General features: G+C 46.1%; 1 protein-coding gene and 1 long non-coding RNA gene across 3 annotated transcripts; one reads left to right on the top strand and one right to left on the bottom strand.

The window, feature by feature from the left end:
- Positions 1-45,304: 45,304 nt before the first annotated feature.
- Positions 45,305-142,144, top strand: STK32C (serine/threonine kinase 32C). Of its 2 annotated transcripts, XM_056352587.1 has the most exons (12): positions 45,305-45,646; positions 95,740-95,795; positions 125,016-125,167; positions 129,110-129,283; positions 129,817-129,854; positions 131,273-131,362; positions 131,888-131,991; positions 132,091-132,207; positions 134,888-135,013; positions 135,183-135,314; positions 137,032-137,099; positions 137,932-142,144. In XM_056352587.1, the coding sequence occupies exons 1-12, from the start codon at positions 45,562-45,564 to the stop codon at positions 138,068-138,070; spliced, it is 1,281 nt and encodes a 426-aa protein (XP_056208562.1). In that variant the 5' UTR covers positions 45,305-45,561; the 3' UTR covers positions 138,071-142,144. The 2 variants fall into 2 exon arrangements, with proteins under 2 accessions (XP_056208562.1, XP_056208563.1); XM_056352588.1 differs by lacking the exons at positions 45,305-45,646; positions 95,740-95,795 and adding an exon at positions 123,550-123,717.
- On the bottom strand, positions 126,507-131,950 carry LOC130155402 (uncharacterized). The gene is made up of 3 exons (XR_008824060.1): positions 131,861-131,950; positions 128,879-129,182; positions 126,507-128,752 (listed from the first exon to the last, which is right to left on the bottom strand). It is a non-coding gene; the product is annotated as an uncharacterized LOC130155402 (long non-coding RNA).
- Positions 142,145-143,786: the final 1,642 nt, after the last annotated feature.

Below are 143,786 nucleotides of genomic sequence, written 5' to 3'. Positions count from 1 at the left end.
TGAAACAGACATACGGCCTTGTTTGCAAAGCGGTGGTTAAAATCAAGTAAGTAAGGGGAAGTCCCTGGGCTCCTCCTGAGCCCTGGCTGGGCCTCGTGTTCCTGGGATCTGAGAGGGGGTGAAACCAGATGTTTCCGCAGGTGCAATGAGGTGAGCTTGGTTATTCAACAGTGTAAAAGCTGGACCCTCTTCAGCGCCTTCGGAGACCTCAGCGACAGTGGATACCCTGCAGGAGCTCCCAGAGGCTGTCCACATCCTCGCTGCAACCAGGGCTCCCCAGTGCCTGCGGAGCTGGGTGGTGGTTAAGTACTAAGGCAACTGGTGGTGTATCTTTCTTAACCACTGTACTCTGTCATAGGTAGTAGTGGTGTCTGTTCCCTTTGTGCTGACCCCGTCTATTGGCAAAACAGCGTGTGCTGTTTGATGTGCTGTTCCAGGTTCTTTTCTCTGAGGGATCTAAGCATGATAAAATTATTATTTCAGCTTTATACATATATGTAAAAAGCATATTATTGCTTTATATTCATTGGCCCGTCTGTTTCCACTTTCAAATATTTTAACACATTTCTGCCAAAAATACAAATACAGACACAGGGAGCAAAACTGGGTGTAATCATGCGCACCAAGGGGGTCTCCATTTCTCCAGTGGGTCTATTGCCAAGGAGCATGAGGTGGGTTCTCCAAGGGCATAGATTCCTACCTCCCAGCCTTTTTAACTGCTCCTTCAACAGCCCGTTCATTCGTTCAATCAAATGCAAATAAAACCTTTAACAGTAAGTGAGACTTTGACTTACTGGGAAATTGTTCTGGGTGTGATGGCCCCTTACTGGGCCACTCCAGAGGCTGCAGGATTAGATCTCTATGCACTGGAATTGATCAGAATAAATCAAAACCAGATGAAAGTTACCAGCACCGGAACAGGAATTCAAATTCCCCTAGGACACTTTGGTTTGATAACTGCTTGCTCAAGCTTAGCCCTGAAGAGCATTCATGTCATGGCAGAAGTGACTGGTGCAGATTATCAAGGAGAAATTAAACTAATCTTGTTAAACAATGGTGAACAAGATTTGATTATTCAACCTCATGACAGACTAACACAATGACTGATATTGCCAGTTTTGAAAACGGTTGTGCAAAAAGGGGATCCACCTCAAGTCACCACTGTTCATGGACACAAAGGGTTGAGATCCACCAGTCTTAGTAATGGAGTATTAAGTACTAAGGCAACTGGTGATGTATCTTTCTTAAGCACTACAGTCTGTCATATGTAGTAGTGACTAGGTGCATTACCTTGTCTTGTTTTTATTCTTGCTGTTATTTCACTTACTATTTATTTAACTTACTATTCTATTGCTTTAAACATGAGTAAAGATAAATTCACTTCTTTAACTAGACGTCTATTTCCTTTGTGCTGACCCCATCTATTGGCAAAAACATTGTGTGCTGTTTGATGCGCTGCTCCAGTTTCTTTTCCCTGAGGGATCTAAGTAAACATGATGAAAATATTTCAGTTACTTCATATTCATTGGCCCTTCTGTTTCCACTTTCAAATATTTTAACATACTTTGCTAAAAATATACAGACACAGGGAGCAAAATGGGTAAATGTGGCTTTGCCTTTGTTAATGTGCGTTTTGTGGCATATGCACCACGTGGTGGTCTTGCATCGCTGATCGTTAACACTTGCAGGGATCTAGTTAGTAAATCAACCCCTCACCTCACAGTGTGCACAAGTGGATGGTGCTCTGGGGGCAGGGCAGAGCCTGGCAGTGCAGCAGACAGGGTTTGGTGGGTTCCTTGCAGGGCTGCTGTAGAAGCTGGAAGAACAAGGCACTGGAACAAAAAAGGCTAAAAGGAGAGGTGGATGGTCAGGGAGGCTGAACGAGGTCCTGGGATTCAAGGGAGGAAACACAGATGGGGAGGTCAGCACAAGCCCCAGGTGGAACTAAGCAGAAGGCTGCAGGAGGCATGCTAACAAAACAGGAATTTGCAGGGGCAACAGAGCTGTACTCAGCGCCATCGACAGCACACATGCAAACAACTTTTTGACTGTCTTGCCTGTAAATTTAAAATCATGTTGGGCAGCAGAAATACAAAAAAAGAGGACTACAGAACAGCCCTTTCCAATGATACTGGGATATTCATGAAGGTGCAAAAGCCAATGCAAGAACAGGACTGAAAAATCAATGACTGCTAAATAAATGTATTTACTGTATTTTACTTTTTGTGCTCATCAGACCTGCCTGGCCACAGTCATGATATCTGTAACCTCCTCTCTTGCATATTATGAGATAGTATGATGTAGTGTATTTTTCCTTAAACAGATTAAAATTCTCCTTGATTTACAGACATCTATTCAGTAATTACGTCCTGAGATTACCAACCAGAACATGCTTGTTCAGTTAGTCAGGTTACAGCCTTATATAAGGATACACTAATTTTCAGAAGTGCGAAGTAAAGCAAACCAACACAACTTGTAATCAGAAAAACAAATGGGTCATTTCAAGCTTTCCCCATAGACATTAAAATCAAATAGATAAAACCCCCTGAAACTTAATTTGAATACGTTCTAAAACTAGCTTCAAATATTTTACAAGCTGTTAAAAATCTGGGACACGTTCATACTTCTCCCCTTCTTTTTTTTTCTTTTTTTTTTTTTAACCTCTCATAAAGAAGAATGATTTCAAGCATTTTCCAGCTCTGACAGACTAGAACGACTGAGACAAGTATGTAAATTTATACTCCAGCATGAGCCTGTCACGGTGAGGCCATCAATCAGTTGAGATTTATTTAGTTCATTTTGCAAAAAGGACCAGAGATACTCAATTTCTACTCAGATCTCTGGCTCACACTGACTGTTAAGATGATACAGAGATACTATAAAATAGTTGGTTTATTATTAAAATTAATTATCATTACTATAATAAAATAAATGCTTTGTGTGCTTCTTGTCTTGGTGTTGCATTGTACATGAAGAAGCAAATGCATATAGCTCAGGTGCAAGTCTTGAAGCGCTAGTGATTTATCTTTTAAAATGTTTAGTGTTTTTTTTTAAAGTAAGCCTGGAATCAACTTGATTTTTTATTCTCTTTTAGTCACAGCATTTGTTGATCAGGGTGCAAGATTTTTTACTTCACAGGATTGCAAAAAAGGAATTAATACTTTGATACTAACAAAATTAAAAGTCATCACTAGCATTATGTAGGAAGAGTTTATAATCTTTTTAGCACTCACCTTGTAGCTGCATCTTTTACTTTCAGCATTCTTTCTTCCCTTATTTCAGGTGTATGGTCCAATTTCTCAGCTCCCTCTTTCATGGTGTCATAACTGATGTTATCAGTAGCATATGGTGCATTTTTTGGTATCTACAGCAAAATATAATACAAGCACATTATATGGAAATGATAGCAATTAAAAACTGGTTTCATATCGCAATTAAAAATGTTGTGAAGGCTGTAGTTCTTTGAAGTCACAGTCAGCAGCCAGTGGCCACTGGGGAAATGCTGTGTGTGGCATTTGCTCCCGGACCCTCGTGCAGAGCTCGGGGCAGGGTCAGGGGCAGCCGGCTGCAATGCGCAGCCAGCACCATGCCGTGCTGGAAAACCCTTCAGGGGCACGCTCTTAGGAAGACACTTCCCATATGTTTTCCCATCTGTCCCTCAGCATGAATATGCTTCTGTTTCTGTAAAAGAGCTTAATGCAGAGTACAGTAAATAAAAAATAAAAAGCTGTGAGAAGGCTTGGCTTGTACACCTTTTTTTATTATTATTATTATTTTTATTAAGTAAAATAATTATGATGCTGTGGAGGCCAACAGGAGTTGTGTAATGATGATGCTCATGGGTTCTGCTAAAGCTACAATGCCTGAAGTCATACAGAGTCCTACACCTGAATTCTGGATCTTGTACTCCTATGTTTCTATTGCCATCAATTAAATTGTAACATTCACAGATGAAATGTGGTATTTATTTCATATTTACTTACCAGAGTCTTATTTCCCAAGATCCGGGGAAAAAAACCCCAGATAAACCAAATCTGTTTAATTTATTTAAATTCAGATTAATGCAGATGCTTTACATAAACTCCTACCATAAAGTGAGTAACTTAAAAATACGACTTAATGACTTATGAACAAACCACACAGCACCCACCCTCCCGCAAGGGTCAGTACCCGTGCCATCCAACTACATCTGAAGCTCCTGAGAGCTGGTAAAACTCGTTGCACCAAGTCTTTCAGAAACTCTTGGCTTTGGTCTGCAAGGTTTGCTCTTCTCGTACGAATCCATTCTAGCTAAATTCAAGACACAGCTGTGCAGTCTAGGAGTTCAGCAAACAGCCTCAGGGTGCCACGGGATGCTACACTGCGTGGCTTACACTGCCTCAAGCCAGTTTTCTCTGAAACAGTTTTAAAACCAGCTAGTGTTTTAGAGGAGGCCAGGACTGGACTTAGGTGAAAAGCAAGACATGCCAGCAGCAGTGCCTGGCCTGCAGATTTGCTCAGAGAACAGTCTCCTTTACATTGCTATCCAATTATATAGTTCAGTAATCGTTATGAAGAATATGTGAATTTGATCCCTAGCAGAAGCACAGAATGTTTTTATAAAGGGTACTCAGATCTAAAGGTATTTAAGGTGGTGGCAGGCATGGCAGCACACAGTTCAGGACCAAAAATAAGGGAGAGGAAACTGGGAAATTTATATTTTTAAATTTAGAGTACTGTACTAACAGTAACTGTAATTGGCAACATATTCTGTCTTTTCAAATTCTGCCCTATCTTATTTTTTTTCAGGTAGAGATGCATTTACCTTTAATTATAGCTGAAAGAGTTGCTTGATCTCATATTACTGAAGAACAGGAAAATGACTTTCACCTGTAACTTCAGTACCACATGCTCCATAGCCCACAGGAGACAGCTGCCCTAACGGCACACGCAGCTGTAATTCGTAATGACACCTGAGCTTCAAGGACATGGTTCAATGGCACAGCATTGCACTCTGAGTTATCAAAGAAGATAAAAAGTAGCTTGTGGTGGTGAAGTTCATAAACCTGCCATCATCCCCTATGGGGACTGCCAACCCAAAACCTTCACCAACGTGGCAGCACGGCCCTGCGGGAGCACCTGAACTGGCAAGAAGAAAAACCTGAAGACGTTTTGGTGACATTTTTCCCATTTAATTAAAATACAAAGTCAAATTTGTAGAAAAGTATCAGTCTTAAAAATGTGTTGCTGAGAATGTATTACTGAATGTATTTTCTCCCTTACGGGCTGTGTAGCTGTAGTGGCAACACCCTGCAAATTCAACCCTTGTCTGCAATGCAAGGAACAGATCACCAGGGCCCGGGAAAAGGGAGGCCAGCTGCATGTTTTGTAATTGTGTTAGCCAAATTGGGGGAGCAAAAGTAGGTAGGACAATGGGGCCATTTGGTAGGAGAGCAGTAATTCCAGGAGAGAGGGTGGGAAGGGGCTCAGAAGAGCTGGCACCTTGTATCTGGGCTACAGAAGGGCAGCTTCAGCATCCTCCTCTGCACCAGTGACAAAGCAGCTGGCAGGCGGCCCTTGCAGACCTGCCAGATGTTGGGACCACTGGGCTGCACAGTCTCTTTCTTGTTGTGTCAGCAATATTTGGTTATTTACAGAACACAGCTTCCATGTGGAACACCGAGGGAGGCTGGCTCCATAGCCTTCTGGAGTCTCCCATGGAAGCGCAAAGTCAAACCCCGACCTCCCCATCCAGCTCCTCCCATCCCCAGAAACCTGGTCAGCAGCTGGTGGTAGGGTCAGGCCCTTCCCTCAGCATTTATTTTCCAGATAAAGCTACAAAACGATTATTGGTTTTATTCTGCCAGGTTGAACGCCTTTAAAAACTCAAAACTAATCTGTGAAGCCAAATTATTTCCCAGACAAACCACCTTACCTGTACTTCAAGTTAATAAATTCCCAAGGTTTTGCACTGAGGAAAAATTACTGTGGTAGATTTGAAATATTCTGTAGGCACTTCATTTTTCTCAGTGCAAAAGCTTGCCTCCAAACTGGCTTAGAACAAAACCACCAATTTTATTTTCATAGTATTGCCTGTGACTATGCTTTTGTAATTGCGCTGCTGCAAAGGAAGTCCATCAGCTAACAGAAGCAGAATGCTACAGAACAAATCCATTCCCAGAACCATCCCTTGTGACAGCATCAGTGAAGGTGAAGACAGCGCAGAAATGACACGGCACGCTCACATTGATCCGACACGTATGCACAGCAGGAGTATTTACTTTTGGAAAAGTCAAAGTACGCAACGGCTACCACAGGCAACCACTACTCACCTCTCCGTGCCTTTATTGTAATTACTTGGAACTAGGATTCTAAATGCAAGACAATCCTGTAATTTTAGGGAAAATATTTTATGTTATATTAAGTAAGGGTAGCTGCCTTGTGGTTTTTTCCTTCTATTCCAACAAGAACAACTCGAAATCTTTAGGGTTAAATAAAGGAATATTCTATGTAACAATCAGGGTATATAAAACAGCTTCCAACCAGATGATCAATGAACAAAGAAATACACTAAACACGGGAGCAAAATTAATAAAAAAAATAATTAAAAAAAATTCAAGATTGTTCATATAAAAACAGGGGAATGTATTGCAAAGCTCTTATAATTTCAGTATTTATTAGGTATTAATGTAATGTACAGTCAGACGGGAGCGTCGCAAGAGCCTCAGCCTGTACGTGGGGCTGCGGTGCCACCTGGTGTTCGGCGCTGCCACGTGCAGCATCGCCCACCAAGCCCACCCGTCCCGTCAGCCCACGCCCCCCAGCAGCCCACCTGCATCCACCAAGCCCACCCTCCCAGCAGCCCACCTGCACTCACCCAGCAGCTCACCCCCCCTAGCAACCCACCTGCACCCACCAGGCCCACCCCCCCTCCAGCAGCCCACCCACCCCAGCAGCCCACCCCCAGCAGCCCACTTGCACCCACCTGCACCCACGCCCCCAGCAGCCCAACCCCCCAGCGGAGCACTCCTGTGCCGCATATGCCATTCTCAGCCCATCATGTCACCACCGCACACAGGTATCACTTGTATCGTAAGTACCTAAGTATGTTCCTTTTATTTTGCTTTTTTAAAAGAAAAAACGTTTACAGGAGAAATTGAAGAATTGTTTTCTGTCAGTCAACACAATATTCTCCCCATTTATTTATGTGGGAATGTGGAAGCAAAAAGTGAGGACTATTTAAACTTGTCGTGTAACAACAGACTTACTCCTTCCCCTGTCATTCAACATTCAAGCCCCTGCCCAACTTCTGTAGTCCTAAAAATGACCAGTCAAGGTGACCAGAATGAGGAGCTTCCTACACGGGAGAAAGCAGATCGCAGCGCTTCAGCAGGACAAGCGAAAGCCCTGGGAGCCACTATCCATCAGGAAAGATCCCAGTGCTTCAGCAGGAATTCAGCTCCTAAGTGTTCAGTAAAAAACCATCAGCCTGTTCAGACCTGACCCCAATTAGCAGGAAGGTGCGTTTCTCTCTGGCAGCCAGCCCTGGCCTGCGAGGACGCTGGAGTGAGCCCTGATGGCCACTGTGGCCACACAGCAGAGCAGTGTCGGGAGGGTCGCGCTGACGCCAGCAGCTTAACAGGTAGAGAGGGAAGAAATAAGGGACCCAGGCTGGTGTGATCCATATAAGCTAAAAGGATAATTTGATGCAGGAAAGTCTGTGTGCAATTAATCAAGCATACGCCTCGTCACACACACCCACCCACAGAGCCACCCCTGGGTGGGGTCTGCAGCCCCTCACGTGCGCACACACACAGACACACACAGACACACACACCTGGATGGGTTCAGCAGCCCCTCGCACACACACACGCACACACACACGCATACATGCACGCACACACATCTGGACGGGCTCTGCAGCCCTGCGCGTGCGCACACACACACATCTGGACGGGCTCTGCAGCCCCTTGCACACGCGCGCACACACACACACACACACATATTTGGATGGGCTCTGCAGCCCCTTGCACACAACAGTCCTGCAAACCTGCTCTGGCACCACAGCAAACCCACCCTGCTTCTACCTCCTTCTGTGGGAAGACTGGCCAAAGCCATTATCACAGATCGAAGCATTACACTTCTGTATTTATTTAACTTCCAGCACAATAAACGACAAGAATGAATAACCACAGTCCAAGAAAATCGGGTTAAAATGTCTGTTAACTGAAACTTGGGTAACAATTCTGTTGAAGATGCAGGAAGTGGAATAAAATCCTGCTCCGATCGTTTTTGCAGCCATCAGTTCTAAAATGTTTTCATATTGTATCATATATAGTAGCATATACAAAAAAATCTGCTTAAATCAAATTTATATTTTGCTGAAATAACTGAATAGGATCTGTAGCCCTGCTGCCCAGTGGGAGAGGCAGCACTGCCACCCCGCCACCCCGGCAGCACCCATGGCTCGGGGGCTCGGCAAAGCTCTGCTGCCAGCATCAAGAAATACTGTTTAATTGGTGGAAAATGTCACACCATGGGTGAGTAGAATGGTGCAAAAGCAATGTATTAACATGAAAAAACTGCCCGAGTCAGAAGCTCAGGTTCCTGCATCGTCAGTGAACGTGGCAGACATCAGCTCAGTGATGTTTGGTGTCTGCCTTTACCTACGCATGGCGAGCCGGGGCTCCCAACGTGGGCACCAATGTTAGATGCCTACAGTTAGACAGGAAGCCTACGTCATCTCCTATTTGATAAACTGCAGTTCAAAAAGACATTTCTTCAAGCACTGATGCATTTAGTAACATAATTTGGCTTAGTTGCAAAAATCTGAGTTTTAAAAAAAACAGTAAAACATCTAGTAAGCTGTAAGTGTGGCTGCTTTGTTTTTACTTTCAAAATATACAAAAAAGACTTGTTTGGTTGTCTCTGATGCTGAATTGCAAATTCTACATTTCTAGAAAACTTGTAATTGTTATAGAACGGTCCTTTTTTAGTGTTTGAGCACCAGGTATTGTAAGCAGGTATCAGTAAAATGTAACACTAAACGTACAAATCCCCTTTTTATCACTGAGGGATGTAATTCATTTTAATTTTAAACATACTGACATTTCACTAAAATTTCTACACTTCCAAGGTCAGAAGTAGCGTGCCCAGCAGTTGTGGAAGTGAGATGAAAGAATTCTTCACAGCAAGAGAAAAACTCTTTACAGCATTTCAAGTTCCTTCAGTAGTTACGTCTCTAACTGCCTTACTCAGTGCCTATGTTACAATCCATTTTCACACCAGACAACTGGAAAAATCATATGCATTCATTTTCAGCATCTCATCTTTGGCAATACTTATGAGAAATGAGAATCTAATGGCAAAACTAACAGGATAAATTTGTTGAGACTTTTAATGCCACTTTGGGAAAAAAAAAAACTTTTCAGGCCTCTTACATATGCTCAGAAAGAACCAGAAGTGAGGTCCCCTCCTTTCCTATGCCACTGTTTACAAATTCCTGGAGGAATCAGAAAATCCAGCCAACTTCAAACTCAGTTTGGCAGAGGCAACATCTCATATTGGAGGTGTTCAATAATTTAAAAAATCATATTTCAACACATGCACTTCTGTTTTAACGCCTCCAAGTAGCCTGATTATTTGAGCCACTACAGATTTTGAACAGCAGTTTGAAAGATCTGGCAACTCCTACACTGCACACGGGGCTGCAGCACTTCATGCAGGAGCCACAGTCCACACAGATATTTGAGAAAGGGTCTGCAAAGCCATTACCAAAGTGCTGCCATTTAAAGTCCTGGCTGCCTCTTTTAAAGTTTTAAATTTAAATATATAGGCTATCAAGAAAATAAATCAGTGTATCATTAATGGACTGTTTTTTTCCAGTGTCCTACCTTGCTGTTTTCTATTATGTACCATATCAGCATTTGTAGGTAAAAATCCAAACATTTCTTTTTTTTCTTTCAACTTCACTTGGCTGTGCCACTCCTGAAGAGTTTCTCGATTGCTGAAAAAGTTAATTTATATCAAACTTTTAAAGCCATGATTTAAGAGATGAATGTTACTACTCTTGTTTGCATGCTTAGCCATTTACAGCTGAACAATGACACTTATTAGACATAAGGACTCCAAAGAAAGAGAAACAAAATACTAGGGGCCTCTTCATGAAACATTAACTTGCCAAAGGATGGCAAGACCTGCACAGACCCACTCTCACTTCCCAGTTCAGTGGCAGAATACAGCAGCAAAGAGCAGGACACAGATTCAAACAAAAGCCAAGCAGAGCAATGAAACTGCTTAGAGGACTGGTAAAAAGCTGCATGGTTCATCTCTGGACTAGGTGTTTAAACTTGCTAAGTTTAGATACCGAGTAAATTTGCGTAAACATAAAGAAGTAGACAGTTGTACCACAAAAATTTCTACTGTATAACATAATCTGACCCATCACATTTTTAAGGTTTATCAATAAAAGTCTCATTAATAAGTTATCTACTCTAATTGTGAATGTCCACAATGATTCTCCACCTCTTCTTTGTTTCAGTCCTAAGTTTCAGGCTACTTCTCCTTGTACTGCTATTGTCAGGCTCACAAACAAGAGTAACCCCCTTCCTTTCCAGTGTCTCTTTAAAAACACCTGTTAACTATAATAATGCCTAATAATAAACAATGGACACTGTCTGCAATGTCTTGTTATGGATACTTTCCTACAGACTTCCCAGTATTTTCCTCTTGACCTCTACATTCTGTGTGTAACTATAAATATATAGTAATAGAGCTATAAATAGTAATAAAACTAGGGAACGCTCACATCCAAGTCCAACAAGAAGCTAAATAAACACCTTTGCATCAGCATCCCACCTGAGGACAGATGGGGGTCCAACAGCCACGATTCAAAGGCAGGGCAGGTCAGTCATGTGAAAGCTCAGCCTTGTTCCCAGTGATAGCTCTACCGCTGTGCACACAACTGCTTAACTAACTCACAACAGAAGCAGGCTCATTTTTACTAGCCCTTTCTATAACTCCAGTTATAAAAGAAAAAAAGCTGTTAAGGTGATAGAAATCCAGGCTAACATTGTCTCATTTCTTGGGCCCGGCTTGTAATAAGTGGATGAACTTCTGAACTGCAGTCCAAATGTATGCATATAGTGAGAAAACATATGGAGATATAAACAAGTTCTTTTAGAAACATGTTCCACAGGTATGCCTTATACCTTAGATATATCCCATTTTTATGTCATATGCAGAGTTTGCCCTCTAGCTGTAGCCTTCTGTCAGCAAAGATAAATCTAAGTTTACATGGAATGTAACATATGAGCTAAATGAAATGGACTTATTTTCTGTTCAATCAAAATGGGAATTCATGGGATTCCACGGCTGAGCTGGTAAGAAGCTTGGTAAGTCACCTTTCTTGTTGCCCTGAAGCACTGCATTTTGTAAAGAAAAGCACTCTTTACTTCCACTTGTAGTGCAAAATATTTGAAATTACTTCTTTCCTTATAAATACTCAAGTAGGCAATCTATTAAGAAGGTAAGTAACAACTTTTAAAAGACAGTAACATTACAATTCTTGCTTTTTCCTTTGTTCAAATAAAGCTTGTTCCTCGTTTGGCTGCTTTTCTGCTACTGATCTGCACTTCTCAACTCGCTTTGCCTGAACTGTCCTATCATAGGACAGGAACTCAAAAATTTATTTCTCTGTGTGGACATTCTCCTTTTAAAACAGTTTGATATTTGTAATTAAATACTACATAACACATTTAATGACAGTGATATACACACTCAAAATGCAGGTTTTCATTTACTAGTAATCCTGCATATGAGCAGTCTGTTTTATTCAATATAGCCATTAAAATATTTAAAGTAAAAAATGTGTTTAAATAATGTGCTAAATTAATTACTTCACAAAACCACTGCAAGTTGTACTGTGAGGAAAAGAAGCACAAACAATGAATTCTGCAAGACTTTTTCCATACTGTTGATACTTCAGAAACAAAAAATCCCAAAATATTGAGAGTATCATTATCAAACTGTATGTAAAATGTACATCATAAAATGTAGAGAATAGTGAGAAGTAGGGAGTGACATCAGAGAGATGGAGGGAGGCAAACACAAAAGGGTAAGGAGTGAAAGTGAGAAGGCAAGAAAGAAAATTCACAGTAAACAGATAAGTCCCCTTCCTATTTTTGTTTGAAATGTGAAGCCTAATCAATTGGTCAATATTTTAAAAATGTGACCTCTATTTTATTAAAAAGTAGTGTTGAGAAATAATTTATAAGCAACAATAAAAATGTTCATTATTTTTCGGGGGGGGCAGGGAAATCACTGATATCACAGTAAATATTGACAAAATAATAAAGAACACTTCCAGCGTGTTTATTCTCTCCTTTACTTAAAAAGGTACTTCCCTTTTTCAGAAAGGATTCACTATCAAATTCTCCCAAATAGGGTTTGTGTTATTTGCATATTGTGAAATATGACAGATAAAGCATTTATTAAATGCTTTGTAAGCATTTGCAAAGGAATTTAACATATTGTCTTGTATTGATACATACTTATTTATCATATTTCATATGCTAGAAATGAAAAATTAAGTTACCTGCAGGCTTCCACAGTCCTTTGTTATTCTGTATGATAACATTCTGTTCATCTTCAGTACAATAAATCTGGACATCCAAGGGTACAATTATCAAAATAGGAGTAAGCAAGGAAGTAAATGAGAAAACATAGAAGATCGATAGTGTTTTTTAATTTTGGAGAACAAATATTTTAAATAATAGAAAATACAAAAGTTCGTTTGTATTCTATATACTTATATCAAAAACACTATTTATCCATCAAATACTTATCGGACAATGAGTATAATGATGCATATTAAACTGCTTCTATATTTTTCAGAAGAAACACAGATACCAGCACTTGCACGATCCTTATCATACACTATTGTGTGAGGCTTAGTCACTGCAAAGACTAGCTGACTCTGAGTAGAGCTGTTCTTTCTTGCTGTGGATTTTCCCTGCTTCAGTAAAATCATGGGTTGCACTGACATGTTCATCAGGAAGAAATTCTTCTTTTTCACCTTTTATAATTTCTTCTTTCAGCTTCTGAAATATTAACTTTTCCTCTTCGTTAGGCCACTCATCTGATAAATCCAAGCTGGACTGCAACAGTTCACTTAAGTTGAGCTTTTCAACAGGTGGCATTTCTATTGGAATTAGAGGGAGATTACTGTAATCCTATGTATCAATTAAATTCATTGGGTTCTTACGCAAAACACAGTGTTTAGATAGTGTCAGTCAATCAAGCTAACAGAAGTGGGACTTGTTGGTCTTTTTTTCTTTTAATACATATTTTATTCTCAAAGATTTTTCACAAGTTTAAAGCAATCTATGTTCTGGAAGAAACCAACAGTCTCAATAAATATAAGCAGAAAAGTGGCTTCCTTTTCATTGGTAATGTCAATTCCACCATGCAGAATCTGATTCAATTAACAATCATTTTTGTTAAGTACTTAACACTTCTGACTTACACCATGTTTAAGAGCCACGTGTCCTTGACACCCTGCAGAAATGAAGTTCTCAGAGCAGTGTCCATAGCCCTACCCACTGAAGGTCCCTTGTTGCCTTCACCACGGACACACGTGACTGCCAAAGGCCCTGCCTCATTCAGGGCTCACCCAAACACCCGTGCAGTTGAACAGAGAGGCTACCATGGACGTCAGCAAGGTTTAAATATGTCCATGTCAAATATACTCTCTAAATGAGAGTGAGTTCTGAAAAAGGAGTAGGACACGAAAGCAGAAAAATCCCAGCTTTGTACTGGGATCTCTGCCTTGAAGGGGGAAAAAAAAGAAAAGAGTGGAAATTAAGACTCACATAATCCATGTGCATACAAGGACTGAGTTAAGGCTGTACATACCCTAACTACTACTCTCACTTGATTTTTCTGCAGCATTTATAGCCTGCCAATGTAGATGTGGGTATAAATAAGTATTACATGAACTGTGTATGACTAAATTAAAGATAGAGTTCTCTGCACGATGAATAGGAGCTAAAAATATGTTCCATGTATCAGAGGAAGTAAAAAGGCAAAGCAAACAGATACAATAATCATTAACATACTACAAGTGCCCAAATGCAATCTGAGTCAAAATAGGAAAGATCATTTAATGTAATCCAACTACATATGTATTGTAACATAACGATGGCAACCAAGTCCTGATGAAAGCTTTAGCACACCTTGCATTTCATCCTAACTGGCGTCTCAGCTTAAACAAATTTAGCATTATCTCAAATTACACCATTATAGGCATTAATTTTCACACACAACTTAACTTACTCAGTGACCCTTCACATTTACATGATGGTGATTAATTCTAGGGCACATCTACACTGCACTCCAAAGACTTTTGCTTATTGTGTGTAGGTAAATTATTAGGTACCCACAGAAGTGCAAGCTTGGCAATAGCTGACCACCACAGAATTCATCCACCTTTTTGCGGAGGTCTGTACCCTAGATCTGCTGCTGCCCAAACAATAACCCTAACAGCTAAATATATCACACCCACCTTTGACTGGTGTCAAGACATCACAAGATACACCAAGCTTTGGTTCTATATAAACTATAGACTCCAGGAGGTTCCCTGAATCATACAGAAGAAACACACTTGATTTCATCTCCCTCCTCTTCTCACATTTTAGAGAAAAAGCTTTATTCCAAGGTACATTCTGTTATCCTCTCTGCATGAAGTATGTATATACTACTTCTTACACACTGCTCTCATCCAACATGAACAGATGGGCCATGTGGGAGGGAGCAAAAAACTCTTGCATGTTACAGAAGGTTCCCAAACTTCATGTGCATGCCCACAGATTCTAAATATTAAACTCCATGGGATTATTCTTCTTTAAATATACCACTACCTAAACTAACATTAAACATGATAACATAATTAAGTCACAACGGTGTTCCAGAGCATAATTTATAATTGCTTTGTCATTCTAATCTATTATGTTTGAATTAAGAGAATTAAATTAATAGAATGCAATCCCACATTCCTATGCAGACGAAAATCAGCAGAAAAATTTCTTTTGACTTGATATTTTGAAGAATACTAACCAAATCGGCTAAATTTTCAAGACTGTGTACCACTGAAGGAGAGTTAAAACCCAAAATAAATAACTAGAGTATTTCAAGTATATTACATGTATATTTTGAAAGGAAGCGTATAACAAATAGGTAAGGGAACTTGGAAAAAATGTCGTAGTCGTTACAATACCAACAACACAATATTGTCAAACACTACTCTGCTAATTTCCAAACAAAACTCTCACTTCATATACTCACTTGAAGAGCGATCAGCTGTAAGTAATTCTAAATTGCTACTGCTGAGTATAGAAAGTGATCTCTGAAAAATAATACTGGTTCACCTCACGCAGATAGATAAAAAAATAAAAAGCAGACAGCCTGTTTTCCTAGTCTACGCATCTTTGAAAACAAAATCAAGAAAAGCTCTTTCGACTCATGGCTGAGCTCCTGACACCACGCTGGTGCTAGGAGGCCAGTACTTAGTCACATGCCCTCAGGATGAATACTTTCTTCTGTTCCGAGGTTTTACTTCTTTAGTCTAACATAAAAAAGACATGCTGTTGTTACTACCCTAGACTTTTCACCTTAGGTAACAATTAAAAATGCTTCAAGATAAATTAGTTTCCTAATTGTAAAGGGGAGAATACGTATCAGTAAGTGCAGTAAGAAAGTGTACTACACCGCACAGAAGTTTTGCTTCAGTTTTGCATAATTTGCTTACTAAAACTCCACTTGCATGCTGGAGAAAGCTTAGTTCAGTTGGACTGAAGCATTCCACTGTATTTTAACCATCACAAGGATTTGTTGCCAGAACACTCTGAAAGTCTATAAAAGGTGTAATTTTGAATATCAAAGAGCCACACTAATTCCCATTGAAAATTAATGGTAAAAGTTTGCCATTTTATTCCCACTCCCAAGTGTTTTTCCTATTTCGATTCTAAACATTATTCTGCTCTTGATGGAAATACCAAGTAAATACCTACACTTGGCATTAGGCCTATGTCCAGAAAAACAAACGTTAGCCTTAACTATGTTAAGCACGAATGAAACAAAGAGCTTTGTTCCCTTTCACTTCAGTACTCTTTGTGACCAAATGTGGCAAAATGCATCAGTAAACATGACAGATTCTGCAGAAGGTGCGGCAAAAAATAAGTTAAATGATTAGTGTACGTTCCTATATGAAAATGGTAGTATTTAACAAAAAAAAAAAACCAAAACCAAACCTGAAAGACTTCATGAAGCTCATCTGCTTCCATGGGCCACTGATTACCTTCCTGGGGAGATGACATCTCTCATTTTTTTTCATAAAGTTTAGCGATGGCCCATGCTGATTCCTGCAGCATAGGCAATTCTGCAGAATACGGAACTTTGGGGTTCTTGCTCTATCATTCTGACTACATTAAAAATTAAACTAGGACTGGACTTTTAAAACAGTAAAATATATTTATAAGAGCAATCTTGCATCTTAAGAAGTCTACTTTACTATATCACTGGTTTCCTTCCTGGAAGACACTGTCATTTTTTCCAGATGATGAATTTACACTAATTCTGATACGATGTGGCTTGAGACAGGTATCAGGAACACTACGTGCAGCCAGGTACTGACCTTGCTTCCTAGCACACCTTGTTCCTGACATACAGAAGTTTTCAGCTAGCATGATCCTTGCTTGAGGAGGTATCAAAATCACACAATTTTTGGTCTGAAACAAGCCTTGATTTAGGTCTTCTGAGAAGACAGTTAATCTTGCCAACACATTGAGCCAATTCTCTTAATACATCATGCGAACCTGTCTGAAGATCGCATAGAAAGAAGTTCTCTTGAAAGTGTAAAAGCCAAGATAGAAGGACAATATAGAAGGTATCTCAGTCCATGACTTCACTCAAGACCCTGATGACTTAAAATGTTAAGCAAGCAGATTTTTACATATTATGCATGCTAAAGTAAATGTCCACTAATATGGAAAAAAACTAGATAAACATTAAGCACTAGCAACACAGATAAAACCTGTCTATACAGAAAAATGCACTGCTTGCTCTCAAGTCATGCTAAAATGTGGTGAAATTTGAAGGTAATAGTGGTAATTGAGCAATAGTACTGGGGCATAATTTGTCTCAAAACAAGAATTATAAGCAAGGTCTTCAAACATGAAGACAATAATTATGTGAAGTTCTGGAAATGTGCACAGTTCCCTTTCACGACACCATACATGGAACTGAGATCAACTTAAAAAATATAGTAATTACCTTTACATCAGTATTTTGACTTCATTTTCAGTATCATGGTATTTTGAGCTGATATTTTTATATGTCAGCATATTGCTTCGCATTTTAAGTGGCTCATTCATACTCTTGAATTTACTGCATTCCCTTTAATGATACCACATTTCAACACCCCTAATTCTACTCTGATACTAATGCTATCCACAGTAATTAGCCTTCATTACAGGAAAGCTTAAGTATGAGAAGAGGTCTTCTGTGGGAATATGCCCAGTACTTCTATTGTTAATGACTTCTGGAATCTATCAGACCATAAATAATGCAAATTATTTTGCATCTTTTCCTCTCTGCTGACAATGTCTTAATTTTACCCTCCTAATGTAAATTTATAACTGCAATACTGTGGGGAAAAAGAAAGAAAGAGAAAGTGTGATAAAGAGCAAATTATGCTTGTCTTTGAAGAACATGACCTCAAACACAATACAAAACCACAGAAAACACTATAAGGCTTCTGGTATGTGGATGAACAATATCAAGCTGCTTGTAAAAATTAGTTATGGTGTACGGTGTATTTACAGTGCACTGAATTTTTAAAAAGAAGTAGGTCTGCACCTCAGACTGCATACGAATTTGCTAATTATGTCCCCACCTCCCTCACGACACACACTCGCAGACAGAAGAAATCTCCTCTATATGTATTTTCATTTTCTTTTCGCCTCCTGCCAAAGGCCAAGCAGATGGGTGACACGGAGCCAGCAGAAAGCTGGTTCTGCAACCCGCCAGCAGCTGGTGGCCGGCCAGGCCTCGCCCCCACAGCCCTCCTACCTGGGGACAAGGGACACTGGACAGGGTACTGCACCTGCTCAGGGGAGGCCGTGGCCTGCCAGCCCTCAGCACCTCCCGTGCCCACTGCAGCAGCGACAGCCATTTCTCCTCCACTCCCCCACCCCCCCCCCACCCCCCTCCCCGGGCCTCTGACCTGTCACTGGAGGCAGTTTGATTAGCATGGCTGTCTGGGTTTGACATCTGCGGGAGGCTGTCACTAATTTTACTGTTTGCAGCAGTCTAAGGATCTGAACCAGACTATGTCCCAAAATAGAAGCTACAATAGCACATTTGTAATTTTATCAGCTCCACCTCCTTTCTGTAAGCCAGGTATTATATTTCCATTTTTTCCCACAGCTGTCTGCTAATTAAGTGTCTTTTTTCATTTCCCTAATATTTCAGTTTCCCCTATATCCCCTATAAAATGTCATCTACCTGTATACTTATCCCTGCTACCATTCCTATAAAGTGCCTGGCACGCACACTAGCCATTTTTCATCTTAATGAAACAGGCTGACCTTCTGTTCATGCTTCTTCTCTGCCGATTCTGAAGAACAGCCTCTGCTGAAAACTGTCTTCTTCTCTAACAACACCACACATAATTAAGAACTTCCTCTTATACAAAGACAACATCCTCCTCTCCACACAGCGGTTTAAGATTCATGGTTTGATATTTTTATCACAACATTGAAGCTTTTTTTTCCCCTCGTTTATCCTAGCTGGCAATATTCCTTTCAGATGCAAAGCTGGATGACACACATTAGTGAAAGAGCCCACAATGAAAGCATCCCTGGGTTCACACTTTTTCCAAAACAAATTACAGTAAATGCACACAAATACATCTCCATCATACCTGAAGTGGCTGGCTCCATACAGAGTAGTTTTCCATTCCCAGAATCCCGAAGAAAGGACAGGATGCATTTTAATCCCTTTTGTATGACATCTTTAGGTGGAAATTCAAGGCTGTCAACGAAGTTAAGTTTCCTGTGAAAAAGACAGACTTCAGCCAAGACAGAATCACCGAACTGCTCCGGTTGGAAGGGACCTGGGAAGACCACTGTGCCTAAGCTTTCAGCAGTTTGAAAGACAGGTGAGCTTTCAGATATATACAGCAGCTGAGTCAAGAGTGAATGACTGGTATTTAGTGTGTTTATGATTTCTATGATGATTACCATTACTGCAAATGCAGATACTATATACTACCATGAATTACTTATTTGGTCAAGTCTAGTGATTTTCAGTTTGCTGGTTTTAGAGCTACAAATAAGTGACACTTTTATATATGCATAGTATTACTAATACTGTAATACCTAAGATTATTACCATGTTCCTGATAGGCTATGTTTCTCTTTTCAAGTCTCAGGCTACTCTGGACAGACTAGACTGAATTACATTGAAATGTTTGGTTTCTCCTTGAAAGTAACTTCTCGGAACATTAAAGCTGTTGATTTGCTGTGCTTAACTAAGGCTCACTTCAGACTGGGGCTTCTGTGAAAAACCAGAGTTGAAACCCAGTTGCAGAGTTTGCACCAGGCGTATGTGGAACCAAACAGGCATGTATTTTAACACTTCATATACTTTCAATTGAAACTCAAAGCAATCTTCTCTTCTGTCCAGCACTTCTGCCTTTGCCCAGCATGGGAACACATCTCCAAACTGAGCCCGAGATGCAGCATGCAGCCGGCTCATACTCCACTCCTTCATCACTTCATTCATTTTGTTTTGGTTTCTGACATGTTTCACATCGATTTGTATAAAACAGACTGTCATTCTTGTTGTGATTTTTTGCATGCTGCTGCTTCTTTTACCTTTTTTTGCCCTTCTATTCTCCTGTAGCTTAATAGCTTTGCAATCTTTTCATGTTTTGATTTTGAAAGTTTTTTTAACTATTTAATTTCTCTAAGCAAACTGCTTGCCCTGTTCAAGATTAGTCCAGACAAAATGAACTTTCTCACAGCAGCTTAGCTAACAAGTACAATCCCCCAGCTGCTGTTCTTGTGTTTTTACTCATAAATGAATGGAAGCTGCAGTGCTGACAAATCAGGTTTTTACCCTATATTAATTTTTTCATATGAAAGGAAAGGAATTAAAGATTTCAATTAAAGTGTTCCTTCTTTTCTTTCTAGGGCATTGTTCTGATTTTCTACTTTGGAAATCATTAATTCTTACTCCCTGCCTAACCATCAACTGTTCTTGGCCAAGGAAACAAAGGGCCACCACCTCATGATGACAAATGAGAGAGGTACCGAAATCTGTAGCCAGCCAAGGGCTAACGAGTTCATGCACTTCCCAGGCCTGCTGCAGCCTCCTGCTCATCTCATAAGCAAAAGTATATGCAGCACAGGTTAAACATGTAAAGAGAAGATGACTAGCAGGGTGGAAGTCATCTGTCATGCTCTGCTTACTGTCTGGTGAAATGGGAGCAAAGTGCAAAAAATACACACCATCGATTTCAGAAATCAGATTCATTCTGTTTATATTTATAAATATTTATAAATTATGTTTCACAGAAGTAAAATAAAATTAGCAATTTTCCCTTCCTAACGAGATTTACAAAATTAAATAATACTTCCAGTCAGTTTTGATTTTAAAATATGCACAACTGCTGAAATCTGTTAAATCTTTCAAAAAATAAATGTACCAAGTGTATTTAAGAAAGGTGGCATTGAAAACCACAGACAATCTCAATCTAGAAAATCAGAATATATTTTTTATATTGTATTACTGGAGTCACACTTTAAATCTCCATTCACAGCTTGGCTGTACAGTCTAATCTGCCTCACTTTCTACAGGTTCACTGCTTAAAATTCTGTGTCTATCTGCTTTACTCATGACAGTATAAAATAGTGTATTTGCTCTTTTAAAATGTCTTTGTAAAACCTTACTTGCAGAAATAACAAAGACATTAGTAATAGCACAGCTATTTGATTTTAAATTGCCAGTAATTAAAGCTGAAAGGAATGTTACAAAACAAATTTCACAATGTGATTAACAACTCCATTTGACATTACTTCTCTAGAAATGTCAACTACAGCAATATTGACAAAGTACACTTAAGAAGAAAAAATAACAACCAGTGTAAGGCAACGAGCAGCTGAACAAGGTACTAGGATTTTCTGGGAAGCTGGGGAGTGCGATGGAGTTCTTCCAAGCATCACGATGGGGAAAACTGCTGGACTGTTCTGGGCCCAATGTCTTGGAAGAGGGACTTGAGACCCAAATGCAAATGGATTCTTCATATCAAGGAGATAGCATGTACAACCTGCTACATGTAAAACTACACCACAGATAGACAGAGGCTTTCCTGCAACATTCTATTACTGCCATGGAAGGCAGATTTGTTCTGATTTCACTGAAACAGAGAACAAAAGCATCGAGAACTTACTTCTTTTCAACTACACTCCAATTTTTCATTGTTTATACAGTTTTTTGCACAGCTGCAGGGTAAGAGCTGACTGGTAACTTATCAGTAGTGTAAGAAAAGTTGAGTTTTGCCATGCCAACAGCAATGAAGGAACTCACTTGAGAGTTAAGGGAAATTCAGCTCAAATCTCAAGAACATTCAAAACTTTTTTTTTCCTCACAGACCACAGCTAGAACTAGAAGTCTCAAATTTTAATCAGAATTACTTCTTTGAAGTCTGCTAAAATTGAACACAAACTGAGAACCACTGAAAACCAGAACTCTGTGAATCGTTTGTCTGAAATTGCACTCAAACTGCAACTGGGGTGATTTAGAGAAACTGAACAGGAATGGGGCTGAACAAAATTATTTGTTGAAAACCCTGGGGAAACATTTGGATGGAAATTTAACTGCACCGCATGTGTACCACATGCTGGCTGCAGAACTGACATACTGTTGTTGCACTGTAAGTGAAGTTTATCCAGGAACAATGCGGAATCAGCCTGCCAAGGTCTCGTGGCAGGACAAGGGTTCTGAGGAGAGGTCAGAAAAAGAGGAACTACCTGGTACACAGATGAATGGAAATATCCCAGGCAGACAAATTGGCAATACATGGCGAGGTGCGGGGGGGGGGGGAGGGCGGGGCAGGGGGAGGGAAGGCATAAAGGAATAATGACTTGGCTACAAACCACAGATACAACAGCCCAGCAGTGCCATATAGGCAAATATGTTACACAGTAACAAAAGTGCAGCAAATTGAAAATCCATGTTTATTGCACAGACACTAAATATGCTGTTGTGTAATTATTGCTGTTGGTTTTGTGAAGAAATATATCCAAAGAGCTTATATATTGACTGCGTCTGTCAAACAAGCAAGCATTCCCAGTGTCTAAACGATCATATTGACTGTTGTCAATATGGCACTGATGATAAGGAATGCTGAGGTTTGGAGGTTTAGTAAATCGGCTGTATTCTAACAATCTAAAACTACTAAAACCAGAAGTTTGCTAAGTGAGCTACAATTACCAGATTTACTTTTTGTAGTCATAATTCACAAATTAGAAAATTACTTCAAATAATCGTAAAATACAAACACAGAAATGGAAGAGCTACATTACTAACAAGTAGAAATGGCTTTGAAAATCCACCTTGCAAAGAACTATTTGGGAATACAATTAGATTTAAAATAGATTAGTATAAAGAAATGGCATCTATTTTTAAACAGAAATCATCAAAATGAATCACACAGATGACTTCAGTATTGGAAAAATGAAATCTCATTTTTGTCTTGCTGAAAACCACTCAGGTTTGAACATGATTTGAGTGGAGTGGGGGAGTTACACAGGACAGGGAGCTACAGCTCATGCCACATGACGCAGCAGCATGCAGACTTCACTTTGCACGCCTGAGAGGATGGCAGATTGGCACTCTACCTTTCAGGATCCTTTTCAAAATCATTTACTGAAATTTTAAGCTGCATCACCTACTGAGAGTCTTCATGCTTTAGAATTGTTCCTAAATCATTCCAAAAAACTCTTAAGTAGATGCAGCCATAGAATTATGTAGCTTCTATGCAGTGCTTTCTTTAGTAGGCTTGAAGAGTTTTATAACAGTATTCTCATCCCCATTTTCCAGCAGAGGAAACTGAGATGTGGGCAGTCTGGTGACTTACCCAAAGCCAGGTAACCGACTCCTCCAGCAAGCCACTGGCAGCCCTGGCAACAGAGGGCATGGATCCCCTGTTCCTCGCCACACTGCCCAACTAGTGCACAGCACCTTGGAGTCTGAGATGATTTTTTGAAACATAAAATCATAGAATTGTTTAGGTTGGAAAAAAACGTTAAGATCATCAAGTCCAGCTGCTAACCCAGCACTGCCAAGCCCACCACTAAATGACGTCCCTAAGCGCCAGGTCTACACATCTTTTAAATACCCTCAGGGAGGGTGACTCCACCACTTCCCAGGGCAGCCTGTTCCAATGCTTGACCACCCTTTCAGTGAAGACATTTTTTCCCCAATACCCAATCTAAACCTCCCCTGGTGCAACTTGAGGCCTCTTGCTCTTGTCCTGTCACTTGGTACTTGGGAGAAAAGACCAACACCCACCTGCCTACAGCCCCTGTCAGGGATCTGTAGAGAGTGGTAAGGCCCCCCTGAGCCTCATTGTCTCCAGCCAGTTCCCTCATATTGGCTGGCAATTAATTATTGCTAATTAAATTCAGAACACATGACAACACTACATGAACCAGGCAAACCAGTATACATGCTCTAGGAACAGGCTCAGGCTCCATTGTTTTGTTATCATTCAGACTTCTACTCCCTTCCAAAGATTTTTCATTCATTGAACAAGTAGCTTTTAATAAAAAAAGTAGTTCAATGAATGAAGGCAAACAGTGCAAATTCATTCCAGATCTAGATTAAAAAAAAAACACCCAAAAAATGGAGACTAACGGCTGAGATTGAAGGATGATTCATGATAACTCTAACTCATCTGAGTTTACACTACAAACTCTTTGTTTGGTATTGATGATACCGGCATCATAAAACTGGCGTTCTACTTACTAAGAAAAGAGAAGACAAAGAATTATAGAATGGCCACTGCAGGACAGTAACTCTAATCAGAGTTAGTGCTGATGCTGTCAGCGTTAGCTCCCACTCTGTTTCTTGACATAGGTGGTTATGATGGCAAGTGTACAGACAAGAGAGCAACAGGGAAGGATAGGAGGACAAATGGGCTGGGAATTAGGTCATGAAACATGATTTTGTCAGAAAAAGCTGTCTTGTCAAAAGCAGTGTTTTGTAAAAATATACTGGATTTTGACAATCCCTCACTATGTCACAAGCACAATTCCCAGGTTTTCTCCCAGTTTACCTGGTGGACTGCTTGGTGATCTCCTCAGGTCCCTGCAACTGGAGAAGCCTGCGATGCAGGCTGCCTGGGACATTCAGGGGCCTTGGAAGTCCTGACAAGCACAGCTCCACCACAGGGAAATGAGAAGCCTTTAGTAACTTGGATTAAAGCAAATCCTTGCATTACATCTACCATCCTCTAGCTAAGGTTTCAAAAAATTGGACTGTGGTGGTCCAATTGTCCACTGTGTAAAGAGTCCAGCCTGAAGCAGCCCAGCTGCTGGGGGGCAGAGGGAGGCACAGTTCTGCAAATCACACGTGTATACATATACACATACACACACATCTGTGTACACTTTGTGGTGGCAATTGTGTTGTAAAACTACTAGGTGGCAATGCCATAGACATACAGGCTTAGCCAAGGGAACAGATCACTCGGAGTAAGGCATATGATAGGACAGCATCACCTCAGCACAACAATCCTGCCAGTCTCATCCTTGCAACTGTTAAAAATACTAAAGTGGATGTGTGCAAACAATTAAGGCAAATGTGCTGAAAGTCCTGCTAGCAGAGCTGCTGGAGCAGACCGGCCTGGCTTGGGCCACCCCTACGCAGGCAGGGTATCACTGCACCACTTGCTAGTGAGCACATACATGACTTCGGCAAGCCTGGCTGCAGCCAGCCTCTACAAATCCCTCCAGCCATCTGTCATCACTGCACTGCTGCCCAGAAAAACCTGTCCTGAAAATCCTGCAGCGCTCTTTACCAATTGCTGTGGCTTGAACAAAACCTCCAACACAGCAGGAACGGTGGCATCCATTTTTTGGTACCTGTCATCCACAGAGCCAGGAGAAATGGATAAATGTGACATATGGTAGGAATTCTCTCATCTCTACACCAGTTTGGGAAATGTGTAATGATCAAAGTATTATAGTAGAAGAGAGTCCTGATCTAAGATCTGTCCAGAAAACAGCACCGCATGAAACAAGTTTTACTGCAGAAAGACCAGCAGACCAGTGGCCCGTTCTACAACGAGAGGCAGAAGAATGTTTAAATCAGCAAATATTTTTTTTTTTATTTATCACTGCTCAGCTTGGGGTAGTGAGAGCAGCATTATTCCAGGAACAGGCAGCCTCACGTGAAGCAGGAATGGAACAACTGTCCTTCTCCTGCCTGGGCCACCAAGCCATTTCTCTCCAGCAGCCAGATGGGCAACAGCAGGACTGCACAGGTCACAGGTCCAACTTGTTTGAAGCCATGTCTCTGCACTCTCACATGTTTTGATCCCCTGTTCAGAGCTCTCTTTCAAATAATTCTAGGAGACAGGCTCACAGGAATAAGCCCTGCTCCAGGATGCAACTGAAAGCTAACTAGTACAGCTGAGCTGGTAGCGTATGTGAATTTTGTCTGAGTAAACAGCATCTGAACCACAGGGGTCAGCTGTTTTTTTCTTTCCTGTGCACATATGAAATCATCAGGTCAGCCGGTGCACAGTATGCATGCACTTTCCAGCATGTTTGTCATGTTAAGAAAGGGGGTTTCCTCGAACCCTTTACTTTTGATCAGCCTGTCAATTTCCCAAGAAAGACAAGACCCTTGTGCCCAACCAGCGTGGCCACTACCTGCACTTCGATAGCCCACAGTATCAGAGGGTGATTCGACTAACCTATTCAGGGACACCCACTGACAGCGTCACTGAGCCAAATCTCTTACAACAACTACTCAAATCTCCAGAGCCTTATACAAAATGAACTTCACCTCAAGATTTTTATTATACAAAATGCAACTTTGTGACAGAATAAGGCTTGAAGATTGCCATTGATAATACACTAACTGCAAAACAAGCTTAAAATAATACACCTAATAACAGCTAGCATGAGTTAGTTACAGAATAAAGTTCTTACCCAGTAAGTGTCCCTATGGGGGAGAAGACAGGTTCAGCCCATCGACTGATCCCAGAAGTTACAATGGAGTCTTCCCCGACTTCTCCCATCCTTTGCTTACTTTTTGCTCTTCATAGTACATTGCATATTCATTATCATACACAGGACTGGCTAGAAGTTTTGCACTTGTAATGCAAATTAGTACGCATCCTCTGAGCAAACAGCTGAAGTCCTTTACTAACTACGCATGTTCCCCGAGCAGGGTTTTGCCCTGTTTCAGGGGGGCTATTTGACTCAGAGGTCAATGATGTCCCACTGCCACAGTTGTTTTTGTCCTATTTTACTAATTTTATGTTGATGTTGGTGGATTGTAACACCTTATCAACTTGTCTTCTCTTGCAGCCAGAACTTTTGTCACTTGAAGGCTTCTTTCTGTGCAACTTAGATAACAGTGTTCTTTTCACTATCTATTCTTTGTTTCTCGTCCTTCCCAAGACTGACTCCCTTGATTAGAAGCCCCTTCATTCATAACAACTTCAGAGAGTGGGTCAGCTGGACCTAAATTGTGCACAGATTTGTTTAACATACAGTTAAACACTAAATCAGAGTTTGGTATTTCAGGAGTTTAGAAAACAATTCCCCCACTTTGGACTTATTTCAGTCCAAGACCAGTTCACTTTCTTCAGATTTAGGTGGACCTTGAGTGACTCTAGTCATATATATTTTTGTTATTGACTGGTATCACACGCCCAGTGAGGTATGGTAGTACCTTGGAGGTGGGTAACTTTGGGATGGAGGTATGCGTTGGTATTACAATGAGATTATTTCATCCAAGGAAAGTAATTTTGCCACAGCGGTTGGCTCAGCAGCAGACATCTTATAGGTTCTTCATTTGACAACTGCTATGCAGCTTATCAGCTGTATGGTCCCATCAAGTTCCCATTCCTGCAGGGAGCACAACAGAGCCTGGCTGCAGGGTCTCCACTCCACTCTACTCTTCGTCACTCCTATCAGCATGTGCTGAGATGGGAGGATGTGTTGCTTAGGGAGCCATGGTAAAGTAGATTAGGTGCATGCCAAACATCCTGAAAGCGATAGCTGTATTTTACCCTAAAAAGCTTTCTGTAATACTGTGCTTCTATGGGGTCCTGGTTTTCTCTAGTTCCACACACACACACACACCCCACACACCCCCAAAGTAATTTTCCCACAATGCTGGCTGTGAAGGATTTCAGCACAGAGCTCAGGAAGGCCAGAGGGGTGTCATGGTTTAACCCCAGCCGGCAACTAAGCACCATGCAGCCACTCACTCAACGCCCCACCCTGGTGGGATGGGGAAGAGAATCAGAAAAAGGTAAAACTTGTGGGTTGAGATAAGAACAGTTTAATAATTGAAATAAAGTAAACCATCATAATAATAGTAGTAGCAGTAGTAATAGTAATGAAAAGGAAAGAGCGAGGGGGAAATAAAACCTAAGAAAAACAAGTGATGCCCAACGCAGTTGCTCACCAGATGCTGACTGATGCCCAGCCAGTCTCCAGGCAGTGATCGGCGGCCCCCAGCCAGCTCCACCCAGTTTATATACCGAGTATGACATTCTATATTCTATAGTATGGAATAGCCCTTTGGCTGTTAAGGTCGGCTGCCCTGGCCCTGCTCCCTCACAGCTTCTCATGCACGTTCTTGCTGGCAAAGCATGGGATACTGAAAAGTCCATGACTTGGGGTAAGCACTACTTAGCAACAACTAACATCAGTGTGTTACCAACATTATTTTCATACTAAATCCAAAACACACACTGCATTGCACCAGCTACTGGGAATAAAATTAGCTCTATCCCAGCCAAAACCAGAACGAGGGGATTCTGGTCTGACCCCGGAGGATGAGCTGGCCCAAAGCCCATGGCTAGCAGGCCTGGAGAAAGCAGGTCCCTAGAGAGCTGAAGAGTGCCAGGTCTGCATGGAAGACCCTGGTGCTAGAAGCCTTGAAAACAGACCAGTCCAGACCATCCCAGAGTAACTGCTAGGTGGAAAGCAACAGGGTCAGTATTGCATGGTACAGGGCTACAACGGCTGTGAGGCAAGGGCATTTACTGCTGTGCCTGGTTCCTTCCTTAATGCATTGCCCAAAGCACAGGAGCACTTGCATAGCACTAAGTATGAATAGCAAAGCTTTATTACAATAACAGAAAATGTAATCGTGCTTGGGAACATCCCTGGGCCTTAGACTATCACTGTCTGTATCACTAAAGGGTCGGATCGGTCCCTGATACACATGTCTGCCTGCACCAGCCCAGCCTGTCTCAGGCAATTCCTGCACAGGGCCTGGAAACTAAGATGGTCCAGAGCTACTCCCTGGGGAGTTCTGCATGCTGCCACCCTGTTTCAGATGGAGGGAATGCACTTGTACAGGAACCAGTCATTTTATGCCAGCTGGCCTCAGTACTTGGGGACGTTTCTGGGCACATTTTATTTACCAGCAGAGACGTTATCTCATGGGCAGAGGTAAGATACTTCATGTAGACAGTACTGGAAAGTGAAAACAAATACAAGTAGTCCAGTGAAGCATAGGATCCAGCATGGTCTACCATAAGCAGCTGCAAAAGTGCATGCCAAAGTGCAGTCTGAACATCAGCTATGTAAGCAGAAGGAAGTCAGACCTAACTGTGTGGCCATCTTCAGTTCAAGCCATTTGTTTTGGTGACACAAGCTCAGGCTCCAGACGTAGCTTTGGAGGTTAGTCTCCCAGCACTACAGCAAGGAGCCTTGCAGCTCAGACATCAAATAGGGATAAAAAAAAATCCCCAACACTTTTGCCATGAGGACTCTGAATCTAGACTGGACCATCCCAGGAGTCCCCAAAACCTGCACTGTTTTCCTTAAGGAACATTTGATTTGGAAATAGTTGTTATTTCGAAGTAGTAACTGCTAATGCAAAAAGATTGAGTAAAATGAAGGTGCAAACTGTAAGACAGCCTTAAGTATAAGAAACTGCTGTAGAAGTTCTCAGCTGTAATCACATTTAGTTATTTATGCCTTACTGTGCAGATGCCTGAGATGTCTGACATCTGAGATATGCTTTTTACTTCAGTCTTAGAGAAATAATATTGAACATTTCTGATGAGAACACTACAGACATTTAAAAAAAAAATTTCTCCTCTTATCAATGAAGGCAATCATTATAAACAACGTAAGTACTTCCCTCCTCTCATAGCACGTGTTCATGGTAAATCAAAACCATTCTTTAAATATCAAAATATTTTAAAGTCTAGCCACAGAATTAAACACCAAGAGCCAAAAAATGTCTTTGATATGTTCAAAAAAGAAGTGAGTACTTACCAAGTTCTGCGGGTAGCTCGTTTATAGGATTCCTTTCTAAAAGCAGAGTTTTCAATTGCCTTTTCAATAAAACAGAAGAGTAATAACTGTAAGAGCAAAGTTCATTTAACTAAATAGAAACACAAGAATATTTTTCCTTCTTAATTTTTTTCTTGCTTTTGTTTCCTACTACAGAAAGGACTCCACAAGGCAAATCCACACTCCTCCATTCCCAGCATCAATGCTGGAAACTAACAGACCTCAAAGCTTTCTGGTATGACAATCTGAAGCTTGCCTTTATGCCCCATTTATTATATGCTACTTCAGTATTTAGTATTCGAACTTTCTTTGCAAAGCCTGCTTATCACTTTGAAGTCTGACACTGACTGTGCCAATTATAAACACATCATTTTCAGTTTATAGTTTTGCTGAGCTTCACGTGTTTGGGTTGCTGAATGCGTTCCTCAGGCTAACTTAGAGCTAAAACCGCTCAGCCACTTTTGATAATGAGATTAGAAAAAAATATGCCCTGTATGTATTCAATTTTGTCAACTTCTTTTTTTAAAAAGCTCTAGTGCTCTATTCTTGGAAGCAGCCTAGAAGCTTGACATGGGTCACATATGACATTTATGGCATTTATGTCACATGTAAGATTTTTTTTGATGTATCTGAAAAATCGTTAATATTTAGACAAATCCTAAGGTTCTGAAAAAAGGTCAGTAGCCTATGCTTAGAAAACAATTGTTATTGTTTAGCAAGTAAAACGCCCAGAGTTGCTTTATACACCGTCGTTTGGAGTGTCTCTGATGGGAACCTCTGGGCTACTGTGCGTTTAGGATAGAGGGACACTGTATCCAAATACAGAGAGGGTCTCTTCTTCCCCTTGTAGCACACAGCTGCTGACACTCTGCGGCTATGAGATGGAGAACATATAGAAACCATACCTTACCTAATCCCTAATTTTTTACAGCTTCATTTGGCCATTTTAATAGTATTCTTTTAAATAGCTTTTAATATCCAGTAATATATCAGATCAAATGATATTCTATAGACAAGGTGCTGGTTTTATTTACTAGTGTTGCAATTTGACTTGTTTACTGCTAAAATTCAACAAAACAAACAAGAAGAAAGTTTGGTAGTTTCTGTCATAATATTTCTTTACCTCTAGGAAAGAAAAACAAACCAAATATTTTGGCAGCTTCTCAACACCAGATTAACATTTGTGGCAATATTTTAAGGCATTTTAATTCAGTGAAGCACTGTAGTCATATGTTTGCATTTTTGCAGTGGAGTATTCAACTGCATTTAAAGCAAAAAAACCTAAGTGAAAACCACAGGAAGATTCCAGACTGAAATACCTGAACCCCCCTGCAGTCTGAGGCACCACTGTACACTGGGCGACCGCACTGCCTCAGAACCCCTCAGCATTTATGGCCCTGTGCACAGACAGCTGGGGCCCTGCACCATGGCAAATGCTTGCTCTTGCCTTTATGGCAATGATGATGTGGAACATGCCCTTGGCTCATACCTGCCCAGTGCTAATCCAGATTTCACAGAGGTTTCTACTAAGAAAAGTGCTAAAGAGGTACTTTCCCTCCCTGCATGCCAGGCTAGACACCATTTCCACAACTGAGGTGATGTTTTTGTTTGACCTGGAGAAACTCTAATCAGAATATCTATTCAAATCAGTGAAAGGTTCATGAACAATGTGAATGGTCCCCAAACTAGCAAAATGTTTCAACGAGTCTCTGCTTTTGATGAAAACTACACTTTCAGCTGCATCTAGAAAAGGATACCCAGAGAATTTCCAACCATCTTAAAATACAGCCTACGATCCAACATGTAAAAGGGTAAAATGCAACAAAGTAATGTTCAGTAAATATATCTGACATGCATTTTCTAAAAGCTGAGCTGCTGTTTGAAGTCAGTGGAAAAATACAAACAAGATAAAGCGTAATACATGTAGCAACTAATGACTGGCATTATTTTCAGGAAGATGCACACAGAGAATCTCTTAATCTTAAAGGGTTTCAAATCCTTATACAGTGATGATCATCTAATTTACAAACCATATTAAAATACTAATCAGCCCTGTCCAGTTAAAAATAATTTATGAAAGCTGTATTTAAAAGATTTGAAAACATCATTAAACCTTACATTTTTCATCTATTTTTAGAGGCATAACCTTCATTTACTGTATTTTTCTAATCACAAGTTGAATACATCATGATTCACAAACAAGTGATCTTAAAATCCCTTTAAGTACCTTGTTTCAACCACAAGATGCCATGAAATTGCTTTCTGTGTTGGAAAAATCTGTAGCACATACTGTTCAAGGGTTGCCTCCTTTTCCTCTTTACTCACTCTTCACAGAAAGGTTTCTTTTAGAACCACAACTGCAAGGAAATACTTTTTCCTTCCAGTTACAAAATAATTTCCTTGTTTCTGTTAATTACCATATGTTGAGATTTCCAGTCTTCCACTGCTGGAGTGAGAAGCAAGGACTTGTCCAAAGGCATTAAAAAAAACTGGTGAAAAGTTACGTTTTGGTGATCATGGCAATGTGACAGCAAATGCACTTTTCAGGGTCACAGCAATATGGTGTACTTTCTTCCTCCCACACTCTGTCTTAATTACTGACAGCCAATTAATCCTTCCAACAGTTAATACCATGTCAGACAACCATCAAAAGCAGATTAATGGGTTATGTTCTTTGACTAAACTGTCCCTCACTGTCACTTAGGAGTGACACAACGTAACGGTGGCTCCTCATTTTCATGTCACCTACAACATGTCACCTGCAGTCAATAAAATTAAAATGATGTAACACTTGTGTGAAAAGACTAACAGGTCTTACACTTCTAAAGTTAAAAGAGTTTAGGAATTCACTGTGTAATATTAATTGGACCTTTCAGTTCATCTGAATTTTAGTAAACAAAATTAAGCTTATTTACAGCTTTCCTGCACTGAGGTCAATGACAAAAAAAAAAAAAAAAAAAGCATATAGAAGCCTGACTGTTACAATGAAATTACAGCAAGGCAAATAGAAGAGACATACAATTGTTATGAAATTATCTATATGACAAATGGTCTTACCTGTGGTAACCAATTCCAGGAGGAAGAGCTTGGATGTTGTTATACCGCAGATCCAGCCAAACAAGATGTGGCAGCTTTTGAAATAAATCCTCAGGAATCGTTGATATGACATTTCTTTCCAGATGAAAGTACTGAGAGAGAAAAACATAAATATGGTTTAAACACAGAAAGAGAAGGGCTGTTCCTTGGCATGCAAAATGTCAGATGTGAAAACTGTAAACTGCTCTATGTTTTTGTGGAAAGAACACTGTTAAAGGTGACTAACAGATACACAGCTCTCTAAATTACACACGGAAGTGGATTTATTTAAGGACTTTTTCTTAAAAAAAAACCCCAGGAATTAAAGATAATACCTAAGAATCTGTAGCTTTTCCACTCATCTGACAAAGCAACTAGCTCTTAACTGCTCTGTGCTGTACTTAAGCTCAGGCTAGCAGACTACTCTTAACAATTTACCTTTATCTTAGGGAGTCTGTATATTTCCTCAGTAAGATGCTTAATATTTTTTCCACTGACATCAAGAGTACATGAAGATGACAACAGACATACTTCAACAGCTTTCCTGATCTCTTCTGATGACTTACAAGCAGATGAATTTCTCTTTTTGAGATGTTCCTCTCCAAAATTATTGCCACTGCTGTGAAACTCTTTAGAATAGCTGTCATCCATTTGTCAGCAAGCCTGGAATACCTGCTCAGTAATTCAAACTGAGCAGTTGAAGTCACAACCTGAGAAAAACAACAATGTATTTTGGAAAGAGAACATACACAAAGCAAGTTTCTTCTTTGCATTATTAATTTGCAGATTATCCCCAGTGCTATGTATTCTTTGTACGATACAAAACAAATTGTTTACATATGTATGCTTATCTTAATAATAAAATTTATCATAATGCCTATTTGAAGGCATAGTAAATAAGAACAATTGCCAGTTGGCCCTTGGGGCTATGTTTCCCTACACCGTGTCATACATAGGCTTGGCACAAACACTGACACGCATGCACCAAGGAAGCTCCCTCCTGACAGCATGCCGTGTTGCCAGTCTCCTGGCTGCCTTCTCGGCCCTGGCTCACTGTACCCCCTTCCCCCCAGCTCTGAGGTGGGTGCTCGCATGCTGCTGCGGCTCCTTGCTGGAGGCAGGCACATGGCGCATGTCGAGGTGTCGGGGTCTCCCCCAGCTCACCGTGAAGGACACAGCCCTGCCAGGGCCCCACCGCCTCACCCATGTCACAGCACAGCCCTCAGCACAGCCCTCGCCAGGCCCGGCGGGGGTCGCGGGCCTCCCTGCCCCCCCCGGGGGCCCTCCCTGCCCACCCCCCGAGGCTTCCCTGCCCCTGGCTCGGCCTCCCCGTGCTGGCGGGGCCCTTCTCCAGTGAGTGGCAAACCTGTGGCTCCGCACCGCGAAGCCACCCGCGGGCCCGGGCTCCCCTCGCAGCCCAAAGACGCATGCGGCTCTACCCGTGCCACACACCAGCGCAAAGGGCAAAATCCCCGTCTAATCGCTGCTGGCTCCCGCAGGTGCTGGGGTCCTGCCAGGGGCTTGGCTGTGCTTCTTCCCACCGCCAAGCCCGGGCTCTGCCTGCCTCGCACACCCGTGGAACCTCGCCCGAGGACTCCCTGCGCTTCGGCTCCCCGCGAGTGAGGCGGGAGCGGCCGCGCCCCGAGGGTGCCCGGCGGTGGCAGCCCTGCCCCGGCTGATGGACGCAGCCCTGCCCCGGCTGATGGACGCAGCCCTGCGGAGGCGGCGGCCGCCGCACTGCCTGCCGCTTTTTCACCTCCCCGTGCCGCCCCGCCGCGGGCACCGAGCCCCTCAGCCCGCCCGGCCGGCCCCGTGCCGCCCGCCGAAGGCTCCACGGGCCCTGCCGCGGGGCCTGCGGGCGGATGGAGGCGCCGCTCGGCCTCCGCCTCGCCGCCACCGCGTCTCCGCGCAACGGGCAGGGCCGGCCGCCGCCGTCCTTCGCTCCTGCGCGGGACACGGGCACGGCCGAGGCGGCTCCCTGTGCCGCCTGCCCGCTTCGGGGGGGTCCCGGCTCCCCCCGGCGGGGTGACGGGGGAGGCTGCCGGGGCCGGCCCGGGCCGTGAGGGGTCACCGCGGCCGGCACACGGGGGAACCCAGGGCGCTTGGTGGCCTGGCAGGGCCGTCACTGCCGGGCACTATAGCGGACCCCCTCATGCTGCCTAAAGCGGCAGCCAGGTGTTTCCAGCACATGGAATTAAATACGTGCTACATCATTTTTCCAGGGACTAAACAGAAACACGTTTATTCAAGAACTGGCCCAAGCCTTGCAGGATGCTCACGCCGGGCTCCCCAGCACACCGCGAGTTGGGGCCGGTGCTGGCATCGCTCCCCTGGCTGCTAGAGGGAGCCCGTGCCTGTGGCGGCCTCCCAGGTATGGTGTTCCTCCGCCTCTCCCATGGACTGCTTGTAAAACATTTCCCCCCCCCCGTTTCCCATGATTACTATTTGTTTGTCTTCCAGGGCCCGTGCCCACCATATCCCTCCAATTAAGCAGTTTTGTTTGCAGGTTTCCCAGTTTGGGAATGTCACAGGGTAGGTACATCTGGAGTAAAAGGCCTGAAGCCTGGGAAGCCCCGCAGCCCTCCAGGAGAGCCCTGCCTGTCACACAGCCCCATGGCGGCAGTCGCTGGCTGCTGCCGCAGTGGTAGCATCCCCGCAAGCCTCTGCACAGTGGGGTAACACAGAGATTAGCCAGGGGCTGTATTGGCCTGAAATAAAATATGTTCTTAATTAGCATGATGGTAGAAATCCATCACTGGGAGATGAAGAGTACTTAATCTTACAAATCTAGATAATTATGTTCCCTGTGACCTGACCAAGTTTGATCAGTAGCACTAGTAGGGTTTAAAATACAAGAAATTAATTTCAAAGTTTAGATGCATTTTTTTGGCTGACTTATACCATGCTTATTAAACTAAATGACAAAAAGTTATTTCAGTGGGATTCCTTTAGAAGCAATTTCCTTAACAGAAACTTTCTTTTAGTATTGATAAAAGAGAAGCTGACACATTTTATTACAGTATGTAACCTCAAATGCGTCTTGCACGCTGTAGGAAAGAGCATCTCACTAACTGCAAGAACCATCATATGGCAAAATACACAGCCTTGGCAATAATATTTTGAGGCAAACAGGTAATATTGTTATTAGATCCCATGCAAATACAGTGTATTTTCTAGCAAGTATAGCTGGAGACTGAAACATCTCAAACTGCCAGAGATACTGCATTAGTGCAAAGCTTTGATTCCATTACATTTAGTATTGTTCTCACCTTGGCTTACTCAAACAATCCCCTCATTTAGGAATTTCTGACCTCCAAAGACTATCCAGACAGGAGCCCATTTTGTAGTAGAGCATGTTGAACCTTGAAAACTCCCATTTCACAGGAAATCTGAACACTGAAAAAAAACCCCTGTTGTCTTGCAGTGACTACGATACTGCTATTTTCATGGGAACAGTTGGCTTAATTGCACATTACTAAATAGGCCTAAATCTTCACATGTGGTTTGTTACAGGGCCTCAAGCTTCTGAAAAATACACCGTCACCTGGGCTGAATAAGTCAAAGCACCTACTCCTCAGCTTGAATGCAACTCCACTTTCAAAATACACATTCTACTAATTAGGCTATTACTCCTGATTTTAACAAAAAGCAGAATGACTAGTAATTTTATTATGCTTTTCCTGGAATAGATTTGCTTTGAGGCTACTTAGGTGATGAAATCCTAATTATAAGTAGTATTCATAAACCAGAGGGCAAAATTTACGAAAATTAAAAATGGATCAATGGCAAAGCTGCACTGAAAGAAGTATTGCTTTGCATATATTTATGCAAAACCAAAAACATTTTAGGATTATTTTATTTGAGATTACATAAGAAAATACATTAGGATTGAAACGAATAACATCATTCCATTAATTAAGGAGGGCATTAGTTTGGCTAGGTTTGATCTCAGCATAACAGTAATGGAGAAACATTTTGATGGGCATTTCAGGGAGAGAAAGTGAATCTGGAAAGATACCAAACTTAGATAAATCATCTTAAAACAGGACTTTCAATGCTCCTTTTTCACATCTAGTTGTTTCAGTTCAGCCTCCTCACTGAAGCTTGAGTTCTCTATTCAGCATCAGCCCAGTAACATAACACCATTTCTTTAACATATCACTATCTAGGATGATTTTATCCTAATAAGAAGGCAAAAAGAAATAATAGATCAAAATTCAGTAAATATATCCCTGAATAGATTTTATTTACCTTTAGCAAGTGAGAGTTACAAGCTTCAGTTGCAAAGCAGCAGCTGTTGTGCATATTTCACTGCACAAACCACTGTTGGGTTGGTCACTGCCGCTTTCAGGTTGCTGAACTGTTTGTGAGTTGTACATTAAAGGCTTGCCCCTGGAGCCTTTGAGCTCTTTGGGACATCCAGTTTCCATACCCAAGGAACTCCTTTACAAATACAATCACAACAACAAAAGTATCATTAAAGTTTGCATGCAAGATAGTAAACAAGCAATACTCTGTATGATTATTTCTGATCTTGGGGGGTAGCTGAGGAGGGTTTCAGCTTTTTTTCATTGGGAATTCCCTCCTAGAAGCAAAATCCATGCAGGGATTGAATGTACAAAGAGAAAACCATGCAACTGCTGTGCACACAGAAATATGCCAAGGGCAGGCTGCAGTACAGCTTTATCCAGACTTGGGGAGGTTCTTGACCCAGCGTGTTGAAATGCCGTCAGGTCTCCATCTGAAACAATCACTGTAGTGGCAGCATTTCACAGAGAAGTGATGTCAGAACAAGGAGGAACAGAGATGGCCAAGAGTTTGCATGGGTTTGCTGAAGACCTGCATTTGTGTCTTTCAACAAACATAGAGCCTGTTTGGACATCAAAAGAATTTCCTCTAGGTGTTAGGGTGTGGGTTTTAATCCTTCAGCTGCAGTGACACTAACATCATTTATGATGGACCAAAGTAATTGCCAGGTTATCTCCAAAGATGTATTGGTCTCCATCTTTGGACTCAGCTGTTTTGCTGGGCAAGAAGGAAAGTGTCACATGTTTTGTTTGAGTGGATCACATATTTTTTTTCTTCTTTTAAAATATGCCAATCTCTGAGAAGAAAAAGCTTGGGCACTGCTTAGTCTTCTGCTTAGAGGGCTCAGAATCAAATATTCCAGGGTGGCCACTGAATCACAGCTGTCCTTCCTCCCTAGTCCTGGTTTCAAAGATGCTGCCCTTCAAATGCACCAGCACCCCTGGATCAGAGGGAAGCTTCCCCCTGTGCATCATCTTGCATTGCCCTGGCACTAAAGCATCGCAGCCACTTGTCTCCTACCACACAGCAATAGCCTGAGTGGGCTTTTCTTCGTGTGTATCAGCCTCCCAGGGGCACTGGGAAGCAAAACTGGGCTCCTTACAGTGCGCTGTCACTATTAACTATTGTGTGTGTCAATAACCACCAGCACCTTCCTACAGCCTCCCAGAGTGATGTGCGTGACAGAACAAATGGTGCCAGAGGTGCTCATGTAGAGGAACTGTTTGATTGTGGACTTGAAGGGTGCTGCATCACCTTACAAAGCTGAAACTGATAACCAAGCTTCAGAGACAAGTGTTAAGCTCTTCTGCCCAGCTGCTTGTTCAGATTGGCAGGCACCTACGTTACACAAATTTTACTTATAGCTGACTTCAGAGAAGTTAGGAAGCAAAATTTTTCCCCATCTTTCTGAGGTAAAAGCCATTGAATAATACAAGAGATGTCATTGCTTTCTATATAAAACTACTCTCTATAGCTTTATATGGATTTTTTTAATACTCCCATAAGTGAAAGGACAAGATGAGTGAATTCTAAGAATGCATCTTATTAAAATATAGTAACATATGTTTTTAATTTCTTAGTTAAACATTTGGGTAACCTAAATAAATAAATAACATAAGCATAAAAGTGAACAGATATGGAAATGAAAGTAAAAACAAACAAAAAAAATTAAAGGAGGCAGATATCACCAAAAATTTTAAGGGTTGAATTGCTCAGACAGTACCAGAAATAGTATCACTCTTTCCCAGGATTAGGCAAGGGAGAGCATGGCAGTATACAGAAAATTAAGCAGGCTATATGTTTTATACTGTAAAAGGCTAAAATGAAATAAGCAACTGAACTAGCATACACTGGCCTCAACGGCTTGGGAGGAAGAAGCTGTGTAGGGAGGGAGGCAGGTGCTGTGATCACTCCATGGGTTGGAGCACCTGCTGCTAAAGGCTGTAATCCCTCTGCACCACAGCTGGCACCCATGGAATCACTTTAATGAAAGGGTAACCCTTTTCTCTACCAGTCTGGAGAAGCTTTCAGCTTTAAGGCTGCAAGAGAGCTGATCCTGCCTGTTCATGCTTACTGTGGGCCACTGCAGATGATTTGAATAGGAGACACTTATTAGTTAACTGGGGTGGTGTTAACGGACTTTGAAAGATCTGGATGAGTGTGATTACTGTTAGCATCTTTAAAAACAGAATTGGCACTATTTACAGAAACACTAATGATAGGAAAATATGTGAAATTTTCCCCTTATGTAATGTTTGTTGAAAGAATTATGTGTTCTTTTAGAGGAACTTTTAAAAATAAACAGGCTGTTCTCTGTAGGCTTTCTTCTTGATGATTAAGACGTGAATTTTAAGAATCTCAGCAATATTCCTTTCATCATCTTAAACACGTTGCAATTACAGCTGTTATATTCTGTATAGGGCTTTTAACAGGAATGTAATATCATGGTATATTGCCCCCCCCTTGTTTCTATGCCTAAATTAGGAGTGTCTTATAATATTTGCCTCCTTTGCAGTTTTATGATAATTGGTAGCATTTTTGTTTAGAAACCATTATCATCAGCTCACTGAGAACAGATAACCATAAAGAATGTAATGCTACTTCAGGCAGTTCTATTTTTATTTACACTGGGTTTATCCAGGATAATATCACTGATACTTGATCCTGATTTACAGTGATGAAAGAAGAAAACAATCACCATTCCATGCAACCAGTAAAAAGCCAGAAAGGGAACCGTAAGTAATATACTAGTAGAGTACAGCATAAAGAGGTAAACTGCAGGATCCATACTGCTTAACTGAAGTGCGAGATTAACAAACAAAAATTGGAATATTATTTTCAGTTGTCCTCCTACTCATTTTGACATGATATAAAATATACAGCTCATGGTGCCTGGGAATGAGAATGATCAGTCATTCCTCAAAGGATACTCATTCACTTGCAGAACTGAGGTGTTTGAGAAAAAATGGGTGAAATAATTCCTGAACACAAATCCTTAGATTAAAAAAATAATCCTGGAATTTCATAAAGAATTTATTTGGCCTGTCCTAAATTAGAACAGGCATCACCTCTCCCAGTTAAATGAATGCATGCTGGCTTTGCCTGTTGAATGTCAGTGAGATTTTGATGAGACACAACATAGGTGGTACTGACTATATGAAAACCTGATGAGTTTGGTTCAGCGCATGTAATCCCATAAAGTCAGAGATGATTTCATGGCTGGTGAAATGAAAGAAAACTCCAGTCTCTTGGAATCCCAGAGAAAAGAGAGAATATGCAAAAGTAAACACAGATGGGAAAAGACAAACTCTTCCAAACCTAAGAGTGGTTTCTCTGCCTTTTGCAAGTCTCTGCTTACATCCAGGTTAAACACAGTCATGCAAGCTTCATCCTTCCAAGGCTGCAATAGGGCTATTACATAGCATCTTATCTATAGTTGTCAGTGGTCATGTATGCTTTGATCAGCTGATTTTCCACCATCATACGCCTTGAAGTGCAATATATATGGCTGTGCTTCAGGTTTAAAATTTGGGGAAAATGCAGAAAAGTTCAGGGGAAAAAAAATCAGGATTTTTTTTTCCATTTGCACAATAAAAGAGTGGGATGACACCCAGTTTGGAGCACAGATTCCTGTATCTTGGTCTGCTTTGCAGGTGTTGTACAATCCCCTCCCTCCAATACCCGGCATTAGGTAGCTATCGTCAGGCAGGATGGTGGACTGGATGGACTTTGTACATGCTATGGACCACAACAGTTCTGGTTTGCTTAAGGTTTTTCTCCTGCTTTCCCTAGAAAGTATAGAATCTTCTCACAGCTTTTCTTTCTTTTCTGATTTGAGAAAATCATCAGATCTGTTGTATATTAACAGTTTCCAGGACAAAGAGACATGCATATTAGTATCCTCAAGACTTTCACTGGTAAAAGGCCTAATTGTCTCTTAATAAAATACAAAACACAAAAAGAAGAATGGAAAATGTAAGAGGAAAAAATGAAAAAAAAAAAAAAAAAGTGTAATGAATTATTAGTGGTTTCAGGAATATCTGTTCCTAATAACCCCTTTGGTCACCCAGCTTGCACATTTCGCCCTTAGAGGTGTAGTTGGAGTTACGCTGTACATCGAAAGATGTCATGAAGAATAAATTATTGTAAAAGTCAGCTTTTAATTAAACTTCCTCATTTCAAAAACAAAGTGGGTCTCTGTTTCCCTAGAGACCAGGCTATGTAAGAAGGCAGAATATTCTCTCCCTTTCCCTTTCCTATATTTGACCACTATAGAGCAGTTTTTGTGTTTTACTTTATTGTCCTGCAGGATTAGTAGTAATTACTGAATGGACATTTTCATAAGGTGACTGTAATTGTGGCAGTGTGGTGGGGAAGCTGCGCTGATACTCTTGATGTGCAATTGTTCACTGACGGGCTGGACATCTTTCAGGGCATGTTACTACACTGGTTTTGAATAGTGGTATCAGACACGAGTGCCCACTGAACAGAAAGGGAACCCTGTTTTCAAGTTTAAAAGTCAAAAATTAATACAATTCTGCTACAGAAATAATCAAGACGTGTCTGTTTGAACCTCCAGCACAATTGCACTGGGGTGAGAGAAAATACTATTGTCTGAGAGAAGACAGGATGACTAAGTGTAGCATTTTTGGCACTAATTTTGCACCATTGTAAATGACTGCATGGGCAATCATGACCCAGCATTCTCTGGTTCCCAGACTGATCTGAGACAGTGAGCATTGCATCCTTCTCTCAATTTCCGTTGGTATAGAGGAGACAACATCTGAATTACTCAAGAGTAGACAGAGCTACAATTCTAAATAAATTAGCATTTTTTTGCAGTCGTGTTAAAATATTGAAAATTGAGAAGCTCATATAATACCATTTGTGCTAAATATTTGCATATTAAATACAAATTGCACTTTCCTTAATGAAGTGAGCTGCTGTGGTGGTTTTGCTCAAGGAAAGTCCACCACTACATGACTTAGAGCCTGTATAACAAACACCATGTTTAATGACAGTGGTGGTTTTCTCCCCTTTTACATCCACACATCTGCCAAAGACAATGTTCGTATGTCTCTCATTTCCCCTCCAACACATTCTCCTTTTCATCATTCAGATGTTGTTAGATATGATTTAAGATTACAAGCAAATATACTGTTTTTCAAACTGAAATATAATGAACAATTTAGATAAACAAAACATAATTTCCAAGGAGAATATACGGCTGTTAGTATACACCACTGTTAGTGGCCCAGATTCTTTGCTGTGCCATGGAAGTCTGGAGGAACTTTTCTAAACTCTATTTCTCCTAACTCTTGGTTCTATCATCTTTGTTGGTGGAAGTTTAAAAGGCACCAGCATGGCACAACAGTGTCCAAATACTAGGTTTGGTATTTAGAGTAAGAATATCCTCTCGAAAATCAGAGTAGAGGGCAAATACCAGATGATTTTACACCTGACAAGAACTGTCCAATTCAATTCATGATAAACCTCATCCATTTTTCTATTCAAGATAACATTTTCCTTGACAGTTTCAGTATTATAATTTAGTTGAAACAGGGCTTAGGTTTCAAACACAAGCCCCTTCTTTCCATAGAACACCAAAGAGAAGTCAGTGGCTCTTGTGCTGAGTAATGAGCACAGGGCCAAACTCCTGGTAGCTGTCAGGGCAGCTCCTGCTCTTCCATTCAGAGTAGAAAAAAGCCCCTGTAGTTATGGATGGGTTCAAATACCGGACAGTTTTTCTCCTAAAAAACAGAGTAAAATTCTCATTGTCTTGGCTGTGCAACAGACAGGCCTTGTGAACGGGCAGACCTCGTCATGAGGATGACAGCAGGATGATAATTTTCTTGGGATTTGTTAGGTGCTTGTTAGGACACATATGTGTGCCTGTGGCTGACTTCCTGGAAAGCAGGAATAAATGAGAGGACCTAGTTTTACTTAGCCTGTATTACTATCAGGAATTTTGAGCAGCACTTAGTAGTGCTTTGAATAGCAATAAAAAAAAAAACCAACGCAAACCAACTGACAAGGTCATCTATTTGTCTCCCATTCAACTTACCTTTGTGAAGGTAAAACTACTTACTACATTTCTAATGAAGCAGAAATTAAACAAAGCCCCGTGCTGTATCATCTTCCATTTCACAAGTAAAAGAATCAAGAAATATTGTGGAATGAAACCCTCCTCTGGTGTTAGGGCAATCACATCCTTTTTTTCCCACTCCTTTTTCCTACACCACGTCTTGCAAACCTCTCAGATAAAGACCATGATTCTGTGCTATCGATTTGATTGTCCAAATATTAGTGGAGAATGAGAGAACAATGACAACTGAATGGCAGACAGACTGAAGCCATTTAATGGCATCTTTCATGCTTTTCTTGCAGAATGTAAAGGCGAGTGAAAGCTGTTAGCTCAGAGATTTGCAGTGTATTTAAAAACAAACTATCCCTTAAACAAAGCAAAAATTACTTTCTGATATAAAAGTGCTTTATCCTATTATTTGAGAGCGATTCTTTCTGATTTCTCAAAGAAATATTCTTTAAGAGCTTTTCTTCGCCTTTGGAAAACTCTTCTTAAAATGCAACCTCAAATTGTAATCCTTTTACAACTTTCAGGCTCTTTTAAATAATGACTAACTCCTGTAATTTTCTGTAAAGAGTACAATAACTAACATACCCATTTCAAAACATGCTATGAAAGAAAACAGCATAAATCTTAAATTGAAACTTAGGAAGTGGCATCTCAGAAATTATGAAAGTACTTAGTGATAGTGGAACAGAGACAATAGAATGGCTAAAGAGCCATCACTCACCTTAATGGTTCTGATGTGGTCTGCTAACATTAGTTATTTCTGGGAAGTGCATTTAATTAGACATTCCATGAGACATTTCATTTCAAAAAGCTGTAAAGCATGGCATCATGAGCATGTTACAGCATTCTGCAGAGTCTGTAGTGACTTGGGATCAATTCTTTTACTAAGGAGCTCTGTGGCGATCCTGCATTTTATCACCAACAAAAGTGCAGGAACTCTCTAGAGCTAGTGCAATACAAACATGGACCATTTCGGCAGTGCGGCTCTTCCATTAGGTAGTACTGCACTGAACAAAAACGCAGCACGAGGCCCCCCACCAGAGCTGGCCCTCCATGCGTGCCAGCAGTTGGTGCAGCAGAACAGAACTGTTGCAAACTTGGCTATTCATGGGCTGGCACACTGCGACCGCGGCTGCAGGGCACGCTTTTCTCCTCACTACTTGAAAGGAAGGTTGCAGGCCCAGTAGTTAGTTTATGGAGGAAACAAGAGATACTCTGGGAAAACAAGGCATGTGAGTTACTGTCTCTTGGAGAGCTCCTGGAAGTGTCACCCAGCCAAGCGAGGGGCTGGTGGCATGGCAGGGAGGGTGGCAGGGAGCTGCCGTTCCTGGGAGGCAGTGGAACATCTCGTTCGGGGCCTTCCCTCCTCCTCGCGGTGCCTCTGTGTGAGGCCGCCAGCGCGGCCATTGCTCAGGCCCAACCACCAGCCTGACGCTTGGTTGTCTTCTCTGCCTCGGAACATCCCATGTAACATCCCCTGACACGGTGAATAAGGCTCTCCATGGTGGGGCCGGTTCTGAAACGCTGCGCAATCTCTGTGCAGGAAAAACATTGCCTGCCCAAGCTACCCACCAACTGAAATCAAGTCCTTACTTTGTTACAATAGTTGAATAAAAACCAATGTGGCTGCCTTCACGTTAGCGAGGTTAAGACGCGGCGGCGAGTCCTAGTGACTCACACAAGACGAACGATCTGTGCTTTCCCAGTGCCGGTCAGGGCTCGGCCGTAACAGCACCTGAGCGCCTGCCACATCGGCCGCGGCGTTCATTACCAGTTCACTACCAGTTCATGACCAGTTTAAAATCACCGGCGCGTGCGAGATGGCTGCGGCAGCGGGGATGCCCCGGGCGAGCCGGGGCGGCGGGGCGGAGCGGAGCGTCCCCGGGCCGGGCCGGCGGCAGGGACGCGGGCAGCTCGGGCTCGGGGCGGGGCGGGCCGGGCCGGGGCGGCGCGGCGCGGCGCGGCGCGGCACGGCACGGCACCGCACGGCGGGGAGCCCCGCGGCGCGGCCCCGCACAGCCCTGTGCACCGGCGGCGGGACAACTCCGTGACCCGCCGGCCGGGCGCCAGGGCGGGCGGGGCCGCGGCGGGAGGGGGCGGGGGTCCCGCGCCCCGGCCCCTCCGCACCTGCGGGCGCCGCTGCCGCCCTCCCGCTGCCACCGGGGGCGCTGCGCTGGGGGCGGCCCGGCCCGCCCCGCCGCCGCTCCCGCTCCCGCCTCCCGGCGCTGCGGCCGCCCGGCTCCCGCTGCTCCGCTCCGCCCGGCCCGGCTCGGCTCGGCCCGGCCCGGCTCGGCCCCGCCGCGCCGCGCTGTGGCAGCCGCCGCGGGCAGGCGGACGGCAGGCGGCGGCGCCGGGCTCTGCCATGCGGGCGGTCGGCGGCGGGGCGCGGGGCGGGTGAGGGCGGCGGCGGCGGCGGCTGGTCCCGCCCGGGGGAGCCGCCGGAGCGGCGGGGAGCGGCGCGCAGGGCATGCCATCCGCCTCGCCCCGATGTTTCACTGGGGCAAGTGGAAGAAGAGGATGGGAGCGAGCGCCTCCTCCTCCAAGAGACCCGTCTTCGACGAGCGGGAGGACGGTGAGTGCGGGCCGGGATACCCTGCCCCGGGGGTGCCCAACCCTGCCCCGGGTGGGCTAGCCCCGGGGTGCCCAACCCTGCCCCGGGTGGCCCAGCCACGGGGTGCCCATCCTCACATCTGTAGAGCCCCACTCTGCTCGGTGCAGCGCGTCCCGTGCCGGGGCTGCGCGGTGCGGGCCCGGAGGGTGGGGGGGTGTCGGCCCCCCGCCCCGGGGGCGCGTGTGCCGGTCCGGTGTGGCCTCCCTGCGGGGCGCAGGGTCAGCCCACAGAAACGGGGCGGTGGTTGGTATGGTAACAGATAATTGAGAAGCGGGCAGTGAGGCGCCAGTGTAGCAGTGAAGTTTCAATCTGCAGGGTAATCTCTGGCTTTAACAAACCAAGATCAAGTGCAGCCGTCCATCAAACTTAGCGACTTGTCATTGCCGAAAGGCTGCTTTGGGGTTTGTTTCCCAAAACACAAGTTTGTTGTATAAATGCACCATACATGCATACCACAGATGCATTAGACATCTCGGATGCAGGGCGAAATTTCAGAGGACCAAAGGAAGGAAACTTTGACTGATGGTGGGGGACAACTCTGGAGAGGCGTCAGGCCGGCAGACAGGGTGGTGGGTGGCTGGGAGCAATCCTGACATACAAAACACTGCATTGGCTCTAGGACACCAACCAAGCGCTGGCAAAATTCCCCAGGTGCTTGGGGTGCTGGAATTTTGCACTTGATAAACTTGGAGTTAGATATGTATGTTAATTCGAGTCTTCAGGTTTACGTGCGTGCTGGGTCTGCTGGCATCCCCTCGGTGAGGGTGGTCAGACCCGAGACTGTGCCGCTTCTGACAGCGAAAGGCGTGTTACATCACGTAAACTTTTACAGGAGAAGTAGCTAGTTGATATCACCAAGTGTTATTAGCAATTTGGAGTATAACATTAAATTGTTAACTCTTGCATCTCTTATTACGGAACTGTAGAGAAAACATCTGTTTGAATGCCAGCTCGCTGCCCGAGGCGTGTGCTGTGGTGTGACTGAAATGCACATTGACATTGCTGTTGGAAGGAACTGCAAAACCCATCCAACCCCCGCCCCGGCCCTCCATGCTGACGGTGTGTGTGAGCTGGGGTCGATGTGCCTGCCGGGTGTGTGCAGCTCTGGTGGGATTTACCAGAATTTTGTGCTCAGAGTGGAAAACTCATTTCCTCTTGGATATGTTGGGTCAGCAGGAACAGCTTTGCTACATAATTCAGAAAGCATTTCATTCTGACCTGAGCCTGTATACAGCCAATATAGGGAAACTGAGCTTTGCAGGTGAATGATCATTGCCAAAACCCTGATAACATCTCATATGGTATTTTCAAGCAGCACTTTTGCAATAGTGGAGACTTATTAGGACATTACTTTCTTAATATTGCCTACTTTTTCATCATGGCTTATTAGTGTGTGCTCAGAGCAATTACAATGTTGTTCTGGTGAACTCATATTTACTGGCACGGCATGGTTGCTATGGAGATCTCTTTAAGACATTCCAATAACTTTCTTACATAAAGAAGCCAGTTAATACTTTGGTTTTGTGTGTGACAATGTGGAAGACTTACTAGTGATGACAATTTAAAGTGAAATAAATTTAAAAAGAAAAAAAAAAGTGAAAAGATGGGTTAGTATATGAAATTTTAGCCATAGGTCGTTCCCTGTGATGGATATACAAGAATGAGCCTGACTGTCTAAATCCAATGGTTAATCCCTTTTAATTATGACTGAGTGTATGTAAATAGAAGGTTACCATTTATCCTAGTGAGTAGTAACACAAGGCTCAGTATTTACCCTGAGATAAATCAAATTCCAAATGTGTAAATGATTTTTGAGTCAAGAAAACCCTTACAGTCCTCTTGCCAGACTTCATTGGCGCTGGTTTCAAGACTTTACTGAATCACTGCCTCAGGTCAAAGTGGCATGGCAAAGCCAGAGCATGGTGGGTTTCCTAGGGGTGGGCAGTAAATGTCCTTGCTCTTGGTGTAAAACACCCTGCCCTGGAGGATTATCTGCAGTTAACCTCACAGTTAGAAATCGTCTTTTTTCTCCAGTCTGCGTTTGTTGAACCCCAGCATCCTGCTGCTGGATCTCACCTCGATTAACCGGAGGAGTTTCTGTTGCCACACCCCTCTCTCGGCACAGCAGCAGGCTGGGACCACGGCCACCCAACATCTGTGTCGGTGTGATGTGTGGATTGAGCTCTCTGAGTCCATGACTCTGAGGGTAAACTTCATATTCCTGAGTCTGTCCTGTGGATCTTCTCTCAACCCTCTCTTTCTTTCAGCATCTTTTTTTTGTTAATGCTGGGACTGAACTCATTGCTTCGGCAGGGATGGAGCCCGGAGCGGGTCAGTACTGGTGCAGCCTGTGCGCAGCACTGGCTTGCTGTCCATCCAGGGGCAGGCGGCGTGGAGCTGTGCTTTGGAGAGTCGTGCCTGAGGAACACCTATCCTGCGCCCTCCTTGCTTCCCTTCATGGGGCCTCCATTTTCCCCCTGGTTCAGGTACCTTCTCGAGTGTGAAGCCGGGTGCAGGCCAGTTGTCACTGGTCCTTTGTGTCTGAGCTGCAGTGGGGGGACCTGCCTTCCTCTGACACCCTTTTGGTGCTGTGCTTGGCTGCAGTGTGTGCACCGAGCTGTTTCGTGTTTCCTCATACAACCTTTGAAATATTTCTGATCATTTTGGAGCTGGGATTCAACTAATAGGAAAAGCTGACTCTGAAAGGATAGGGTCTGCGTGTTTTGTGTGTGCTTCCAGACAGCCCTGGTACGTGAGAGAGTGGTTCCCCTTGGCTTGTGAGCATTGGCTCCAGCTGGTTCCGTTTACACAGAAACCTTGGCGTGTTCAGCAGCTGCTGCATAGGCATTGGCTGGGTGTGAACTCGAGGTGATGCCTTTTGGTGAGGTACTTTGTACCCTGTTTCTGAACAGAGAAGGTTAATGAATGGGCGGGAAAGAAAAAAAAAAAGTAAGGGAAGAAAGATGTAAAAAGGATGGGAAGAAGAAGATAAAGTAATAGAGTAGAAGGGCTTGCAAGGTTGAGCGCTCAGAGTTACAGCGTGCTGGAGTAAGGTGGCCTCAGTAAGCCAAGGTGAATTGTAGTGGGCTTGTAGGTTTAGCATTATCACAGCATGCTGTCTTCCATCAGGAAAAACAGGCCTTTGTCTGTAGAGGCCTTTTAGGGTTTCTTATTTATACCTGTAAGCACCTTTTAAAAGCTTCTTACTTGGTCAGTGAATTTGCCAGCACAGACGAAAGCCCTGTCCGGGTGCCGGCTGCCTGGCTGCCGGTTGTGGACTATCGGCTCTCCGCAGCAGGGCACAGAGTGCTGGAAGGTCTCAGCATGGCAGTTGCAGGGTTTGTTTTTCATGTGGGCAGAAAGGTTTTTGTGTTGTTTTTCTAGGAAATGGCCAAACAAGTTTTATTGACACCCCAATCCTTTTTTCTTTTTTGAAATTGATTTTATACTTTTTTTTTAATATACTTTAGTTTTTATACTAAGTGGTGAAAACCTGTCATTATGAAGCCAACAGGAATGTTTCAACCCAAATATTTTAAAAAAACCTTTTAGCAGCATTGCTGGCACTTGGGAAACAAGGCTGAGTAATAGGAAATACAAGGCACGCTTACACTTGGTGCTATTAGTGGTGCCCACAGTTGTGTTATGTGAGAGAGGGGGGAAAACACAGCATGATGCATCTGTATGTGCAGTTATATCTACAGAGGAATTTCAAGAGTGCGTTTTGGTTGTGGCTTCTCCTGAATCGAAGTGGCTTACTAAAAAAGTGTATGTAAATATACATGAGAATATGTAAAGCCATCTGCTGCTTTCTGCTGAGCTGTTCCTTCCTTCGCTTACACCGAGGTGAGTGGTCTGAGGGCTTTCTGCCTGTTTCCTGGCACTGAATTGGATTTCCAGCTGATTTACAAGGTTCTAATGCTGCAGCCCAGTTACTTTCACCGTGATTAGTATTGTCTCTCGATCACTTCTTTACCACTCCCTTATTTGACTCTCTGCCAGTGTGCAGATGGCTTTTTCTAAGGGGGTCAAGTGCAGGCTGCTGGGTTTATCCTACTTGCATCAAAATCAACTTTTTAAACCAGGTTCCCGGTTTTGCAGCCCAGGGTTTGGCCAGCGAGGCAGCCTGGCGCAGAGGTGTGTGGGGTTGGGGCAGGGGCAGCGCCATGGCTGGGTTGGTTTCCCCTCTCAGGGAATGGTCTCTGAAGTGCTGTGGCGCGGCTGGTGCTGGGAGGAGGCTGGAGTTTGGGAGCAAACGGACCCAGCGGTGAGGGCGGCCGGCCGCGGCCTGGCAGGGTGAGGGGTGCCGGGGAGGAGAGAAGCCCCTCTGGGGGGCTGCGGGGGGGTGCATGCCCCCTCCTCACTGGGGCCAGGCTGCTGCTCCAGGCTGGCCCTGTGACTGTGGGCACCACCCCGTGTGCGGCCCTGCCTGTGGTGGTCGATCTCCCCGTGTTGGCAGATGTGGGTCTAAAACTTAAAAAAGAGCTGCTCTGCAAATGCCCGCTGCAAGTTTCCAGGCTGAGAAATGCTGTTCTGTAAAAATGTGTGTCTGTGGTGAAACAGGAAAACTGTTACACGTCTCGATGCTGCTTTCCTAGCTGTGCAGTTTGCTGAAGAGCTCCAGCTGTAGGGATGTGCTGGGCCCTGGGGGCTCCTGAAGCCCGAATAGCACTGGAGGGACGGTCCCACTCTGCCTCCCCACCAGCCTCATCCTCGCGGGACCACGGGAGGCTGGCGGCCTCGGCAGCTGCGCGGCACAGCGCCCGTCCCCATGGAAACGGGCAAGAAGCTGCAGAACCTGGGGGATCGTGCTTAAAATAACCCCCATTTTAATTTCAAACCATGTGTTGGCAGGCTGTAGGGTTACACACACCAGAGTGTGCATCCCTCCTGCCTCACCCTGCTGATCTGGTGAGCGAAAACTGGAGCACTTCGTCTGCGGAGCTGTTTGATGTACAGAGAATGAGCCCTGTGTGTTGGTGCCAAACCTGCCTCTTGCTCTGACCCATCACCCTGCAGCCACCTCCTGCTGCGCCTGCACTGGTTGGGTGCTCTGGGTGCTGGGTGCCACCAGCTGCGGCTTCGGGAAGGATGCTCAGACCCATGTGCCATCGTCAGCTTGCATCCCTTTGAAGTCAAGAGTTCAGTTGTCGCAGATTGGCAAGCTGTTTACATTCCTCCTTTTACTTCCTATTTTCCCATCCAATGGGAGTGAGATGTCCAGCATTCCCCACAGTGCCAAGCTTTAATTTTTCCTATCGGGATTCTTCCCTGTAATTGTTTGTTCCAGGGGTCGGGACCTTTGGGGAAACAAGGGCGTGCTGCCAGGCTGTTGGAGGTGTTGGAGTGACAGAGATGTGGAGAGGATGGGGAGCAAAGCCTGACCCCATCACGTGTCTCTTATCTCTGCGGCAGCCCAAACGCCTCCTGCCAGGTCTGCCCCAGGTCTGGGGGCATCCCACTGCGCTGCCAGGAAACGGGCCCTGGGAGACAGGACAGTCCCAGCCAGGGACCAGGAAAAGTTTTTCTCCCTCTCCGAAGGTGATGTGTCATAAACCAGGTGCTGCTCTTCTGCGGGGTGGCCACCGTGGCCTGACTGGGTCCCCTGGTCCCTGGGGGCTGGGGCTGCCCTGCCCAGTAAGCCAGTTACAGGATCCCAAATACTGTTTATTTAGGATCAGATACAGATGTTTTAACCTTCTGTGCTGTGCAAATTACTTACTGAAGTAATCACTGATCAGATTGCAAGGCAAACTTTTTTCATAGCCTGACTCTTGGGTGGCTGTGGGTTGAGAGCACAGATGCCTTTCCCTGTTATTTAAAAACAAGAGAAAAAAGCCTTTATGTATTATCGAAGTGGTAGCTTAATAAGTTAACGGGGGGAGGAGGGAGTGGGAATTACAAGGAGGTGTCAGAAAAGCTGTGTTTAGTATTGTCAGCGGTGCTTTGTTTTTGCTTTAATTCTTGCTTCCCCCGGATCTGTGGCTTTTTGTGTGCTTTGCCCAGAGACAAGCGCTTGGCACATGCTCACTGCCCCCCGCCTCCCCAGCACAGCCGATGCTCCTTCTTCAGTCTCAGGATTGAAAACTTCTCCGCACGTGAAGCTTTTCAATGTGGCATGTAATGCAGAAGTAAGGTAAATCCAGAGAACTCAGCAACTGCAAGTCATGAAAGCATATGGTGATATGTGCAACGTTTGGGTTACTGGCTTGCTTTCTCCTTCAGAAATAATTAATAACGTTGCTGTCACTCTCTACACTGAAGGCCGTGGTCTGTTCTCAGTAGCGCTGAAAGAAATCTGAAGAAAAACCGTTCTGGATTCCACTGATGACAAGGGAAAAAATGTCTCCCTTTGAACAGTGAAAGCTGCAGTTATGGAGAACCATTGCTGTTGCTCACCTAAGACCGTGCTTTATCTTTCACTCGCACTGGCTTAAGAACAGGTATTTAAATCTTCTGATTTACAGCTATTTACAAAACTGATCTGCATTTTGTAGAGAGGATGGAGTATGCATGACCACTGGACATTTCATATTCCCAGCATTTTGTTATCTATCTTGTTTTTTCAAATCCTTGCAGTGTTTTCACGTTTCCTTTGCTGTTTCCTATGTTACAGGTTCACGGTTAGCAGGGGTGCAGATGGGGTCCGCGCTGTGCGGGGCTGGGTATGCTCATGCTGCTCTGCCCTCTCCTTGCTTGGCCCCTTCCCACTCATCATCTGTCCTGTAGGTATGCCCGGCATGCGTGTGGAGGCGATGCCTGCTGCCAGCCCAGCAATAGGGTCTGCGTGGTGCAAGTTTTCCTGCTTTTGCATTTTGTGGAGGTCCAGCACACATAGTAGACCTGGCCAAGTGTCCTGGTTAGACCACGACACTGACAAATGTTGTTTCTCCGAATCTGAGTCCAGCATCCAGGTGGCCATTCCGCTTTGGGGAGTGGGGCTGCAGGGTCCTCTGCAGGGACAGGCTGCGCAGGCACTGGTGATGCCCTCAGGTGGGGGGGTCCCAAGGGGTGGGCGTTTGAGCACCGCTGGGGTCACTGCACCCTTCAGGAGGTCCCTGTGAGGGACTGATCCGTGCTGAGCCTGCCAGGTTTCTGCCAGCTCTCTGCCTGCAGAGGCACCAGCTCCCAGCCGACCCTCCCAGGTCCGGCAGCGTGGGACGGTGCTGCCGGGAGGCAGGAGGGAGGTGAGGGCTGCAGCAGCTCTGCACAGAGCCGGCTCCCTCTGAGCGCTCGTTTGCTCTGGGGAGATGTGGGCTCTTGATGCCAGGTTGGTCAAACCCTCCTCCTCCTCCCCGCTGCTCCCCAGCCCCCATGCATTTGAGTCTGGCTCATCGGGCACGTAGCCAGAGGGGGATGCTCTGTCCCACAGGACCCACACGCAATGGCCTGCCCCTTGGTGCCGAGCAGCGCTGGATGGGGATTTCACATCCACCCTTCTGTAGGAATAGCCCAAACACCTTCTGGAGGTGAGGGAGGAAAGGTCCTGCAAGGCCTTGGGGACTCATGTGTCTATGGGAGGTTTAAAGAGAGGAGATGGGGGTGAAACAAACCCTGAGGGCAGCTGAGGCTGTTTGCATGAAGCCAAAGTAAGAAAATATTAAGAAACCCCACAGCAATTCATGGGATGCTTGAGCGATAGGGAGGGAAAAGGGCAATCAAGAACAAAGTTACTGGAAGTACAGTTCAAGTAAAATGTTTGACCAAATTAATACTTGGTCTGTTCTGTAAAGGCTACAGTCTTCACAATCGACTTGAAATGGGCTTTCTGTGAATTCAGAAAAGCACGCAGGAGCACGCTGCTAGGGGTCTAAACACCTCACTGACCACGTTCCTGGTGCTGGCGTGGTGACCTTCCCAGCTCTGCTGGCATTCCCAGTGATGCCTGCAGCTGTGCTTTCCAAGGGTACAGGTCCAAGGAAATGGAGCTGATGGTGCCAGCTCGCTTGTAGACGCCAGCGCCAGCAGCTGCCGGCCAGGAGAGCTTGCACCGTCAGTGCCTGGCTGTGAAGGCACTCACAAGGCCATCTCGTGCTGTGGCTGGCAACATGTCAGCGTGTGTCACTTGACAAGTTAAACCTCCCCAGAAATGAAAACAGTTTATCTTTTTGCAGTTTGGTACTTCTATTATGTGGAACTTGGGTTCTGAAGTGGTAAGCTGGTTGAAGTGCCGACAGCTGGTTGGGCTGGGGGGTCACCGTGCAGCGCATTGGCCAGAGGAGGCATGTGTGGTGTGGTGTGTGCTCACCAGTTCACACAGCTTGGGCGATAACGTGGGTTTCCTTTTAAATATCAGTTTATTTTGTGTGGGAATGCCTGAAATTGAGTGATGCTCGCTTTCTCCCCAGTCAGGACGGGCTTTCTGCTCACTGTGGCCACGACCAAGTCCCCGTGAGTGTGGCCCATCTGGGCGTGCTCTGGCAGGGGACATCACTGAGCCTCTTGTTCGCAGTCAGCCTGAGAAATGCAGAAGCAGGTATGACTTTTCCTGTTCTTTTCCATGGACCTGCTCTCCAGCCACAGCTTCAAACACAGTGTCATTCAATGGTCTGTGAAGTGTTTCACAGCTGTGGGTTTTGTTAATGTGTGGTTTCTACCACCTTGTCCTCAGATCCCGTAATGAGGCACCTACATCAGTCATGGATAATAACTTCCTGTTGTGTGACGTTGCAGAGAAGTAACGTGGAGTGTGGTGGCAGTGACAGAGGGATGCCGGAGGGTGTGTAAATCCAAGATGCTGAGTGTGCTCGTGTGTAGATAGGTGTGCACTGGGGAGAGCGACCATGGCTGGTTTGGCATTTCTTCCCTGAAGTAAAGAGAGCTGCGATAGCTCATGAGTGGCTTAGCTTCTCCTAACAGTAAAAGATAAATGTCGGTGTCCTCTTTCCCTCTCTTGCTTTTCTTTAGGAATTAAATTACTTCAGGTGACAGTTATGGAACATTAAAAGCATTTAGGTGTGTGTGAACAGACGGCTCTGAATACTGCTAAGCAATGACGACAGTGTGTGAATGTTGATGTGCTAATTTACATCTAGTCTGTTGTTCAGGGTCTTTTCCAGTGCTGGGACTAGCAAAGGAGTGCAGGTGCTGAATGGTGTTCTGAATTTGGCGGCTTGGTGGTTTGACTGCGCACCAAACCCCAATGGTGGTTAGCCGTGCTGTGTAATTAAATTACACAGCAATGTAATGTATTTACAGCTCAGCTGACTGTTCTGAAAGCTGATAATTTTCATTTATTATTCCAAAAAATACACTTATTTGGTTCAGTGGCACCAGCAGAGAGCTGGTGGGCTTCTGTGGTGGATGGTGCTCAGAGCAGCTTTCGGGTTAACCTGCAAAAGGCTTTTCCAACACAGAAAGTCACCTTATTGTCCAAGGCTTTTGTATTACAGCCTAACTGTCTAAAGGTATAAGTGATCTTTTATATTTATATGGGTAATATGCTGGTTGCAGCAGGTTGGAGCACTGGAGAAAGCGGATGGAGTAGCTCTGAAGCAGAGTGGTGTGGGTGAGAGCGCAACTGTGACAGCGTGGCACTGTAGGTACAGGTGCATTGCTCTGGGACTCCCATCTCTGTGCCGTCTGTACCAGGGAAAACACAGCTGCCTTTGCTCAGAAAAAAATATTTCCTTCTTTCTTTATTCCTTTCAGGTTAACTCCCCGACCAAAAAAATGCTCCCCACCTTCCAACAAACAACCAAAGAAAGAACCCAAACAAAAAGTTGACATCACTGCTTAAAACACTGGTGTATGATTTACATCCTGTGCGTTTAGAGGGGTTATACCTGGTGGGAACAAAAGGCCATCATATATATAATTTCTGATACTGGTGGAGGGAAAAAGGAAGAGAACAGGGAAACTCAGTGGTAACTGGGAAGAAACTTACATTGGAAAGGAACTATTGCAGTATTTAGGAACTTAGCAGCCAAGACTTGCTGCTTTATTATTAAATGCCTAGCATTGGCATTTAATGTTATTGGTGTATAGGCAGGATATTCAGTATAAGGGCATGTGGATAAGTACTTACTTATGCCCCCTTTTATGGTCACTTGAAGAATTTCTGTGTGTGTTTTTAATTCTAGTGCCTGAGTATACTGACAAAGGTCAGAAAGAAGGGGCTTGGAAGGGCTGGGGCTGAAGCTCAGGTTCCTCCTCTGAGCAAGCAGTTCTCTGCGAGGATTAGGTGAAACACATGTGGAGGTGCGGGCTGCAATGAATGCTAATTACAATTATTAAAAAAATGGAATCAATTATACAGTTGGAAAGTCCCCTGCATTAAGTGTCAGTTAATCATGCAAGACCATCAGGGGCAGTCAAAATCCTTCCAAATCTGTTTTCCACGGACCGCATGTGTAGCAGCACAGTACGTGTACACAGCTCAGGAGTTGTGATGTTGTGTGAAACACGTTTTCTTTATCTCACAAATAGCTTTTTATTGCTACTACTATTTCTGTGCTATTTCAGATCTAGAAAAAACACTTCTAAAGCACTGGATGGCAAGTGTGCTGCCAAGGTGTGACGTTCCCTATCAGTGCACGCTGCAGACACCCACAGGCCACTGCTGTGAGAAACAAAACCTGCCTGAGCGCACTCAGGTCTGTGCGTCCTGTGGTGCGGCTGTGCGTCCATGGTGGTGCGGCTGGGCTGTGCCGGCTGTGGTACGGCTGTGCGTCTACAGTGGTATGGCTGGGCTGTGCCAGCTGTGGTGCAGCTGTGCGTCCATGGTGGTATGGCTGGGCTGTGCCAACTGCGTCTTTGCTGTCAGAAGGATATTACATCTCTTGCGAATTTTAAACTGTGGTATGTAGCATGCTAAACTACCTTGTAAAACAAATGTCATATAATCCACTGGAAAGCCATACACTGCACATTCACTTGATATTTTACTGGTTCCCCAGTCTTAATGGAAACGGGCAGGCAAGACCAGAAAGTAGGAAACACAGGAAACGGTAGACATTAGATGGGTTGTTTGCACTGTTGGAAAATGTGCTTTATGCTTCACAGAAAATAAGGCTAAAGCTTGGTCGCAAATGATTTGCACTTTAAAGGCTCCGTGCCACATGTGGTAATCAGATGAATAATTCATACACATTCAAGTAGTCCCAATAATTTCATATTCAAGCCTGATTCTAGATTTGCTCAAAACTGAACTGCCATCGATTCCTCCAGCACAGAAAGCAGCTTGGCAGGACCTTCAGGGATGAGATGGTAACCTCACCAGCTAGTGCTGGTCCTGTGCCTCCATAAGGGCTGGAGCTTCCCCATCATCCCTGTGTGGGCAGACTGGCCAGTCATTCTGATGGTGTCCAGAGCTCAGCGACTCTAGCACCTCCTGGGTCTGACCTTGACATGTTTTCATTTACTTTCATACATCGTTGCACCTTTAACCAGTAATAAACACTACCAGGAAAGTCAGCGTGGGTTTGAGCTGTTGCTATGAGCTCAGCACAATGCTTTGAGTTCCCCAAATGGCAAATGATGCCTGTTCAAGAAATGAACCCATGTTGTGGGAAGAGATGCAGATAAAGCAGCATGTGGTGGGAACAACAGGGAGCTGGTGAGCAGGCAGCAACTTGGGCTTTCTCTCCCCGGTATGTGAGTTGCTTGGCTTACCCCTCCCAACACAGGTGCTGCCTGTCAGCTTCGTACTGGGATTTTTGGAGTAGCTCAGGAGTCCCCGAGGTTTAGGCTTAGCTGCACAGAAGATACAGGCAGGTGTCTGGGCAGAGCTGATGGGCAAAGAGATGCTCATGTTGGGGTGCTGATGGTGGTACCATGCTGCTTTGCTCAGACATCCCAGCTGGCCACAGCTCTCCATCTTCCAGCTGCAGCTAACACAGGAGTTAGACCCACTGGCAATCTGGAAGCTGCCTTACGTTGTCAGCTACTGCTAGGACACCAACATGTGGACCTGTTGGAGCGAGCCCAGAGGAGGCCACGAAGATGGTCAGGGGGCTGGAGCCCCTCTGCTATGGAGCCGGGCTGGGAGAGCTGGGGCTGCTCAGCCTGGGGAGGAGAAGGCTCCGGGGAGACCTTAGAGCAGCTCCCAGCACCTACAGGGGCCGGCAAGAAGCTGGAGAGGGGCTTTGTACGTGGGCACGTGGTGACAGGCCAAGGGGGAATGGCCTTAAGCTGAGAGAGGGGAGATGCAGATGAGCTGTGAGGCAGAAATTGTTCCCCGTGAGGGCGGCGAGGCGCTGGCCCAGGCTGCCCAGAGCAGCTGTGGGTGCCCCATCCCTGGCAGTGCTCAAGGCCAGGCTGGATGGGGCTGGGAGCAGCCTGGGCTGGGGGGAGGGGGCCCTGCCCAGGGCACGGGGTGGGACTGGGTGGGCTTCAAGGTCCCTTCCAGTCCATGATTCTGTGTCAGGGTTTTGTGATAGTCCCTTGATAACACCTTAAAACCCAGTGACAGCATAAAAGCTGTGTGGTACAGCACGTGCGGAACAGGGTGCTGGGGGCACTTACAGTCACTGCTGGTTTTGTTCAGTTGGTTTTTATTGCATGTTAAATGCCACAGCAGGGAAATGGCAAGCAGGCGTCAAAACAAGCACAGCTGCAACGAGGTGAACTTAGGGACTGATTAATGAATATTTTCAGCATGTTGTATATTTTTCTACATGGCTTTCTGATATAAAGATCTATGTATGAAATTATTTAAAAAATAACAGTTTTTTTTAAAACCAGAACAAATGGCTTCAGTTTATCAAAATGTTGAGTAACTTCAATAAACAATTCGCTTGCTGATTGCCCATCAGTACTACTTTGGAAATAATTTTAGGCAGTGTTTCCTCTGGCCTTGGTTTGCATTGTTCCGTGCACTGAGCTTGGCACCTCCGAAGGCACCCCCGCCTCCCCCCCTCTGGGAGGCCTCTGCCCTCCTCCTCCCACCTGCAGCGAATCCGGAATTTTCCATCGCTGGCTCCGCTCTGACTCTCACTGAGGCTGCACGGGGATTTATTCCCAGGGGGGGAGCCAGGCAGATGGCGGCCTGGTGCCCGTGGGGGTGGGCGGTGGTGGGTGGCGACGCTGTGTGAATGCGGTGCCCTGGGGGTGTGATCGTGCCCCGCGAGCCATCCGTGCTGGGGTGCCAGCGCCTCGAGGTGCCGTGCCTTGCTGTGGCATGCAGGGAGGGGGGCTCTCCCGAGGGTCACCTCTGCTCCCTATGCGTGCACCGGTACTGCAGTTTGTACCGGGGCGAGGGCTGCACCTGCAGTGGTGCCTGTGGCAGCTGGAGGGGAGGGTGATGCCCTTGCTGCGTGCTGCTGCGAGAGGCAAGGCTTCCCTCTTTCTTGTGTTCAAAGTCTTTTAGCAGATTTTTTTTTCCAGAGTGAGTTGGTACATATCCGTGTTCCAGATTTCTTATCACTGACATAGGGTGTCTGCTTTCCTCAGAGAAGTTAAACTTGGAGAATAATTCTGTTTGACATCCCCACAGTGAATTTGGGCCCCCTCTCTTGTTGCGGAGTTGAAATGGATCCTGCGCTGTTATGGTCATCCCGCCTGTCCTCCTGCAGGTACCGGGTGGGCAGGCTCAGTCCCCACAGTGTTTGGCACACTCGGATGCATCAGTGTGGCTCGTCCACTGAGTAAATCTGTTCTGACACCTCCAACATAAAGAACAGATTTGTTGTTGACTTCAGGGAGCACCAAAGGGGATAACTGCTCCTGCTTGGGGTCAAGCCTACCCCAGCAGACGTATCTTCAAGTATCCATGAATCTCTTGTGGCTCTTCTTTCCCTTTCCAGATTTCTCTACATCACAAGCATGTGTGACTAACAGACGCTCATTTATGTTGTCTTGGTCCTAATTTTTCCTTATTTGCAAAATAGAGCCCCTTCTATCACCAGAGCAGTGTGAAACGCCTTGCCCAGCTGGATGGGTGGCAGAACACAGAACCGCACGTGGGGATGCCGGCAGCTGCAGGGAGGCTGAACCTCCCAGCCTCAGCAGTGCGCTTTGCCCTGCCTCGGTGTTGGGGCTCTCCAGCCTCGGAGCCGATGGCTCCCGGTGCTGCGCGCTGCTGCCCGGTGCGTTGCAGCACTGGTGCGGTAGCTTGCTTGGGGTGGTTTGCTCTCCTTCCAAACCTTGGTGAGCCACTGGTGCTGCTGGCCCTCGGTGCGTATTCCCTCTTCAGCTGTATGTGTCGAGGAAGTGCAGGTCAGTTGAGTTGAGAAGCAGCGTTTCCACAGGCATTAAAACGCTGCAGCAGCTTTTGACGAGCGGCACATCCATTGATCCCAGCGGAAGGTATTTTGGGAGCGTGTTTGCTGCTTACGAGTCTCTGGGACAAAGATAGGACCGTGCGCCTAAAATAGTGCCCTGGAGCCACGCACACGGTGCAAACCCCACCGGTGGCTGCTCTTGGGAAGAAAATCCAGAGTTTGTTTTCAAGTCATCATCACTGTGTTGACAGGGCTGTCGTGGGGAAAGCTATCTCAACTGGGAATGTATAAATTAGCTCCAAGTACGATGTACACACATGCAGATATCACACACTGCTCACATCGCAATGTAAGTAAATAAAGGACTTGTTAGCTTTTTAAATAGATATATAATTGCCTGCCTGTCGGAGAAGAAAAGGCTTTCCGTTCTTGTAGTTCAGTGCATACTCTCTTTCAAAGCTGCCCGTTGAGGGAGCTCCTTTGGACCCCTGTGCTGTGAGGGCATCGTAGCTGTGTGTGCTCCGAACAGGGCAGACACGCGGGGTGCTGTGCCGAGCTGACCTGTCCTGCGAAGCAGAGCACTGCTGGTCTGCTCCCGAGCCATGGGGGAATTCATGGTTGATGCCAGTGCATTCATTGATATGTGTAAGTTAAAAAAAAAAAAAAGCCAACCCCAAACCAGACATCAACTGTATTTCCATGGTGCTAATCTATCCAGCTGGCAAGAGGTGAATGTAGCTGACAACTGCAGCTCTTTTTCATGATGTTTCTCTTTCTTTGCCATTTGGTTTATGGTGCTCAAGTGGAATGAAATGCTGTAGCAGAGACCACCCTTAAATGCTGTAATTGTGGTATCTGCAGCGGTACTAGAGTTACAGTATATATGTGTTAAAAAGCAAGAAGCCTCATTTTTAAGTGTATCCCCCATTGCAGCTCTTGCAGTTGAAATGCTTCTTAGGCACCCACAGATGATAAGCAATGATGGAAGTATCTGTTAACTGAGCTGCTGCTGAGGTAGCGTCTGGTTACCTTCATGTAAAAGCCACGTGGTTTGTGCTCTTAACCCTATAGATTCACTACCGTGATAGAAAAGTCGACAGACTGATCTGGCCGGTGCATGAACCAGTTTGTTTGGTTTATTTTCCCAGTGTTCTGATAGTCATTACCAGCCTCGATGAAACAGTAGGGGGAACAAGACTGTCTTTCACGTCCCACAGTGAATTTGCTGGTGTGGCAAGTAGTAAAACCTGTTTTGATTAAAAGCCAGAGGCAGCTGATTGTAGAAAATATTCTTGGAGGCTCATTGTTAGAAAGAGTTCTTGTCTCAGGGCTGTTACACACTGAGTTCACAGGAAACTAACGTTTCTGGATTTATTTTCATAAAAGCAATGATAATCAGGAAAAATAAAATAAATGATAGAATGTATGATATTAAATAAAATAATGAAGGTTGTTCCCAGAAACCCCCTATTTTTTTCAGTGTCACACCTCTTAAAGGCTCTCTTGTAATTTAAAGTAAATGTTAATACTGAATTCTGTCTTGTTCTCAGCTGTTTTTAAGTTCCCACTTGCAACCCGAATGCTCCATGCCCTCATCAGGAGTGTAATAAAGAGTGGGAAAATGGGGGAGTGTTGGACAAAAGACCTGAAGGGTGACTGGAGAGCCACCAATACAGCTTCACCGGTGCAGCTGTGTTATGGTAATGCCATGGAAGACTACAATGAAATTGGAGAGCATTCACAGAATCACAGAATGGTTTGGGTTGGAGGGGACCTTAGAGACCACCCAGTCCCACGCCCTGCCGTGTGCAGGGCCCCCTCCCCCCAGCCCAGGCTGCTCCCAGCCCCATCCAGCCTGGCCTTGAGCACTGCCAGGGATGGGGCACCCACAGCTGCTCTGGGCAGCCTGGGCCAGCGCCTCGCCGCCCTCACGGGGAACAATTTCTGCCTCACAGCTCATCTTGTGCAAAGACAGAGAGTTCCTGTAGGGAAGTAGTTATGGTTAAATAGATGTGAGGAAGTAGAAGTCGTAGATGCTGTTTTGGTGAAATTGGTGGAAAGCAAGCATATCAACAAAGGAGTGGAGAGAGCACCCTTGGGCTCGTGGGCTGCGGTCCTCTGGGGGAGGCTCTGCAGGCACCAGCTGGCAGTGCGGGTGGGCGAGAGAGCAGAGACCTGCCCCTGGCTGGTGGCTGGGGAGCGGGGGAGCAGGGGGTGCTCCACATGGAGCAGGATGCTCGCCTGCCTCCAAGAGCTGTGCTCCAGCTGTGAGGCTGGGGTGCAGACCCATGTGCCCGCGCACGGGGCTAGGGGCTCTGCCAGCGCTGAGTGGGAGTGGGATGCCCTGGAATGCTCTGCAGGGAGCCAGGGATTTTTTTGCTCTTTGCCTGCTCTTGTGTGCACATAGCTCAGGACTTCCAGGGACAGTTCAACTGCCACCATACAAAGGGCTGTAGGGGCTGTTTACCCTAAAATACGGGTGAGTTTTCCTGCCTGCATATGATCAATCACATACTACTTGCTGCTGTGAACCTAATAATTTTTTCACAATACCTCAGTGTGTGTTTCTGCATAAAACATGAAGTTAAACAAGAAGCAGGTAGCTCCTTTTCTTTTCTGCTTTGAGCAGCTTTTTTTGCTTTCTTTAGGTACACTGGAAAAACATGCCAAGTCTGAGGACTTCAGTTACCTGCTGTTTACTGGATTTAATGTGGCTCACTCTTTCTTGGAAAAGCATTGTTAATTATTAATATTGCTAATTTTCCTATTAATTAATGTTTAAAATCTTCTAAATACAGTGTCAGGGCCTTTCAAAGTGATATGGTACTAAGATTAGTGATGGTCTGTCTAATTTGAGTATTCTTGTAAGCCATTTCCCTGATCTTTTCGTACAAAGCATCGGGGTTTTTTTCCTTCTCCAAAATGGCTCTGTCTCTAAGATGCATTTGTGTGATTGCACGTCGGGAGTTGGGATATTGTTACAGCATGATAAAGTGCATTGGATGTTGCGTTAGCAACTGGTGCATCTCTACGATTACTCTTGCTGCTCATTATTATCTGTATTTCCATAGCAACTGGAAGGTCTGGTCATGGACCCACCGCGGCAGTGCCTGGTGCTGGGGAAGTGCCGGGCTTGAAGGCAGCACCCCCTGTGCCATCTCTGCCCATGCTCCTCGCTGCTCGGCTACTGGTGCCGCTCAGCACTGTTAGCGGGGCTTTGTCTCTCCATTTAGCAGAGCTCCATCAGAACTCGTCTCGTAAAAAGCTACTGAAACGTTTTTTTCTCATTTTTCTTAACCAGATAGCATCACTTCTTAACTTTTTGTATGGTGCCTGCTTGGAATTAGACATCCGAACCATCCAAACACCCCGTCTCCGTATGTGGTCGTACTGGCAGCTATCGAGGGGAGCCAGGCAGCTGGGTGCAGCCGGGCAGGAGTATCTCCTGCCCTTCAGTGTATGTCTTGACAAAGAAGTGTGAGCGTCCCTATTGCTCTCTTAGCTTGTCAGCCTGTTCGTGGTAATATGACCTGACAACCCTTAAAAAAAAAAAGACTGGAGAATCTGTTCTGCAGTCTCAGGGCACTGCTTTCCACAGGTTGACTGTTGCTATATAAAGAAATAGTCTGTTGTTTCTAAATTTACTCTGTTAATGTCACAGAGCATAAAGAAAAATAGCAAGAATAAATTGACATTTGCAGCAGGGAGTGATGCAGTGAGCGGGCTACTTGTGGCCGTACCCGTCTGGCTGGGTGCTCCTTGAATGTTTGCTTCTCCTTCTGTTTAATTACTCAAGCCTGAAAAGTCATCTGCGTACATGGCTCTTTCCACTGCAGACATTACTCCTCGGCGTGCTGTGCAATTAACTCTTGATTTTAAGTGACATCCAGACATTGTCAATTTTTTTTAAAGAAACCAAAAGGGGAACGAAGGGGCACACGGAGTCTGCAGCTGGTTGGTGGGGCTGTTGCCTTTCCACAGCAGAAGGCAGTGATGCCCTGCGCCCACGTGCTGAGGGGAGGGTGCACCGGGAATGGGAGCAGGGTGGGAGCTGAAAGCATCTTCTAGGCTTTGGGGAGCCACTCTGGGGGTTTCAGTAGCGTCCGGGCCATTGTCGATCTCATGTAAGCGATTTGCAAGCACTGGCAAAATGTGGATACAGGCATTGTACTGCCCAGAGTCATGACCAGCACTGTCAGAGTGATCTTGCCTCTTTTCAGCCGCCAGCAAAAACCTCACTGGACAGGGAAAAGGTCAGATATGTAACTGCAGTCAAAAATAATCATTAAATGTAAGAAATTACTTAATGTTGCCATAAATGTTGGCACATTAGTAAAAAAAAGTAATTCTCACTAGGCTATGGGTGTATCCTATCTGGACAACATCTCCTGTGGCCCTCAGATGTCCCTTGACTTGTCTTACTTTGGTGTTCCTCATACGGACCTCCTGTCAGGACTGCAACTGGGGCTCTTCTGATAGATCCAAGATCAGATTTCCCTTGTCTGACAAAAGTGGCAGCTGCATTCCCCAAGTTTATTTTTTAAGCCTTTTTGGGAAGTGCTCGCCAGTTCGTTGTGTGCTAACATGTTGCAAATTTTGCATAAGTTTTATTGCAAAAGTAGGTCTTGATACAGCAGCGTTCGGTAGGCTTTGAGCTCAAGTACAGCCTTTACACTATTGGCAAATACGTCCCACATACGTACATTCTGTCCTGCAGGTGCTTCAGAGCATGATGTTTGATACATCAGGATATGGGGACACACCTACCTGCTAGATGAGCTCTTAATTACTGTGTTGGCTCTGACCGCACAGAAATGTTTGCCTGGGTGGTACCAGCTCTGTCCTGAGGCGATGCTCTGCAGGAGGAGCCCCTTGTGTAGGCTGTGTCGGTTTGTCCTTGGTCGCAGGTGCCGCTTTGGGTCACAAAGTTTCCCTCCCTGTAGGTGTGTGACTGCCTGGCTGTTGCAGATGACCAGTCTGACTGATGAGCTGGGGTCCAGGAAGAAGTGACCCATTAGACTGCACAGGAGGCACCTGCTGAATTGGGCTCGGACCTCCCAGGCTGGGCTTTGCCCCTGTGTAAGACATGTGCTCCCCGTACTCGGCACTGGGAGCATGAAGGGGCACTGTCATGGGCATACAGACAGTGTACTGGGAAATAAACGGGGGGAAGAAGTAGATGGAGTGGGAAAAAAGGTACCTAGTTCTTCTGCTATCTGGAGCTTCTGTTTCTTTTAGACTTATCACTTAATGTTTTTTAAACTCATCGCTCTCTGTTAGTCCCTCTGACACCGAGGCTCTTTCCCCAGTGCAGTGTGGCGGCTGTCCACCAGACATAGACTCATAGAATCATTGATGTTGGAAAAGACCTTTGAGATCATCAGGTCCAACCATTAACCCAGGACAGCCAAGTCCACCACTAACCCATGTCCCTAAGCGCCACATTAAATACCCCCAGGGATGATTTCACCGCTTCCCAGGGCAGCCTGTTCCAATGCCTGACCACCCTGTCAGTGAAGACATTTTTCCTCATATCCAACCTGTTTGTGTCCAGCCTTTGTGGCTCGCCTTGCGTTAGGTGGTGTTACGGGGAGCAGGGTGCCCTGAGCAGGGTGACATGCACAAACACTCCTTTTCCTTTGTGGTGCGTGCAGTGGCTGCAGGGACGCAAACGACGCGGTGTCTTGCTGTGGAGGTGGCCCTGTTCCCTGGGATGCACAGACCTGCTGGCTTGGCCAGGATCAGCCTGTAATTAAAACACCCTGCATTTGGAGGGCAGCGAGAAACCATTAAGAGGCACTCTGCTGAGGCTGCTTGGGTGAGGCTCATTACTGGCAGTTAATTAAAAAGCAAGTAAGAGGAAAGCTCTTTCAGGGACTCGAGCGAGGGTGTGGGGTGGCGTGCTCTGTTGTTCTCCCCACATTTTCTGGTTTTAACCACGTGCAGCTCCATGCTGGGGCTCTTCCACCTCAGATGTAACTTGTGCCTTGCACGAGCTGCAGTGGCAGCCAGTTCCCCTGCCCCTGCTGCCACCCTGTGTCCTGGCGTCAGGCCGCTGCTCATCGCCCAGCCTCGCTGCCCTCCGCTGCCATTCGTCCATCCACCACCCAGCACATTCAGTTTTGTGTTTCCACTGTGAATCTATATCAGCAAATGAGCAAAATAAATGTGGCTTGTTTGTTTTGACAATTACAGTACATATTTAATTATGATCCTTCTTCCTTGTATACTGCTGAATGTTATGTGGTATGTTTGGCATAAACAAAGATGTTCTGCTAATGTGAGATATGGTTATTAAAGCTACACTGTCACGCTGAAGCCTAGTCACTGAAACCGAAGTCGGCTGGAGCTGAACTTCCAGTGTGTGTATTTTCCTGTTCATTTTTTGCAGCCTGCGTGCAGGGAAGAAGCAGATGCTGTGCAGAGACGTCACTGAGAGTGACTGGGTGAACCTTTGGGAAGTGAGCTAAGGAAACTGAAAAATAAGAAAGAGAGAAAATCACTTCTGTCTTTTCATTTATTTTGAGTTAGCAGCTTCAGATATTATAACAGGAATACAATATTTAAGTCTCGGAGTGAGTTCCCTGTTCAAAACAGTGGGTATCTTCAATTGTCACTTCCCATGAAAAGGATCTGATTTTCCTGCTAATCACTTATTGCCTTTGAAGGATCTGTTTTAAAGTCTGAGCCTATTGTGTCAATGTGAAAGCAGCTGTAACATTGTCTTGCGATGGTAAATTGGCAATGACTTTGCATTTCATAATTAGTTAACAAGGAATCGCTTATAATGTGCACGTCTTTCAAAGTATCATTGAGATGTGCAGCACACGTTTAACACAGTGTTCATTAAGAACAGGATTTTCAAAGCTCTCGGGCAACACTTTTCCTTTCCTCTCACTCGGTCGGGCTGTGGACAGAGATGAGGATTAATTAAGCCAAGGTAAATTTCCTTCTGAAAAACACTTTGGGACTCCGAGGTGATTAAGAAGGGCTTAATAGCCCACTGACCACATTTCAAATACCCCCGGGGGCAGCGAGGTGAGCAGCCCTTGTCCCCTGGGGCTCTTGGCCAGGGCGCTCTGGACTCCCGCGCTCCTGGGGAAGGTCGCCTCAATTACAGCTTCTCAGAAAATCTCTCACAGAGGTGGTTCAAGGGAGAAATTCTTTCTAGAGATTCTTGTCAAATTAGAGAGAGCCTTAAATTGAATGAGTGTCCATTACTTAATGGCAATTATGGAGAGAAAATCCGTATTTCTGAAAGAGGCAAATCTCCAGTTTCCTAACAAAAATTTTCCTTTTGAAATAGTAAGATAAAAATAGCTTATTCTGCTCCAGAACTGAAGCCTAAAAGAAATTAATGTCTATCCTTGGAGGGATTTAACTTGGAAAGTGAAAAGCATTGGTGTTAGCTTTCTGCACGCGTTTGCTTTGGCAGAAGTCTGAGCGGCAGAGCAAGCTGCCGTGGCTTCTCCCCCGCCTGGTACGAAGCTGATGAATCAGCCGGTGCTTTCGGGGGGCCCGGCGCAGCGGAGCTTTTGGTGGGTTCACTGTTCTTCCCCTACCACGCAGAAAATTGCCCGACATTTTCCAGCCAGCCTTGAAAAAAGCTGCGTCACTGGAGGGGTGAGGTGAGGGCAATGTGGGGGATGCAGAACCGAGGGAGGGGGCACAGCCATGGTGCTGGCTCTGCCCCTCAGCGGTGGGGGGCTGGCATGAAGAGCCCCCCGAGCGGGTTCGAGTCCCTGCCAGCTGCTGCATGGCTCGTCCCTGTCTGTCTCACATGGCCCTGCGCAGTCTGGGTAGGCAACAAGTGAGAAGGAACGGCCCAGCCTCGCTGGTTTAGAACCAAAAGAGTGTTTTTAGGATTTGCCTTACGTCTTTTGGGTATTTTTATAGTCTGCCTCATTCTAACGGTCTCGTCTGAGTCATCTCATCCCTCGTTTAGATTTATACTCCTTTCTACGCCTACTCCCAACAGGACCTGAATCCACCAAGTACAGCCTGCTGCTGGCCTCGCTGAAGTCATGCAAGCTTGTTATTATTAAATTACGTGGGCATTGGATCGGGGAGTGATGAATATTGATATATTTTATTTAGCAGCCATCTGAATTTAATGAGTGTCCATAATACAGTAATTCATAATTTATCATACATAAAGGCAACAGATTAGGTTGCAATTTAATTATTGCTTATTTTTGTAGCTGTTGTGGGGTTTGCGTAGCAAAATGCATACAGGAAGAGCAGCCTTCCCGACCTTGCGGCTCTTTCTTTGAGCAGTGGCTTAGGTGAGCAGTCGTACTCCTTCCAGTGGCACTGCTCACAGGAGAAGATGCCTTTGCTCCAGGAGGGCTTGCAGGACCACGTTTTGATTTCCGTGAGCATGACTGGTGTGGGGCCCTTGCAGAGCTGTTACCAGAGTCACCCCACGGCTGTTGAAGGTGCTGTCATCTGCTGCTTTTCCACAGCCACTTACTTTCTGCTTACTGAATGAGCAACCCCCCGCTTCGAGTGGGGACAACGGGCAGCCACACTGCTCGTGTTATTCCAAATGGTGATGGAGAGATCCAGACGTGGCCCATCTGTTATGTGTTATTAAGCTGTTCACTTCACAGAGGAGAGAATGTTTCCGTGTCTCTCCTGTGATGTTCACGTGAAGAGCTGAGTTTTTTAAAGCTGTTCAATGTTTTCCTTTACGGAGTGGACGCTAACAATTGAGAAATCCCACAAAGTCATGCACTTTGTGTTCCCAAAACAGCGGGGCTGCCAGCGTGTGTCGGTGTGATGAGGGCTGGCCTGGGCTCACGTGTAGCTGCACGTGCCGCCCGCTCCGCATGCCGTCATGGCTCATGGTGGCCCTGCCACCTGCTTGCACATCAGCCCTGCTCCGGTGAGGCACCACCCCAGCACCTCCCTCCTCCCCGTACCTGCGGTGCATCGAATGGGGCAGAACGGGGCAGGATGGGTAGAGCCACCCTGCCGTCAGTGTGGCTGGGCTGCGGGCGGGCAGGCTTGTGTGTGCGGCTCTGCCCGCCTGGGAAGGCGATGGCTGATCCCAGCGGGGGTCGGGCTCGTTCCCCACGGTGTCCCCTCAGCTGACCGTGCCTCACGTTGAACCGCCTTGCAGTGGCAGTCAGCTGGGCTGAGGTTCGGGTGCTGAACAGGGGTCTCTGCCTCATGGCGTGGTTAGAGATGGGTGGTACAGAAAGTTTTGAGAAGCAAAGGAGGAGTTTGTAGCCAGAGGACTTTAATTTTGCATTGAGTATAAGGAGAGCACAATCAGATGTAATCAAGAGAGGGCTAGAAGTTGTTCGGAGATAACGTCCCGTCTTTCCCTCTGGAAGTATTAAGAGTTTTATGATTGATTTCAGGGGAAGCAGCACTGGAGGCTAAAATGAAAGTAAGTTGTGGAAGATGCAGTAGGTCAAAGATGAGATGATTTAAAGGATCAGTGAACGGAGAGTTGCTAAGAATACAGCATGCCAGAGATGGAGTGAAGTGTCAGGTAGTCTGATGGGATGCTCATGCAGATGCCATGTCTCCGTTGATGACAGCAGTGGCAGGGTGATGAGTGATTTGGCAGAAACTGGTTGGAGAGCAGCTCTGCAGGAAAAGAACTTGTGCCTGGAACTGGTGGAGGCTTGAGTGACAGTGAAGCCTTGACACTGCGGCTGCTTGGGGAGCGGCTGGAGGCACACCATGCCAGTCTGGGTGAGGGTCTTAGCCTTGGTGTGGGGCAGGAGGACGTTGCCAGAGGGAGGAAGGGGATGCCTTTTTCTCCATCTCCATTGGGAGCAGAATGAGCAATAGCTGATTTAATAAACAGAAGGGAAATAGTGGTTGAACGTTGTAGGAGACTTCCCAGTGGCATGGACAGCTGGCTCCATGGGACAAGCTTCCCAGGATGCTGTGCAGGGAGCAGTGCTGCTGAGGGTGCTTTGTCCACAGCCGGCACAGTCGCTGGCTTCTGGACGATGTTCTGTTGTCCTGGGAAATCACCTCTGTGGAAGACTCATCTGTCGAGCTGGAAGCCTGCTTAAAGCCTGGCTTCTCCTTCTGTAGAGCTTGCCAGGATCACCAGCTGAGAAAGTGCATTTCTTGGTAACATTAATTAATTTCACAGCATGCCAATAAAGTTTCATTTTTTATCTGGGGGACTAGAGCGATCTCTCCAGGAGTGCCGTGCCGGCGTGGCGCTGTGCCAGGCCTGTCAGCCGAGGAAGACGCGGCGTAACAGCCGCTCCCGCGTTGGGTCTGGGCTGGCTCATAGCCTTGGCCCCTTTCCTCTTATTTTGCTTCATCTTGACTTGGGAGGGTTTTCTACCCTGCTTAACCAGAAACCCAGCTATTTCGGTGCAAAACTAAATCCCTTACTGTGTTTGCAGAACTCTTAGCTTAGTAGAAACCTTGCCTGGTTTTGAAACCCCAATAATCATATTCCGATAGCCCAGTAGTAGAGAGCGTAATTCACTGATGCAGATTTATGGCATTTTTTTGTGCTTGCATTGACTGGTAATCTGTTAAATTTTTTTTCAGTTATTTAGTATTTATTACATACCACATTCTTTCTATACAACCTTTTTTTTACTGTTTTTGAGGGGATGCTGACAAAGCTGTTGGATTACGTTGATTATGAGATGTATGTTGCTTCACCTCTTCAAGTCTTCTGTAGTGTTGGGTCAGTCTCACCATGTCAGCATGTTTCCCTTCAGAGTTGGGAGGCCACGTAACCAGCAGTCCCTAATGACTCCTGATTTGCAATTAATAGTGTTGCTGGACATGGTCCCCCCACCTAGAAAGACAAACCACTCTAGAAGTATATCTACCACCTTAATGCTTTTCCCTAAAATGATTATTATTGCATTCATAGAAACTGATTTGCACTGAAAATTGTTTCTTAAGAATTCTCGATCACCTCAGTTAAAAAAAAGAGGAGTAATTTCCGCACCCTTCAGAAATGCATTGGCACAAATATCAGTGTAGCAAAGCCTTTGGTTTCCTCCACGCGTGATGCAGGCTGCCTGGCAGTCAGGCTGTTCTGTGAACAAATTCTGCAATTTCCCCTTTCACAACACACACATTACGTTAAATTTTGATTCACATCTCTGACATCTAGAAAATTGCCCCTTAACAAAAGGAGCGTAATAGTCGTGCTATGAAATACAGGCATGGTCTGGCCACATTTTGGATAACTCTACCCTATTCTTTAGAAAATTGGTTTTATTACTGGTAATTGGGCTAAAAGGAAGACTATTTAATCCTGGCCAGCCAACTTTCTGGGACATCAAGTTCTAATAGGCAGATACAAACTGGTCTTAATAGATGAGTCTGACATCATCTGGCTGCTTATTAACTATTAAACCTTGTTTCAGTAATTCTCTTGGCAACTGTGTGTGTGTTGCCATAGTTTCTTTGTTAACAGAGCAAGACATTAATGCATTTTGAGTACTTCTTGCCCAAAGGACATGAAAAAAACCACCTTATGTTTAAAGATACAGACTCAAACCTGTTGGAAGAAGTAGGCAGAGCTACCTTGCCACCTGAGGACAACATCACTTCCCCATGGCTCTGCATTTGTTGGCATGCAGGACATAGGTCTGCACAGCTGTGAAAAGGCTGAAAATCCCCCTGAGGTGGGCTGCGCTTTGCAAACCTTGTTGGACAGAAATCTTGAAAAATGCATATTGCATATTTAGGCAAACATTGACTAGACCACCACAGCAGAGGTTTGTTCCCCAACACCGTCAGGCATGTTTGGCTGTGGACACTTGGGGACACTCGAGAACAGGCTCCTCAGGGGCTGGGCAGGGCAGGGTGCTGCGGGCATCCCGGGGGGCTCAGGCAGGAGGGGGGCTGGGGAGCACTGGGGGGGCTCTGTGCCTGGCTCAGGGACCATTCCCCATTTTTCGCTTGTGCTGCCCTGGAGGGAGAAGAACCCAAATTAGCCGTACCCTTTTCACCCCCTCCTCCTTTGTTGCCCTGCGGCATCTCCTCCAGAGTGCCTCGCTGGAGGGGACTGTGCGTGTCGGTGAGTGGCCTGGAGCCAAGACCTGCGCCGCCGCACAGAGCTTTTTGAGGACTTTCAATAAGCAGAAGTAGCGTATGTGTCTTGTCTTATCCGCTTCCTTGGGACAGATCAAACTGGAAGGATGAATAGGCTGGAATAAATTCACATCTTCTCAGATGACAGTCTTCAGATTCAGCCTGAGCTCACTTAGGGAAAAATCTGTGGGAGAGCTGTACAGTAGTAAAAGGCTTTTGTAAGTAATTACAGGCTTAAGGGAAGTTGTAGCATTGGATAGTGACAAGTGGTATTTATTCCATATTTTGTTCAATATTGTAAATTACATACTTATTAAAAAAAAGAGAATGGGCAGATACAGAGCTGCACAAAGCTTCTGAACCTGAGTCCCCAGGAGCTCAGAGAGCACTTGGGTCTTTGGATGCACGCGTGAGTGCAGAGTCTGCTTACAGCCCTTCTCCAAGAGAAAGGTCAAAGTGAGCAGGTCTGCGTGGAATCTGCGGCGGGGGTCACGACAAGGAGGGCCAGCTGGTGGGTGTTAGGTGAGTGCTGTCCCCCCCGACACCGGCTGGACCAGCACCTCATCCTGCACCGGGGATATGCCATCCCCAGCATTGCTGCTCCCCCACTCTTACAGGTGAAATCAGCCAGCAATTAACATGGCAGTTTTAAAAAGGGAAAAAAACCCCAACCCCTACGTATATGCAAAGTTAGCCTTTGTTTACTTGAAGTGGATGGGAACTGCCTTTTGGGAAGAGTTTCCTGTTTGGAGATGATTCAGTCAGCATTTAGTTCTGTTACCCTTAGAGATGCTTTATAGAATTTCCAAGCAGGTAGCTAAGACATCTGTATTGTTTAGAAAAAGAAAAAAAAAAAGGCTGAAATGTTGCTTTGCTGGGATGCTGGATGATATTTATAGAGGAGACAGGCTCATTTGCTGGGCAGATGTGCATGCAAGAGCAAAAGTGTGCAATTTCAGCGTCAGCAAACAGGCTGCATGCTTATGTGCAGTGTTTTGTCTTACTGTAGAAGGGGAGAAAACACTCACAGCAGTAACATTCTCTGGTGTTCAGAGGAATGCTGGTTTAATACCAACATCTGGTTTAATATGTTTCTGTTTCTTTTAGAATTCCTTCTCACACTTTTAAAATATTTAATTATGCAGATGGATCGTGAATGATAAAGCCTAGTGAGTGATGAAGAGAAGGGGAAAAGCACGATTCATTCAGACTTTTGTGGTTTGTTGTGATTACCAGTGCAAGTCGCATGACAGGTTTCGTTCTGTGCTTGGATAAGTGCAGTACTAGCTCAAGAGCTCATGTCTTAAAATACCTCATGGAAGGGCAGCACTCTTAAGAGGAGGTAAAAGGCAAGAAAAAATCTGGAATTTTTGGAAATGCAGAACTCCTTTTTTTCAGTATTCTTTTTCTCCGTGGCCCCATAAGTATCTTTTGTGCTGAAATGAGGCTGTGGTGAGACAATGATTTTAAAGCTGAAAGGGACAAACTAGGCTGTGTTCTTGCAGCTTTTCCAGTAAGGTTATACATCCGTGGGACTGTCAGACAGTGGCACTCCATTCATACCACGTGCAGGAGAGTTGGCCCCTCCTTTGGCAATGAATTCTTTCCTCCCAGTGATCAATGATGGTGCAGATACATATATTCTCCATTATATGGAGATATATATATCCATTATAATACCTTTTGTAATGTGTCTGGATATTACTAAGCTAATTTGGGAAACATTTAGTCTTTCTCTCTCTATTTCTTCATCAAAAGGAAAGAGATTTTGAGATCTTTTTCCCCAGGAGACAGGAAAGTAGTATTTGCCTTTTGGGAATAAGGAGAGAACACTTTCTGTTCATTAAATCTAACTGGAAAGTGCTCAAGATGTCAGGTATGAAAACGGAGGCTGAGAGAAGGGAAAGGTTTTGATTTTATTCAATTGACTGCATCATCTTTCAGATTTTTTTTTCGATTTGATAATTAAGGGACTATCTAAACAACCTATTCTCAGTGCTGTGCAATAGTACAGTGCTTGCATGGTATGCACAGCAGAAGATGTGGTGCAGCCTTAGGGAATGGGACAACGTACAAGGAGATGCAGGAGGGATTTGTGGCAGTGTTACAAGCAGGTGAGAGGACTAGAAAGTGTGTCACCTTCCCTCAGTGGAGAAGATTTTAGTGGCAGAAATAGCCCAGAAATAGTTCAGATTGTCTTTTTTAGGGATGAAACCCACCCTCTTTTTCTTGGGGGGAATTTACACTAGTTTGAGTGAAGGCAGGACTTCATGGGCACTTTGACTGTCTATTATGACACTTCATAGGAGATTATTCCTTCATATATTTATTTGACTGCTTTTGGCATCAGTTACATGCTGGGTTTGTTTTTTTCATATTGTTGGGTGTGAGTCTCGGCTGCGTCATGTGCTCTTCTGGCAGGCAAAGACTTTGAAGAGTCTTTCTGGTGTTCTCCAAAGTATTAAGGGATCATATGAAATGTATGAGTGAGGTGACCTCTCCTGAAAGCTTGCGGTCATAAATCTTGTAGATGCCATCTGAATGAAGTGTGTTGCAGGGTGTGATCTGTGTCGGCACTGTCCTTGCTGCATCCCCACAGACCAGTGTGAGGTGGTCTGCTCTCTGGACCCCTCTGCAGTTCGTGATCTCTCGTGTGTAAGGCCATTGCTAGACACGAGCAACAAAGCTGTTGCCTTTCAGCACATACACAAAGCTGCAGTATATATACCTTGTGTTCTTTATTAAAAGGTCACTTTGTTCTCCAGTAGAAGTAGTTCCTTCCCTTCCCACCCACCCCCTACCCCCTGGAAAAAAAATGGAAAAACTATTTACTAAGATTCGTTGGATCAATTTTGATCAAGAATATACAGCTGTCCACTGGTGGACAGGTACATTTCCTTAGATCTCAGAAATGGTCCAGCACCATTGGACCAGTATTTATTTGGCTGAAAAGCTGTATTGAATACTGGGGTTTTTTGTTCTACTATGTGAGGTATAAGTCAGATGTAGAATCTGTAGAATACAGCAGATACCTTTGTGTTTACTGGAGTCACAGTTTCAGAATAGGCAATGATACCTTAATGTTAATATTCATATCTATATTAACTAATACTATATATTCACATATACATTCTGAGCATTAAGAGCATCATTATTTCCCAGTTGATTGGTATTCATAGGACATTTCTTTATACCAGACTTGTTCTGAGATGCTCGAATACCCTCCACTTGATTCTGCCTGTTACAAATAGTGGTGACGGGCCTCCACTGCACGAGGGAGCAGAGATGCCATGGCCTTTGTGTCTGCCTGAGCCTGGTCCCGAAGGCGACTCGAGGCTGGCCAGCACTGCTGTAGCTCTGCATTGCTCTGGTAGCTCTGAAAACGTGTGGGGCGGCTCGTGGGTCAGTGTGCTGTAATGAGATGGAGTAGTAGTACCTGCCACGTGGTCTCCGTCATGAAGTACCCACATGGAGACTGTTCTGCAGGAGGAAGAGAGTCTTCCACTGTCTGAGGTCTGCTTTTGTCTCCTGTGAGTCACCGAGCTTTGCACGTGGCAGTGCTGGGCATGTTTGGTACCAGACCAACTGTGGCTAGCAGGGCAAATACCTTTATGGTAAGCAGGAGTGAGTCTTAAATAATTATTAGACAAGAAAGGGGCTAATTTGATAATGACTAGTTTGACTAGCTCTCTTTGCAGTAAGGTTGGAAATAAGTGTCACCTGCTGTGATGGAGAGCCGTTTCTATAAGAACACCATAGTTACTTATCTCAGACTGCACAATGATCTTTTCCAACTTTCTCTTGCTGGTGTAGAAAAGTGGAAGGGATTTTACATGAATTAATACATCTTCATCAGTGTGTTTCCAGCAGCAGCTGAGTTACCAGTTTATACAAGATTTGAGTGGAAGGAAAGAAATGTGAATGTGTAAGTGAAATAAAACAGTAGAAGGGGAATAACATATAGGTAGGGGAATGGGGCAGACGAGAGAGGACAGTGTAAGGTCAGGATCTGGCTAAACCTATGTTTTCCTTTTGTGTGTGATTATATGATCATGTCATCTGATGATTTCCATGATGTGAGTTCTCTGCTTTGAGAAATGACAGAAATACAGTTTTTATGTTTTCCAGAAAGAAAAGGCTGGTGTCTTCTTAACAGGCGTGAATTTTTGCAGTCGACTGAAGTCGTGTTCTGGGCAGTACATAATGAGACTGACCTGGAGGATTTGCACTCAGTCCTTTATCAACAATGTAGAAATAATTGCAAATGAGTTGCTTCTTAAAAGGATTTGGTTTTGAAGCTCTTTTTGTGCCTGTGTGGGAGACGATGGAAATGCCAGTCTCTCTACTGGCAGGAGGCGCTATCTTTTGGGTAACCTGATTCATGTTTGCCACTCGGTTTGAGGCATGTCGTTGTCCAGGCAGTGGGGTCTTTAGCTGGAGCAGAAGGCAGCCGGGAAACCTGGGGCTGGTGGTGGGGCAGAAGAAGGTCTGTGGTAACTGATGTCTGGGGAGATGCCGGCTCTCCCCGGCATTCACCCCAGGCGCTGGGGCTCGTGGAGCCTCTGTGCAAGTTCAAACCATGCCATTAGCAGTCTGCTAGCTGAGTGCTGCAGTGAGTAAGCACAATTTCCTTCCCAGCTGCCCAGAACACTTGATGCGTGCAAAGGAAAGAGTGGATGTATTTTTGAGATGTAGATTTGCTGACATGTGAAGTGGGAGTCTGGAGATCCAAAAATAGCGGCTATGTTTTCTGAACGGAGAGGAACCTCCATGGGATGTGAGCGGGGTAATGCTGTCATCCCTCCTGGGGTTCCCAGCCCTGCAGGTCCCCATCTTTTGTGCAGCGTTGGGCTGGTGGGGATGCTCGTGCCCCGCCATGGAGAGGGGGAGGCATGTGAAGGGAGGGAGGTGGCCAGGCTGGTGGGCAGCGCCATGCTTTCTGCTGGGGAGAGTTTTCTGTCATTCCTATCTGCCTGCTCTTTCAGAAATAGCTCTGTGGTGGGGAGGAGCAGAAGGGAACCTGGCAGACTGATTCAGAACGGACCGGACCTCTCAGAGAGGGTTTCTCTGTGCTGGGCAGAGCTGCCAGCTGGAGCTGTTCTGTTCTGTTTCCAAAATGATACCCATCCACAAGTTCTGAACCTTTGCTGAAGAAAAGACCAGCCAAGATATGAAAAGTATTGGAATTCTAGTAACGAAATGTTTCCTCGCTGACCTCAAGAGAAAGCTGCCACCCCACTCGATGAGGACGTGCATGCACACATCCACACACATGGTGGGCACTCGGTGGGGTAGGCTCTATGGGGCAGCCCAGCAACAAACAGGCCTGGGTGTCCCAAAGGATGGCACTGTTGAGATGTACAGATCAGCTGTTAGGAGGGATGCTGGGATCTATACTTGAAAATAAGAGGCCATGTTACTAGGACATTTTTTTTCTTTCTTTTAAGCGCTATTGAAAGAGATTTTTTTTGTAGGCAATATAATCTTGGGGGAAAAAGTAAAATCCTGGTGGCACAAGTGCTAGAAAGCAGGTCAGCTGCGAGCAGGAGAAGCAGGCACGGCAGGCTGAAGCACAGCACAGAAGTCTGCTGCTGCTCTCCTCATTCCCTGCACAGAGCGGGGAGCTGAGCCGTGGCCAGGATCCAGGTGTCTGTAGGGCTGCTTCAGCGGTCCCCGTGCCTTCGGCTGCCTGTGCCAGAGCTCCCACCACCTTCAGCAGGAGCGGGGCAGGAGAGCGGTGCCTGCTCTGCTCCTCCTGCACGTCTGTCTTGTCTGGGCCACGTAGGAGCCGTTTGCCTGCGATTCCTCACTGGGCTTTGTCCTGGTGTGGGTCAGTCCGTGCCCATCCAGCTGCTCTGCGTGCAGCAAGGCTAGGTAGAGACAGAGCTGTGGGTTTCCTGCTGGAAAATACATTTCTGGTTGTGCCCCCGTCCCTGCGGTTGTGATGGGCCTGGAGCACAACCCTGCTCACCCTGTGCGTGCGGCGGTTCGGGGGGGGGGGGGGGGGGGGGGGGGGGGGAGGGCCTCCCCTCCCCCCCAGAGCTTCCCAGGTGCCGGCTTTCATCAGCCTTGCAGTTGTTTATAAAAGCTTGGGAGATGGCACACTAACACAGGGCTAGGTGGCTGGGTCTTGCTTGGCTCTTACCACACTTCCCTGAGTGGGTGATGGTAGTTAAAACTGTTACTCTATTCAAAGAAAAATACTCGGAAAATTGGGCTTTTCTGATCCTAGCAGTTCTCTTCCAGTTTCTTTTTTTTGCTCTGACGAGTCAGGTAGTACTGAAATACCAGTAATGAGCAGACTGAACAAAGATGTTAATAAAGAAGTTGATGTCATTAAAAAAAAAGTTATAGAAACCCATTTGTAATGTATTGCAAAATATTGTCATTCTTTTTGGAAGTGACAGAAGGAAACCCAGAGTTTGGCTTCATACCTTTAATCAGTGATATCTTGATAGAAATTTAGTGAAGTATTTCTTTTTGCAGACTCTTAAAACGGGTCAGCAGTTTCTCAGAAAGCAGGATTTCCTAACACCGTTCCCAAATGTGCGTTTTTAGTACCATAATCATACAGCCTGATGTTGTAACAAATACATTCATCAGCTCTTGAGAATATGCAAATTTCGCCTTGCTTTTCTTAGTGGCTTCAGTCTTGCAGATGTTTGTTCACAGGAGCTGTAGTTCCTGGGTCAGGAGGCTCCTCAGCTTCTGCAGAAGTGTCTGGTGAGCTTTCAGGAGTAAAGTCATAGAATCACAGAACGGTTTGGGTTGGAAGGTCCCTTTAGAGACCACCCAGTCCCACCCCCCTGCCCTGGGCAGGGCCCCCTCCCCCCAGCCCGGGCTGCTCCCAGCCCCATCCAGCCTGGCCTTGAGCACTGCCAGGGATGGGGCACCCACAGCTGCTCTGGGCAGCCTGGGCCAGCGCCTCGCCGCCCTCACGGGGAACAATTTCTGCCTCACAGCTCATCTGCATCTCCCCTCTCTCAGCTTAAAACAACAACAACAAAAGTAGCCTCTGCAGGCTCTGCAGCTCCTGCCCCCGGGCAGCACGGCCACATGCATGCTGCTTGCTGTCCCTTGCCTGCTGGCACCACGCCGCCGTCAGTGCAGCTGCACAGGGTGCTCAGTGCCATCCCAGCCTGCCCGCTCCTGAGGGCAGCTGCTGGCAGTACTGCTGTGTCCGCTGGGTGGGCAGAAGAGCCAGCATAAGGTCTAGGAGTGCCCACAGAAACACTGTGTGGAGAGTGACATCAGTACAAAGATGAGCAGCACTTTTCTGGACTGAAGTCTTAAGCAGTTGGTACAGAAGTGTGCTGGGACACTGGAGTGTAGGGATGTGGTGGAAGCAGGAGCTGGTCAGTCATTTCACCCTCTCTTTCCGTAAACCCAGAGGCCACAGCCAATGACTTCGTCTGTGTGGTGATTCCTGTGCTGTTTTCCTATTAGCTTTCTCTGTTAGTGACCACAGAATCACAGACTTGTTGAGGTGGGACCTACAGAGATCGTCTGGTCCAAGCCCCTGCTCAGGCAAGGGTTGCCTGGAGCCAGTTGCCCAGGACATGGCCAGATAGCTTTTGAATATCCCCAAGGATGGAGAGTCCACCTCCCTGGGTGACATGTGTTGTCTCTGGGAAAGCTGTCTGAACTGGTTCAGGGACCTGATCTGGGGTAAGAATACTTGCCTGCAAAGGAGTGGAGGGAAACAAGTGGATAGCAACTTGACATCCATGGTGCCACTGAGAAAAGGGTACGTAGGACCGCAGCCTCCAGAGTCAGACATGATCCAACCTTTCCCCTGTGTCCCCCCTCCCACCTCGAGGGCACAGACAGACGTGAGGCAGTAGTTTCATCCCTGTAATCCCAGCTCTGTGCCAGGAAAGGCATGAACTGAAGTTTTCCCTTCCACGTGTCAATGCATGAACCAGCATCATGGAGCTTGCTGTGGGTCAGCAGCCCGACAGCGCCGTCTGGGAGAGGACGACTAGATCCTCCTGCCCTCCCGACAGGCAGTTCCCCGGCTGCAGCCAGGAGCCAGCGTGGCTGCCACGGGTGGCTGCTGTAGATGCCATGGCTGGGTGGCTCTGGGGAGATCACAGACAGTTGGCGGAGATGCCCAGACATGCCTCGGCAAGCTCCTTAGGCGCTGGCCTGACGTTCTTCCTTGTCTGAGTTCTGTTCCTTTCGCTTACACTATAGCACAGCCAGTAACATGCACCAAAACTTACCATCTTGGGTTCAAACAGCATGATAAGTTACAGTGCAATGTGCTTAATGACAGATCAGCTAATGTCTAACCTGATTGAGTGCTGTGCCCTTTTTGCATTCAATACCAAGTCACAGATGGAGGAATTTATTTTCTTTATTGCTTGTAGTTTTAAATGAAGCTTTTGTTTTGTCTATCCTTTAGCATAATCCATTTCGAAGGATATAAGCTATATTTCAGTTTGGTTCCCGGTTTGATCTTCTTGAAACTGGGGTCAATGGTGAAACACTTTGAAAGCCCAGGAAATGGAGCGTTCAGTATTTATCTTTTGAGGTATTTTCATTTTACCCAGCAAACATTATTGGCTTGTTGTAAATTCACAGGAGCAAGTTGTCTGCACAGAGTCAGTGCTGCGCAGTATGGCTTCTAGAACATTTTGTTTTCAGTTTAGACAACACTGAAAAAGTTGAGCTCAGCCCTACAGGAGTCCTAATTAGCTCCCTCAGCGTATGTGCACCAAAATCATTAAACGTGTGCTGTTGGGTTTAGCTAAGGAAGAAGGAATATCAAGTGCCACCTGATTGCACGTAATTAAGTTTAAAACATGAAGAGTTAATCCTGCTGTGTATTAGAATTTGTGCTATTTCAGTGTGGACTTTATATTTCTCAATCTAAAAGTACTAAGTAAAGTTAGTATGAATTAGTGTAAGCTGTTTGCTATTGAGCTGAACAATTGGTTTGAATTGAATACTGGAGTAAGATTGTGAGCAGTACTATTATTAGCAGCCATTTTCCTGAGTTGGTAATGATCGCTTCGACCCACTACAGGAATAAATGATGCAGTAATTAATCCACTGCATATGGCAGGGCAGGTTTTATTCCATGATCAGCATCTCTCTTACTTGGTGTAAATCATAAACAAATAGGTTCCCATTGCGAAATGTTACACTCAAAGGACCTGGTTGTGCTGTGGATTCTCTGCCAGGCTTGCGCCTGTGGACCCTGCTGAAAGCAGCCAACATTAAGTTGTGTGAGTCTCACCTAAGGCAGATCCCCGGTGCTTAACAAAACTGAACGCACAGCTTGTGCTTTTAGATGCAGTGAGATGGGCACTGTCCAGAGCTTTACCAGGAAAATCATTGTCTCATTGAAGTCAGGCAGAAAGACTCCTGTTGGTTCTGCTGTGCCAAAACATCCCCAAGCTCTGCCATTGCCATGGTGAACAGAGTTGAATTTGGACCTTCGAATACGCAAACAACGGTTCATGGGCCTCTTCTCGTTATTTCTGCTCTTTATCCATCTGGGAGCTGCAGGCACCGACCTGCAAGCAGCAAGCTGTCCAGTCCGCGTACAATTACGCTCTGACATCTTTGCACAATTTCTGTTGAGAATAAGACCCCTCTGTGCTCGCTCCTGTCTCTGTGACACACAGTGCAAGGCATGAATAGGCTTTTCAACAAGCAACGCAAAGAGAGAGTCAGTTCAATTCACTTTGTATCAGAGATGGAGCCAGGAATAGAGCACAGGGCTGGTGGCTGTCTGTGTCCTCAGTAACATCTGCATGGTGCTGTGGTCCCCTCCATCCCTCTTTCCTTTACACAGGTTTCATTTACTCCCTTCACTGCATGCTGGGCTTAGATCTTGATTTTGCTCTTTATCATCAATCCCAGTGATGGTATGTTAAAGATTTCTTGCTTTGTTCTTGGTTCCGTGTGCCGTTTATTTCCTCGTAGTTGAATCCTGTTTCCTGGAGGCTGGAGATACCAGTGTGATTTCCATGGAATCAAATGCTGGCAAGTGCCACCTCCGCCTGTGCAAAGCGTAGCAGGAACAGAAGGCATGAACAGGGCCCTTGTTCTGTGGTTCCCAGCAAGGAAAAATTGATGTGGACCCAATAGACAGCATCCTGGGCATATTATGGCTAACAGCTTGCTGGGAACAGTCCTTAGCAAATAGCATTTAATTTGGAAGTGTGTAAAAACAGAAAATTAAATGTGCCAGGAAAAAAAAATATTAAAAAGTCATGTTACAGTCTGTTTATTTTGGGGGCATGTAGGTAAAGAAAAAGAAAGAAGACCACAACCTGCTCCCCCCTCCAAGGCAGATGAAAAACCTTGTGGACAAGGGTGGTGATGGTTAGGCTCCAGATGGGAGGGAGTTTTCTGAAGCTGAGGTAGTAACGTTGGAAAACTTGGGTCATATCCTTTGCAGTTATTGTTACAGCTTTGCTCATGGTTTGTGGGCATACCAGGCAAAAGTACGTCTATTAATTTTGTTGCTGGGTACGGTTTCTTAAAAATGTAAAGCCAGGGCACATTGTGAAGACTGTAGGTTTAGCATGATGGAGCAGCATGAAAAATGCAGATGGTTTAAATTTGGCCCATCCTCATGTGGAGCAGAGCTCAAAAATGGAAACGGGGGGGGGGTGGTGGTGGTGGTGGGGTGGCGGCACATGAAGTATATGTTAATTCTTCTATGGGATGAGGATGACCTATTTCTGTAAGTCATTCTCGATTGCCAACTCGAGGCAATGAAAATGTATTTTCTGAACGGTGAATAATTTAGCAACTTTAAAGTGATTAACATAGAGAAGAAGATATAACAGTAAAGGTAATGTGCTTTTGGAGCAAAATATCTTCCTGTGCAGGAGGGCAGCATGAATCCTTTGCATCCTTTACATTCTCTGATTTCTCTCAAAGCAGGTTCCTACTGGAAGAAGACAGGAGGTTTAGGCTTGTGCTCATCCTCAGGACAAAGGTGGATTAAAGACCTGAGGCTTTGAAGCAGTTTGTGGTGCCAGACACTGAAAGGTGGCTTTGTCGCTGTTCAACTTTTGTTTAAATTGTGGATTAAAATGATTTAAAGAATTAACTTTCACTGTTTCCCTTGTACAGTCAAAACCACACGGTGAGCTAAGTTTATGAAAATAAGCAGACTTTATTTCTGACATAAAACATTTATTTCTTACACTGCAAGTTTGGGACACTAGGTGAAACTATTACTGTGGCTTAAATGTGAAAAAAAAAAAAAAAGCTATCCTTCTTATATTAGACAGGACTTTAAAATGGTTAATGCTTTAAAACTGTGCCAGAAAGCCACAGCTCATCCTGCTGTTAATGCATTTAATGTATGTTTTATTGGCATATACAGTGCAAAGCCTTACCGGCCCGCATGCAACACTGAGTCTAACAGTTCAGTACAGACTAAGGGGCCTGCACCACTGTCTTTGATTGCCATGCTTTATAGTAATTTCTAATAAGGTAATTAAGTTTGGTTGACAGGTTTGCCTCCCCACAGAGCAATAAAAACTGGCATTAATTATTTTCCTAGTCATCTTTATAAGAGAACCCCAGAAAAAATTGCTCCTATATATACCCAGGAGTAAGGTAAAAGGCAGTGGCTTGCAGGTCCCTGTGATATTTAATTTTGCCCAGGCACCCTGGGCTGCATGATGCTGATCTTTCCCCTTTTTTCTCAGAGCCTTATCCATCCTAGGCCATGCTGGAGTGGATGCCAGGAAAAAAAAATCCAGTAAAATTGTTGTTGAAGAGGTTGCCTTAAGAACAACTGATTCTGGTCCTCCTGGTTGGTAGGACCTCTCTTGCATGTCAGCAGGAAAAGGCGTTGGTGGTGTCCTCAAGACAGAAATCGAAGAAATGCCAGTTTTCTGGCAGGTCTTAAGACACATCCTCCTTCCACTTAAATACTGTTTTGCATAAGCTTAGCTGCAAACCCTACTGGCATGCCCATGTTTTCAGAATTCATCAAGCCTTGTGGGACGGGCTTAAATATTTTACCGTTCAGATACAGCTCAAGGGTGCAGTGCAAGTTTTCTTCACAAGTGTGGAGGCTGAGGAATGCTGCAATATCCATTTTTTATGAGGTGGCAGATCTGATGAGGAAGGTTGCAATGAAGTGGCAAGCCACCATGCCATTTCAGCATCTGCAGTGGCTGACAGGTTCTGCACCGCTGTGGCTCCCACGGTGAGCCAGCCCTTCTCTGCCTAGCTCAGCACCCCAGCTCTTCCAGGGACGCAAAGAGCCAAGGACTTGGGCATTTTTCATTTCCACTTGTTACGTGTTCCTGGTGTTACGGCTGATTTTAAAATACAAAGATGTCCTTGCATAAAAAACCCCTTGGATTAGTGTACTTTTAATTCTTAGTTTTCATTCTTCAGTAATCGTAATGAGGGCACTGTACCCGAGAGATGTTCTGCTGAACTGCTGTGTGTGCGCTGCTTTGTAGGGAGCTGGGGGGCTGCCCTCGCCTGGCGTGCATTGCAGCCAGCAGCGCTCGGGGAGCAGGGAGCCCCACAGTGCAGCCCCTGGGGGTTTAGTTTGCTGGTGGTGGTGGCCAGTCTGAGAGCAGAGAGGTGGTATCCTGGGCAGCAGTGTCCTCACATGCCAGTATAAAATTTAAGATGGTGTGGCTGCTGGACTAAGGTGACTTTTAGCAGACAGTAGTTCAGGGAGGGTTTCTCTGAGTGGACTGTGGTAGCATAAAGACTGTCTTGCTGGCTGCGTACAAAGCATTTATCTGGAGTTATGTTTAAGGACATGAAATGATTAATTGAGGTCCCATGAGGTTAGGCACACAACCCCATAAAGGGGAAAAAAACGCTGCATCAAAGGAATTCCTAATTAAATTTCTTTCTTAGACTTTTAAAAGATCCATCTCTTTCATATATATTTTAATTTAATTTTGGAGACGGTTATTGAACTTCTATGTCCCCAGTTTTATTGCAGATTTTAAAAATGTTTCCTCCTTTTCTTCTTCCTTGTAAGAGTCCCCTGGGGACTTTGGTTCAGCTAAAGTTAGTAGCTGCCTTCTCATAAAACTTGGAGGACTGGAGCTGGCTTACTATAGTAGTAGTAAGTTTCTTCCAGCAAACAGTGAATTTCTCTACTGGCTGACATTTATTTCTGATTACTAAAGGTTTCTGCATCCTCCTATGAGAATTCCTTAATCTTATTTGAACTGGCATTGCTCAGCAGACGTTACCACTGCAGAGCCAAAACATGTGGTACGTACATAAAAGATCAACATTTTTCCCATGGATGGAAGTGAACTGAGGCTGACAAAACCCAAACATTTCTGTGCTGAGCAAAATAGATTGTCAGCCTTCAGTTTGAATGGCAAAGATGCCCCAAACTTTGTTTTCAGCCTAGTTTTCAAGAAAACTTGGAACATTTCTTAGTGTTAATATTATTATTTTTTTAATTAGAGTGTTTTATATCAAAACCAGTTTGGATAGAAAGCTGTCTTTGAGCTGCAGTGAAAAGCAAAGCATCACATCTGCAGCACTGTGAGGGCTCTGGCACAGCTTGCTTTGCTGATAACTCAGTAACATCAAATAAGCATCAAATAAGCTGCCTTTGTAAGCAGGGCTGGAGAAGTGCTGAGGGGTCTGAAGTACGGGAGGAAAACTCGTCAGGCAGCATGGCAGGGGTGGCAGTGGTTTGGGATGGGTTGTGTTCCTGACAGTCACGGCAAATCTGCTTTTGCAAGCGTGGTGGCCAAAGCAGCTCTGGCACTTGGAGGGGTTGCAGCCTGGCACGCTGGGGGGCACTGCTCAGGGCTGGGGGGTTCACCTCCTGCGTGGTGGGGACACAGAACTGTGCGAAGTGTGGAGAAGATGGGGCTGGAGCTTCAGCAGCATTTTAGAGAAGCTGTGACAAATACTCAGTTTGGATATTTTACCTGAAATTCAGATTTTTTCAGAGGAGAAATGAAAACTTCATTTTGGGTCAAACATTTAATTTTGTGTAACTGTTTATTAAAATTAAAATGCAGAGGAGGTCTTATTGTGCAGAAAAGTACTGTCAAGGTCAGTTTTGAAAACATTCCAGAAGAGACACTTTCCCACCTCTCTATGCGCTGTAAAAAATTAAATTAAATGGGAGAAGGTAGCTCAATGTTTTGGTACAGCCAGCTTTACAATTTTTGTTGGAATAAATTTGTCTAAAACTGTTCAGCTTTGCTAAGGTTCTTTCTGTTCACCTTATGGTGTTTAGCAGTCACAGCCTAGCCCTGAACACAATACAATCTAAATATTGTATATGGCACCTAAAGTCATCCATTTATCATTTATAACATATGTTGCAAAAACATTAAGTAACATTTAGCAGATGTTTATTGCTAATGTTATGCTACTATAAACATGTGCTATAAAGATTTATTTTTTTTTTTGGTAAATCAATTTTAGTGACTTGAAATAAAATTTTCTAAGCTGTAGAACTGGGGAAAAACAAGCAACAAAACAAATAAAGGCTAGAGTACACATCCAATCTGTCAGCTTGATAAAAGATGGAAGCCAAATTTGGTGTTTAGTGAGATTGATTTTCTAATGCAAAATGCCATGCCTTCAAGGAAGGAATGCTGTAGTACATTTTAATGGTAATTTTTGCCATCTGCTTGGCCCATTAGAAACTCTTTATCTGGTTTTAGATTCCTACAGAAGAGGATGGACACTGAAAGGTAGGATGCCTTGCCTGAGCTTTCCCTCTGTGCCGCTGGCACCTTGGCTGTCCCTGGGGCCACACACACCTCTCCCATGCTTGCTGGCCTGCCCCACACTCCCCACATTACTATTGGTGGCTTTAACGTGGGCTCTGCCATCTCCTCCTCTCCGCAGTGCAGTGCGTGTGGAGACCCATAGCCCAGCGCTGGGAAGGACAGCATGGTCCATGGGCATTCCTCAGGGATGAAGCCTGGGGCTACCTGTGACACTGTCTCCTCTTCCAGCATCGGCGTATTTTGCAGGTCACTTGTGCCCCTAGACATGGTCCTACCTGTGTTGAGTGGCAAGATCACACTCTACTCTCAGTTAAACAGAAGAAAGAGGAAAGAGGAACAGTGAGGGGACTTTCTGTGTTCTGCCTGATCAGTCCTTTCATGTGCACAAATGCATATGTGGGGAGGGGGGTGTTTATATGTACATACACACTTCTGTGGAAGCCTTTTCTGCAAGCACATTACCTGGAAAACACAAAGCCCTTCAGTTAATGTGAGCACACACGGCCGTGGCTGCACTGCTCTCAAGGCATGACCCTGCTGTGATCTGAACTACAGCCGAAAAGCACTGTCCTTTATTTCTGCCAGCTGAGTGAATATCCTGAGCTCCTGCTGTGTGAACGCTTACTGGGTAAGCCCAGCTTGGCCGCTAGCCTGAGCTCAGGAGGAAGGCTGGTGGCAGGCAGTCCGGAGGGGAGCTGGTCTTGAGAAGTGAGGAGGTGATGGTGGGGAAATTTGGTTCGCTCTTTTTTTCCCCCATGCTACTGGAAACATCAAACTTTGTAATTATAATGGAGCTGTCCAAGAATTAAATGGCTCAACTGACCTTCCTGATCCTCTTGTTCTATTCTGGAATAAAGAGCAGGGAGAGATGCAGAAAAATAATTACTAGTGCTGCGATGGAAGAAGTGGTGATTATCCTTAGAGCCATCCAGGCAGCCGCACGCCTGAGCTGGCAGAGGTGGTGAGGGAAGAAGTCCCACAGAGCTGCAGCTCAGCCTGGTTTGGTCCAGTCCTCCTCCCAGTCTTCCTTTTTCACCACCAGCATGACTTCAGTTTATTTCCATGGTGCACAGCAGTGCTGTTGGGAGGCCCCAGTGGGTCCTGTCCCTGCAAGTCCTGTTTGCTCCATGTCGCGTACCCCCAGAGACCAGGCAAGCCGGGGAGATGTCACAGATGAGCTTACCTTTGTGTAGCACTGGCACGCGTGATCACAGGCACTTTAGGCTAAGCTTAAATCATGTGGCACAGAAAATTATGTGCCCACAAAGGCTTCTCCACTGGTCCCTGGAGAGGTGGAACTGGGGTCAGGCTAGCCCAGGAGGCTGGGCTGGTGTGAGATGGGGAGTGCTGGGGGGTGGCTGAGGACACCCTGCTGCTCGTGTCTGGAAGGGCAGTGCTGGGATCATGAGGGCTTCATGGTTTTCATGTTGTATTTAGCACTCAATTTATATGCCGTTCCTGAAGAGTTTGTGTGTCAGCTAATTATTTTTTTTTCTATCTATAGTTGAAAATACTAATTTGAAGATTTGAAAATGGGGAAAATCTTGGCTCGCCTTCACTTTATAATCAGCAAAGCTAATCTAGACTATCAGTAATGCTCAAATACCTACCCGAGCTGTCAGCTTTTTGCTTTTAGGACCTTGGTCCGAGGCTGGCTGTGAGGGGTGCCTCAGTGAGCATGGGTTCTTCCTCACTCTTCCTCCCAGGAGGAATTTTTCACTTGGCCGGCAGGAGAGGCACCAGGATTGCTGTGAGTCAGAGACTAACTTTCTCTGCCACATCAGCCTTTTCTTGCAGGGTCCTCCTGCATCAAAACCAGCACCTCGGCTGTTTTTGAAATGTGCATCTGGCCCAGGAGACAGGCCTTGGGTTTGTAACAACGAGACATCCAAAGAACAGGGATAAAAAAGGTGTGTTCCTGTCATTCCTGGTAGGGCTCTAATTAGCAGTCATTTCAGCCCAGATAAGATGATACTGTGATCAAACGGCTTCAGCTCTGCTCTACTTTAGACTTGGTGCACTGGAAGAGTTTGATTGTTTGCCAGGGAGATTTTATTCCAGCTGCTTATAAAGTTCTTCGTTTCTTAACATGATGGTTCTGCCCCAGAAAGCCTGCATTCGCTGTTCGTGGGAGCAGATAAATTTTGTGTCTGCAGTGGAGCATGGCTGCTTGAATTCCAGGCTGTGGCTCCTCAAGCTTTTCTGCAGGCAGAGCCTCCCAGGGTGGGAAGGTTCACTTTCAGTGGGCGTCTCTGCCACCGGCCAGCATGGCACCTGCCTCCTCCACTCACCCAAGTGGCTGTGGGAGTGGGACTCGGTGGACCCTGAGCTTCGGTCTCAGCAGAGCCGCACGGCCACTTTCTGCAGAGCCCTCCGTGTGGGCTGTCGGTGCCCACCCCAGCTGTGCTGGTGTTGGCTGGCCGAGGTTCCCAGCCCGGGGAGCCATGAGGCTGTGCGGCTGCCACCGGCTGATGAACGATGCACCTTGGCTTTGCTGCCAGGTCAGGAAACCTTTCCCTCAGCGGGCAGCCTGCCTGTACTGCGGTGGGGAAGGCTTCAGGGACTGAGGAGCAGTGATCCCTCTGGGGGCCAGCAGACCCCTGGGGACGAGGGAGCAAGGCACCACAGGCCCGGAGACCCCACTCCCACACTACCCCGTCCGGGGACGGCTCCAAGGCTGGCCGAGCCCTGATGCTCTGCCTGAAGCATTTACATGGGAGGTGGGTTGAATCCCTACCTAACATTTGCAATACCACCACTCTGTAATTTGCTTAGAAGCTGTTTAACAAGCGATACAACCATAAAGTGGGTCATTTACCAGGGAGTTTTGCAGAGAGGCAGTACCCTTCTAGAAGGACTAGCCGGACATGTAGGAACACGGAGAAACAAAACCATCTTCAGTATTGGCCTCAGGGCATCAGTTACCCATTTTGGGTGCTCTGGAGGGGTCTCTGGTGAGCATTACATGCAGGATGCCCTCCTGCAGCCAGCCTGCAAAAACACGTGTCACCCTGGAGCTAAGGAAAGCTAATTGCTGTGAAAGCTGTGCAGCATATGTAAAGCCTTATTTGCCCATCAGCCTGCGTATGTGAAGCACATGCTTGTCTCCTGTGCTTTTGGCCAAGACCACCGTGAACTCATTTAGTGCTCGCTAACCTGCAGCAACGGAGAGCTCAGCCGGGTGCTTAATAAATAACCTGTTTGCCTGCCTGTGTTGTTATTGCAAGGTAACGTACTTTTCTCTGACAAAAATAGCATTTGTAAAAGCATACAGAGCAGAAGGTGCTGTGTTTTCCCCCGTGATCTCTAGTGCCTCCTGAGCTTGTTGATGGAGAAGCAGATGAATGTGATACGCTTGCACTCATTTGGCAGGGTTCCTGGCCAATGCAAGCAGTATTTTTGCACTAATTAGAAATGGTTTCTGGCCAATGCAAACATTTTTGTACCCAGTATCAATAACCCAGTCTTCCTAAAAAGACTTTGCAGTGGCTTTGCATGGTATATTTGATTCCTTATGGAGTTGCAGAGATTCACTATTAATCATACAATAACTCGCTGTTTTTACAAGACTTCAGAGTTGCTTCCTAATAGTATGTTTGAATCCTTAGTTTCTAAAGGGGTTCATTTATAGCACTGAGCTTGCATTGTACCTTTAATTTCTTTCATTATGTACCAGTATTCCCTGAATTCCTGGGTGGTTAATGCTCACTTGAGTTTCCTGGCAGTCATATTATACTGTATTTCCATTCTGTTCACCCATGTAATCTTCTCTGTGGATGTGAGTAGGCAAAAACAGATCAGCCCGAGATGTTGGAGACTGAACATACTGCGTGTGCTTTTTCCAGTGACAGAAAGGAAAGCAGCGGTTTCTTGCGCTGCATGGAGCCTTCCAGATAGAGAGAAATGGATGCCTTGCATTCAAAGGTTTCAGGCTTGGGGAGGACTGCTGATGTCGTTCCCCATTGCCCTTTGCTCCCTGTCACTGTCAAATACCTCTGCATTTCCCCCAGAGTTGCTTTACCTCAGGTCTTTAACCTCCCCAATCTTCCTGATCTTCCCAATTTACTCAGGTTCATCCTCCAGTTTGAAAGCTTTTCATATTGAGTCATACAATAGTTTGGACTGGAAGGGACCTCGAGACCACCCAGTCCCACCCCCATGCCCTGGGCAGGGCCCCCTCCCCCCAGCCCAGGCTGCTCCCAGCCCCATCCAGCCTGGCCTTGAGCACTGCCAGGGATGGGGCACCCACAGCTGCTCTGGGCAGCCTGGGCCAGCGCCTCGCCGCCCTCACAGAGTGCTCCCTGTCCCTCCTGTTGTCTTGCCTCTTTCTCTCCCCTGCTGTTTCTGTCAGGCTTGCCACTTTGGAATTTTCTGAGGTTTCTGTTTGGAATGATGCTTACCCTTGACAGGCTCTCTGCAGTACTTCCCTGGTCTGCCTGATCCCCTTGCTTAGGCCCTCCCTGTCGCTCTAAACACTGCTCCTAATCCCAACATCTGTTAATTCTGCCATGGTTCCTTTTCAGCATCTCCTGACTTCCCCAACCGCTCTCCCCTGTTGCAGGCCCCCAGCACCCCATGTTCCTGCAGGCTGCCTGGCACCCCGCACAGCCTGGCTGGCTGCCCTCTGTCCGTCCGCTGCCCTGTGGTTTGCAGAAGTGGCCTTTCCTTTCTGGCTGGAATCGATGTGTGTGATGACTTTTAAGTCTAAGCTGTAACTCTTCCTTGTGAGCTGAAGCTCTTGGCATTTTGTGGCAGCAAACTTGTGGTTACTGCGGCCACATATTAATGTTTCTACATCAATTAACATGGTACTTTCTTCCAAAGGTAGATTGCAGTAATATAATAGGTAGAGAAATGCTATTAATTATGCCAACATATAGAAATACATTGATAAAAAGTTGTACTAGCCCTACAAATTTGCTGTTACAAGACTCAAGAGAAGAATTTCATAGGTGTTTAGCTTTGTAGAGAGTCATTCTTGAAGTTAAAACTTCCCTTGTTTTATTGATGAAGCTGGAAAGCATGCAGATAGATAGTGAAAGGTTAACTCAGTCCTTAAAACATTAATTTTCTGTTTTCACCAGATTTGAGGATATGGATACCAGGTTTACTAACTGTGTCCATTTTTTCCTACTATTTGTCATTAATACCAGGTCCTGATGTTGAACCCTCACTGGGTGTCCACTGGGTGTCTAAAGTTTTATGGTAGTTTTATCTTGCCATACTTTTAGATCCCTTGTAAACAAATGCGGAATAAACAGCAAAAATAACCAAAACTTTCATAGTTTTAAGATAGCAAAGACAAAACCGTCATTTTTTTGCATCTTGCATTGAGGCATACTCATCCTTCTCTATAAAGAGCTTTTGCAGAGAAACATATTCTTCATTCTCTGTATTTCACTGGAAAATGGAAGCTGTGCATCCAGTCTGCTTTATCACACAGTACATTTTGTGACTACAATGAAATCTTAATTATAGAGATGTCAGTGCAGCACCTGGCACTCTCTTGTGAAGTGGGCTGGACTGGGCTGCATGAGGTTTGGTGAGGTCCAAGAGGCACGTGAAAGCCTGCCATCCTGCTTTTCATGTGTTACTGGAAATAGAGAACAAAAACACGCCGAACGAAGCAAATCCAGGTCACGATATTTTTTATGATTGTTTGCGATTCATGGTTTGTCACTTGGTGCCAGAGAGAGTAAGGAAGAGGCAGTTCTCTCTTGTGGCAAAGAGCAACATCTTATGTCCAGCAGTTCCACCTATGTGTGAAGGTGCTGTATTGATAATGAGCTGTTAGAGGAGTCAATAGGAGTAATTAGTGTTGTTTTTTCATGAGGAGCTAATGAAATACCCATTGAGGCATTTCAGCACAACAGATGGCATTGGATTGGGGTGTGACCAACATGTCAGTGTCCTTGTGTCACAATGCCATGCTCCCTTGTGTTTGTACATGGCAGGTGGGAAGAGGATAGGATGGAATGGAAGAGAATAGAATAGAACAGAACAGAACAGAATAGAACAGAATAGAACAGAATATTTCAGTTGGAAGGGACCTACAGTGATCATCTAGGCCAACTGCTTGACCAATTCAGGGCTGACCAAGTTAAAGCATGTTATTAAAGGCATTGTCCAAATGTCTTTCAATCCCTTACAGGCTTGGAGCATCAACTACCTCTCCAGGAACCTGTTCCAGTGTTTGAACACACTCCCAGTAAAGAAATGCTTCCTTAAAGCATTCCAGGTTTTCAGGTCCCTCTGCCCCTCCCACGGGTTCCTCCAGCTCAACCTCAAGCCAAAACCATTTCTGTGCTTACAGACTGTGACTGTCAAAACTGTGCCATGCTGAAGTCACAGTGGTGGGTGACTATGGTCCTGTGAATAGGCAACAGCTGTCATCTCCCCTCGCTGGGAGTGTGTGTCATGAAATCCTTCACTGATGTCTATGACTCAGGCTTATACCAGTCACCTCCAAATAATCAGCTCTTCTAGTTGCGGGTGAAAGACAGCTTTCTCTTGTCAGCTCACAGAAAGTGGAATCTCTGGAGCATACGTAATTGTTCCAGGCAGGTTCAGGATTTCTATTTTAGGGATAATCACATATTCTGTAGTGATATGTTGTCATTTTTAGAAATCCAGTGTGTTATGCACAAAAAGCAACATGCTGCTACTATGATTTTCTTCCTCAAATGTTGGAATTTGCTTTTTCTTTTAACTGGATTGCTTACTAATTCCTGAAGAAAATAATGAAACTGAAAAAAATCAGTCAGTGTTTGTCTAACACGATCTGAACTACACATCAGCAGAGCCCTGTATTTAATGTATTAAAACTGACATCTTTGCTGATCAGTTCAAGGGCCTGGTGAATATTCATATCTAGATTTGTTTCCTGACTGCTGACTAGAGCATGCTTTCTGGATCAGTTGTAGTCATGGATACATGGAAGTGGCACTTTTGGGTTTGTTTTCTCAGCAGCAATGCTTTTTTATACAATATTCCAAACACTACAATAAAGATTTGTCAAAAATGGTCCTCCTGGAGTGATCACAGATCACGAGAACATGCACATGGTTTAATTGCCAATAAAATGCTGTCCTTTAAAGGTGCTCACTATAGCTGTGTTTCCTCTTTGAGTATTTCTTAGTGATGGAAGTTCAGTTAATGGATTTGCTTGCATGTGAAAAAAATTGGATCCGTTGTTCCAAATGCTTCAGCATTGTGTGTGCTAATATTTTGATTTCAGGAAGAATATTTATGAACAAGATGTAGCCACAGTTCTGCATTGTTCACTGTAGTCTCTCTAATAGGGGTGGTAGGAAAAAATGGCTTTAGATGGTCCTTCCGGGGGTGGGTTTGTCAGACAGGAGGGAGCAGGTGACCACTTTGCAGCTCCTGCAGCATCTCAGATGAGCTGGACACTGGCCCCGGGCATTCCCTGTGTCCTTGCCAATATCTCGTGGCTTCTCAACCCAAGATCTGTCAAGTCCTGCTAAAAGAAAGCTGTTTGCCCGTGGAGAAGGGGAGTGATATGGAAATGACACACCACCAGTGTAGCTGAGTCTTTCCTCTGGAAGCATGGGAGGCCATCAGAAGAATGGGGTGGTACAGATTTTCCCGTGTGGTCTTTCCTGGAGTCTCCTGGAGCATCCTGGGGAGGAGATGGTGCATCTGCCCTCCAGCATTGCTTGTGGAGTGAACTCGGAGTGTAGGTAGATACGTGGTAGGAACTGGCCCAGACTGTTTTCAGTTTCGTTTGGCAAAGTTTTCTAAGTTCTCCTGCAGAAAATGTCCCACAAAAGTGACAACAACAATATTTTGGATACAAGCCTAGCACAAAAGGGTAATAGGAACTCCATGGACATGTGTGGGCTTTTGATTCATCCTCAGAGATGACAGATGTGCATTTATTTAAGATCTGGGAGTGGGACTCGGAATATATATAGTGAATTCTTTGCTCCCACTCTTCCTGTGTGATTCTGGTCTCCACTGTCAGTCAAACACAGGTCCAGTGCTCTCTGTTGACCATTACATGCATCATTCACCCTGCAAATCCCCAAACCCATGCCAAGCATTTCTTTCCATCCAGACTTCTGGGGAGCAGGTGCTGAGGGTCTCCGTGCAAGGTCAGGGTCTCATGGTAGAAATGTCAAGGGCTGACAGATGCAGGTGAGCAGGGTGCAGCTCAGTTCACCAGCCAGCTCCTACTAAATGTCTGGCCACTTTGAGAGCATGCTGGGCATGGGCAGCCATCAGCACTGATGTGCAGCGTGCGTGCACACCATGGGCTTCATTTGCAGCTGTGCAGCTTACTGAGCTGTGAGGACATTAAGGAACTGAAGTATAAAGAGGCAGTTTGTAAAATGAGAGTAATACTGTGTGCTTTACATTGGTTTTTGTGACAGTATTTGTTTGTCGATAAGGCCCTCCAACTATATGGTAAAGGGGATTATCTCATTATTGGTATAAATAGACCTACTTTTTTATTTATTTAAGACTTACATTAGACTACATCACAGCAATAGTTTAGTAAAAATAATTTTGTTTGCAGTAGCTGCTGATCAAGGCAGTATCTGAAGTGTTACAACTGTACTGTCCTTTCTTGTCATTACTGTGGCTCTGGAAGAAAGATCTGGTACAGATTAGTTTGCACATGAAGGAGTGGAAGTCAGTCCCCGTCTTCTAAATGTTGTCCTTTGCAAAGCACCGATACCAGGCCACGTGGCTGCTGAATGTGCACAAGCAGTGCGGGGCCAGGCACGTGTTGAGCAGTGGCTGCCCGCGGCGTGGGGTGCACTACTTGCTGGTGTTCTCCACTCTGCCTGTGCTCAGAGTTTGCTCTTGCGCTTGTGGTGTCTGTGAGTCTGTGAGACTCGTCCTGTATTGACACAGGTCAAAGCTGTATTTTAACTTGTGCTACGCCACTTGTTTAGTAACCTAATTCAAGCTGTTGCTAGCTACTTCCAGCAGGTAAAAAGAGACGTGGAAGGAAAACCTGCTATCCTGCATCTTCCCTGGGAGATGATGACTTTAATAAAAACATGATCAATGCGCTTTAGTTGTCTCCTTGTCTTCTTTTTAAGTGTAAGATCTTTGCAGTAAAGCATTTACAAATTTAAATTCTTTTTTCTTTTCCTTGTAGTGAACTTTGACCACTTCCAGATTCTGCGGGCGATTGGAAAGGGAAGCTTTGGCAAGGTAGGCTTGTTTTCTTGTGTGTCTTATGCGGTGCCTGCTGTTACATACTTGCGGTTTATTGAAACGGTAATGGTACTGAAATAGGCTATTTTTATTGTGGATGGTGGCAGCTAAGTAAACACAGGAAAAATGTCTTCAGAAAAATACATTGTTGCCATTTGGCATTGTTTTAATTCTTGGTGTCTTGGTGAAACAGGTGTATTTTAAACTACTAGCACAATTGTGACTGTTTCATGGCAAATATTCATTAAGTTTTCTGCTTCCTGAGAGGCTTTATAGGTTGCGAGAGGGGGACAGTAAGTCAGGAAGGTGTTGGAAGTTGTGCTTATTGGTTGAGTGAGCTGGCACAATGTGGTCAAGAGGGTTCTCTGAAGCCCTGGGCTGTTTTCCCACTCAGAAATGAGTTATGCTAAAGGAGTTTTATTGTTTATTTTTAACAAGGTTTTTTTTGCCAAGCGTGTGGGAGAAGGTGGGAGGTGATGATCAAAAAGCTGGATAGCTCTGGAAATCAGTTACTGATTGATTTCCTAGTTTTATTCCTTTTTCATTGCCTTTTCCACTGACTCTCACTTGGTCCCTGTGTAGATGACTGTTTGCTGCTTCTGTCATGGCATTTTATACCATTTGTTTGCAGCGCAAGCCTGAGGTTCGGTGCATATATGTGCATGCATGTGTGTATGTCCTTGCGTGCACGTGAGACTTCATTGGTTCAGTATTGTTCTGCGGTCATTTTGTCACCAGCATTTTACTGTGCCCCAACAGTAGTTGTGTCCCTCTGTTTAGCTGAGAGGTCTGCACCCAACAGACCTCTCAGGGCAGGGAAATGGCCTTTGAAATTCTGCAAAAGGTGCGATATCAAGTTTCTGAAATAGCGTAACAAGTTCAGAGGATGGTGCAAGCGCTTCTGTGTTTCCACATGCTGCTAAAATAAACTGAAGATAAGCTGAGCAATCAGAGGAAAGCTGTACCCTCTCTCATTTCATTCTGTCTGGTCATCTTGGGCAGTCTCTCCCATCTTACTTTGATCAAAAGTTCATACTATGAAGGTAAGAAAATCTGAATCTGGCCCAGGAGATGAGCTGTACTTTTTCTCACTGCCCATTTAAGCCCTAACAAGGCAGTGTCACACTGGGTGATGGCCACATGAGCATCTGGCCTGCTGCACTCAATGCTTGGAAACTTTGTTCAGGTGGTTGGAAACTTCGAAAAAGCATATATTTCTCAGGCGGTCTGTGACTCATTGGGCCAGAAGACCCCAAATATTTTACCAGTTACTGAAAATGTCTTTTAAAACACTTAAAATGTATTAAGTAGTGCCAGTCTTGAGAAACAGTAGCAGTACAAAATCCAACCGTGGTCTTGATGAGGTAGATTCCAGCTTTTAGAGTCAAGGGAGTGGACAAGATTAGTCATAGTGCTGTCATTAGCACTGCTTGCTAATGAAGACATTTTGTCACAGCCACAGCATCAGTTAACTGACAAACACCATTACACGATTCTGGTGTGCTTGGGGCACAATCTACCCATACGAATTCCCATCCAGCTTTGTTGTAAGCCGGCATGGGACTTCCATGGTTAATGAAAATGTAATGTTGAGTAGTGTGCTAGTCACAGAGAGGGTGGTTTTAAATAGTCACCCATATTTGCAGCCATGTCTCTAGAGCAAGAAGAGGCAGAATCTGGCAGCAGAGCTATATTAGATGGTGGCGAATGGTTAAATATAAGATCAGGTCTTTCCTTAGGGTAGCACTGTAAAGATAAGGCAAACAGCAGAGGAAAGTCTGCCCAGATGCTCCTGGCGAGAACGAGAACTCTCAGGGTCTTGTGACCTCTGCTCTTCATCAAAGGCCAAAACCTAACTCAAAGTCTTACAAAAAAATAGCAGCTAACATTTTTTTTAAGCCCATATGAGAAGACTCATACTTCCAAATGTAAACTTTACAGAGAAAAGAGGTTGTACTCTGTTAAGCACCAACACCTGATGATGGAAAATTAATTCTGTTCAGACCATGAAAAGGAGAAAAAAATATTCGTCCCAGGGTAGGACCTTTTTGGCTTTGAAGAGAGCTGCTCCTCACGGCTGATTCCTTCTCTGTTTATGTTAAAGAAAGGTTAAGTCTAGCATGTAGCAGTCTATCAGGCATCAGAATTGTATATACACTTTCAACAAAATGCTGAAATGATTAATCTGTCATCTTTCTGGATAATTATGTCAATATGCCAAATTTCCTTTGATACTGAGAAAAGCTTTTTACATTTATGAAGTAATTTACAACTCTCATTTAATTACAGAAAATGGAGAGCTACCTACCCGAAAACTGTTATTTGAAATTTATGAGTAATTTAGTTGCTTTGGTTGATTTAAGCACTTCTGCCCACATTCAGGAAGGCATTTAGGAAGCAGCGTCCTGTCCATCTCAAAGTGGGGGTTTAGACTCTCAGTGTGCAATGAGTGACCTGTGAAATCTGTGATGCCGTGTGATCTTGTAGTGAGGGATCTAGGAGGCAGCCACTTGCTGGGTAGCTTCAGGCAAGGCATTTGCTTTCCACTGTTATTTTGTGCACCTCTCAGGACAGACTGGCCCTTGGTACAGAAACCTTACCAAATGAAGGAGAAATGAACTCAGCAATTGCTTTTGATTTTGAAGAAACTGGAGAGCCCCTGAGCTGTGGCTCTGGTGTATCTGTAAAAACCAGCCAATTTCTGTTTCCTAGAGATGGGTTTAATCATCTTTAATATACTGTTAATAAAGGAAGGTCATGCTCAATTCCATGTTTACTCAAATTAGCAAATGTGTAATATTTTCCATATATATTAGAGGTAATATTATTTGATTTTCAGTATTTTAATAGGAGCATTGCGTTTCTGCTGTAGCACAGACTCCTTTCTCAAGCAGTGGCAGTTGCTCAGGTTTTAGCTGCTCCATTGCCGTTACCCAAGGAGCAGTAGCCAGGAGAGGGTTTCCAGAATGTGAGGCAGTTTGTGACCCCCAGTTTTAATGGGGGACATGCTCTGAGTTTCATTATGCTTCACAAGAGACATGACGAGACCTGGAAATCTCAGAAGGCATTGGTTGCATTGCAGGTATCCTGACATCTCCCTTTGTAAAAATTGACATCTCCTGGCTTAAGTCTTCTTAAATCCATTTGAACTGGGAGGCATTTGAGAGTGTCCGCTCTTGTATTCCTCCTCCCGCTGGGCTTCCCTCCCCGTTCTCCTTCGAATCAGTCGCCACAACCTTTTCCAAGGGATACAGAACTGGATAGGGTTATGGGAATTCATTATTTCCACTTTACTGCTGTGAAGAAATAAAAACATGGATTCAGCATGGATTTCTGTCCTTGTCTGCTGTTAGAAATAGGGGGTTAAGTGAGAGGATGGGGGCTGGAATGAGCAGTGGCATGAAAATAGGGTTTGCCAGAGTGAACAAATACGTCGTGGGGTGGGTGGGCCAGTGCGGGCAGTCTGCAGGGCTCTGCCGGGCGCCGCTTTCATGTTTCTTCTTTTTCTTTTTTTTTTGAGTAATTGGTGAAGTAATTGGTGAAGTTCCCATTAAAATTAATTTGTGAAGTCCCATTAAAATAGACCCTGTGAATGCTGAGGAGAACCTGCCTGGTAGTAAAGAGGTGTTTACAGCTGTTAGGCTGCACAGGGAGGCCTGGAGAACAGGGTCCCCAGGCAACCCCCACGGCCTGCTGGTGTGGGTGGGAGCCATGGCGGGAGCCGCCGTGGGGGATGGGGTGAGAGGCCGCCATGGGGGATGGGGTGAGAGGCTGCGGTGAGGGACAAGGGGAGAGGCTGCGGTGACGGACAGGGTGAGAGGCTGCCATGACGGACGGGGTGAAGTGGTGAGGGGCGGCTGTCCCAGCATGGCAGCTGCAGACAGAGCGTCCCCCCTCCCTCAGACCTGCTAGGGGGTTGCCCGGGAGGGCTGGCTCCCTGAGGGTGCCCCTGGCTGACCCTCCCAAAGAAAGCTTGCTTGTAATGTGCTTTGCCTGGCAAAAATACTTCAACTTAATGATTTTGTCGCTTTAATAATTCACACAGCCTGAAGCTGGGTATCGAAAAGCTTTAATCTGTTTTCTAAAGGTCATAAACGCACACCCACTAGACATACTGTAAATAAAATTCCCTTAAAGTCTATTCTCAACTGAATCCTTCTTTGATGCCAACACAAGCTTGATCCTTTGTCTTTTATTTCCAGCTTCATAAATGTTGGGGCTTTGCCCCAGAAGAAAGGCTAGGAGTGTAATCCTTTGGCATTAAAATGCCACAGGTATTTTTTGCCCTTGCTTGTTCCTTTGCCAAGGGTTTGCCCCCGTTGGACATTGGCCCTGTCCCTCCTCTGCACACTGCTGGCGGCCCTGGCCCAGGGCCTGCCGTGGTGCCAGGAGGCTCCGGAGGTGGAAATGTGCTTGTCAAAAGGTTGGTGGGGTTAGCTGAGCAGGCCAGCCAGGTGGGGGATACCTGTGAGTCCCAGGACGCCAAAGAGCCCCGGTGTTGGACCACCCGGCCCTGCCTGGGTGAGTTTTCACTGGGCACGGTTCCCTTTGAGGAGAGAAAGCCTTCGTGGCTGCACCAGCACTGGTCAGGCACTGTCCTCTTTGGTCCCCAAAGCTACACAGGGTGTCGTGTAGGATGCTGTGGGTCCTCCAGGCAGGAGATACGCAATTGCAGGAATAGTGGTGTGAAGAACATGCTTCACCGTAGCGTGCAGCACAGGAACAGCTCCCTGCACAAGCCCCTCATCTGCCAGTGACCAGGAGGGGGTGCCTGAGAAAGCATGGAGCACATGGAGCAGGATTCTCCCTCTGATGCAACCTCCTAGGTAGTATTTAGTGATTATTTTTTTTTCTTTCTTGGATGTTGCTAAGCTCCAAGTGTGTCATCGGTAAAGCCACAGGAGAGAGGACGGCAAAGAATGAAAAGCCGAAGTGATGATGTGGGCCATCACTACGTTACTGTCCAGATCTCGGGTTGTGGGGCAGCAGCAGTAAAATTACAGAGCAGAAAATGCTGCGCAATGATCTCAAGTGACGGAGTGAGCAGTGACAAGTGATGGAGTGAGCAATGACTTCAGCTGGAAGGAGGCCTGGGAGATGACACTGTGTGCTCCTGCCAGGGACCTGTTTTGGGGGCTTCTGAAGGATCAGACTTCATAAGACAGTGATTTATAGTAAAAGCTGCCCACTTTTGTTATTATTATATACCCAGTGCCTTATTAACATTTGCATTCAAAACTGCCTGGGGTTTATTTCAGCCCCCCGTCATTCCCTGTGGATGAGTCATGCCAGCGTGGGATGGGAGGTGGAACCAATGCTCACGCCAGCAGCCAGGAGGCTGTGGACAGGAAAGCGGTGTAAGAGAGCGGAGGGTGGAAGCACCCTCCTCCACCTAAAAATCCACTGATGGCCCCTGGGCCACCCCCGCAGGTTGGTGGGGACTTGCCCCAGAGCAGAGTGCAGTGGAGGGATGGCATTGCCTGCCTGGGGCTGCTCAGCTGCTGCATCCCCCTGCTTGGGCAGTCCCTGTGCGTGGGGGGGGGGTACAGGCTGCTGCAGAGGGGCATGCATGAGCAACAGCTCCTGGGAGCTGGCTGTTGAGTGCAATGGCTTCGCTTTGTGTGCCAGGCTTGCCACTCACTCCCACGGTTTCTCATTGTACAGCTCAGACAGCCTCTGTCCCTCCCGAGTCCTGAAACCTGCTGGTTCCTAGTCATCAGGAGTCTTGGAGGAAATCTGGATGCTGGCTGCAAATTGTGGCATTTGAATGTAACGCTTATTCTCAAACAGGCACTAACCCTGAGCTCGCTGTACTCTGTCCACTGATTCATTGCATCTTGTGTCAGGGGAGGCCTCCTGTGTATTTTGCTGAAGCCTCTTTATGGGGTAAGGATGGCTTTTCTGTGCAGCATGTGACACCCTCTCTTGAGTCACCAACAGATGTCCCTGCTCATACAGTTTCTCCTGAGCCATGGGGGACAGACAGAGTGTGCTGGTTGTGCTAGCTGCGCGCTGGGAGTTGAGAAATGCACTGCAGGTCTTAGGCACAACCAAGGATAAAATTTGTGCATGAGCCAATCTCTCTCCTTATCCACTACAAAACAACCCAGAAGATGTTTTCATTTGGTTTGCTCCCCCACACTTTGTAGACATGCTCCACCTCGTGCTTGCAGAGCTGTTGGGAAAATTGGCTCTTTACTCCTTGCCTGAAGTTCTGTCATTTTCTCTTGTCAATTCATCTTTTGCTATCAAAGTGCACCAGTACCCAGAGGACCTAGTGTCTTGTTGCCAGAACAAAGCTTGTCTCTACTAACTCATGCGTAGCAGCGAAGTCTGATTTGGTGTGATGAATTCATGAGGATTCCCTGGCATCTAATAATGTGGTTGAATTAGTGATGGAACCTTTCCCTCCTTCTGGATCTCTGTCTTTTGTGTTGTTTGATTGGTTTTCACAAAGCTGAGAGGAACTTTTATGTCTTTGAGATGTCCATCCATCTGTAAAATCTGGCTGAAACTGGCCAACAGTTCTAGAAGTTGGTAGGCATGGGTGTGAAAGAAAAAAATCCCTTAATGTCATTTTCTTAGGAAAGCAAGCACGTATGTTTAATTCATGAAGCCGTAGGTAAGCAAGTCCAGCAGACTGGATCCCTTATGATGTGAGCCTGTGTTATAATGCAGTGGAGCTCCTCTTAGAGAAAACAGGAGAAGTGGGTCTGGGTGCGACACAGTGCCATCGTCCTCCTTTTGTCCCCACTGGGGCTGGCACTGCTGGCAGCGGGGCAGGCAGTACACAGACGTGGCGCTCAGGGCAGGCTGCCACTGTGGGTAGCAGCGGTCCCGACTTTCCCACAGGATGCACTGATTCAAAATGTCACAGCATGAGTGGTGATGCCTCAGGATGTGCCAGCGCTGTTTGTTGTATGTTGGTAGTGTGATAAACTGTCACTAGCAATTGTAACAGTGGTAAGTGATGGAAAAGAGAAGAGCAAAGGTGCTGAATGGTCCTGTCCCTCATTTCCTCACTCTTGCATCACTCTCATTCTTTAATTTTGGTGGCCCCAGGGATGTCACTAGTACCTGCCTCTGGTATCCACCTCAAACAAGCTGTTTGTTTGGGTTTTTTTCCTGTTTTTTTCCTCCTCCTGTTGCTTCTGAACTTTACCAAATAAAGAAAAAAGGAAACATGAAATATAAATTTTTATATATATAAATATATAAAAATATATAAAGTTTTTATAATTTTATATAAATATTTTGGTTTATTAAAAAGTTAGCATGAAATGAAAAGGAAAAAGTATGTCTGTGTTTGTAATTGCAATGAAACCCAACATCTGTAAGCTAAAAGTTGGCAGCCAGGCGATCCCGGTGAGGTGCGGTGCGATGATGACCAGCTGGATTTCATGGGCCCGGTGGATGTGGCCCTGCACTGCTGGCCAGGTGCACCCCTCTGCCCATCCATGCCTGCCCCAAGCCAGTGTTATCCCTCTCCAAAAAAATGTGTAGCCCAGAGTGACTCATCCGTGTGGTGAGAGCCTCCTTGCAGCAACAAATGCTGTTCCCTGGCACAAACCAGCCTGTTTAATTGGGATGTCATTAATTGAGTCTGTAAGGTACAGCGGGGTGGGAAGGTAGCACCACTGTGTCCAGGGCAGCCCTGCGATGTGGCAGGGCAGATGTACGCGCTTGCAGCATGCATGCCGTGCCTGTGGGCAGCAAGATGAAACACCCTCATTTCCATGGCAGTGGGGTTGTACAATCACAGAATGGTTTGGGTTGGAAGGGGCCTTAAAGACCATCTTGTCCACCCTGTTGCCCTGGGCCCCCTCCCCCCAGCCCAGGCTGCTCCCAGCCCCATCCAGCCTGGCCTTGAGCACTGCCAGGGATGGGGCACCCACAGCTGCTCTGGGCAGCCTGGGCCAGCGCCTCGCCGCCCTCACGGGGAACAATTTCTTCCTTATATCTAATCTGCATCTCCCCACTTTCATCTTAAAACCATTCCCCCTTGTCCTATCACATGCCCTTGTAAAAATGCCTCTCTCGCTTTCTCCGACAGCAGATCTGGCTGGAGGGCCCAGTGGTGACATCCCAGCTCCGCACGCTGTTCTGGCTGGGGCAGCAGAGGTGCAACCAGGCAGAGCTAGTGAGGGGAGGCTGCTGCTGCCACAGGCTCTGCCAGCTGCTTGGCTGTGCTGCTGCACGCGGGGGATGTGCCTGCTGGCCGCCATGACCGGTGCCTTTGTAGGCTTCAAGTTGCCTTGTTGCACTTGTCATCGCGTTGCCACTTGAAGAATCTGCTTTTCACTTGCTCTGCTCTGCAAAACAGGGATCTGTGGATCAGGTAATCCCTGAAAATGGTAAAGGAGATGAAGATGCTGCTGTTTCTGGGGCAGCCCAGCCTTGTTCAGTCCCTGTACCCTGTCTCAGGGCTGTCTCAGCCCTGAAGTCACTTAGTGATAGGCACATATACGGCTTTCCTACTGCAGTTTGCAAAAAGGTCGTTAGTGGGAGGAAACCTAGACAGCAAATCCATAATACATCTTCCACATGACATGTTTGTGTAAAGACTATGAAGTACTTGTTTGCTATAAAGAGTAAAATGATGCAGTGCTGTTATGGTGTAGGCAAAAGAAACAGCTCCCAAGAGGGTACAGCTCAGTCCTGTAAGCTGGAGGCAGAAGCCAAGCTTTCTTATGGGCATTTTCTCTTTCCTCCACAAAATCCCCTATCAGAGTCCCACAGTTGTCTCCAGCTGCCCAAAAGGAGGATGGCAGTGAAGTCCCTATGGGTGGGAATGTCCAGCACATTCTCATGTGTCCTTTTACAAACAAGGTGTATTTCCAATTACTTGTGACTATTGCAAATGTACGTTCAGTTATTGTTGTTACTAACCCAAGCTAGCTCTCTGTCCAGTTAGGACTGCAGGCTGGACCCTCTTGGACATCTCTCTGCCATATTCTTGGCCTGATTTTCCTTTATTGCATTATCTGTGCCTGGACTTGGCTGGACCTTCAGATCTCCTTTTGCCAGACAAAACCCGTGCTGGGTGTCCTGCATGTGAAGGTAGTGCTGCTTTTGTTTTGCATTCGCTGCTATCACTGCTGTCTCACACTCGTAAGTACCAGAAGAGGCATTGCGAGGGGTGCTGCATGGGAAGCCTCAGAGGCTGACAGAGCTCTGTGCTCGGAGCACTGGCACGGAGAAGCAGGTGGTGCCTGTGGCAGATGTAATCGATAGACAAACAGTGACTGTCTTTGTGGGGTGTGCGTTCTTGGCATCACTGCAGGGGCTCCTCTTAGTCTGGAAGCAGAAGCAACATCCTGAGGTGAACCACAAAATTGCTTCTGCCCGTCAATGCAATGAAAGCTTGCTGTGGCTTTGTGTCAGCAGAAATTTTTTCTCACATATATTACCATGTATGCGCCAAGGCTAAATAGCTGTTCCCTGCTCTAATTCTTGTTAGCTCTTGCATGTGAATTTTTTTTATATTAATATTTTTCAATACTTTTCAATATTAAATTCTAACTACAAAATGCACACATACCACCACCACCACCCTGTGCCTAAGCCACAAATGCAATCTCGTTTCTAGGTCTCTGATTAAGGAGACCTTTATATGGCTTAACATGTGCTGTCCATTAAGTGGCAGGTGTCTGAATCATTGACACTTGTGTTCAGAAGGGCCAACCTAATTATGGGGTAAAGAGACAGAGATCTGAAGGCCTTTGAGGGGAGTATGAGATGCTGAGCATGGGAGATCTCCAGATTCTGCAGGAGTCTCATGGACTCTCACAAGAATAGCAGTGGGAGCAGGAGAGGGCAGCATGGTGTGGCTACCGAGAAACCCAACCTAAATGTGTTACTGAATTTCAGTAAACTATCATCCATCTGTGAGGACAGAAAGCAGAATAATTTGGCACCTAATTGGATTAATAATTGAAAATCTGATTATTGTATAGCACGACCCATAAGAAAATCTCTGGTTCAGCTGTGTTTAGCCATAAGCCATAAAACCCAAGAGTCTGTGCCCGGTCTTCAAGCCATGCAGCCAACACCAGACTGCTGGTCAAACATGGCTGGCATAAAAAAGACTTATTTTTAAAGTAAAAAAAAAAAAAAAAAAGTGTCCTGCTTTGGTAATGTTAATTATAAATTTCTCAGTGGCTTAAATATGACCAGCGTTAGGATCTTAATTTTTTTTTGTTCTGACAAGCCATGATACCACACACCTCCACAAGCCAGTTAATTGAACTAACAGCATGGGATGGTTCAGCATCAGATGCAGGATTTAGCAAGAATAAAATTGAAGCTCCATTGTACATGAAAGTCATCTGCAGGTCCTTAGAAGCTGCAGCTCTTGAGTTTCACATGTTCTGTTATGCTCGTGGTCCAATTCAAACTGCTTAATGTCATAAATGATAAGGAACAGTGTCCTCTGTTGTTATGAAATTATGAATATATCAGCATAATACAGCAAATACTCTCTAAGCACTTTTATAATAGTTTATTAAAGTAAATATTGTCTGGGTTTACCCAGACCATTGTAGGATGTACCCATTTTGGTACCCTAGGCAGCACCATAATTCAGTGATGCCTCTTCAGAAGGAGACTTTCTCCTTTTCTTCACATGATGTATTTCTTCTTGTGGGTTCGATCAGTATTCAAAGAAGTCTGAAGTTCATGACTTCCTATTGAAGTATCTATGTACTGCTTAAAAACTGAAACTGAATATTATGGTAAGAGTACAGACCCAAATCCATAATGCTGTACTGGTACAGTTCTGTTGTGGTTTTTCTGTGGCGAATGCAGGAGCTTCCCACAAGCCAGTAAAAGGCAATTAGGATTTTCTGTGTCTCAGCAATGAAGAAAAAATGGAACTTGAGAAATAGAAAGTGGTGCAACTGGTATACAATTAACAATAGAAAGGATTGTTGTAATGATAGACTGGACACAGAGAGACTTGGTGCCTGTGTTGTGCACCAGAAGTCAGCGGCAGCACCTAGGCTGGAGCTGCCACGGGGCAGAAGCTTCCCATGAGCCAGACTTTCTAGGAAGTGTCTTTCCTATTGACGAGCATATGATGTGCTGTTATTCCTTCCAATTTTCCTGCCTGCCTTTCTCCTTTGAAATTGCCTCTTTTCCAGTCTTCTAAGAATTAGGTAGTGGTTTGCCCTGTTTTCCTGATGAACTATGTTGATGGATTCTGGAGACAGGCAAAAAGAGGATGTGGAAAAAGTTGTTGTTGTGGAATAGACCTTTAGAGGTGGATCAGAAGGGTTGTGTGGAGGATTGGGTGTTTCATGTGATAAGGTCGAGAAGACCACGAGAGTGCATTTCTTGTTACTTCTGCTTGGGATGGAGTCTCTTCCTCCCGTGACTGTCATATTGCCCAGCGTCTGCTTGCCCCAAGCTGCACACCAACCAGTTGTGTCAGAGACCTCTGTGTCGGTATTGTGTACCATTTCTATTTAATTTCTACTTGAATACCATTTGTATTTTGTATGGCTTCAGAATTTGGTGACCTTCTGCATTGGCCTCTGGGTGCCTTTTCCTGTGTTCCTCTGCACCTTAGCCTTTGGTCCCTGTCCCCATGCTGGCAAGTGTGTCCCAAGTGGTAACTTGGTAGCCAGGCAGCCAAGAGAAGCAGCTTTACTGTTGTGGAACTGCATCTGAAAAGTAGAACAGGATTTTTATTTGTGTTACCCTGTAACCTGTGGAACTGGCTCCTACTAGGAGAGCTATGTATATATATACATACCTACACAAACACACAGAGCTTAATGTTTATTAGGTGCTGCCTTCCTTTTGTGGATCATTGGCCCCACAGGGAGGAAGGACCAACATTATGGGTGTGAACTATGTATTATTTTTTAAACTGTGTAATGAGCTGGGTGCCCCTGTACGGGTATCTTCCCTTCAAAAGTGGCAGGACATGTTGCTGACATAAGATGTCCTTTTGCAAAAGCGCTCTGGTTTTCCAGGCAGTCTTTCTTTAGAACTTTTATTTCCTGGGAAGCAAATGAGCCTTACAGTCTGTCTACCTAATTGTATTGTAAAAGCTACACAATTTGTTGTATGAATCTGTCCAGGTTAGCTTCAGTCCTGGTTATTTATGGTGTTGCTTAAAATCATTATGTCTGACCACATTCCTTACAAAATCTGGGGATCCTGGAGTCATTTGCTGTAAATACAGGTAAGTGTTTCAGATAGACCTTTCCTTTTTATGCAGTGGTTCAGCTTAAGTGAACCCCTCAGGTCCAGGCATGCTACCGAGTCCTTTAGTCGGCATGGTCCTGCTTTTTGTTTAGCTGGACGGTGCGTGAACACCGTGACATCTGAGGCCTATGTGCTATGGTCAGAAAATAGCCGGAATTACCAAAGTGCAACATACTGGATGTTTTCACGAGTATTTTCATTCTCTGATGGCTGGAAAAAGCTTCCTGAAAAACTGACCTGCATTTATATAGAGTACTTACTTCATTAGGAAACATTTAAGGAAACCAGGAATGTATATTTGTTTCACAGTGTGCCATTTTGCCAATAACAAGTGGCAAAGAGCTGCTTCTCTCTCCAGTTTCCCCGAAGCTTGATATTTGTCTAGCTGCTCTCTGACAATTAATTAATTCAGCCAAGTGCGGTACAAATGTTTGTACAGACACAGAAAACCTCGCTGCGTTGCAGCAGATGAGCTGGCTGAGTCCCTTGCACAGAGCGCCCCATGCGCAGCAGTGCAGGGCTTGGCCGCGTGTGAGAACGTGCCTTGTTTTGGACGGTGCAGGGCACGTGCTGCCTCAGTGCCCCTGAGACCCTGCTGCTCTTCAGAAACCACCTTCTGACAGTGTCCAAGCATGCTATTGGCAGTTACGCACTGGGACTTCTGTGCTTCTCATTTCATTCTCTGCCCAGATTTGATGGGTTTATCACGCAATGGATTGGGTTGGAAGGGACCTTAAAGATCACCTAGTTCCACCCTCCTGCCACGGGCAGAGACACCTTCCACCAGCCCAGGCTGCTCCCAGCCCCGTCCAGCCTGGCCTTGGGTTTGGTAGGGAAGAAACAGAAAATACTATTTCTCGTGCCTCGTCTGTATTCTGTTCTGTCATTTAGGTCCCTGGTCTTTTTTTGTCTCTATTGCTCTATCTTTCTGCTAAATTCTACCTTTGGCCTTGGGGAAACAGGGAATCAAAGAACAGGCAGAGGGAAAGGTCAAGCTGCTCAGCCTGTCATGAGCGAAGAACTTCGGAGAACACAGCCATGAAAGAAAGAACACTTTTTGTGAGCAGCATAAGTAATAGGATGTGATTTTCAGTGGATTTGAGTCCTAGAATGATGCTTTCCTCCGCCTGTCTTCCTTTCTCCAGGGTGCAATGTGACCACTCTGCGGCAGTGTGGGTGCTGGCAGGGCAGTGGAGGGGCTGTCAGATACAACCCAGCAAGGGTCACCTGCTGGATAGTTCTAGGCATGTTCATTTATAGAATATGGATAGCAAAAATACTAGCTGTTTCAATAATCTGATAAAATTAAAAGATTAGGAATGAAAACATTGATGAATTCTAAATTTAGTGCTTTCCATTTTCATACAAACTGGAGGTTGTGTTCTCTGAAATAAGACCTTAACTATAGTATTGTTTTAACAATTGTAGATATGCTTTTCTAATGTTTTATGCTTTTTTTAATCCTATTGACCCATCACAGTTGCAATAAACTGTGTTTTTTCTGTAGGATCAGGAGTTCTACCTCCCTCACGAAAACAGTGTGGACTGTAAATATGTGAGAATTTTTTTAAAGAAAGAAAAGAAAGGAAAGTAACAGTATTTATTAAACAGAAGTCTTTTGTGTCTCTGCTTTTCATTCTCGCCTCCCGTTTAGTTACTATTTATGTACAAAATCTACCAAGAATCCTTCTGTTAGTGTTGTTCACTCACAGAGTTGCAGTAAGATTGTTGTGCTATATTACTTTTGATCTAAGAATTCTTTGTAAAAGTAAGTGCTAAAAATGCCTCTAAATAAAGGGCAATGAGGTATAAAATATGTATCTGTTCATATTCAGCAAATGGTGCGGTTAAACCAAACCATACAGATGATTAAATAACAACCAACCCATTGTTCGCAGCTGCCATTTTGATAAGTGCCATTGTTTGGCCGCCACTCATCTGTTACGGAATGGTGCCCTATGTGTGTGTTATTGCAGAGGTCCACGTGTCGTGCTGCATGCCGCGGCTCTCAGCTCTGCTCTGCTGTACCTTATTTCCTCAGTAGGGAAATACATTCAAATGCGAACGTTATGGAGAGCACTTGCATAAGATGAGAAAAATAGATGTTAGCCCCCTGCTGTTATCTTTTGGCTTATCAGAGAGGATAAGACCGGGAAAGTATCTTATGTTCCTGGGCAGAGTACTCCAACTGGAGACCTTTCTTGGCAGCAGGTCCTCTTCTGGGCAGTGCCTCCATGATGGAGGTGGAATTTAAGCTGTGCTCAAGCACTGCTGCTCAGTGGCAGTGATGAGCTTAGGTATTGATCTACCCCTTCCCAATGCCCTGTGCCACTAATCCAGTGAGCACAGTTTGCTCTGAAATCGATGAGCTTGCCATTGGTCATGCAGGGCTGGGTCGGGTAGCTGCTGGCTCCTCTGGGCAGCCAGGCTGAAGTCACAGCGATGACTCAGCTCTGTGAGTGCTGTCTGATGTTCATAGAGACATGCACGATGATGGGCCGCTTGAGGGATGGTGAATAACTCAGCAGCATTAATAAGTGGAAATGTAAAAGCTCCACAGATGCCTGATAGGAGAGCCACAGCAGGAAGATCCTCTTTGCTGCCCTTGAATACTTGAAGCATATTTCTTCATTTTGGTAATACGATATAATTAAGTACTGTTTGGTAGGTCTGACCTGTGAAGCAATGCTGTTGGCTCCTTGACAACAGGGTGGAGGCAGCCCCTTGTCTGCTGGTGATTCATCTGCTTGGGCTCAACCGGTGGGGTGGCTGCAGTGATGGAGGAATGAGACCAGCCAGGAGGAGCAGGGGAGTTTTTGTGTGTCCAGGCTTGTGCACAGCCCCTGTGCCCTCCATCTGGAAGGGACCTCCATCTCCCCAGCCTCTGTCACAGCCAACAATGACAGAAATCAATCGCTAGAAGAATTGCAAGAGATTCCTTATGGATAAGGGACTCGGTATATTTTGTATATTGAGTTTCTGCATGTGTGGAGGTCGATGGTGGAGTTGGAGGAGACATCTCCTTGAAGAGCTGCCGTAACATTCACTTTCTTGCTTTTTCTAAAGGAAGGGTCAACAATGGTGGTAATGAAATCCATCAGTAGTTACTAGAGTTGTGCTAGGCGTGCCAAGTTGGTATTAACTGCAAATTATCATTAATCCTCTCCCTTCCAAGATGGTATTTTCTCACTGACACTTTTGCCATTTGTATACTGTGATAGTTCCTTAGTATGGTCTCTGTTGGTGGCCCTCCAAAAGCTTTGTGTTGAGTGTTGGGTGTGTAGGAAAAAGGGAAAATAAAGCTGTGTTCGGTCAGGTCCTACAAGGTCTAGGTTTGAACTGTCCTTTTTCCTGCAGGAAACATACTAGGGATTTTATTGCAATATTGAAAAGCAAATGTGAACAGATGGGACTATAACCTGGTCAGACTTCCATCCAGCAAAGTTACTGACTTTAAACCTGGAGAGTGGTGCTGCGGTCAATGGAGAAATTAATGCTGTGTGCAACATGTGTAGTATGTGCACAGAGGTATTTGCTGTCAAGTAACCATTATTTATAATTATTCTGATTTCTGACTGCCAGCTGGCAGACCCAACAGCTGATATAAAGATTTGGGAGGGTTTTGTAGCTCTGGCATATTAGCTGTTTTTAATGAAGTGGGCTTTGCTTATCTTTATGATGGGAGGCACAGGTGTCTGTGGTGTGATAGCTCTTAGGGTTTCCTTGCAATACCTCGGGCCTGGTACTGAAAAAGGAGGTCTTTCAGTATGGAAGACCTTCACTAGAGGAGATGCTTATCTTGGCAGATCCCTTTGTAGCAATTTGGTGGTAAGCACATCAGCACGATGAAGCAAGTTCCTGCCAATGGAAAAGAAAGCCTTTTGCTTTAGTGGCATTAACCTACCTCTTGAAGGTTTTGCACTGTGAAACATGAGTATCCCCTTCTTTCTTAGTTGAAAAATTATACCTATATTTATTTACTTCAGTGTGGAATGGAAACTTCGGTGCCTGGGAGGCACGTTGTGGCAGCAGCCCAACAAATGAAGAAGTTAGGCCACATTGCTTTCAGTGCCATTGCCCAGCAGCGCTGTTTCAAGATGAGTGATGAGGTTTTTCAAAATAGCACAGTGAGTGTTCTTGCCTTGGGATCAGGAAAAGCTTCAACATTAATTTACGTTCAGAGATTAAATAAAGCCCTCCATTCTTCATTGGAAATAATTAGATTTCTCTCTGTTCCCAAGTTTTATCAAATATGTAACTAAAAAAAATCATTTTGTCTGTCTCTTTGTCCAGCATATAAAACATCACAGAATGTAATCATGGCCATAATGAAAGATGAGTCCAAATACAAGACTTAACTCAAAACGTATGTCAGTCATAGGAAGACGTACTTTCCACATTTTATTCAGAAAGGATTTGTTGTCTGTAGTTGTATACAGTGGTCCAGATCCTCATGTAAATCCATGGAGTGCTGCTCAGCTGGAGTGAATGGTGGATCCAGGTTTGGATCCATCCAAAAGGCAGAAAGAAGGTGGGTCATGGTGTCTTCATGGATTTCTGAAGGTTGGTCTGATTTTTCATCATTCTTCTTTAAATTATATTAAAGCCAGAAAAAAACAGAAGAGATATGAGTGCGTGATCAAAGCTACACAGAAATTTAGATGCCTAACAGCCTTTCCGTAGGAAGCGTGACAGCTCCAGAACACATCTCCCTGTTTGTCCTCCTCCCCGCTCTCGGCGGAGCCATCCGTGCAGTGGGAAACATGGTTCCTGTCCACTTTGAAACCTCCCCAGTGAGGGTCTGCAGCTCTGTGTCCTCAAGGTCAGCAAAGCCAGGCCATGCACCGGTGAAGACGCGTGCTCAAGACTGTGATCAAAGGGTGATCCAAAGTGCCCACATTTTTTGTTTTCGAATTTAGTAAAGACATCAGATTTTGAGATATCTGACTAACTATAATTTCTATCAAATTAATAATAGCTAGTGTGGAAGAGGAGAGAGGGTGGAGAATGAGGACAAACAAAAGTAAAGGAAAATGCTCCTTTTTCTTTTTTTTTCTGAGATTTATGTTGCTGTCACTTTAGTTTTTCCTTGTTTGTTTGCATTAATGTCTCTCATGAGGTAAAGAAGTCTACACTTTTTTGGAACTGCAAGTCAAATAATCAACCATATCCAAAACTCAATTATAAAAACATCTGCTTAATGTCTGACAAGACATCATTTTTCTTAGTGTGACATTAAAAGGAAGTGCTTCATTTGAACCACTTAAAATTGCTTTAAATCATAGGATTTAGAGCATGTAGACAACATTCTGCATCCCCCTCTCGTGAATACTTGCAGGAGAACTGGGAAATTATTCCATGGTAGACACCAACTAGAGCTTGGCTCCCCACTTGCTCTGTGCAGGAAAGCTTTTCCCGACATAGTTTCATGTGCTGGTTGTGTGCCGTTTATGTCAACACCAAGACAGAAATACGGTTCATTCTGGAAAAGAAAAAAAAAAATAATATGGGCAAGCCTAGTTTTTTATGTATTTTGAGCACGCTCCCAGCTATACCTATGAGGTCTGTTTTACTTTATCGGTACACAGGGGGCTGGCCCTGTTCGCAGATGATAGAATTCTGTATGGGTCTGTTGAGCTTTTCGGAGGTCTGCGGATTTGCATGAGAGGAGAACATGAACACGTTCTTAGGACTGCAGAGTTAAGTGTATTGATGTATGGCACGCTGAAGTGCGATCTTGAACAGCAGGTTTTATTTTGGGTCAGAAGAGGGTTTTGGCTCTAGCATAAGCAACTGAGAAAGGGATTTTTAATGGAGGTGTTGACATGACCTGAAAACAACAGGCTTGCTATGAATAAAAGTTTTATCAGCTACTGTTACAACTCGGCTGCAGCTAACAGCAGTACCAAGTTAAAGGGATTTTAATGATTTATGGTGTTCTGACAAACCAGTCCTTCATCAATCTTGTGATAAAGCACAACTTTTCAGCAGGGAAAAAGTAAAAGTTGTAAGACTCCATGACAGATATCTTAATGTGAAATGTGGTGAGGTGTTTGGAGTAGAAAACAAAATCAGCTCTTGAAGATGTGAAGGCAGAGCTGGCAACCTTGTGCTTAGAGCATGGCTCCTGGGAATCACAGTAATTTTCCATTCATGGCAACTTTACACCTTTGAATTTGTTTTATACCTGAGTAGGTAGGTTCTGGTTTTGACCTTTGCATATGAAGGGGAGACTGTATTTTTAAAATTCTTGTTGTTATTCTTAGAGATGTAGCTATAAAGTGGTCCCGGCTGGCTGAAACCATTAATTGCAGAAAAGCTGCTACAGTACAGGGTGCCTGTGGAGGGCGGGTGCCCGTGCCTGGGTGCAGCCCTGCGATGTGCGCAGCACGGAGCCGTCCATGAAGGCTGGAGATTGGCCATACGGAATTGCTGCTGTGCCCGTCAGGAGCCTGGTGATGTGGAGGTATTTGCAGAGAACAGCCCAATAGCAGCAGTAGGTACCTGTTGGTGCCATGTGCTCCCAGTCTGTAAGCCGGGCAGGTTGTGGAAGCAGACAGGAGCAGTGATCTGAGCATTATAACTGGAAGTGTTACATTGTTTTGAGGATCACAACCGCATGGGTGACCATCCAAATGCAGGGAGGGTCTGCCGGGTAGGCCTGGCCCCGAGCAGTGCCTTCCCAGTCCAGAGGCACAGCCAAAAGCTGGAGAGACGTGGAAGGGCAGAGGAGCGCTGTCATCATGGCCAGCAGCCACCCGCGTGTTTGTGTCACCAAGCCTGGTTCGTCAACATGGCATAATACAGAAGATTGCTGTGCAGAATGGCGCTGGGACCAGAGCTGCAGATGTCCCATTCTTTTAAATGGGTCTTTGTGTGCTGCAGATAATAGTTGGGAAAAACACTGCCAGAGACACTGCTGTCAAAACTGTTCCCAGAACAAAGTTCTGGTTAAATAAGCTGCTCAATCAAGCAATGAAGGTTTTTGATTGTTTCAAAGTATGTTTTTATTCAGGATCAGACAGTATTATAGTAACATGTCCCTGCTGAGTGTGGGGTAAGCGTCACGGAGAAGTTGTGTGCAGCTGCAGCCTGCTCCTAGGACTTTGCCTTCGGCTGTGGTGGCTCAGCCCCCCCCGCCCCCCCCCCCCCCCCCCCCCCCCCCGGGGTGTCTGGGGTGCTGGGGCTGTGGGGCTCTCATTGCAGCTGGGGGCTCACGCCAGGGTGCCATGAGGTCCCTGTGAATTGCACCAGACCCATTGCCCGCTGGGCCAATGACATCATCAGAGAAGCTCTTCTAGGGACAAGTCTGAACTTTTCCAGCTTGCCCCGAATGCCCTCCACCAGGACCAGCCCTGAGGGGACGGTGAGGAGCTGCACAGGCTCCTACGGTGCCAGCTGCCTTTAGTGTTTCCAACCTCTTGCACTCATTGAGCCAAGCTCTGGGTCAGCAACCGCAGAGGGGGAACACCTTCAAGGGACCAGTGTCCTTGAGATGTTGGGTGCCTCTTCTGGGCCTGTTCTTGTAGGGAGCTGCCTCTGGGGGCCGGGGTGGGTGGGTGGGGGGCAAATGCTCTTCAGCCCCAGCCCTTTCCCCTTAGATCAGCTGATTTTACTGTATTGTGTATCAGGTAATTATCAATTTACTTTTTGTCTATGATTCATCCTGCCAAAGGTGCATAGCTTCGTGCTGCTCATAGCTGCACTTCCAGCTGTGCTCAAGAGAGCACATCTGTCTGTCTGTCTGTCTGTCCTTCCTTGTTTGCTCATTGTTGGTGTTGGGAGAGGAGGACATCCGCAGAGCTGGGCAGTGTTGTCAGATGCCCAGGACCCAGCTGCCAGGTCATTGCTTTTGTCAGGGTCAACGCGACTGTTGCCTTTTTGAGAACGCTTTTGGTTAGATAAATCTGATTTGATAAATTTGAGGTGATTTTCAGTGGGGGTTGTCAGCAGTTCACACCTGATACTACCTGTAACTCACATGCTTTTGTGGCTTTGCAGGCTGTGCTGTTTTCCGTGGGTTGTCACACAGCAGTAGCTGGGAACCAGCATGGTAATTACAGGGATCAAGGGAGGTTTTGACCAAGGGAGTGTCCCCAAGGGAAGGCAGTGGTACAGGCCACTTCCAGTCACTGGTGGCCCTGAGGGGACCATGCCCCTGGCCAGACAGGGAGGACTTGGGAATGAACACTTCCTGGTTCCAGGTGGAGCCCATCGTTTGCAGACTGAGCCTGGCCCCTTCCCTGCGGTGGCAGCCGGTACCGGCAGCAGTGACAAGCAGCTGGGGCAGCTGGAGCCAGGGAGCGTGGGGCCATGCTGGTGGGTCAAGGCCATGGCCCATGCCACCTGGGCTTGTGTGGAGTGCCACAGGGGATGACCTTAGTCCTGGGGTCCTTCCTGGTTGGACACAAAAGTTATGGACAGACCCATGGAAAGCAGGTAAATGGTTCCCATAGAGCTTCATCCAGCTGCTCACCATGGTTCATGTGCTTAACGAATCGCTGATACTTTAATTATATCACTGCAGATAAACCTAGGAGGCAGCTTTAAGCTTTGCTATCTTGGCTATGCCTAAAAAAAAACCAAACAAAAAGTGATTAGCTGGCTTTATCCTTAATGTTTATGAGAACTGTAGAACAAGTTAATGTTATCTTTTTAATTACAAGTGTTACACAGATGTTAATTACTAGGCAGAGATTATATTTCAGTTACCATCAGTGCCATCATAATACAAGATGGATATGAAGATTACTGTTAAATGACAGTAACTGATACTGTGTCCAGTGATACTGCGGCTGTGTCAGATGCCTTCTGTTTCTCTTCAGAATAGCATGATCCCTGTTTGTTGCTTTCCTGATAGCAGCTTTGAATTTATTTCAGGGTTTTTTATGTAATTGGTAAGATTCTGTCTGTGGCTCTTGGTACAGAACCGCACTCAGACGGCGAAGCAGAGAGGGTCCTGGAGGCGCTGGTCCCTGCAAGCCCAGGGCAGCACCAGGGGGCTGGGGGGTGCAGCCTGCGGTGCGAGCCAGACCCATCCTGCCCGCTGCCGGCACCGCAGCTGTCCCGCTCACCTCCCACATGGGCATTGCTCTGGTTAATTACCAAATAAAGTCCCCTCTGACTATGCTTTAAAGACAGTGTGACAGCAATTTCCCTCCAGCTGATCAGACATAACTGCTTTCTTAAGAATGAACAGGTTATTGTCTTGGTTTAACAGGTGAGCCACTAGAGGAAAGCTTGTCTAAAGGAGATGAACTTGTTAAAAATCAATATTGGACATTATTCTTTCAGCAACAGAGCAACACATAGTTTGCAGTAGACCCTTTCTTACCTGCTTTACTGTTTCTGTTTGCTCAACAAACTCACTCGGCTTTGCAAGGAACCAGTAATCACAATTTTCTCGCTCTTCTCGGCGAGGAAGAGCTGGCTATCCCTGGTTTTGCAGTCTGTATTCAAAGTCTCAAACCCTCACTGAGCACCTGTGGGTGATTTCCAGCTGTACTAGAGTGACTGGTATTTAACCCAGATGCTCCCTGTGAGCCCAGCGGTTGGGGTGGTCTTAGTGGAGGTGCAACAAACACGTGCTTATGTGGCCCTATCACAAAATACCAGTTCTTTTTTTTCTCCCCATTTCTGTAACATTTAGTTTTCAAAACTGAACTCAGTTCTCCAAAAATGCTTGAGCTGTTTATACATCATCATAAGTGCCTCCTTACTGTTTCTGGCCCTTCTGAATAAAGAACTTGTTTTTTCCTGCTCCAGAGGCTGCAGATCTCCCATTTCCTCAACATCCTTCCTGAGGCTACTGCTGTGCTGTGCCCTGGAGCGAAGACTTTTCCCCAGGCAGTCCCAGAGCCTCCTGATGCTTTTGGGTGCCACGGGCAATTTTATGTTTATGCTTCATGTTTCAAGTTTGCAAGTAAAATGGTAGCTATATAGCTACTGGGGAAAATGGAGAGGAATTTGGCTCCAGCAGCCCAAGAACAGAGAATGAGCTCTGCTGGTAGTCCAGCCAGCATCCTGCCCTGCTTCAGCCTGCACCTCAGTGGGACCCAGCTGTGGGACACCGTGCTGGTGGCCCTGGCAGGCCTGGTGACTGCTAGGTCTCGCTGAGCTTGCACAGCAGAAGTGCTGCAGGCTGGACTGGGTTCTTGCCCAATACTTCATGTCTTCTGGGCTCTGGTCCTAGGCCACCACCGCAGGAGGTGGTTGGTGTGGGGGTGACTGATAGTTCCTTTGCTGGGTAAAAGCTTAAGGCCAGATTTGGGTTGTGCTTTTGCTTATGGTAATTCCTCATGACTTCATCAGGCTTGGCTTATTTTTGAGAGCTGAAAACCACTGCTGCAGGTGCTGCCGGTTACAAGTTGTGTTCCCCAGGGCTCAGTATGGGGACCAGTTCTGTTTAATGTCTTCATTAATGATTTGGACAAGGGGATCAAGTGCACACTCAGCCAGTTTGCAGGTAACACCAGGTTGGGTGGGAGTGTTGATCTCCTTGAGGGTAGGAGGGCTCTGCAGAGGGATCTGGACAGTTTGGACCGATGGGCTGAGGCCAGTTATATGAGGCTCAACATGTGGAAGTGCTGGGTCCTGCCCATGGGTCACACCAGTCCCAGCAGCACTGTGGGTTTGGGGCAGAGCGGCTGAGAAGCTGCCTGGTGGGAAAGGTCCTGGGGGGGCTGGTTGACAGCTGGCTGGGCATGAGCCAGAAGTGTTCCCAGGTGGCCAAGAGGGCCAGGAGCATCCTGGCTTCTACCAGACATAGTGTGGCCAGCAGGTATTTAAATGGTATTACACCTGGACATATTTAAAAGACGTGTATATGTGGCACCTGAGGACTTGGGTTAGTAGTGGACTTGTCAGTGCTGGGTTAACAGTTGGACTTGATGATCTTAAAGGTCTTTTCCAACCTAAATGGTTCTATGAATCTATGATCCTGTGATTCTATGATTAATGGTTGGAGAGGGCTGCTGGGATCAAATAATCTCTGCCAGAGGTATCAATGCATCATCGCAGGGTCACAGCTGTTTCCAGAATGACCACTTACAACTGCAGTGCTTTTCATCTCTGGAGAAAAGGAAATACAGAGAGGTTTTTTTAACCATTTCATTGTCTAACTGGAGTTTTGTAGGTTTTCTGTATTGGGAATCCAGACATTAATACCCAAGGGAGGTCAGCAGAAGTTGGAGCAGAAATCGGTATATGTGGGCAGGGTGCAACCACTCCACATAAGCATTTTTATAAGCTAGAGCAGTGTTCGGCTGTTTTTCACCACTGTGTAGGATTAAGGTGTTCTATGTTGGTGCATAGTGCTTGCTGATGCTGAGCCTTGACTCTACTCTAAACCCAAAATAAGCAAAATCCAGCTTTGTACGCTGAAACTTCCTGATGGCTCTCAGCCGAAGTCAATGAAGTGTCTGTGTACGTAAGGATTATGGCGCATTTGTCTTGTCTTTCAAAGGCAGAAGGCACTGAGAGATTCAAGGAGAAAACCTGCTTCTCACTGTTCAGAAGCAAAAGGAAGGTCTCTTGAACCCAGCTGTGGGTATTTGCATCAGATGTGATGGTAATGTCCTGCAGAGGAGAGGGTCACGGGTGCCTTAATTTGACATCTCCTTTGCAGAAGAAAAAAATAATCTTTGTGCAGCTGAGATCAAGCAATCTCAAGTATTATCAGCTCTGCAGATCCTGCCCAGAATGCAAACTACTTGCTTTTGTTTGAGCTCAGACAAATTGTGCTGTCCCTTTATAATTAGTTTGAGATAAGTCAAGACATGCTATTAAATGATTAGATGACCTTTCATCTGAGTGGGAATTTCAGCCCACTGGATTCCTTCAGAATCAGCAGGAAAAAAGTTATTTGATTTCTAAAGGAGAAAAGGCAAAGCCTGCCTAAGAAAGAGCAAGTTGGGCTGAAAAATATACAGAGCAGCAAAAATGTAGGCCACTGGGGAAAGTATCCTAAAGGAACAAGAGCAAAAAACCCCACCTTCTGAAAAGGACATAATGTCTGAGGCCCCTGGACACCAGAAAACACCCAAACCCCAACTCCCTATTTCCATGCCAACTTACACCATGGTTAGGCGGAAAATAGAAATAGCTCTTGTAAGCAACAGCTCCATAAGTGTGATGCAGGGGAATAAGAAGCCAAATAATTCCTGGCAGGTTGTGGACTTTGTTTCTGCTTTTGGTGCTTAGTACATGGTGTGATGGAGAGTGCTTTGATCCTAAAGAGTAAAGTTTATCCTGAGGCTTTATCCTAAAGTCAGGTTTGTGTAAGAGTATAAATGGTGTGTATGCTTCCTACAGAAAGAGCAAGGTTCATCCCTGCAAATTACAGTTGTGGTGTGGGTGGTAGTAGAAGGTGAACTGGTCAAAAGTGTAAGTCCCTCAGCATGTTATACTTATTTAGTCCCAGTATTCATTTTTGTTTGGTTGGTTTTGTTTCTAAACCTTAAATTATGGTCTGCTATTTGAAATTCTTAGTGTTTTCCCTGGACCAGTTGGAAGCTGGTGAAAACAGACACCACCAAGCTGACTCCAGGACAGCGGTTCAGAGCCATGCTCGCTGCTCCCGCTCCAGAGGCTGCTGTTCATTTGTTCTTCTCAAATTAAAGCTGGTCTCTTTGTCCCCCTCCTTGATTTTCAGATGCTACAGGAAAATCAGGTGAGCTTTGGGTGCTGCGCCATGTTTCCATGTGGTGTCTGTTTGCCCCATGGGAGCACTGCCAGAGCTTGGCATGGCACGCATGGCACAGAGGGGTCCTCCAGGTGCCTGGTGCTGCCACACCAGAGGGACACCCTGCTGGGATGCCCACTTCTGCCACAGAGGTTCCTCTTGGCTTCCCATCCTTGGGCTTTTTGGCCATTCTCACACCTCTCTCTCACTGATTATTGGAACACTTTAAATGGATGGATTTGCTGTCAGCTCAACAGAGGGTGAAATGTTTTGGCAATGGGAAGCCGCAGGGACAGCTTTGCAACAAAAGAGGTTGAGGATGTTCTCTAGGCGGTGCCGTGTGACAGCAAGGATGGCAGGGAGCAGCGCTGCGCGTCTGCCCTTGGGAGAGGTGGTGACAAAAATCTCCTGGGTGCTCATGAGAGTTGAACAAAGTCAGGCTAACTCCTTAACCACTTTTGCTGACAAAAACAAACGTTGTGCACAAAGTGGAGAGGCATCTCTGAGCACTTCTGTTCATGTATTGCATTTTTTAATGATAACTCTTACCTCCGAGAAAGGTATTTCAAAACTGAGAGTAGGTTTGCCCAACCTGTTACTTAACATCACCTAGGTCAATGGTCCTTGTTAGTCTCCTCTAAATTACTGAGATAGCTGGAGCTGTTGAGTGAAGACCCAAGATTGTCCTGGATTCAGGTGAAGAAGCTGCCAGCTACGGTGACAATACAGGCATTGTCATTGTCTGGGGCCCCATAAAATGAGATTGAACTGGGAGATGTTAAATGCACATCTCATGTCCTGAATCACAAATGCAAGCTCCAAACCCTTTATGCCTTTAATGCAATAAAAGCAAAGGCAGCTGTATACAAACCATTTGGCAGCAGCTGAATGTTCAGGGTATCTGGGACTCTATTAAATCTTTTATGTGCCATGTCTTGAGCAATATACTACCAGCTGATGCCTGCCTTCTGCTTCACAAATCTGGCAGCGTTACATACAATTTTTTCTAATGGCTGTATTTAACCACTGAAAATTTCCTTTGTGCGGTGAGGGACCGCATTGTGCAGAATGAGGACAAAGTAGTCTCTCTTTCTGCTTTCTTGCCTTGCTTCGCATTGTAGATCTGCTTGAAAATGGATTGAGATTAATTTAAAAAAACACCCTGACTTGTTACCAAGTAGATGTTTATTCCTTCCCCAGGAACAGATGCATGAAGGGAGAAGCACAAAAAAGAAAAGATACGTGTTGGGGCACTGACGTCTCAGGGGGATGGACGAACGCATTTCTGTAACCGGGGCATTTTATGAAGGGTGCCTGGCTGTGGCAGAGGGCCTAAGTGGCCAAGCCTGGCCGGGCCCCCACTGACACCGGTCCTGATGTTGGTTTGACTTGCACTGGGTCCCCGCCAAGAGTTGCATCAATATGACCATTAACTATTAATGTCTGTGGTAACTATAGCGGTACAAACCGAGCATAGCGAGGGCACTGGAGATGTGCCCTCTCGCCCCAGCCACCCACCAGCCGCGGGCATGTGCCCCCACGTCGCCCAGCACAGGTCAGCCCCCGTGCACCCGTCCTCATGGCTGCCCCTGCCACCCTGGCGAGTTGGGAGGCTTGGCTGAAAGAAGGACATCTCCATCGACATCCACATGGCCATTCTTTTCCAGAGTGCCAGAAGCTGGTGTTGCTTTGTACGTAGGTGATGCTGTTCCATTTCAGAAAACTATTATGATTACAGAGTACAAGAAGTTTTCATCATTTTCTCATTTATTATACTAGGTTTCCATTTTCCCTGCAGAGAAACAAGAAGCAAACGACATAAATATAGAATGCAATACCTATTAAGATACTGCAATTCACAACCCCCCCCAAAAAAAAAAATTTAGAAATTAATGAGCTTCTGTAATGTGAGATAAACTGGCAACAGGAAAGAATGTCGTTTGGTGCCTGGGTGGCTGTTATTCAAAGGTTTGTTTTTAGAGAAGTTATGTAGCAATGGTGATGTTTTAAAGGGATATTGTTAGGTCTTTTCTGCTTGAAGAATTTATAAAGTATAAAATTACTTTGCCTGGTTTATTAAATGTACAACCAGTTTAGTCTGTGGTTAGGCAGGGGTTGGATCCTGCTGGTGCTTTGCATCACAGTAGGTACTTCATTGTTATTAAGTTTGCACGAAGCAAGGGTTCCACCTTGTGCGTGTGTGTCCTGAGCAGTGCCTGCAGCTGTACTGAGCTGTACCACAGGCACAGAGGGGACTGTGCCAGCTGGCCGGAGCTGGGGATGCCCCTTCCTGCGCGGGGGCTCAGCGGCGCGGGGGCACAGCTGCCCTGTCTCAGCACAGCTGCCCGCAGCGCACGCGGCTCTCGGCCACACGCACCATTTGTGGGCATCGGGCTTGCTGGTGCCACCGCAGCGACAGGCAGCTGGCAGCGGCGGTTCGGTCAGGGGCTGAGCCGGGGTCTGACGCCCCAGTGGCTTGAGAGGCAGCTTGCCATGGCCACAGGGCCGGGCTATCCACCCGCCGGGCTGGCCAAGCCCGCTCCCGCACCGAGCTGCAGCCGGGCTTTGCCGGCGGTGCCAGCCTCTGGGCAAAGCTGGGGGTCGACCCCGAGAAAAATGCTCAGGTCAAGCTTCCCGAGAAGTGAGCCTGTAATGTGAGGTCTGAGGTGTGCTTAGAGTTATTTCAGTGCGTAATTTTCTGTTCTTACTGTAATTGTAACGACGACTGCAAAATAATCCCCATAATTTCTGTGTGCTTCGCTAATTGGGATGTTTTTATCAGGCTAATGATAACCACCTATTATTTTGTCACCTTCTTGCTGCAGTGTGTCCTTGATGATATTATATTGTGCACCATTAGCACTTGCAAATGGTTATTAATGGCAGTATTTTAGAGGTGCGGAAGAGTTCGGCTGCTCCCATCTGCCTGCGATGCTTTCTGCTGTCCGTGGAAACTCCCGTTACTTGCTCCCGTGCTGTGTAAATGTGACCTGCTCTCTGATGAGCTGCCTGAAGCCACCCCAGGTCAGCGTCCCTGCGCCGCTCCAGGTGAAGGCTGTATGACCGAAAGGCCAAGTCATGTCTTTTTCAAAGGAGATACACCCAATGCATTGTAACCATGAGCGTGTCTGATAATTAAAAGAGGACAGATGTAATTATACCAAATGTAGACATTTCATTAGTTCATTTTAAAAATAGTTACCTTGATAACTAATTAGCTCTTTTAAAAATAGTTACCTTGGTAATAAAGGTGTCATTAGCACCAGAAGACCGAGGGAAGCACACTGAAGGCAGTGCTGGCTGGGAAGCCTGTGCCAGCCCGGCATCCCTGTGCCACCAGCAGAGCGGGGTGCCAGGGCCAGGTGCTGCGTTATCCCCTGGGCCTGGGACCGGTGGCTGCCGGGCAGCCTGGCGCTGCGTGCCGGGAAGGGGTGGCTGCCCACAGCCGCAGGGAAGGTGACGTTTCCTGGGGGAAACCGCGGTGGCACCCTGCTTGCCCGGCCGTGAGAACAGGCTGGCTGAGCGCATGCAGCAGGCGCACACCGGGCAGGGCTGGCAGGCAGGGGGTCCCAGCCACCCCAGGCAGCTTGGTCAGCAGCGTGGCCCGTGCCCAGGGAAGGACATGTCCCCGTTCACAATGGCTTGCTGCTCCTGGAGGCTGGGAGCCTGGGCCGGGCATGCAGAAAGGGCTATGGGATTACAAACCCCGTGCAGGGAGGGTCTGTGTCTTGCAAGGATGGAGCACCGCTGCGTTTTGAGGGGCACAGTGTTCGTCGTTGTTGCTGTCAACAAATTTACATTTTAATCGCCTTCTGCTAAAACAAACAGGATTATTTTGACCTTTCAGAGCGCAGCTATGTACGCAATAGATTAAAACCAACCTGCTGGAGGCTGGCAGCCAGCGGATGTGAGCAGAATGGAGTCAAGGCTGGGAGAGGAGCCCTCCGATCGCCTGAAGCTGGTCTCCATTCCGAGGCAGAGAGCACAAAGCTCTCTCCCACAGCTCCCAGACACCACTCCCTGCTGGAAAGCTGTCCCCAGGGCCAGCCGTCGCTTCCTGGAGGAAGCTCTTGCATGGCCATGCAGTTAAAGACAGCTGGGGTGGGACGGTGCAGTGCCTAGAACAGGAGCACATGGGCACTGCACTTGGAGCAGGGATGCTTATGTCTGTAGGTCCCAAGTCACAGCCCAGGGATCAGGAATATTTGGTAGTGGGGTAGAACTACTGAGCGGCTTGGGTCTCAGTCTGGTAAAAGCAGCACGTGAGGATATGGAACAATTTACTAAATCTCTTTTTTCCTTCCCCTTCTGTGGTACTTCAGGTGTGTATTGTGCAGAAGAGAGACACTGAGAAGATGTATGCCATGAAGTACATGAACAAACAGCAGTGCATCGAAAGAGATGAGGTTCGCAATGTGTTCAGAGAGCTGGAGATCCTGCAGGAGATCGAGCACGTGTTCCTGGTGAATCTCTGGTGAGCAGCTCCTTTCCCTCTGCCTTCTGGGGCCGCCTGCCTTCAGGTACTCACAGAGCCACATTCTCCCCATCCTCCTGGAGTCATGGGTGTCCATGGGAATACCATACAATCAAAGTCCATGATAACGTGAAATCCAGTCAGGAAACATAGCACAGAAGATATCCAAATGTTATGGCATCAAACGCTTTAAAACAGCTTAGTATCCGTTTTTCCACTAAAAACTTTTGTGTCTTTGTTAGGTGTTTTTCACAGCCTTCTTGCAAATACCACTATCAGGTCCCCCCTAAGGGACTCCCTACCCATTTAACCATCAAATATTTTTTTACCATGGTGTGTCGGTGTGCAGCCTGACTAAGGTGTCTTGGGGCACTGTGATGCTTTTGCTGACTGCTGTTAAAGAAATCATCCATCTCATGTGTGTGGAGATACTGAGAATGGTGACAGCCTGTGGTGAATCAGATACTGCGTGGGGCCATTTTTTGTAGCAAGCAACAGCTTGAAAAGTCAAAGAAACTGGCATGTTTAGAGATGATGATTTATAACTTTTATTAATACAAAAAATATACAAAATATGTAATGTTTTACAGAGTAAGCATCTGGTCTCTTTCTAAAAGGACTCAAATCTTGCAGAGACTGGCTAACAGCTTAAATAAACAGAACTGCCCTTAGCTGTAGCCAGTGTGTTCAGTAAAGTGTTTCTGAGAGAGGTCCCACCTCAAAAGGTTGTGGTGGGTGGTTTCAAGCTGTCCTGAGTGTGTCTGGGTCTGTGCAGGCACTGCAAAGGCGGCTCCACAGATGTACACTGAGGGATGCTGCTGGGTTGTGGGGGTTAATATGGTTGTAGGGAAGCCAAGGAGATACATTGCATGTCATTTTTTACTGTGACTGTTTAGACAGGATTTATTTCAAAAGCATTACCAACTAAAGCTATTTGTTAGATTTCAGCCTGATTTGAGGACTTCTTTTGAAACTGGACTCTAAAACATTACACAGTAATGAGGATAGTTTTTACCAGTGCACACAGTCAAATTAGTATTGAGCAATTTGAAATGTAACTTTTTAATGATCTGTTGCTGAAAAAAAGTTATGAGATCTCTTTAAATTATCAGGTGCAGGGCCTTTTGCTGGAGGACAACTAAGGGCAAAAAGTGCTTTGCAACACATTCACTAGTCAAATAAAATATATTCCTTTAGAGCTCAGATGTATCATTATCAAATTTTGCACATGCTGTCGTTTAACCCCGGCTGGCAACTGAGCCCCACGCAGCCACTCGCTCACTGCCCCTCACCCAGAGGGATGGGGAGGAGGATCTGAAAGGAATGTGAAACTCAAGGGTTGAGATAAGAACCATTTAATAGGTAAAGCAAAACCGCACACCCAAGCAAAAGCAAACCCAGGAATTCATCCCCCACTGCCCACGGGCAGGCGGGGGTTCGTCCATCCCCAGGGCAGCCGGGCTCCATCACACGTAACGGCTACTCGGGAAGACAAATGCCACAATGCCAAATGTCCCCCCTTCCTTCTTCTTGCCCCAGTTTATATACTCAGCATGATGCCATATGGTATGGAACGTCCCTTTGGCCAGTTCGGGTCACCTGTCCTGGCTGTGTCCCCTCCCAGCTTCCCGTGCCCCTCCAGCCCTCCCGCTGGCAGGGCCCAGGAAACCGAAAAGTCCTTGATTTAGTGGAAACATCACCCAGCAACAACTAACATCAGTGTGCTATCAATGTTGTTCTCACATCAGAGCCAAAACACAGCCCTGCACCAGCTACTAAGAAGAAAACTCTATCCCAGCTGAAACCAGAATAGCACAAAAACCTAATTGACACATTTTAGATAATAGTGCATTATATCCTATGATCTTTGGTTAGTTTGGGATGAGTCCCTAGCAGTCAGCCTCGTGACACTCTCCCGGATTCTGCTGCAGGGTGCTCCAGGTGGTTGGTCCTCTCTCTTCCCTCCCTGCCCTGTGAAGGAGCCCCTGATGTGAGGCAGGGATCAGAAAATCCATCCATCATCTGTGCAGGGTTATAGAAATAAGGAGTTCATGGCTTACATTCCCAGAGCGAAGAAGAGGGATTTTTATGAGAAGTGATGGAAAATCTTTCATATCCCATTGAGTGGAGGATGACAGACTGTGCAGGGAAGAGTGGTTCCTTCTCTTACTGTGTATATGACCTGGATTGCTCAAAATTTTGTCTAGGATTTATTCCCCAAGTGTTTTGCACACCCTTGGCGTGGTTTGAAATGCTTTCTTTCCAACGACAGTGTGGCTTTTGGTAAAGGTCTGCAGCTGTGGCTTAGAGAGTATCATCAGGTCAGGTAGGCACTATTTCCAACCCAGTGGTTTTGAGATTGCCTCAAAATTTGTGCAGCCACAACCACAAGGAGAAAATAGTAAATGTAAAATAAAGGCTGTGCTTACTTGGAAAATAATGGGTAAAGAAAAATGTTATATTATGTAAAAAATGCAAGGAAGTGCATCTGCAAGGCGTGGTGCACGGTAATCTCCTTCAGCCACTGCAAGGCTCTGTTACCTCTGGGATGTGTTTTTAAGGCTGGAATCAGTGCCTCATGAGCGGCTCCCTGATTTCATGGGGACAGAAGAGGGGCAGAAACCGCAGTTTTTCGTGGGGAGGCAGCACACCTTGGGGGGCCAGGCAGGCTGAGCCTCGGGCCGCCCACGGCGATGTGGGGTGCGTGGCAGGCTGGTGGGTGGAAAGCCTTTCAAAAAAACAGAAAGTGTTATACTCAAAGTGCTGGAAGTTGGTAGTACTTTACATTCTTTTTGTTGAGCCTTTACTCCAGGGTAGCCAAATAGTATTTATTTATTTAGTGTTTTAACAATTGCAAATATTTTTTTCCGATGAGTAATGGGATTCTTGGGAAAACTTGCTCTCTTAGCAAATTTCTCCGTTTCATCTTGTACTTTTAGAATAAACCTACATTTAAGATGAGAACATAATTGTGTGATTCATAAGTATTATACAATCCCACATACTCTTTCCTTAGAAATACTGTCACCAAATATAACAATTGAATGTTGTTTTGTAGTGAATCCTCACTGCTGTCAGTCTCCTGTTGGTTCCACTGCAGATTTAGAGAGGCGTTTTACTCTACAGTAAATATAAATCTCTTTTTCTGGTTTTTATGGTTAAATTAGCAGTTGTGTTTTCCAATTCATTTTCAGGATAAGCAGAGATATTTTAAGTAGGTTTATCAGATTTTTTGCAATTGAAAATGCAAAGTTGCTCTTAAGTGGCTGGCTGGCAAACCCCGTGCGCTGCCCGCAGCCCTGCCTGCTGGGGGTTACATGGTGGCGCTTGGCAGCTTGCTTGTCCGGTGCAAATTGGCTAGCTCCTCAGTGTTCCACGAAATAGATACCTTCGCTGCTTAAAGACAAAACTCATCTCTGAGCAGTTGCTCTGTGCTGTTTTGGCATCAATTTGGCGAGCCAGGCAGGAGAACCCTCCGCCGGTGCTGGAATCCAGGGGCCTGAGGACCCTCGGGGCTCTCGACTGGATCTTCTGTCAGCGAGACTCCCCTGCCCCTTGGCTTCTCACACAGGTGGACCAGGACTTCTGCACAACATAAAAGGTATTTATATTTATTCCTTGGTTTGTATTTGTTGAATTTACCCCATAAGACGAAAGATGACGGTGGCTGGGTGAGAGGGGGGAACTGGACTGGGATACTTACCTCATCACCTTATTAATACTATTACACCTTAGTGTAGCAGTAGGTTCAAAAATGAGACATCACCTCGAGTTGCACCTGCTTCATGGGGAAGGCGCAATGACCTAGGCTGGCGTACACTGGCAGTGGCACTGCCCACAGCTTTCACAGGAGCCGCATCGTTAGGAGAGGGGGAAGCCTGGCTTGGTTTTGTGGCTGCTGTGAGGCTCAGCCTGCTTGCTCACATGCCGCTGGTCCCGCAGGTACTCCTTCCAGGATGAGGAGGACATGTTCATGGTGGTGGATCTGCTTCTTGGTGGTGACCTGCGCTATCACCTGCAGCAAAACGTTCAGTTTACGGAAGAAACAGTCAAACTCTACATCTGTGAGATGGCACTGGCTCTCGACTACCTACGAAGTCAGCACATTATCCACAGGTAACCACGCAGCCTGCTACTCGCAGTGGGTGCTGCCCCTGGCGGGTTTGGGGTAGGCGATGCTCTCTTTGCTTAGTGCCACCAGTGCCCCCGGGTCAGAGCTATCAGCCTGCACTGGACGGCACTGGCAATGCTGGTGGGCATGCTTCGGCGGTGGCCTGGCTGCCCTGTCCCTTGGAGGAAGCCCGACACTTCGCTGGGCACTGAAGGCACCTTGCAGGGTGGGTTTCAAAGGAATCAAGGGTTTCACAGAAGTAGGCCTGGTGTCGTTACTGGTTTTCTTTGGATTGTTATTAGTTTTCCTTGGAAGTGATGCCTGATCAAGTCCAGTTCTCCCACTTTTTTGCCCAGTTGCCCAGGAAGAACATATTTCTAGTCCATCATAAAGGGACTTGTCTCATGTTAGGATATTTTTGGTTTATTTGTTCCTAATTTTTGATAGGTAAAAAAGTTAAGGGTTTTTTTTTGTTGTTGAGTTGCATCCTTGATCTGACTGAGATTTCATCTTGCTGTAACCTTGCTTCTTTTCCCAGAGACGTAAAACCAGACAACATCCTCCTCGATGAGCAAGGTAGGATCTCTGTGCCTTGCTTTGTCTGCCCCCTTCATTCAAGGGACAGAGTCTTTACAGACTGTGCATCTTTTTATCTTGGAAAAGAGCAGAAAAAGCATCATGCTTAACTGCTCAGTGTTTGGCTGAATGTACCTGTGCGTTGTAATGCCAGGACGGGCACACCAAGGGCAGCCCTTCTCTCGTTACCCCCCCCTCGCTGCACCCACACCACCTCCTTTCTCGCTAGTGCCCCCATGCACAGGTCCCCCATGCCAGAACTGCGGTACCAGGCATCGTGGGAGGGCACAAAGCAGGAGAAGTGACTTGGTTGAGTTTTGAAGTCGGTGATCTGCACGTATGCTTTTAGGATAGTTTTGATGTCTTTCTGGGGGGATGACCTGGGCTGAGCCAGGGAGAGTGACTTCAGGGACCTTTGTGAGAGCATCTGTCAGTAATATTGTCTCAGCGGCCTCCACAGGAGAAGTGCCATAGGAGAGCCTGTAGTGTCTTCTGTTCCAGTAGTAGATCTTATAAACTGAAGATGCAATCTCTCAGGACAGCAGGCTCAAACCATCTGAGTTTTACCATAAAGCCTCATCAAAACCAAAGCTTGCACTTGCATGGGAGTTAACTAGAAAGCAGTGCAGTGTATAAAGCCCAAACGTAAATGGGAAAAAGGAGATGTCAGGGAAGACTTCACAGGGCTTTAGTCTGTGATTTACACACCACTGTCATAACTGCCTTGTAGCTAGAGAGCAGAAAGCAGCCTCCAGAAGGGCGAGTGGGTGGGTTCTCTGTATCACAGGCTGGCTTGAAAATAATGACATGTTCTGAATTTTAAATTTCAGTCCTGATGACAGGGAAAGTAGAAACAGAGAGAAGGTGTTCCAGCACTTTTTGAAACATCTTAATGATGTCTTCATACAGCCTTAGGGTTTGGGAAGTATTGTTATGATTTCATTCAGCTGGCACATCGAAGTTTGCTGTGGTCTGTACGGAGTGGCAGCACTGCTTCAGCTCTGGGACTTTGCGGTAGTTGTGGCTCAGTGGCTTTCATCGAAAACAGTTCTAGGTTTTTAATCAATGCGACCAAGGCAATATCTTAGTATAGTGTTTCTCTGTTGCCTTCTTTGCTGACTGTTTGTTCTGGCGAGAGCCATTTGACCTAGTGCTGGACTTGCTGTACGTTACTAGTTTGCTCCAAGTGTGATTTAAAATCAAGATCCTAAGCTAGCTACCTTTTAATCACCCAGCCAGCCTGAGCTGCTGGGAAAGCTTCAGAATCCGTTACGGCCATTCGGTGGGGTCGGGCCCTGACCTGCCTGCCCCCATGTTACACTGTCCAAGGGCAGAAGCTTATGAAACAAATGTATTCTGACTGTACATTGCCACTGTTCTTGTGATTAATTCCTTCTTAAAATGTGTCTTTGTTTAAGGTCATGCACATTTAACAGATTTTAATATTGCAACAATAATTAGGGATGGTGAAAGAGCAACTGCATTAGCTGGAACAAAGCCATACATGGGTAAGAAATAATAGCTGTTCCTTACATCTGTCTTTTACATTTCAAGAGTACTCACCGCATGCTGCCTGACAGTCCCTGTCTATGACAAAGGCACTGAATTAATTTGGCAGGTTAATGCATGCACCCAAGTCATTCAGTGGAGCCTGATGGTTTGAAAAGTGAAACTTCCAGAGTGAATGAATCGCTGTCAGCGTACCCTCCCCATCCCACCCTGCCCTCCCTGCTGGCCCTGGGCTGGGGCTTGGTGCATTCCAGCAGGCAGTGGGTTTGTGCCATCCCTTGCTTGCTCGGTGGGGAGGGTTCTCTTCATGTGAGCCCGGTAACCCAGCTGCCCAGCTAGGGCAGGCATGCTGCTGCTGCTGCTGCTGCTGCTGCTGCTACTCACCCTGGCTTGCACAGCCTCCCCTTGGGCAGTAGTGCATAAAAATAACCATAAGGTCTTGTGTACTGACTTACGTGAAATACTGAAATAGAAACAAAATGAAGTCAATGAATAACCTGTTGAATTTTGCCATTTCTGTTCAGCTCCGGAGATCTTCCATTCCTTCCTCAATGGCGGGACAGGCTACTCCTTCGAGGTGGATTGGTGGTCGCTGGGAATCATGGCTTACGAACTGCTGCGGGGCTGGGTAGGGCTCCCAGGCGCTCCGAGGCATAAGAATATGTTTTCTGATTGACTGCAGAGAGGAGAGGGAATTTCTTCTCATCTTTCTGCTTTTTTCCCCCAGAGACCGTATGACATCCACTCGAACAACCCTGTGGAGTCTTTAATTCAGCTGTTCAGTACTGTGAGCGTTCAGTATTCGTCTGCATGGTCAAAAGAAATGATTGCTCTATTGAGAAAGGTAAATGAGTCCTGCTGACGTGGTTTAAGTTGTATATTAGCCACAGTGCATGCAGGACTAGCTGGAAAATCTTCAGCCTATTAATAAATAATGTAAAATTGAAATGGGACTAATTTTTATGACTTTGTTCAGGCTTAAGCGCAGATTAATCACGTTTTGTTTGTTTATTATACCTGTAATAAGATGCATTATCTTTGATAGCAAGGGCTTGTTTTGGTGTGACAGTCAAATTCCCACCTGAGCTAGAGCTGTGCCCTTCCAGCACCCCCTCTGTGATCACTGTAACCTAAAAAGTCAGCAGTTGTGGCCGAGTAAGATGTGTAAGTGTAAGATGGAGGAGTGCATGCTGCCGCTGCTGTATTAGCTGCTCCCTCTCACCAGTTCTGCTGGGCTGAAGGGCCTGACTTGGTGTATTTGGTTGTTAGAACTCTTGTGGGGGGGTCCATATCTATGGGACAGTCCGCTACTTTCCTCATGCTGCTACACAAGAAAGATGTGGAGGCTGTTTTAGCTTCTGCTTGCTTGAGAACTCAGTAGCTGATGAGTGTGCTATACAGAAGATATACATGGTACTGACAGCAAATAAGTGACTCTAATGTAAGTTAATGTTGGGTGGACAATTTACATAATTAGATTTTGTTTTAATGAATAGCAGCATTGTTAGTTATGGCTGCAGTGGAGTGTTCAGCAGGTTTGCATTGCCATCTGCTGGGCTGCCGGCAGCCGGGCTCCTGGAGACCAGGCAGAAATTAAAACATCTCACCAGGAAAATGCCAGCAGCCGCCTCAGCCTGGAAGGACACCCCATGTCATATAATCATAGAAGCAGATTTGTAGAATTGTTTGGGTTGGCAGGGACCTTAAAGATCATCTAGTTCAACCCCCTGCCATGGGCAGGGACGCTTTCCACCAGACCAGGTTGCTCCAAGCCCACGTACAAAGCCCCTCTCCAGCTTCTTGCCGGCCCCTGTAGGTGCTGGGAGCTGCTCTAAGGTCTCCCCGGAGCCTTCTCCTCCCCAGGCTGAGCAGCCCCAGCTCTCCCAGCCCGGCTCCGTAGCAGAGGGGCTCCAGCCCCCTGACCACCTCCGTGGCCTCCTCTGGGCTCGCTCCAACAGGCCCATGTCCTCCTTATGTTGGGGGCCCCAGAGCTGGACACACGTCCCCCAGAGCACTGGGGTTCCTGTGCTCGGAGTGTCCCAGCCCTGTGCCCTGCCCACTGGAGCAGCCCAGGGGGCTCTGCTGGTGCCCAGGGGTGATGTTGGGTGCTGCATTGCCCACCTGCCTGTAGAGCCAGCTCCTGCTCCCTGCTCCTCACTCCGGCACTGGCACTGTGCTGGCATCGATGCCCCTTGTCTCCTTCCCACGTGGCCTTACTTGGGAATTGGGGTTTCCTCCCTTTTTGTTTTAAAGATGAAGATAATTTTATGCTGTGAAAAAGTGCCTGAGAAGTTCCCCAGGTGGCAGTTGCTGGTCGAGGCGGTCTTTTACCCTGTGCCCTTCACAAGCATCCCTGTGCCTGCACATTTGGTGGGCTGTACGTACAGTCACCATTACCTGCTTCTTGCATACCTTGGGCACTGGAAAAATACTTAGTGCTGACATTTTCTGCAAAAAGGCTGTAACCTCCTAAAATTAGTCTGTCTAGAATTACGCCACAGTTTTTAAAAGGAAACAGTGCTAGACAGGCATTTTTTAGAGGTCTTGCCATAGGTGTCCAGTTTGTGGAGACCATATACACTCAGTTTGCAGATGCCCAGAACTGAGCTGGGGCAGCCAGAGGTCAGGACTCAAGTTCTAGGTGCTCTGGAAAAAAGGCAAGAAATGGTCCAAAGGTGGGGTGCGGCTCTGGTGCTGGTGGCAGTGGCACAGGCAGGCAGGGGAGCTGGCATCTGGAGAGGGGCGAGGGTGGGTGCATCTTGCCTGCCACGAGCATCCCGTATTTGAGAGAGGAGGGACGCACACAGGGCTCTGAGGATGTACTGTAAAGGTGGCATCAATGCTTTGGTGAAGATTTTCACAGGGGGAGACCAGGCACAGAATTTTACTCAGACCCTGTGTTAGGTGTGCCTCTCTGTTAGATGTAGCTCCACAGGAGGCATACCTCCAGCAGTCTGGGAAGCTGTAGCTCATCAGCTGAGCATACAGCATAGTACACAGTGCTGAATTCTTTGAAAAATCTGTCCTCAGACTGGTCTCTCAGCAGGGCAAGCAAGCATTTTGATTTTTTTTCTCTGTGCTTCATTAGCCGTGTGTGTGATAAATGGAGCAGTATCCCCTGGTGTCACAGAAGTGGTGTGAAAACAGGACATGTGGAGGCTGAAACCCAATGGTGACCCTCAGGGGGAATCAATGTCTTTATGAGGGAGCAAGGTCTGTCCCTGGCACGAGAAGGAGCTCGCAGGGCAGCAGCACCCAGGTGCAGTGGTGAGGGGTCGTGCAGCGTAGGCAGGCATGGGAGGAACAAGCCTGTGTTGGTCCAAGAGCTCACGGTACCAGATTTTTGGCTGTCTGATTTCACAGCCTCCAGAAAGTTTTTCTATTATTTTTTTCCCTATAGTAGTTACGTATTTCCCGTGGCAGAAAGCTTGCTGCATGGCTGAAACATCTGAGTCGTCTTAACGACAGGGTGCCACAGGGCTCCTTTTCTTTCCCCTCTGACAGGAGTGCCTTTCTCTCCCCAGCTGCTGACGGTGAATCCCGAGCATCGCTTTTCCTGCCTGGCTGATGTTCAGGCCTCGGCGTACTTGTCCGGTGTGGTCTGGAGCGACGTCTGTGAGAAGCGGGTGGAGCCGGGCTTCGTCCCCAATGTGAGTAGGAGCGATCTGTGTCCCGGTCCCAAGCAGGGACGGCTTCTTGTCATGAGAGGAACTGCTGCGTTCAGCAGAGCTTTCTGATGGAAGCAGTTCCTGAGTCTGTCTGCTGCGAGAGCCTGTGCTGTGCCTAACGCGCGCGGTGCCGCGCTGTGTGTCCTGGCAGAAGGGCCGCCTGCACTGTGACCCCACCTTCGAGCTGGAGGAGATGATTCTGGAGTCGAGGCCCTTGCACAAGAAGAAGAAGAGGCTTGCGAAGAACAAGTCGAGGGATAACAGCAAGGACAGCTCACAGTCTGTAAGTGCTTTCTGGGGTAACGGCCAGCTGGGAAAAAAGGCTGAGCTGCTGAATGTGGGGTGTAGAGCAGTCGTAACTGCAACGGTGCTGCAGTAACCGCAGATTTGTTTTGATAAAAACATTTGCCCGATGCAGTCTTCTTGACAAGCAAATGTTCCTCTTACCTCAGTTTCTTAAAACTCTTTCACAGTAACCTGTCATTTGGAAAATGAAATGAGAAACAGAGGTCTGGGCACACCTGTCAGAAGAAAAACCGGAAAAACACCAAACCACATCCATATGGTCTTCACCATTCCTAGAGGCGCTGCCTGGTGTCCGTGGCAGCTGTCAGTGGGGTTATGGGGGAGCGGTTCCTCCAGTCTGGGGTGATGGCCATGCAGAAACACCCCACCAGTCAGTCCCAGGTGTGGGTACCAGTCCTGTGCTTTCTGTTGCTGCGTGAGCATGCGGCTGGGTGAGCCCTGCAGCCCTGCTCTGCCCCCACACCGGGGCGAGCTCTGGCTGTGCTGGCTGCCATCAGCACATGAGCCTGGGAGAGGGGCACCAGCTTTCTGCAGAGAGGTATCCATTAGCCAGGAAATTAGGCCAGAGATGAGATGCATTTGTTTCTTCTTTTCACTGTGGTGGTCATGGTGCTTTTATATCACTGGGGAGGTAAATACAAGAATCCGATTTTTACAGAGCAGACACATCCCAGGAGTAAAACCATCTTACACAGCAGAGCAGGTACATGGTCCCGCAGAGAACAGGCGTTTGTAGGGGTGTTTGCAGGTAGGCTGCTGTGCCGGGGAGGTCTGTGAGAGCAAATGTGCATTACCCACCCCCTGCCTCCCCTGCGCAGTGCCTCTGAGCTGTGCAAATCCCAGGCTAAGGGAACAAACATCTGTTCTGCCCCAGCGAGGTCAGGGGGAGCATCCCCTGTCTTGAGAGCGACAGGGAACACCAGGCAGGATTTTGCCTGTCTTGTTGTCTGCACTAATTAACTGCAATGGATCCCTTCCCTCTTCAGCAGGAGTTAATGCTGCGATCAATGAGACTTACTGAAAAAGGATGAAGGATAAATCAGGAGGAAAAAACCAAGAATAAGCAAATTTGCAAATGCCTCTCTGAGGTTTTGCTGCCGGGAACATTAAGGGCACTTTGCCTGCCGGGACCCACACCGATTGCCAGTGCCCACGCAGGTGCCAGGCAGGAGCCTGTCCCTCGCCGTGGCCATCAACCCGTGGCTGGGGGTGCGGGGGTGGGTGAGGCTCCGCGGTGGGTGTCCCTGCTTTGGTTGGAGGCGGTGTGCTGCAGCAGTGTCTGGCTTCAGAGAGGTCTCTGCACCCAGGCAGAGGTGATGCAGGAGGTAAAATAAAGGCAGAAGTCAGGAGGCAAGGGCTGCCCACACACCTGCATGCCGGCTTTGTGCTGGTCTCTTCCCCGTGCTGACTTTCATTCCTGTGGGCAGGTAACACTTCCAAAAGCAGAATACACAGATACATCTGGAAAGCTGTGCACTATCTATGTTTTATGGAAAACTGTGCTTGTCACAGATGAAACAAGACCCTGGTGAAAGCCATGAAGGCTAGCAGCTGTGCTGTTTCCATCCTCTGTTTCAGCTGAAGTCTCTGGTGGCTGGGAGGCTCCGTGCACAGCGCTGGAAGTGCTGCGATGCTGCAGGCAGCAGTGAGATGCAAATGGCACTGCTTATGCTTGTATTGTTTTTCTTCAACAGGAAAATGACTATCTCCAAGAATGCCTTGAAGCTATCCAGCAAGACTTTGTCATCTTTAACAGAGAGAAGTGAGTGTGTGGGTTTGTTGTTTTTTTTTTAGGAAAAAATACTCTTTTTTTCCACTGACTTCCCTTAGGAATCAGAGTGTCAGTGCCTGATGGCTGGGAGCATCTTGCTGCCAGCGGCTTAGCCCTGGGTGACTAACATCAGCCAAGGAGCTCAGGTGCTGCCTCTGTATGAAAGTAGTTCTGACCCAAAAGGGAGACAAGATGAGGGATTATTAATCACTTTAATAAATTAAATACAATATGCTGCAGAGAGATTTCTGGGATTTAACATACATATGTGACACTTCTTCAGTTCCCCCACTGCATCATCTCACCTATCCTGCTTTTAGAGGATGATGTTTTGGAAAATGAAGGCAAGGAACATGCTAAAATCTCTGCAGGGGATGAGCAGGCAGTGAAAGCGCTGGAGTTAAAGCAGTTGCTTTCCCCCGTGTTTAGGCACACTGCCATGGGAATGTTCAGTTCGTAAGTAAAGCAAGAGACAGCCTCCACGGAGGAGGTGCGCGGCTGGGAGCCTGCTGCCCTGGCCATGGCACAGGGCACTCGTGGCCAAGGTCTGGGTGGGCAGCGCTCCTGAAAGCTGAAGCCTTGCAAGTCATTGTGGAGTATTTCAGAGTGTTTCAGCGTGTTTTGCTGGTGTGTTGGTCCCTGTCATGGCCTTTTTATGTGCTCTGTGTGTGCGTTGGAAAGGCTCCTCTTGTTCACCATGGGTCTGCTGTAGGCATCTCTTGAGGAGTGGTGTGGGCAGCACGGGGCAGGCTTGCTGCAGACCACCTTTGGGGGTGCCATCTGGGGCTGACTGTGTAACACGTGGATCCTCTGCTCCGCACAGGCTAAAGAAGAGCCAAGAGCAGATGAGCGAGTCTGTGTCCCCCCCTGAGACCACCGATGAAGCCGAGACGGAGGCTGAGTCTGAGACCTCCAACTTGAACATGTGCAGCTCCGTCTGCTCCTCCACGGGCAGCAGCTAGGCTGCAGCTGCCGGGCGAGGGTGGCCAGCCCGCGCCGTGCCGATAACCCGTTCTCAGGTTGCACTGAGCACCACAGGCTGTCCTCCGATACCACCGGAGAGCACCGACAACTCGTCTTGCAAAGCTGTAGCAAAAGAGAGAGTTCTTACGGAACTGCATTCCTGGATTTAACGGATCGCCAGTTTGGCACACTGGTTGCCTGTTGTGGGTAAAGATACTTGCTATGCAACTTGTCGGAGAAGGTAGATCAACTTCTTTTGCTTGTTCTTTTTTGATGTCAGATTGCTGATCTGCACATGGTTTTAAAACAGTAAAGTGACAAAAAAAGAACTTACGTCCTTGGGTACTACAAGGGGCGACGCCAGGTGGGTGTGGCGAGGGAGGAAGGCTGAATGGGTGGCTTGAATTTTACTTTGGCGTTCCTTGTTCATAAAGGCTGCCATAGGGACAAGCAATTCCCAGTGTAAATCAGGGCAGCTCCAGGGCCTCTGCGGGCTGTGGTGGGTGGCACCAGCCTCCTGGGGGCCTCGAGCTGCTTGAGTCCTGCTGCAGAAGGACATCCCAGGCACGTCCTTGTCCTCTCATCACCTGTCAGAGTTTCTTTCCCAACTCGGGGCAAATAAATATTTTATCGTACACTCCATGAATTCTTCAGGGGCTGGGTAATAATTAAACATGTAATTGAGCTGCAGAATGTATTTAAAATACTTGCTTTCTTCACATAACTGCAGTGAGTGGCGAGGAGCTGTGCGAGCTGACCAGAGCGTTTGGTTCTGGTTGTCCGGGCTTGGAGGACACTGTTTGTCACAGGTTCAGATTTTATTGGAGGTGAAGTGGGTGCCTTGCATTGCCGCTTGGTTACAAAAGATGGGAATATCTTATTTTACCCTTCAATTTCCTTTATTTTCAGTGCAAAGTAAAAGTACTGTATATAATTTACTGATACCTGTTTTAACTTCTTAATAAGATGGGAGATCTCCTAAACTTGTTCCAGCTGTGGATGTTGCCTGCCTTGTTCCAGAAGCTTTCACTATATTAGTTGCCTAATCTGCTGTATGTAGAGTGGCTTTTGGTTTCTATTGCTAAAAATGAGCCATGGGTTCTGCTGCAGCGTACGGCTACTGTGATAAACAGGGGCTTCGTCAGGACTGCATTCACCTTTGAACTATCAACATCTGTTTGCTGCCAGACATTAGGAGGTTGCAGTGTTTGCATCCTTACTGTACATTTGTAACATAAAAATGGGTAGAAAATGTTTTTAACAGATGCAGACTCTTTCAGGACATGTTTTGTTGCGTTTTTCTTTTCCACAAATAAAATAGAAAAGCGTAACTGGTATGAAACAATTTTATATGAAAAATGACACGACGCATTTGTTTTCCACAGTTTTATGTGGAAACTAGTATGTGGCTAAAATTGTGCAGAACCAAATTTTCACAGATGTCTTTAAAAGAAGCATTCAGGTGTGCAGGCACAACTCGCACAGGGGAGGGGGGCCAAAGCTCTGATGCCAGTTGCACAGTTATTGTCGGCACGGAGCCAGGTAATGGTGAGCATCCAGCCCTGGGCCGTGCCCGGCGAGGGACCGGGGTCGCACCGCGGGGCCCTGGGGTTGGCCGCAGGTCCTTGCACAGGCATGCCCCACACCTCATTAGAAGCTGCGTTAATGAGGGGCTGGAGGGGAGCTGCAGCCGTTCCATGAGCGAGGTCTGAAATAAATGCTTTCCCCAGCTACAGGAGGGCACCTACCCCCAGCTCTGGCCCTGGGCTGTGCTGGCGGGGGGACCTGCCCTCTCTGCCTCTAGTGACATCCAGTCTGATTACTGGGTACCAGGGTAGACTAATTACCCTAATCACTTTCTCCCACATATCAGAGCACACCTGTGTGTGCGTGGATGGGCCACACACTCTGGCCCCGTTTGCTGCTGGTGAGCAGCCCTTGCTCCCTGCGTGGGCAGCCTGGTCCTCACCCCCGTTTCTCTCTGCGTCTTGTGTCCCCTGTGCCCCCGGCCTGAGCACCCGGCTCTGTCCCAGCACAGTGTGCTGCGCTTTGGCTGCCGGCTGTGCCGCTGGCTGTGTGCCTTGGTGGGCTCAGCTCCCACAGTGCGGGAATGGTGCCTGTTGGCAATGGCCACCAGTGATGGCCAGGGTGCCTTGCAACGTAGTAGTCACACCTTAATCTCAAGTCACAAGACCAGATCAGGACCGGCTCTGATTTGCTTCTGATCAGAGCAGTGTGATAATTCTGCTGCTGTGAGGGCCACCGCTTGGCCTGCCAGGACTCAGGTGGGGCAAGAGAAGCAGACTGAGGGTCAAAACCATGTATTTATTCAGGAATTAGAAATTACAGATGATTTACTCCACCGGTATGGACAGTTTTTTCCAGTAGACACCATTGCACTATCATCTTTCTGTAAATAATTACAAAAGTTCAGACTATCAGAATGACAAGGAACATACTTATTTTTTGACCAAACTGTTCTGTATATGAGATGCAGATAGATCCTATTCAAGCAGAAGCTCTCAGGCCAGGAGGGATGTCAGCAGTTTGGCAGGACATGTCTAACAGCCATTTTCATTGCTTTCTGTAGGACAAGTGACAAATGGCCTGTGAGGCCAAGGTTGGCGCATGTAGGGAGGAGCTGGCTCACTTCTGAAATGGATGTTTCTTACCCTAAACTCTCTCCGTGTGGGTCATTTATGTTCCCTTTTCAGCACTGCTCTTCCTGGGTAAATTGTGCAAAATGTCCTCAGCAACGCTCAGCAGAAACTGGGAAGGCTTCTGGGGAGCCGCCAGGTAGTTTGTCCTTCCCAGCTGAGGAAATGTGGGGCAGGTTCTGGCTGCCCGGGAAGCACCGCTGAAACCCAGCAATGCATCTCCCAGGGATGTGCCGGGGAAAACTCTTCTTTCTGCCTCAGTCTGTTTCTAAACCTTAAATCACTGAGAGAAGTGACAGGACACAGACCTCTCGGACCATTGCGCTGAGCAGCAGGACACCGTGAGTGTAATACAACTGAAGTGCTCATTTTTCATCTTCAATAATGCATGGGCCTAACTTCATCAGTGCCCATTGGGGACCAGGTTTTATTGATGCTATTTATGCCTAGTCCCTGGAGAAGAAATTACAAGAAAAGAGTAACTGGAAAATGGAAAAATGATAGGAAACAGGTACATGTATGCTTCATTGTCAAAATCTCCACAATGGGTTTCAATGCACAGGGCCCTTCCACTCTTGCTGTGCTGCTGTTCTCTGGGGCCCTTTTGTGCCATGTCCCCATCGCTGTGTCCCCATAACGAGCCTGTGCTGACTGGGCTGGCTGAGCTCCTTCCAGGGGTGCCCGGCTGTAAAGCTAACCCCCTCCGTGGGCTCCTGCAGGGGATGGGCGCCCCTTTGCTCCCTGTCCCGCTGCGTTGGGGGGCTGCTGGCACAGACCGGGCTGGGGTGGGGAGCTGTGCCTGGGGGTGCGGTGGGGTTGCCCACCAACGCCGCCCTCCAGTGCCGCTGTCCCTGTGACCGTCAGTGTTGAACCAGTCTGGTGCCGGTGCCGGCCAGCGGCCGTGTGCGGAGGGCTGTGGCCTGTCGGTGGTGGGGCGGCTCATGCGGCATGGGGGCAGCTGGCCAGGGCCAGCGGATCGACCGGCAGCTGCCAGCCCTCCTGGCTCCTGCAGCGCGGGCAATGCACGGCACGAGGCATGCGCTGGCGCAGGGGGTGTTCGCTGCAGAAGGACTGGTGCCAGTGAAAAACGCGTGGCTTTGAAAGCCCCCAGACCGCCCCTCTCCTGCTACGCTCTCCGCTGCATTAGAGCCTGAGGCAGCCCTAGATGTGAGCAAAACTCACAGTGAAGTCGTGAAATACTCCTGGTACCAAACCCCATCACGCAGAGCTTGAAATAAGTCAGTCGCAGCTCTGGTTTACATCTCCACTACAACCAGAATACAATAATTTTCTGTGTATAAATATTTAAATACATGTATTTTTTTGTATAACAGATTTATACAGGGTGTGCCATTGTTCGCTCTGAAAAGTCTACATCACCTATAAATTATTCCCCTTAAATTCCTTGCCATAAGATTGTTTTCTTATCTCTGTTGTATTACAAAGTTTTGTAAAGTTGCATATTTTTAAGTGTTTCCATTGAATTCCACAGACTTCACTGGGAATTTTGCATAGAAAACAAATGCCAGATTGGGTCCCGGTTTTTCTTCTGCTGCCAATTCTTTATTACTCTCTACCTTGCCAAAAAGAGAATAGGAGTAATAAAATAATAGCAAAGAGGCCAATATAGCAACTTAACATTTGACAGTGCTGAAATCCTGATGCCTTGGTAGGGTATTTTTTAAAAATTATTTCAGTGGAAATATATGTAAAGTATATCTTTGTATTTTATGTTAATACATTTCTGTAATTTTATTGCATGAAAATTTTACCATGTCACAGAATATTTAAGTTACGACAAGTTTGTGGTTTTGTAGATACTGCGAGAAGCCATTGTGTACGTGGAGTAATAAATGTGTATTTTTAACGTTGCCAAGTATTTGCCATTTCTAGGTTACTGATGGGGGGGGGCGGGGGAGCAGAAATTGTATCTGGAAAAAAGTGGATGTTATAATTACATTTCTTATTTACACATCGCAGGCTGGAGTTGTTCAACATCCCAGTTACACCAGCCTGCAGCGTGCCACAGCTCCCAGCCCAGCCCCAGCGGCAGGCGCAGCTCCTGCCCACCAGCTGGCCATGCCCACTGCTTTCCGTCTGCTGCATCTGCATGGGGCAGCGTGGGGCTGGCACTGGCAGCTGGTGGCTGTGAAGGCACCAACCACGAAAGCATTAGAATGGTGAAAGCTTGCCAAAGCCCAGCTGGACCCCCCGAGCCAGTGGGATGCTCAGTGCTAGTGTGCAGCCAGGGGTGGGATGAGAGCAATAGGAATGGGTGGGATGAGAGCAGTAGGAATGCGGCCATGATGCTGCTTGAAAGCTATAAAATGAGTGTTAAAAAGGGGAAAAGATGAATCCAGGCATTTATAGTGTCCCACTTTCTGGTGTCAGAAGGTATTTGTAATTCCCCAGGGAGAGTTATATCTTTATAGCAGTGGGACTGGGGGGCCCTTTCGACGCCGGGTTTGGGGACTCAGTGAGGATGAGGAGTGTTTCAGGCATGGTCACCAGCCTGGGTTGCCCCTGCTCATACCGGTCCCAGCCTGGGGGTACCCACACCACAGCTGGGACTGAGCCAGGAGAGCGGGATGGGGGGAGGGGGGGGGGGGGGGGGAACAGCAGGATGGGGCTGGGTGCACGTGGAGGGCGGTGGGGGTGGGTGGCAGGGGACCCTGGCCCTGCTGTGGTGGGGAGAGCGTGATGGCTGCGGCTTGCTGCGTTTTAGTATTTCACTGCACAACCCTGGATTTTGTATCTTAAACTCGATTAAAAACAGCCCTGGGGAGCTTCAGGAGGTCTCAGTTTTTTCTCTTTCATCCCTCATCAGTACTTGGAATTATTTATTACGGTTGTTGGCACAGTGTGCTGGCTTGCTTCATCTCAGGGTAGAAAAGCATCTACAAAAGCTCTTTCTGACTTCAAAAGAAGTGGTGAAGGAACAAGACAAGTCAATATATGAGCCTTAATGTGGCTCGCTCGGCAGAGCCCTTTGCCAGCAGTGGCAGCCCTGTGCCCAGCCACTGGTTTGATGCCTCTGCTGTGACCCCTCACAGCATCC

Source organism: Falco biarmicus, chromosome 9, assembly GCF_023638135.1.
Source record: "Falco biarmicus isolate bFalBia1 chromosome 9, bFalBia1.pri, whole genome shotgun sequence".
Taxonomy (NCBI): Eukaryota; Metazoa; Chordata; class Aves; order Falconiformes; family Falconidae; genus Falco; species Falco biarmicus.
Note: the sequence above shows the minus strand (reverse complement) of the source record. Positions and strands in the feature narration are given on the sequence as shown.

Coding starts and splice junctions, on each gene's coding strand:
- STK32C (XM_056352587.1), top strand. CDS start 45,562: ATGTTTCACTGGGGCAAGTGGAAGAAGAGGATGGGAGCGAGCGCCTCC. Junction 95,796..125,015: donor GAAAGGGAAGCTTTGGCAAG/GTAGGCTTGTTT, acceptor GTGGTACTTCAG/GTGTGTATTGTGCAGAAGAG. Junction 125,168..129,109: donor GTGTTCCTGGTGAATCTCTG/GTGAGCAGCTCC, acceptor CTGGTCCCGCAG/GTACTCCTTCCAGGATGAGG.